The sequence below is a fragment of the Gobio gobio genome, assembly GCF_949357685.1.
Source record: "Gobio gobio genome assembly, chromosome: 4".
Taxonomy (NCBI): Eukaryota; Metazoa; Chordata; class Actinopteri; order Cypriniformes; family Gobionidae; genus Gobio; species Gobio gobio.
Genome location: NC_137100.1, coordinates 7826227 through 7970405, shown reverse-complemented (window position 1 = coordinate 7970405; position 144179 = coordinate 7826227). Strand labels below are relative to the sequence as shown.

The following is a 144179-nucleotide window of genomic DNA, read 5'->3' as shown; positions in this document are numbered from 1 at the left end:
GGCTTTCACTAGAAAGAACTTTAATTTTAAACTTGAGCCAAATGTTACTAAAGAACTGTTTATTTGTATGTTTTGGTTGTCAAATGATGATATGTGGACATTGTATTCTTACTTGTTTTACAAGAGTGTTTGTTTCTTACCACACATGCCTTTATTTTTAAGTGTGGAAAAGGAAGTGCAGCGGCGCAGTGTGTGTATGTTGGCACACTTTCTACATGAAGAATCATTTTAATTAACCTTATCAGAGAAGAAAGATACACTTTTGGATACTCACTATGCAAATATATGTAAGGTTTATTTCTACCTCTGCTCCTGGCTGATGAAGGGCACAAGGTACTGTTTTAATTTTATTCTGTGTGGGAAACTTTGAAAGACTTTGAAGTGTTTATATTTTCTCCTCTGAAGCTGTTAGCTAACGTTTAGTGGGTCCTTAGCATATATGCAGGTTTAGAATATCAGTGATGACCATTTCATTTGCCAATGTTGTTATGCATAGTGTGTGTGATTCATTTTTACTGTCATAAACTGAAAACAGTATACTATTGCTCTTGGTTTGCACTCCAGGGCCCGTATTCCTAAAGAATCTTAATGCAAAGAGTAGCTCCTAGTGACAAAATTCTAAGAAAATTCTTAGAAATGTGGGCGTTTACTCTTAAAATTAACAAAAATATCCTAGTAAAAAAAAATGAATTCAGAAAGCATCTTAACCCTTAAAAGAGGTCTTAAGGTCAAATTTGTTAGGAGCACGGACGAGGACTTTTAAGAGGCTTAAGAGTTTCTTTAGCAGCGGAGAAAATGGCAGAAAGACGAAGAGGGAGAAGAAATGTGTTGCAGACAATGGATGACAGTGACTTAATCAGACGCTATAGATTAGATCATGTTTGTTGCATTAAATCCAACTTTCAAACCACCAATTAAATAGACATGCCAGCAATCAGTGTAATTGGAAAGAGTGGAACAATGTTTATAATTCTAAGCCAATCAAATACCTTATAGGAAATTAACAGCATGGTGAATAATAAAAGGATTTATACACACTGAATTTACTAAAAAAAATTATCGTAAGTGGTCGCATTCAATTTATTTGATCTCAATTTAAACAAAAACACATGCAATTCCCATGAAACCAATTCATTTAAAAAAAAAAAAAAAAAAAAAAAAATTGAAATTATTTAAACGAGCACAAATTAATTATGCTTAAATTAATTTTTCAGTGTACATATATATAATGTGTGCGTGCGTGCGTGCGTGTGTGTGAGAGAGAATGGAAAAATAGGACAATTTACGCTTGTAAATTCAAAGTGAAGGCTTAGAATAGACCCTATACTTAAAAGCACGCCTTTTTCCCCCTTTTTGTACAACTAACCAATCACAGTCTTCAAAAGACTGTGTCATACGTAGCAACGGGGTCAGCCCCGCCTCTTCACTAAGATAAAAGTTTTGTATTGTCCTTGCTCAGAGTTGCTCTCAGATTGGTCCTGAATAGCTCTTAAGCTAAGACTCCTACGTAAAAGTTTTAAAGCTAAATTAGGAGTTTTCTGAGAGGACTCTTATCATCTTTATGAATACGGACCCAAATAGATTGTTTACAGTAAATCAAGTCTTTATTTGGTCTTTTTATATATATATTATGTTTTTCTCTCTAAATTGAGATTGTCAGTTGTACCTAAATTAATTCATTGTTAGCTCAGGTGTTTCATTTAGTTCACACTCTAAAAGTAGATTGTTGTAATTAAAGTAATTCATAAACTCATATAGGTCATTCAGGTAGCACTTTGAAAGAAGTTTGTCAATTGTTTTAAAACTCATTTTTGGTAAGTGCACTTTAATCTGCATTAAAGGATTCGTTCACTTCCAAATGAAAATGTCCTGATATTTTACTCACCCCCGTCTCAACCAAGATGTTCATGTCTTTCCTTTCTTCAGTCGAAAAGAAATTAAGTTTTTTTTGAGGAAAACATTCCAGGATTTTTCTCCCCACCATAGACTTCCATGGCAACCAAAATGTTGAAGATTCAAATCAATGCTTTTTCAAAGCACTTTGAAGGGCTTCAGAGGCTCTGCGCAATCCCAGGCATAGGTGGTAGTCCATTATGCAGAGAAAAATCCTGGAATGTTTTCCCCAAAAAGTTGTTCATCTCAAGAAAGACATGAACATATTGGATGAAATGGGGGTGAGTAACATATCAGGACATTTTTAAAGGATTTGAAGTGACATAATCCTTTAAAGGTGCACTATGTAAAAAAAATTAAAAACCAGTAGGCCAATGTTATATATTTTGTTTAGTTGAGTACTTACAATATCCCAAATGTTTCTAACTATTTGTAAATCGTGAGAAAATTGCTATTTTAACCAAGGAACTGGGACGTGCGAGGAAGTCGCCTGTCAATTGCGTCATATCTGTGTAACCCTCAGTTTCCGGTTTTATTTTGCAGAAACACTTTACTCCCACTGCAGTGTGAACAAGTGTCATAGCAGCCGCCAAGCGAACGCACAGAACGTCATAACATAATTTTCAACACACTAATACTGTATCTAATATGATAAACAGAGCTGTGTTACCTCATACTCATGACCGGAAAAGCGGAAGTAGCGCCGGCGACTGTGCCATAATAAAAGTCCCACTGCATGCAAGGCGTGTGTTGCGTTTATCTTATTAACAATCGCTCCAGCGGCCTTGCTCAGCTCCACAACACTCTGTCCTGCCCTGCTTCAGACTACAGTAACATTGATAATCGCATCCATGAACATGATTTCTGCCCACGTCCCGTCCCAATTCTTTTCCACCGGCTGTGAGGTGAAGACCACATGTCCCAAGATTCTGTGCTCAAACGTGGCGTCATCAAGCTACGCATTTGTTTTAAATAGGCGACCTCTAGCGGACGGAAAAGTTACATAGTGCAGCTTTAAAGATTGTTATTGTCAATGTTAAAATAATGTATGTTATTCAGGCTACAGTACAGTAAGGCTAAACTGTATACTAAAATGTGATTTATTGTCACACTATTTATGGTGTAGGCCAATTAGATTGCAAATGTGTATTCATTGGTTTATAAGTTTATGAACATTTATATACAATTTGCAAGCAGATGTCTAATGACTGTTAGTTTGTTTGTTTTATTCAGCTCTTACGGTGTTTTTTGGAAATTAAACCCTTTATAACCATCAGTTCCTGAGAGTAAATTGCATCTGTTCAGCCAGGAATGCTACAAAAAGATTGATTGGCCAAAGCAGCCAGCTTTACGGGAACCAATCAGCTGCTCTGAAAAGTTTCTTGACTGAATGTATTTAAGGTGATAAAGAGCAAAGTAAGATCAACCATTTTCCCAAAAGCACCTGGCTCAGTTTGGCCTTCAATCACTATTTTAAGTTATCAAGTTTATTAGTGTTTTTAAAGAGAATATTTTTCTAAGCAAACAGACATATCGCTTGCCTGGTGAATGGACAAATGAGTTCACAGCATATTGAAGAGCCATATTTCAAAGTTAAAGGCACCAGAACATCATAGATGTGAGATGTGCTCTTAAGATAATGGTCCATAAGCAACTACACATACTGGACTAGAAACTGCATACCAACACCAGTCTCCACGTCGAATGAATGAATCTCTGTTCAGTGGTATGAAAATAAAGCAGCAGATATTAATAGATGTGATTAATTGGAATAATTCATCAGTTTATCATCTGATACATTACACAAAAAACTACATTTACAGTCATTTGGCAAGCCTGAACCTTACACTATGAATAAATTTAAAGGTTTCTCTCTGTTACTCTGTGCTATTTAATGAGAGTTTCAGTTTGGCTAATCTGTATTCTGCTCTGTTTATGCGTGTAGAAAGGCATTCAGCTCAATTTGCTGCAATGCCAGACACTTAGAGAGCTGCTGCAAGCTTTCACTAGATTGACCCATGCTAAATGATAGGCCTCCATTTACACACTCACTCTGACACACTCTCACACTCTATTACACACTCTTACCCTCTGTCTATTGCTTTCTAACTCCATGATGGGCAGGCACACAGGTGCACTGCTCTTTGATAGACAGTTGTTATTTGAACACTCTGTATAATTCCTGTTTACTCCTAACCACTGATAGTGAAGTCTCTCTTTCTCGGACTATAATATTCTTAGTCTAGCTCTGCTGTCCGACGATAATGGTTGCAGCTGTCCGGAAATCACATTTTCTGTTTATTTATTGATCAATGAATGAAACTAATGATCAGAATGATAAAAATATTAATTGTGGTTGTGTGGTACACACAAATGTGTCTAGACATATTTGAACACATTATTCAAAACACAATACATTTTTAAAAAATAGAGCACATTAAAGCTGCCATGTATAATTTCTGTGCCTCTGTCATAGTCTCCCGCACGGACCATATAGTCTGTTCACTCACCATCTAATGCATTACACACAAAACTGTGAAAGTTGCAAGTAACAATTCGATTTCCTGACAGGAACAGAAGTTTTTTTATTAGTCTACCCTAAACAAAATCCCTTTTAAAGGGGACTGATTACACAAAAGTCACTTTTACATGGTGTTTGAACATAAAGGTGTGTCAGCAGTGTGTGTGTGTGTGAGCAAACCCCCCTATAATGGTAAATATCCACCCACTCCTCTTTTTTAATCCCCATAAATCATAAGCAGTGTCTGAGAATAAGCTGTTTGTTGCAGTTTCTATGCTCAGGCCTCGCCCACGACTGCTGACGGACTCTGCCATAGACCCCGCCCTGAGTGAGCTGTACACAGTCCGCCATGTTTATCTCCTCGCCAGAGCATTTAACATCAACATTCAAGTTATAAATGTATTCTTATTAAAGATACTAAAGTTGTTCAATCAAGAACAGAGAATGTTTTTCTGTTTTTCTTTGGAGATAATGAGATCTGATTAATTATCTACCTCTAGGGCCCTGGTATTAACATGCGTTTTGGTCGATCGGATCACCTGTAAACCCTAACGCTCAAAATAATGAATTGGTATTCATAGAGCCAACTCAAATTAAACAAATTAGTTCAAACTAATTAACTTTTATGAGTATCTAGAACTTTCTTTTTCTTTTGAGTTCTCAAAACTGACACATTTGAAGTCATCTGGGGACGTATTCACAAAACATTTTATTTTAGCACTAAGAGTTCTCCTAAATAGCAGTAAAGGTTCTTAGCTAAGAGTTTTCTCTTAAAACCTATTCACAAAGCTGCTTAGAGCAACTTTTACTAAGGAACAGAGAGAAGTCTTAAGCTAAGAGTAAGGGCGGGGTTGACCTCGTTGCTATGGATGATGTCATCACGCTTACTAACTATGCCCACAGTGATTGGCTGATGGGGGAGGAGTCAGTCAGTGATAGAAATATTGTAGAACGTATCATGTTGCCGTTTTCGAAAAAAGATTTTAAAATAAAAATGTTGCCATATTAAAATAAAGATAAAAAATGTTGCCATATTAAAATAAAGATTTTAAAAAGTCGGCTAAGTGTCACTAATTAAAGGGTTAGTTCACCCAAAAATGAAAATTCTGTCATTAATTACTTACCCTCATGTCGTTCGACACCCGTAAGACCTCCGTTCATCTTCGGAACACAAATTAAGATATTTTAGTTGAAATCTGATGGCTTTGAAAGGCCTCCATTGGCACAAAGCACGGTTCACTCTCAAGACCCTTAAAAGGTACTAAAGTCGTCGTTACAAAGTCCATCTCACTACAGTGGTTCTAAAATAACTTTATAAATCGGCGACAATAGTTTTTGTGCGCAAAAAACCCTAAATAACGACTTATATAGTGATGACGATTTCAAAACACGGCCTCATGAAGCTTCGAAACGTTATGAATCAGTGAGTCGAATGAGCAGTTTGGATCGCCAAATTTCAGCAGTTTGGCAGTTTGACACGCGATCCGAATCATGATTCGACTCACTGATTCATAACGCTTCGAAGCTTCATGAGGCCGTGTTTTGAAATCGTCATCACTACTTTTAGCCTTAAGATATTTTGTGAATATGGCCCCAGCTTGAGAGGAGACATACAGTATACACAGCCGAATCACAGTTACCTCCACAGTTTTCTGCATCCCTCCGCCAAACCGACTCCTCACTCTTGGCCCAGTCGGGGATTCAGGGGAGTAGGTCTACTCTGGGTTTGGGCTCGGAGACCTCGATCCTCTCGGACAACATTGCAAATAGGCTTATTTTACTCTTTTACTCTATCCGGTAATTTGTAAGTGTGAACTCGTGAAACAACTGCCACAGGTAATCACACATTATTAAAAAAAAAATATATTAAATAAATAATATATATTATTTTTGGCATTTTTGCCTTTTTGTTATGTTAGGACAGTAGACAGTAGTAGACAAGAAGTGAAAAGAGAGAAAGGGAGAAAGGTCCGCAACAGCCATTATTATTGTTTGTGATTTGGTCTTAGTGACTTAGGCGTCCTCTTGACTACTCCTTATGTTTCACAGATTTGTTTTAGTGCTAAAATGCTTTGTGAAATACTCTTAGAGCAAAAATTTAGGAGTCCTAAAATTAGGACTGACACGGCCATTATTTTTAAGAGTTTCTCCTAAATCGGCAAGTTAGGAGCTACTTTTAGCCTTAAGATGTTTTGTGAATACGGCCCCTGAATTGTTTCATTGTTTTGGTTTTACGAACCTGTTTCTTTTAGAGACATTATCAATTTCTATTATTCAAATCAGTTAAATGATTGTTTAGGCTGCATTAACTAGGTCAGCCGGAACCAGGAACATTTCCCATGATGTACTTGTTACATCATAAGAAGAATGGCATCTACGCTAATATTAGTCTCTCTGTTTATCCCGAGGTTTACAGTAGTCTGCCGGATCCAGGCCGGATCCAGATCAGATGGTGGACCTGCGCCTAGACACGACCACAATGCAGCCCTGAAGTGTCAGCAGAGACCGTGTCAACTAGACTGTCCCCTGTGAAGTCCTCCTTCACTTCACTTTCCCTCTGTACAGATGAAAACGTTATCGAAATTATCGGAAACTACTAAAAATGCTGTATTATGCAAAGTAGACAAGTAGTTTGGCTGTCATTTTGTAAAGAAAAACTGTTGAATACATACGTATTCAATCACGTTTGCCTATAGACTAAACACGTAATGCAGAGGTCTGCAAGCCCGTAGGGTCCCGACGTCAATTCGGGCCGGGCTCGGACCATTTTTTTTTTTTACAGATCGGGCATGGGTCAGACTTGGGCTCGTTTAGCTTCGCTCCTTTCATTGTGCCCATACGCGCAGAGCACACATAGGATTAGGCTACTGTATGAAATATTGTTATATTGATTATATTATAAATAATACATCACATTGCCTACACATTACGCAAGAGCATCAGGGAGAAGTTGGAGCGTGGAGAGTTACTAAAAGTTCCCAGTGCTTCGGGAAGCTTAGAGTTATATTGATGTTAGTCTCAGGCAGTGTTCGGGAGTAATGGAATACATGTACCGGCGTTACGTATTCAGAATACATATTATGAGTAGCTGTATTCCATTACAGATACAATTTAAATAGTTGGTCTTTAGAATACAGTTACATTGTTGAAATCAATGGATTACATTACGATACTTCTCGGTTTCACGAGTTTATTCACTCTCTTTCTTCACTTAAGAAGAGTCTAGGCTACTTAAAAACTATAATTTCGTTATTTTACAAACCCAACTAATTACTGGCTTCCCAATAGGACACGCACTTTTCACAATCCATTACGGAGCTGATCAATTTTGATTTTGCATATTGTTCTTTAAACGTTCTTTCGTGAAGTTCATACAACCACCTTACAATATTTCAATAACATAATTTATTTTGTAGCCTATGCTATGCTTTCCCCAACAAAAAGTTAAATGTGCTGGTAAATCCCGAGTTTCAGTCTGAGTTGTTCCCGTTTTCTTGTTCTTGATTTGTTGTTCTTCTGTGTTTTAATAAAGGTGTGTTATCAGAATCACCTTTATTCTTTCATTTGATTTGACATTGTCTTTAAAAGTAATAACCAGACAAGAGTTATTTGATGTTCGGCACTCCATCGTGATGTCGGTCAGCCATCATCGGCACAACCCTAGTGGAAGTAATCCAAGTATTCAGAACACGTTACTCAGATTGAGTAACGTAACAGAATACGTTACAAATTACATCTTTGGGCATGTATTCTGTATTCTGTAACAAAATACATTTTGAAAGTATCCTTCCCAACACTGGTCTCGGGTCAAGTCGGGTTCGGGCTGAAAAATTGCAGACATTGTCGGGCTGGGGCCTGGTTAGGGCTTGAATGCAAGCCCGTAGGTTAGTTAATTGTATGAATTAGCTCAGTGTTTCCCAACCGGGGTGCCATCTGACGCGAGCAGGGGTGCCGTGTAAAAGTCCTTCAAATAAATTTTTTTTCTTCAAATTTTTCAAATAATTCTCTCTTTTTAAACTTTGTTCAATGCATGCGAGTGCTGCCGTATGTTCGAATATGACCAGTCATTTTCGCCGTCATCACCCAGGTGTAGTGCCAGAAGACGCGAATGAGAAGTCGCGCGCGCTGTGAGAAAATTTGTCTCTGTGCACTCATCCGAAAGCGTGCACACGTCTCACAGCGCGCAAATATTGAGTTCTCTTTCAAGTCTTGCTCTTGAACAGACAAATTCAGACAAAAAGTATGTCAACATGTCCATCTTTATAAGTATTCTAGCAGACATAGTCTGTATATGCCTTAAGTAAACTTTATATACAGTCGAGAAAGACGACGCATATCCGTGCATTAGGTCTTAAAGGGGCAGTAACCTTTACTGCTGTCTGTTTAATGTCAAACAACAAAAGACAAGGACATCACTCACTGCTCTTGATTGAATAGCTTTTGTTAGTTTAATAGGATTAATCTTTAACTTATACACTCAAATATGCAATGTTATTTTACATTTGATCAATTTCTGTACCTGAAAACTAATGTTAGACGGACATGAAAAACCTGAAAAGCATAGTTTATTTTATTAGTATCTTTGCTCTATAGTATTTATTTGTGCTGCTGCTTGTATTTAAATTATTTTCTTTATTTTTATTTGACAGTAGTCAAATAGTAGTTAATCTGTCTCTTTTGTCCACTTTCAACCACTTCTGTCCTGATTTCTTTAAGGGGAGGGTCTATGGGCTGGTAAATTTATGTGTTTTTTCAGATCTTTCAATCTAATGGACAAAAAAAGCTTGCGAAAATTACATATGAATACACCCGGAGATGATGGAAAAACATATGGAGAGCGGCAGCTTTCGTTTCTGCTCTGACAGCCATAAGACGATGCAGAACGCTGTGAGTGTTTGTTAGAAATCAGGAATGGGGAGAGAACATTGTGCTTGGTACGTTTTTCGTCTTTAAACCAAACCTGGGTCTTCAGACGACAAAGTTTAAATCCTGTCAGATTGAAAAGTTGTCATAGTTGAGTAAATGTTTATACTGGTGACTACGACAAATATATTTTTGCATCCCTATCTGTTCCATTAGCAAAAGAAGAAAAAAAATCCACAATAGCATTTATGATTTTCCAAAATGCCACAGATTATGGTGGACGGAAGAAAACAAGATGTCAAATTTGATGTCACTCCCTCAGCCATTGTATTAGAAACACCCACAAAGCAGCAGTAAGTAGTTGTCTGACATTTAAAAGTAATAAAACACAAAGCATAGTGTTATAAATGTGCATGACTTTTGTACATGATTTACGATGTCAATAACAGTGGAAACACGTCATCACCCTCTGTGAAAAGGGCCCATTGTGGAAAAAGAAGTGCACTTAATTGTACTGAATGTGTACCTGAACTGTACTTTGAAATAATAATGAAATAAAAAGCCACATAAGTGTCCTTAAAGAGAGAACACTTTTATGATCTTAACATGTAATAAGTACACTTTAAAAAAGAGTACTTTGCAATAATGGACGTTTAAATTACATTTGAATTTTAATAATCTTTTTTGTACTTTAAGAAGTGCACTAATTTCCATGTGCTGACATCTAGCACATGTAAATGACTTGCTTATTATTGTAACTGTAGTCTCTTATTCAACATTACATTTAAAGGTAACTTATTTTAAATGTACTAAATTGCAACTTCATCATTACAAATGTGTAAGTACAAATATATTTAAAACCATGACACGTTTTAATAGAAATAACATTCAAGTATATTTTAAAGATAACGCATGACAGTACATTCAGCAGTACACTTTGACCATATTTCAACAATAGAATTATGAAATTACGTATAAAGTTGTTCTTAAGTCCTATTTAAGTGGGTCAAAAAAGCACTCTAAAGTTCAGTTAATATAAACTTAAACTACAATACATTTTCATTTAGACTTGAATTACATGCAATTAAGTGTCTGGAAACACAACATTCCTTTTGCACTTAAGTATATTCTTTTAAAGTATAGTATTTCCATAACCAGTCTTTTTAAGAGTATGCTATAGTGCAGAGTAAGGGATATAGAGTATGTACTGTAGGAGCGTTGATTGGGTTTTCTTATACCATTCGATGTAAGACTGTGTGCATGTAAATGCACTCACAAACACAGCCATGATATTCAGAAGGGCAACTTGAAATAGAAGCCATTGTCTTTGCTGTAGAGGCAGGAGCAAATTAAATTCTAATAAGCGCTCTCGCAAACGAGCAATGCGACATGATCCAGAACAGCTGCCGATTTAACAGGATGTCACTGCACAGCATGTTGGGTGTTTTACAGATTCTGTTGCACTAAATCTGAGGCACTGCTTGAGGTGATGCACAAAGGAAACGTTAATGACGGGTTTGTTTGGTAAAACTGACAACCACCAAAAGCACTTTCCAATCTATTACAGTTAACTCCCAAATAAATAAATAAATACATACATTCAGTAGTGGATATCCACAGCCTGGGAAAATTGACATATTCAATCTTTATTCAAATATTCGTAAAAATGTATTCAAGATTGATGTTAGCATATTGCGAAGTTGTGCTTGAAGTCAGTTGTTTGATTTGTGATAACGCGGTTAAACATGCCAAATTGTGCGGAGATAGTCATACAAAGAAATGATGAACGCATGCAAAAACATTTAGCTGTAGTTTGACCTTTTCGACAAATAATTTTGTCAGATAAATATAGAGTTTAGTGTTTTGTTATTCCTTCTTATTTAAATTATTTTCCTCATGTTGTGTGGTTTCATTGAACTTGTAGGGTAGTTGAAAACAAAAACAGTGCATCCGGAAAGTATTGACAACGCTTTACTTTTTCAACATTTTGTTATGTTACAGCCTTATTCCTAATTATTTTTTCCTCAGTTCTACAAACAATACCCCATAATGACAATGTGAAACAAGTTTGTTTAAAATCTTTGCAAATTAATAAATTAAAAAAAACAACAACAAAAATCACATGTACATAAGTATTCACAGCCTTTGTCATGACACTTAAAATTGAGCTCCTGTTTCCACGGATCATCCTTGAGATGTTTCTACAACTTGATTGGAGTCCACCTGTGGTAAATTCAATTGATTGGACCTGATTTGGAAAGGCACACACCTGTCTATATAAGGTCCCACAGTTAACAGTGCATGTCAGAGCACAAACTATCCATGAAGTCCAAGGAATTGTCTGTAGACCTCCGAGACAGGATTGTATCGAGGCACAGATCTGGGGAAGGGTACAGAAACACTTCTGCAGCATTGAAGGTCCCAATGAGCACAGTGGCCTCCATCATCCGTAAATGGAAGAAGTTTGGAACCACCACTCTTCCTAGAGCTGGCCGCCTGACCAAACTGAGCAATCGGGGGAGAAGGGCCTTAGTCAGGGAGGTGACCAGGAACCCGATGGTCACTCTAACAGAGCTCCAGTGTTTCTCTGTGGAGAGAGAAGAACCTTCCAGAAGAACAACCATCTCTGCAGCTCTCCACCAATCAGGCCTGTATGGTAGAGTGGCCAGACGGCACATGACAGCCCATCTGGAGTTTGCCAAAAGGCACCTGAAGGACTCTCAGACCATGAGAAACAAAATGGTAAATGGTAAATGGACTGCATTTATACAGCGCTTTCAACAGACCCATGGCCATCCAAAGCGCTTTACATATTGCCTCACATTCACCCATTCACACACCGACGGCGGTGTCAGCCATGCAAGGCGCCATCCAGCTCGTCGGGAGCAGCTGGGGTCAGGTGTCTTGCTCATGGACACCTTGACACTTGGTTAGGTGGAACCGGGGATTGAACCACCAACCTGCCGGTTTGCAGACAACCTACATGAACCACTGAGCCACTGCCGAAGTGAAAATTCTCTTGTCTGATGAAACAAAGATTGAACTCTTTGGCCTGAATGGCAAGCGTCATGTCTGGAGGAAACCAGGCACCGCTCATCCCCTGGCCAATACCATCCTGCTGTGGGGATGTTTTTCAGCGACAGGAGCTGGGAAATATGAATGCAACAATGTACAGAGACATCCATTGAAAATTAAAAAATCTCTGGAGAGATCTGAAAGTATTTTACAAACGTATGCTATATGCAGAGAGCATTCACTCAGTATCGTTATCTAAGTTTTGACCGAAGTAGCTTTTAGAGGCTTTTGCATCTGAACTCTTTATATATGATGTTGTGTGTGTGGGGGGAAAGTTGTGTTGGGGGAAGTTACTTTAAAGTAATGTGTTACAATATTGCATTATCCGCATGTACACCCTTTCATAGAAACAGTATTCCCTGGTGTCTGTGTTCTCTTTCAGCTAGATAATGTGCCCTGCCACAAATCAAAAATGGTTCAGGAATGGTTTGAGGAGGTGTTGACTTGGCCTCCAAATTCCCCAGATCTCAATCCAATCGAGCATCTGTGGGATGTGCTGAACAAACAAGTCCGATCCATGGAGGCCCCACCTCGCAACTTACAGGACTTAAAGGATCTACTGCTAACATCTTGGTGCCAGATACCACAGCCCACCTTCAGGGGTCTAGTGGAGTCCATGCCTCGACGGGTCAGGGCTGTTTTGGCAGCAAAAGGGGTAACACAATATTAGGTCATAATGTTATGCCTGATCGGTGTATATGCTGCATATGTGTGTGCGTGCGTGTGAGGTGGAAACTGTTTCTTCCGTTCAGAGGTTTGGGGGTTACAATAAATCCCTAAGTATGAGCAACAGTGATGCTTGCATTTTAATTTTGTCATATTAAGACCAACCCCCATTTGCTTTATTTATGCTGTCTAGCAAAAAGAAGTTCAAGGTGACCATGTTAACGTTTCTCTAATAGAAAGCTGTGAGGCAGCGCCATGCTAAATGCTAGAAGACATTTCACCCCCTTCAATAAGTCTTTCATCCCGCCCTTCTTTCCCTTTCCCCCATCCCTCCCCTGTCCATTGTCCTCTCTTTAACCTTGTCAGAAATGTGCCCTCCTCCATCTATTTCCCTTTCACTGGTGTGGGGGGCTGCTACTGTATTATCAGCTCATTTAAAATTACCTTCATTTTTAATAAACTGCACACTGCCCTGTGGATCAGATAAAGAGGGGGTGCTCTTAATGATGGAGAGAAATGGGGAAAAAAAACCAGGAGCTGTGAATGAGAGATAACTCGTTATTTCTTGAATCTGACATGGAGTATTTCATCATCTCCTTTTTCTCTTTCTCTCCTCTCACAGAACTGTCACCCTTTCCCCTCTACCTCGCTCACACAGTGTGGTCTTTTTCATTCAGAGGGTCTGCTGGGATCAGCGGTCTTTTTCTTCAGACGGCTCTCCTTAGAGAGGATGAGTTGACACAAAAATCTCCACTTCATCCTGCAACATGATGTGCTGGCGTTTACAACAAAGCCATAGTTTTGATTAATTATTTCTGACTGGATCGTTCTCAGATAAGAGTCATGCCATGCAAGTGCTCTTAGCAGAGTAATAAACTGTAGTTCGTTGTATTATTTGACAGACTTGACTTGAAAAAGATGCTTTGATATACATTCTATCTGTAACCTTTTTGAAAAAGAAGTACACTTTAGCATACTTTTAAAAAGAGAACTTGTTGTGGGATAATACTTTAAATTGAGCAGAATGTTATGTTTTCTGACATTTAATTTCATGTAAGTTGCATTTAAATGAAAATGTATTATAGTTTACATTTATAGTGGTGGCCAAAATTATTAGAAGACTTGGCATCTGGGAGTCGTCTTTTTGGGCCTGGATTTATTTTCCAAGAGGACAATGACCCGAAAAATCCTTCTAACTATTGCGACGGAAGGAATTGAAATTGCTGGAACATTGAAAATGATGGACTGGCCCCCTCAAAGTCCGGACATTAACCCAGTCGAGCACATTTAGAGTGGGTTGGAAATGAAACTGTACAGATCTATTGTACATTCAAAGCAAAGCCTTTGGCTTCGGTTGGAGAAGGCATTGGACAACATTAGTGTTGAAGTTCTCAGAGGAAATATATTGACACTATGCCAGAGAGATGTGCTGCTGTAATTACTGCAAAAGGTGGACATACCAAATATTAAAAGTTAAAAATGGATAAAAACAGACCGACTCACCTCACTTCTTCTGATATCTGATGGTCAGAGCAACCATCTGCATGTTTCATGAACATTATGAAATTAAATCATGTTTTGGAGGCAAAAAAAGTCAATATTTTCAGATGTCTAATAATTTTGGCCATGGTATATTAAATGCAATTAGCTGGACTTAAGAGTTGTTTTTTTATTAGGACTTAATTAATATGTAATTTCATAACTCTGTTAAAGTGCAAAAGAATGCACCGTATTTATGGTAAACTAAAATATATTTAATATCATTTCTATTGAAACTTGTATGTCACACATACTTGTAATTACACATTTGTAATGATGAAGTTGTAATGTAGTACATATATATTATTTTAATGTCAAACAACAGGTCACATTATAATCATGTACTTTACATGTGCAGTTAGTCAACACATTTAAATAAGTGTACAACAAAAAATTATTAATACATTATACACTCACCTAAAGGATTATTAGGAACACCATACTAATACTGTGTTTGACCCCCTTTCGCCTTCAGAACTGCCTTAATTCTACGTGGCATTGATTCAACAAGGTGCTGAAAGCATTCTTTAGAAATGTTGGCCCATATTGATAGGATAGCATCTTGCAGTTGATGGAGATTTGTGGGATGCACATCCAGGGCACGAAGCTCCCGTTCCACCACATCCCAAAGATGCTCTATTGGGTTGAGATCTGGTGACTGTGGAGGCCATTTTAGTAAAGTGAACTCATTGTCATTTTGAAATGATTCGAGCTTTGTGACATGGTGCATTATCCTGCTGGAAGTAGCCATCAGAGGATGGGTACATGGTGGTCATAAAGGGATGGACATGGTCAGAAACAATGCTCAGGTAGGCCGTGACATTTAAACGATGCCCAATTTTCACTAAGGGGCCTAAAGTGTGCCAAGAAAACATCCCCCACACCATTACATCACCACCACCAGCCTGCACAGTGGTAACAAGGCATGATGGATCCATGTTCTCATTCTGTTTACGCCAAATTCTGACTCTACCATCTGAATGTCTCAACAGAAATCGAGACTCATCAGACCAGGCAACATTTTTCCAGTCTTCAATTGTCCAATTTTGGTGAGCTTGTGCAAATTGTAGCCTCTTTTTCCTATTTGTAGTGGAGATGAGTGGTACCCGGTGGGGTCTCCTGCTGTTGTAGCCCATCCGCCTCAAGGTTGGACGTGTTGTGGCTTCACAAATGCTTTGCTGCATACCTCGGTTGTAACGAGTGGTTATTTCAGTCAAAGTTGCTCTTCTATCGGCTTGAATCAGTCGGCCCATTCTCCTCTGACCTCTAGCATCAACAAGGCATTTTCGCCCACAGGACTGCCGCATACTGGATGTTTTTCCCTTTTCACACCATTCTTTGTAAACCCTAGAAATGGTTGTGCGTGAAAATCCCAGTAACTGAGCAGATTGGGAAATACTCAGACCGGCCCGTCTGGCACCAACAACCATGCCACACTCAAAATTGCTTAAATCACCTTTCTTTCCCATTCTGACATTCAGTTTGGAGTTCAGGAGATTGTCTTGACCAGGACCACACCCCTAAATGCATTGAAGCAACTGCCATGTGATTGGTTGATTAGATAATTGCATTAATGAGAAATTGAACAAGTGTTCCTAATAATCCTTTAGGTGAGTGTAATTTAAAACGTACTTTAAAGTATAACTGGGAGGTAGTGTAGTTTATAGAAAAAGATTTTTGCTAAATGGAAATATGACAAATGGTGATAAAAAGTCCACACATTGCATTTAAATGAATACGCATTTTGATTGGTAACGACAGTCATGCGTCATTTCATGACAACAGATGTAACACGACAGTAGCCGCGTTTCCATTACCCTTCAAATTGCGCAAATTGAAATTGCGAATTGAAAATACGCCCAATGGAAACGCGTCAATTTCGCAAAAACTCCCATATATCGCAAAAAAGTTTTTACGCTCACATGAGGTGGTTTTTCAGGCAATTCGAAAAAGGAAATTTTCGCAAAACTGCAATGGAAACAGTTTTTTCGCATTTACAGGTCACCTGGTACGGTCACGCATTGCTCTCACATAGGGCCTACATATCATTTTTTTTCCACTCAAGTATGTACGAGATCTTATGTCGTTAAAGCGACATATATTTTCTCCTAATAAGGAAAGTGGCGAAACTTTATAATGACGGACCCCGGTGCAACCACAAATATCATAACTCTCTATAGGCCTACTGTAATTATGACATATATTCAAGAAATGTATTAAAACAGAAAGACGCTATAGTTTCAGCCTTGCTCAAAGACTAGGTCAATCCATTCCCGACGATATTGGTTTGCTTCTTATTTATTAAATATAGCCTACAGCCAAATAGTTGATTAAACATTGATCAAAATTAAAATACAATTTATACAAAACGAAATTAATTTAAAGAAAGACTTTCTAGAAAACACAATTCAATTGTGCTCAAAATCCATGTCTCCAGACATATGCGCATCTGATTATGCAGCCTTACTCATGCTGCTCACTTTTTATAATCAACATATGAAATTAAAAGATTATAATATTTAGACATAGCCTAACTATATGAAACTAAATAGGCTACGTTTTTTTAACCATTCTTTAACCCTCTTTCCGACGAAGTCGTTGTCGCCTTTTGATGAATTTTTTCCTTTCTTCCAGCGGAAACTTAAAATTCTCCGTCATTTTTAGCCATACAGATAAGTGCAAGACATCATTATAAACTATACACTGTCTACTTTTATTTGTGTACACTCGCGATAACAGCAAAGGCCGTGGACTCAGGGAACAGATTATTTTGCACTCCACTCCAAACGTTGTCTTCATTTCAAAAATATATTTTGTTTATTAAACGCAAAGTTTTTCATTTCAAAAGCATTTCTAAATTCAGTTTATATTTCCAAAAAACGAAATTCCAAGCCAAAATAACGAAGTGGTAAAAAAAAACGTTGAGTTACCACCATGCAAATTCAAACTTTTCGCTCGTCTCTGTATGTGGCAATGCGTCAAAATAACCTGGCGTATGTAAAAGTCGATCATTCTTTACAGATGATGGTATGTTTGGACAGAAGACGAGTTCTTTATTAAACTCATAAAAAAACAATAGAATATAAAATGCCACAATTTATCATAACACCTCATATGTGCCGCTCAAGTATAAGGTGCTTTCCTTGCCATCAGTGCTATAACACGCACGTCTCTTACTATTTATAATAATGGCGTGCGGTGGCTGGGATATACAGAAACCTAAAAACATGCGTAGCATGATTTTTGGAATGATTTATCACGAGAGGAAAAAAAATGTTTTAGTCGCATAACATCAGTTAATGGAAACGCTGTCATTTCGCAATATTTTTTTGTCGACTTTTAGAAAATATCGCAAAAGTTTTGCGCAAATCTGTAATGGAAACGCGGCTACTGTCATTATTTTTTACGCCAGCTAGAGGGAGCATGACTTAAAAACGTAAATAAAGGTTGTGATAAGGTGCTTGAAAAACGACATATAGAGTCGTTTTTTTTGGAGGACAGTCTGGTTTTTCAATGTGTTGACGTAATTTCCACTGAAACAGGAAGAGAGGGTGGGACATATCGGACAGCTCCTCCCCTTTTTTAAAATGGCCAATAGTGTTTACTGTTTATTCGGTTGTTAAGTCTGACGTCACGCGGCCAGAAGAAAAACAAACGGTGCTAATATACACCCACGATGTGGTGTAATACTACAATAAAAGTTATAATCATAACCTTTCTCCATAGCAAAATTTCAGATGGCCAGACAGTGATTCATCTTTTATAAATCATTAAAATATTAATGTCTGTGACGCTGTGAGCACAGAGACTGTTGTGTAGACTGTAAGTATTTAAAATGTTTAACTTTTTAAAATGTTTAATATGAATAAATAGCGCTCATAAACGGCCGTCGAGGGCATTCTCAAGTGAAACGAGTTGAGGCTTGGACCCAGAAACGGCGTTCCTTACGTCACGACTTAACAAGCGGATATCACAGCTCAGCCAGAGCCTTGAGCTCGGTAAAACTGCATTTGACAGCTTATGACAGCCACAGTCTAATAGATCCCCTTTTTAAATTTAATATGAAACTGTTGCTAAAGCACAACAGTGATCATAATCACGCTGAGGATGTGTAGTTTGTAAAGTGTGTAATTTATGTTGTTGGCACTGGTGTTACCTCTTCTACTCGTCAGTGCTGTTTCTAATGCAGAGTCTGTCTAACTATCTTCTAATCTCCTCCATATCGCTTTAAAATACAGCATTCTGTGCAGAATTCAGATGGGTCCGATATGTTTTCTGCTCCATCGTATGATCCGCTCTGTGTATCGTGTCTCTGGACCGGAGCCGTGGTGGTTCACAGAACACTAGCGTGAAACCACTTCTCACGCTACATTCTTCATTCGCCCCAATGGAAAGCATATTTACTCTGTCTGATCGTTCCCTATCCCCTATATAGTGCACTACGTGCCATTCACCATGTAGAAATAGTAAATGAGTGACCGGTTTTAGCTGTAGCTTCACCGTCTGTTTGTAATGTAGGGGGCGGGGCTTCAGATTCTAGAGAGCAATTGATTGGACATCAAAATCATGGATCCATTTTGGCAGAAGTGAGAGACTGTAAGTTTTGAATGCTTATATCTTCTAAATGCGAATTTTGTCATTGTTTTGGAGCACACTAGATAACAGTAAGACTAACAAATTCATACTAAAAGCCAAAAAACTTTGATTTCATGGGGACTTTTAATGAAAGTGTTTCATTCTTTTAGTTCAATATTTTAATATGAGATTTTCTGTCATTTCTTATTACATACCTGTACATTGGTCAATTCATTCATATATTTAGAGGTTTAATGAAAAGTATGACTGATGTTCAGCTCAGTTTCAGCTCTCTTTTGAGAGCGTTCATCATTCTGCCTGACCTTGGGGAAATTCTTGGTTAAATAAAATTGTCTCACATGAGAGGTATTAATAAACCCTTATACTGTATATTACAGAGGATAATATTACTTTTCTAACATGTAGTGTTAAAATGGTAACTGGTAATGTAGTAGACAGTGGCTTTCAAGTATTTATTTGTTAGTTGATGCCTGGTTAAATATGCCATTTACCATGCCTGACATCACAACACCCTCCATTTGGGTCAGTGTGCCAGACTCACTGTGCTCTTTTACCGTGTCTCTATCTGTCCTTTGGTGAGAGATAGAGGGAGAGAGATGAAAGAGGATTTGTTAGTTTACATTTAAACATTTACATTTTAGAGAAAAAGGCTGTTCACATAGTTTGATAACCATTTACGTAGCTACAGGTGTGACCCTTAAATTGTCCAATATGTGCACATTGAAAAAAAAATAAGGTAAATATCAAGATTTTGTACTGCTTTTTTATTGCTTAGCTTCAGGACACTTGATTTCATGTTAATTACAATTAAATGGAAATGTATTATAGTTTAAATTTAAAGTAACTTTTTCCCTGTCTGCGTAAAAAGAATGCATTCTTTTTATATCAACACTTGAAAATGTGTGTTTTCAAACACACAAATTTGTGTTTTTAGCCACGTTTCCACCACAGGAACTTTCCCCAGGAACTAGGGACTTTGGGGTGGTACTGGGTGTGTTTCGACCGGGGGGGGGGGGAAGTTCCAGGGAAAAAAAATCCTCCATGGGACAAATTGTTATGGAGATTTGCGGTGGAAATGGGGCTTTTGTCAAAGACTACATCTAGACTACATCTAGATTCAGAACGATGATCAAAATATACACGGAGTAGATCGAGTCCATCAACACCCCTAATGCTGCGTTCACACCAAATGCGAATAGAGCGTCAGGAACGAGTGATTTCAATGTTAAGAAAAGGCGCGATAGATGCATTTCGCGCAGCGTGATGGACGCGATTCCGCCTCGTTCGCGCGTTCAGTCAGCCTTTCGTCTGATGCCCGAGTTGAAAAATTTTAACTTTGGCGTCAATTCACTTGATGCTGTGACGTGGTAAAGTGACGTGATGAGAAACCACGCATAATTTAAAGCAGACTGATCTCATGAAATGGCGTATGTATGACACGCCAATTCGTATGCCATTTTGGCGTGCTATCAAGACGAATAATCGCTTTTTAGCGTGTTTACCAACGCCGTTTCATTCTATCCCCCTACACTGCCCCTACCCCTAAACCTACCCATCACACACACACAATACCCCTGCCCCTAAACCTACCCATCACAAAAAACATTCTGCATTTTTACATTTTCGAAAAAACATAATTTAGTATGTTTATAAATCCATTTACATTCACATGGAATCACACGCCGTAGACATACACGCGGAATCACACGGCATTGACATACACGCGGACTCACACGGCGTAGACATAACGTTACACGCGGAGATGATGGTTCGTTTCGGCGTACACATACACGCGGAATCACACGGCGTAGACATACACGCGGATAGCTCAAAATGCGTACAGATAACACGCCATTTGGCTTTAGAAAGTGGCGTGTATGTTTACGCAAAGTCATGATGTCATGTTGATTTAAAAATACTACTATTGTGTCACAAAATGTAGTTTTAAGATTTTTTCAGGTGAGAATGTAATTGTTTAAAGGGGTGGTAAAACACATTCTTTTGAAGGCTTGGCTGTGTTTGTGGGGTGCACTGTAACATGTGTTCATGCTTCGTTTAAAAAAAAATGCACTATTTTTCATATATTTGACCTTTATTCTACACTGCTCTGTCCCTCCTTGTAAAACGGTCTGATGCTTTCCGGGTTGTATGAAGCCAGTCCCTCAAAAATACGCAGTGGGCTCTGATTGGTTAGCTGGCCCAGTGTGTTGTGATTCGCTAACCGCAGTGCACGTCGGAAACGTCACGCCCCTTACCGGAGGCTGTTCAGTATTAGAAACAACGGCGTCAATAAAACCATTTGAGCTCGAATCAGACCCAGAACATTTGAGTGAAGATGATCGAGCAGAACCTGTTCAGTCCTCGAGAGTAAAGACTGCGGATCTATAATGATCGCTACTGAATGGCACTTTAACTTTTGTATTTTTAGAACGATTATAGCCAAATATCTGTCGCAAGAACTAACGTTAACCCAAAACGAACACTAAGCACTGGCTTTAACTAGTAAGTTAGCCAAATCACACACAGAAGCATGTTTAGCAAGCCTGTAGATAAACAATACATAAAAGCTCTAATCAAAGAATCATTTACACTAATGCCAGGTTCGCTGTTGAGATTTTAACGTTAATGTTTGTAACGTTAGGTGTCCGTCGGATAACGTTAAGTATGTATGAATGATCATTTAACAGACTGGTTTGCAGAACAGCGTTGTCATCTGTTTACTTCCTTGCTATAACCTATTACAGGAAAACACATCGATGAAAAATAAATCAGACTTACTCACTTACTTGTGGCCCGTGAACAGCTTCTGTTTGTAAATCCAGCTTTCAGGACAAGCCGTTGTGCATATCCTGTATTGAACTCGCGAAGTTTGTGGAAGTTTGTGTTGTCCTCCGTGAAATGTGCAGCGCGCGCGTCGTGCATCCACGCACCGGCAGTGTTTTTTTCACGCAGCTGACGTTGTGCAAATTTTCCTCTGTTAGATGTGCTGCAGGAAGCCCCGCGCGCCTGATTCCCCGCTGACTCAAACACACGTGCATATAACATGCTGTGTGTTAAACGCTCTGCACGCACCCCCGTCCCAAGGAAGGCTGAACAGAGCAAGTACCCCAGACCTGCAATCCGGATGAAAATAACAGCGTTTCCTCAGCATCGCGGCAACAACACTCCAGCCTACTAACCACAACAGCGCCGCGATACAAAATGGCCTCACCCCCCCTTATTTAATATTCTCGGAGGAGGGGTTTGTGTAAATATTGAGCCTGTTGATGTCACCAACCCTGGAGGAATGTCTGTAGTCGCCTACTGGCCGTTTGCTGTAGTCCTTAGAAACTGATTTCTTTAAAAGCAAATATCTCCCTTTGCTTTAAACTTTGAACGTTGTAACTTTGCAGATGTTGTTTATGCTCAAGCAGCAACATTACACGCTAGCTTAAGTTAGAATAGTGAAATCGTTGTTTACCACCCCTTTAAAGCTCAAATCCGTGGTTTATTTATAAAGAGAGCTCCTTTTTTTTTTTATTATCTTGCGTTTTTGGAGTTGTTTTGGAGATCCGGTCGATCAGCGGCGCTTAGCGCTCATTAACCCCGGCGAGAGCAGCCATTTCTCTGCCAGTCCTTCTGACGTCTGCCGCTGGCTCTGATGCCTCTGTAGTGGTTGAACATGAGATAGAATTAATCTTGTGTAGATCTAACGGGTGATCTTTGATCGATAATTTGTTGTCTGACAAATCGTTTTGACTGAGGGCAAAGAGAAGTTTCAAAACTTAATTTTTTTAGGATATTTAAATATACATGCAGTGAAGATAATGTAGGAGTTGCCTGGACCACGTTTGTTTGGTTATTAATGTTTAATAATGAAAATGAAGAGTGGTGTTTTATGACATATTTCTCCTGGAGCGCATTGAACGCGTGTCTATTTCGCTTGAAACGCTCGATTTATACGCGCGTCCAATTCGCTGCGAATGGATTCAAAATGTTCAAGTTTCCAACTAGATGCGGTAGATGCGATTTTGACGCTCTATTCGCGTTTGGTGTGAACACAGCAAATGCTTGCACAGTGCTATAGCTCATCCTGGTTTAACATTTCATTCAGTATCATTAGGCAGTTTTGATTTACATGCTGTTTAATGTTGATGATCGCACTATTTTACATGTGCATATGATTATGCTATCACTTGTTTCTGCATCTTCTTCACATGTGTTTTGATCAAGATTCTGTACTCTTTCAGAAGATGTGTAACAGCATCCCCTACATTATAACAGTGAAAACACGGAAATCTGTAAAAACTCGTCTTTGGCGCTGTGGCAAGCAGGACAAGGCCGAGGGACTGTGAGAACGGGGCGCACCGCACTGCACCGGTGTCGTGGTCCCTCGGCCTCGTCCTGCTTGCCACAAGCACTTTCTCATAAAAGACAAGATAACTCGTCAATGGAGGGGAAAGAGTTAAATCCAATTAGCTGAACTTAGAGTGTTTTGACCACCTTACAGCAAGTAGGACTTAAAGACATCTTCATAATTTCATTCTATTGTCTTTGAAATATGGCTCATACTGCTGAATGTATTGACAAGCAAATGGAACCATATATAAATAGCAGCATATGGGCAGCATATAAATAGCAGCATATGGGATTCAGCTATAACCTGAGATTTAAAAAAAAATTAAGGATATTTAAAAATTAAATAAGGACCGAATTTTTTATTTTGAGTGAACTATCCCTTTAAACAATATTTGCATTTGGCACAGAATTTGAAAGGCTAATCATGTAGTAAAACAGTGAGAAAATGGGAATAAGAGAATTGAAAACAACAGGAGAAGCCGATGAAGAATGGAAGGAGTGATAATTAGAATGTGGAATGGTAGAGATGGCTTGACGGGGTCAGATCTCTGAAATGAACCAGAAATGAAGGGATGAGTGGGATAGGGGGGCCGGGGCGAGCGACAGAGATGTGAGAGCAGAGGAGGGGTACGAGGGAACGAGTCAGTGAGGAGAGAGGTTAATGGAATTGAAGAATAGTGTGCGGGGTGGGGGTTTAAAGTGGCACACTAACCGAAAATGGCTTTTTTCCCAGCCATCACTGAATCAATGCATCCAGTGCCTAAACTGAAAGCCTATCACAGCACAGCGTGTGTGTGTGTGTGTGGATGTGTGCAGGTCGAGGTGGGGTAGAGAAGTTGAGAGGCTCGGGACATCACTTAAAGTAGGCTAAGTTCCCTGGTTTTCCTTTTCTCTCGCTCTCTCAGGACACATGATATCTGAAACATTGCCATAGCATCTGTCCTCACAGCACGCCGGCCGGCCGCACATCTGAACACTCACTCAACTTCGCCTTAAAGTCAACATGAGTTCATAATTGACCTTTCAGTATTTACTTTCTTAAAGGGATAGTGCACCCAAAAATGAGAATTGTCATGTAATGTAAACTATAAATGACTTTCTTCTTTTCCTTTTCAAAATATATTCTAAAATATATATTTTTTTACTCAATGGTAGTCAATGGTAACCAAAACTGTTGGGTTACTAGCATTCGTCATAATATTTTGTATTGTGTTCACAGAAATAAGTCAGACAGAACTGGAATGGCATGATTGTAAGTGAATGATGACAGAATTTTCATTTTCAACTATCCTTTTAATACATATTCCTAATCCCTTAGGCATGATTCATCAGTTAATATTATTTTTGGTTAGACTTTATTTTAAGGTGTCTGTGTTACAGTGTAATTATACATTTATACACAAGTACTGAGTCATAATAATTAAATACATGTACTGTACATACTATAGGGTTAGGATTAGGTTTAGTTGCATATATTGCATAATTTATAGTTATAACTACAGTAACTACCTGTAACGTGTAACAAAGTGTTACCTTATTTTTTGAATGTATCTGGTTGCAATTTATTTTACAGTATGTGCACTTTCAATGTACCTATAAGGTAACAACATGGGTTAAGTGTAGGTTCAGGGTTAATACCTAGTTATTACAGTCTCATTGCTACAGTAAGTTCATGGCATGTACATGCAAAACAGGACTGTAAAATAAAGTGCTACCGCTTTCATCAATCTAAAAGGTTTGAAGAAGTTTTCACTTACGTGATGTCACCTATAAGAGAAATATAAAATATAAATGTTATGTGGGAGAAAAAAAAAGAGTTAATCTACTGTATTAACCAATTGCCAAATAACAGTATTTAGGCATTGTTTTAGGCTACTATACAGTTAAAGGGTAACTTGAGTGATTTAGCATTAGGCTTTGTATCAGTAGCAACACGGTAGTATATTCAAATTATGGTACATATCCCCCTGAGACGAGAGAATTATGCATTTTATTTCTGGAAAAATTCCTCCGATGACGCAAATATCGTCATTTTGCATTATCGGAGGATTTTTTGGCCAGAGGCAAAGACTACTAGAGCCACTAGATGGATCTGTTCCGCATGTTATCAACCCGCCCACAGGGGAGAGATCTCACGCACAGAATGTAACGTTAAGACAGACGGCCACACGGACAATCATTTGTTATTTAAATGGTCAAAGAAGATGTAATGTAATGTAAGTTGCAACCCGTTCTCACTCCCAAGGCGTCAAAATCTGAAGCATGGTCAAGTGCTTTCCGCGTCACAATGAAGATGCTAAAGGTACCCTTAAAGGGTTAGTTCACCCAAAAATGAAAATTCTGTCATTAATTACTCACCCTCATGTCGTTCGACACCCGTAAGACCTCATTTTCGGAACACAAATGAAGATATTTTAGTTGAAAGCTGATGGCTGAGAAAGGCTTCAGATAGGCCTCCATTGGCATTCAGTACATTTATAATCCCAAAACCCATAAAAGGCACTTAAAATGTCGTTATAAAGTCCATCTCACCACAGTGGCTCTACAATAATTTTACGATGCGACGACAATAGTTTTTGTGCGCAAAAAAAAATCAAAATAACACCTGCAAAAAACATAATAATATCCAACTTGTTATTGTCTTCCGTGTATGCCTCTACGACGCATGCGCGAGAATATGACGTAGCGCCAGCGTTCGGGAATCCATGAAATACACACTTAAGCCCCATTTTGAGAACTATGCCGAGACCTAAAGCACGATCAATGTAGAATCCAACAGCTTAGACACGCGTCTTCCTCTGCTCGTAAACAAATCGCTTCTGGGTCATGTGTCCGAACGCCGGATCTGCGTCATTTTCTCGCGCATGCGTCGTGGAGGCACACACGGAAGACAATAACAAGTTGGATAAAGGTGATTGATTTTTTTTTGCGCACAAAAACTATTGTCGTCACATCGTAAAATTATTGTAGAGTCACTGTGGGGAGATGGACTTTGTAACTACGTTTTAAGTGCCTTTTATGCGTCTTGGGAGTGTTAATGTACTGAATGCCAATGTGTTCCGAATATGAACGACATGAGGGTGAGTAATTAATGACAGAATTTTCATTTTTGGGTGAACTAACCCTTTAAGGCCTGTACACACCAGGACGGATATCGCGCGTGCTTATCGCCAGCGTTTTTCGGCGCGTCTTGAGTGTTCACACCCAAGCGATTTTCACTGGCGATGCGCTGAGTGAACGTGCACATTCAGTGGATAGCGCTCCCGGTACACAAGATGGTGCTGCGGCACTTTACGCTTCTGACACTCGCTTGTCACACAGAAGAAGAAGAGAGACAGTTTACGTGCTTGCCAAATCCATTGATATATTATGTCTATGGCCAAAACCATTCACACACTTTTTGCTAACTGGCAGGCAGCATTATCAGCTCATTTTCTTCTTTGTCTACTTACTACTTCTTCGTCGAACCCGCTGCGTTTTTTTTTTTAAATGACGCTTTTACGCCTGCCGTTTTACGCGTCGGTGTGCACACTCACATTGGCGCCCATTGTTTAGTCACGAGGCGTTAAATGTCGGCGATAAACGCGCGCGAAAATCATCCCGGTGTGAACAGGCCTTTAGACATACCGTTAGCGCAGGTGCTCCATTGATTTCAATGAGTAACCTTTGGCGTCATACACAGAAGCGTTGGGCATGGGAACGTTATAGTCATGATGAAATTATATATTGGGTTATGATTTTGCTATTATGACATGTTGGAGTGTGATTCTCAATTTAATCAGCCAGCATAATTTTATTTACATTTATTTTATGTACGCTATTTAGACACGTTTTAACATGTAACCCAACCCCATCCCATCCCTAAACCTACCCATTTTTGTATTATATGATATAAAATACAGCTATAACAGGCAGATACGACTGCATGCACAATTTATTCAAAAAGTACAAATATTACCAGTGTTTCGAGGCCAAACAATTGATTTCTGTGAAGAAAGTCATAATTTCAAAGATTAAAACATTAAGATAAACTCTGTTCTTTACATGAAGATATCTTATGACTTCAGAAGACTAGGAATGCAACATGAGTTAATGCTTTTATATTGTTTTTGTAATAAATACCTGTGCATTTTCCCTGTGACTGTACTTTTATTTGCCTGTTACGCGTTTTATATTGTTTAGAAGTGGGTAGGTTTTGGGTTAGTTGCTCCAAAATATAAAAGTAGCCTATACATATTCATAAAATCATGTCTGCTTTTACAAATGCAAAGAATTAAATGCATCTTGATCTGGCGCAACTGAAATCAATGGAGCACCCTGCGCGTCTATATATTGACGCCTAGAGTATCTTTAGCATCTAAAAAAATCTTACCATGCTTCAGATTTTGACGTCTTGGGAGTGAGAAATGAGATCTTACATTTACATTTATCATTTAACAGACGCTTTTATACAAAGCGACTTACAAATGAGGAGAGCAATAGAAGCAACCAGACCAACAAGGGGGAAGAGCATGCAAGTGCTCTAACAAGTCTCAGTTAGTCTAGCGCAGTACACATACAGATTTTTTTTTTAAATAAACAAACAGAAAAATGAGTAGAACAGATAAGTTAGTTAAGTGCTAGTCTTAATTGGTCAGGTGCTGCTGGAAAAGATTTGTCTTTTGAAAATGGCTAAAGACTCGGCTGCTCGAATTGAGATAGGCAGGTCGTTCCAGCAGGTGGGAGCGGTCCATGAAGAGGTCCGCGAGAGTGATTTCGTGCCTCTTTGGGATGGCACTACGAGGCGTTCACTTGTAGAACGCAAGCTTCTGGAGGGTGCATAAGTCTGAACAAGCGAGTTTAGGTATATTGGTGCAGGGCCTGTGGTTGCTTTGCAGGCAAGCACCAGTGCCTTGAATTTGATGTGAGCGGCTATTGTCAGCCAGTGCAGACTGATGAAGAGTGACGTGGGCTTTCTTCGGCTCGTTGAAGACCACCCTCGCCGCTGCATTCTGGATCAGTAGCAAGGGTTTGATAGTGCATGCCGGAAGGCCCGCTAGAAGAGCATTACAGTAGTAGAGATCTTGTATAGCAAGCTACTTACATAAATTCATAAAAATATCAGCTGCCACTCTATTTCTTCCAATAATATGTCTTAGGTGTCTGTTGTTTTTATTGCTTTCAGTTCTGTTCCTGTGACCTAGTTTACCCCAGTCTGTCTAATTAGTTATTTCTATCACCTGTGTTTTGTCAATCATCTCATTTGCCCTGTGTATTTAGTCCTCAGTTTTCCCAAAGTGTTGGTCCTTCGACGTTCCTGTATACTGGTGTTTTTGAGTGTTTTCCTGAGTTTATTGTTAATTAAAGTTCCTGTTCCAAGTTCTCCTTTACCTTCGTGAATCTTGATCAACACTAGTTTTGTAACAGATCAATGGACCAAAACAGTTTTTTTGCAGCGTTTTTTTCCCCTTTCTGTTTAGTTTGAGTTTGTTCCCCGTTCCCCATGGACCTACCCCCTGTGCAGCTGCTGTGCCTGGAGCAGGAAGACCGTTCGCTGGAAGTGCATATACGGGACTTCCTGGACCTTGGCAGACGCACTTCCCAGACCGCTCGCTCTGTGTCTTCTACCATGCCAGCCTGAGTGAGCAGTCGAAGGCACACATTCCAGCGAACGGTCCCAAGGAGGATTTTGCCGCCTTCGTGGAGTGGGTACTGGTAAACAACGACTCGCCATTAACCATCGGCCATGCTGAGGAGGACAACATTACCAGTCCCACTCCACCACCGCCAGAAACCAGCCACCCACCACCGACTGCAAACGGCACGAGGGAGTTGCCTGTGCACACCGCAGACCGTGGAGCCGCGTTTGACGAGCCCGGACCCAGGCAGAGGTTGAGAGGAGTCATCGCCCCGGAGCCCGAACCACAGCGAGAGTCTGACCAGGTGCGTGAGCCGGCAACACTGTCCGTCGTGGAGCTAGAGGGCTGGGAAAGGAGAGCCGCCCACCACCCGCCGCGGTGGAAGAAAGGAGGTCCTCTGGTGGACATCTTGAGGAACTGCTTGATATTTTTGAGGTAAATTTGATTGACTTTACATTCTGAAGTTTCTCCAGCGCCCCCTGTCTCTCCAGTGACCCCAGTTTCTCCAGCGCCCCCTTTCTCTCCAGTGTCCCCAGTTTCTCCAACACCCCGTCTCTCCAGTGACCCCAGTTTCTCCAGCGCCCCCTTTCTCTCCAGTGTCCCAAGCTTCTCCAGAGTCTCCTTCGTCTCAAGAATTCCCACCCAGAATCCCTCACCCACCTCCTCAGTCAGCCAGTTCCTCAGCCCTGCCTCCGCTGCTGTCCTTCAGCCCCTCTGTTCTGCACACATGCTGTTTGGACCCACCCCGTGTCCTCAGTCCATCAGCTCCAGCCACCGCAGAGGATCCCCAGTCGTCGCCGCCAGTCTCTGCACCCGGCACTCCACCGCAGCCCAACGACACTTCGGCTACGCCCTGGCTCCTTCCTCCCTCGGCTCCACCGGAAACCTTCGGCCATACGGCTTCTCTGGGCTCCCTTGTCTCTCCGGCTCCACCTTGGTCAACCTGCCTGCACCTTCGGCTTCGTCTGGCTCCTCCTTCCCCTCTGCTCCGCCTTCGTCCTCGGTCTCACAGGCTCAGCCTCTGTCCTGCGGTCTTCCGTCTCCACCTCGGACGCTCGTCCGAGTGGGTACTGGTAAACAACAAATCGCCATTAACCATCGGCCATGCTGAGGAGGACAACATTACCAGTCCCACTCCACCACCGCCAGAGACCAGCCACCCACCACCGACCGAGGCACGAGGGAGTTGCCTGTGCCCACCGCAGACCGTGGAGCCACAACTGACGAGCCCGGACCCAGGCAGAGGTTGAGAGGAGTCATCGCCCCGGAGCCCGAACCACAGCGAGAGTCTGACCAAGTGCGTGAGCCGGCAACACACTGTGCGTCGTGGAGCTAGGGGGCTGGGAAAGGAGAGCCGCCCACCACCCGCCGCGGTGGAAGAAAGGAGGTCCTCTGGTGGACATCTTGAGGAACTGCTTGATATTTTTGAGGCAAAAACACAGCTTTTTCATGCATCTGTCAGTTTTGAGATTTTGGCTTGTTTTTCAGATAGTGGATTGTTTAATTATGATCATGATCACGTGAAGACATGCATCCTTTTTATATAATTATTGAGAAGTGAAATCAGCACTGATGAAGGCAAATAGCCGAAACATTTGTACTTTTTATCTCCCGATCGAAACGAATAAAATTACTTTTAGTGTGCAGACCTTTTGTGCATTTTTATACTCAGATAGTGGAAAGAAAACATCCGAAAATACACTGTTAAAAACTTAACAGTGTATCTTTTATAGTACTTGTGGTGGAAAAATGTTATTATAGAAGAAAATTCATTGTTTTGCCATGCATAGAGTGAGTTAAAATCCACGGAGGAGGAACATAGTGACCAGCTCATGACCTTAGAGGTCACTGTCCACCTAAATGTGGGTCTTATGACCCTAGGGGTCAGGTTACATTTAATTTTGAGGATCCAAGTGTCAGGATGAAAGACATATGGGGTTATTTGAGTATGTGTGGAAAATTACAGAAGGAGTGCAGAGATGCTGACCTTGGAAAGGGTATAAAAGGGAACTCGATTGTTTAGTCTGCAGGCGGGCACTCTGCAGGCATTAACGATGATGGCTGTATGACTGTCTGACTCTTCTTTTGCAAAAGAATAAGCCATTTATTAAATTTACTAAGATTTGTCTCTTATTCAGAGTTGATTAAAAAACTGCTGCGACTGTAGACTTCAATTTGTCACATGTCTGTTTGGTCTTTCTGTTGTGTTTTGATTCTGTCACATGTTCCTTGGTCTTAGTTTCCTTGGTTACCCTCGTTCGTTAAGTTCTGTTCAGCTGTGTTTGGTTAATTATCTCGTTGCTGTCTGCTATTTAAGTTCCTCTTGTTCACTCAGTCTTTTTCCGGTCACTGTTATGCTATGTGTTTGTTGCCTGTCTACATGTTCCTGTGAAGTGAAGATTCAAATTAATTTGTTCCTGCTTGCACACACCCGTGACACAATTACAGCACATATCTCTACAGGCCATTTTCTCATAATGAGACCGAACACACTGCACCAGAAATCTCCACTTGAGTAGCACTTACATACACCAAACTTTACCGTTTTATTCATATCTATATTCTAAAGGTTTTTACAGAAGGGTTTGTTTATTTATAATTTTCCTGATTTTATACATTCCTAAATGGCTGTTGACAGTATACTTTCTGATTTATGGAGTGATGAAAATCAACATCTAAAATCCCCTCTGTGAAAACCTTTGACTCTAATATGTCAAAAACAAACAAACCTGGCTTTATCCAATGTTCAAATTTTTTTTCTAGAAATGTATACAAATTAGTGCATATTTCATTAGATATCTATGTGGCTCCGCCCTCCGACGTACTTTCGCTCAATTTTAATTTTCCTTCAGTACTCCGTCTGGGATTGCGGTATAGGGGATTGCACTGGTTTTCTCCTGTAAAATGTTAACCGGTCCAATCAGCGAGAGGGAGGGAGTGGCTGAGAACGATGACGTTGATGTCGTGCGCTATACTTTGAGATGACATACGTCACAACCAAACGTTAGCGATTGGTTATGGCAGATCCAGTGTCTCTGGGAGATCCAATAGTTTTAAACTTCAACAGAGTACCCGCCTTCAAGGAAGTTAACGCTTCCGGCGTTTTGGGAGCCTGGTATTTTTTGAAACCGGGTCCCAGAGTGGATAAATCTGAAACCTACACCCTTGCGTTTTCATGTGTACAGCCAATCCGTATATTCTCCGTTTTTAGTGTATTTATGTGGCAGAATTACAGCGCCACATACTGGTCAGGCATGTATATCGTCTCAGTGGTTTCATGTGTACGCAGATATTTCTTGAGACTAGGCGAAAAAAAGATTGGATAGGGAAAGCTCTGGCTTCGTGTGGATGTGGCCTTAATGTGATCAATCAGCTGGGGAAGTATGATGATCTAGTAGTTCATTTTCTTTACCCTATGGTGAATAGGGTAAAGAAAATGAACTACTAGATCACCATACTTCCCCAACTGATTGATCACATTAAGGCCACATCCACACCATGGGGTGTCTTGCATTAAAAGGCCTTTTACTTGCTAAAACTAAACTAAATTAACCACAAAAAGTAAATAAACTAGAGTATCAATCAGATGACAGAAGGCATGTAGTAGATTGTGTTCAAAAGTCAGCAAATATTTGATCATGTTGATATTGTAGAGGCCAAATGTGTTTATCAAGGAGGATACAGTAGGCTTTTGCGGTTAATGTTAAAGATGAGGGATAATTTGCCCCAATCCAAAAAGACAAAGCAGAGGAATTCATTAGGCTTGTTTCAGATACTCTCCTACTTATAAATGTCGCTTGTGAGGGCTGGTGTTGTAAATTCAAAGCTCTAAATGTGTTGTTGCTATGGATGTGAGCTGAGTGGACAGGGTTAATGATTGCTTGTTGGTTTGGGCATTCACTGTTGATTGGGTTGACACTTGTGTAATTTGGTTCACTAATCACTAATGTTTTCCCAGCACAAGTTCGCATTCATTTTCTTTTAATTAGTTTTAATGACAGCAGAATAAACATCCATCTATATTTGTCTGTGGAGGAATTTTGAGCCAGAAGTCATGTAACCAAACGTTTCTATTTCTATTTCATGAGTGTCGCGTCTGCGATGGACTGCCCATCCATCCAGAGTGTTCCCTGCCTCCGGCCCGAAACGCTGGGATGGGCATCCTTGTAACCCTATAGGACAAATGGTTTGGAAAATGAATGAATGGATAGTGGTGCTTGCAAGCATCTCTGTTACTTTTACTGCGATCAATTATATTGATTTGAACACAGGCTTGGACCTAAATAATAAACGTTGGCCACTAACTCATCGCACATCATTATACTATGGACATGAATGATTCCTCATATCACGCAGCTCGTTGAGGTGTGGAGTGCTGTTACTTTTATAAACTCAGAATTACAGTGATGATAAAATGGCCTTACACTGAAAGATGGACCCAAGCCATATCTAGAGACCTGGAATTTCACTGAGACTTGGACACGTTTGCTACCCAGCATTGGCAACCACCAAAAAAACATCCAAGCAACTACAGAGCAACATGCCAAAATAAAAAAAATGCACTGCTTACAACTTTTGCATATAGGCAAACTTATCGGTAACACCTCATTTTAGGTTGACGTAGTTACACGTTACTACTTGTACTTACTATAGTAATAACAGTAAATAATGCATAATTACCAGTAACTAACCCTAAACCAAACCCTAACTGTAACTCTAGTAAGTATGTGTAGTTCATTGATATTACTCAGTAGGCATTTGAGTAAGTACAATGTAACTACATCAGCTTAAAATAAAGTGTAACTAACTTATCAAGTCAATTTATATATCGCTTTTCACAAATACTATTGTTTCAAAGCAGCAGCTTTACAGAAAAACATGAATGTAATATTTATAATATCTTAATATCTTCATGCCTTAGTCTCATATAGCAGATTAGAGCTGGGCAATATCATTTTTACATTTGCAATATTATATATATATATATATATATATATATATATATATATATATATATATATATATATATATATATATATATATATATATATATATATATATATATATATATATATATATATATATATATATATATATATATATATATATATATATATATTAGGGATGCACCGAATCCAGGGTTCGGATTCGGCCGAATATTGGGCTTTTTGACTGGGTTCGGTTTCTGCCGAACCTCAGAATTTATTTCCACCGAACCCGAACCCTAGGCTTGCACTATGCGCGCCCCGCTGGTCGAACGTAATGACGCCGCTGTTGAAAGTGAAAATGGAACTCATGAACAGAAAACGTGGCAGTATACTTTAAGTCAAAAGAAGGCGATTCAAGTTGACCTACGCGTTCAATTTGCGATTTGTCTCGTGATGACAAGGACCCTAAACAACAGCCGCTGTTAAAACATTTGCATATGAAACATCCGAGAGAATACGAGTTGTGCATGAAGGAATCTACAGACAGCAGCCAAAATGTATTTTATTTTACCGTGCAAACAGCCTATAGATCTAGATCAGATAAAATATAAATAAAATTAATAAAATATATAGGCCTACACTAAATAATTTTCACTTAAATAATTACCAAATTAAGATGACAAAACGAAAATACACTGAATCCTTTAGCTTTGAAGAACCGGAATTAGGTAAATAGGTAGATAATATACTATATTTCTTTTCTTTACATAAATACTATTCTCTTAAAACCATCATTTCGTTATTTTTACTAACCCAAATAATGATTCATCCGCTAGGTTGCACGTGAGGGGGAAAAAATAGGTTCCTTCCACTTAAGAGTTGAGCTCTTTTTATTTGAATATAGCCTATCTCTTTACATAAATACTATTTTCTACTTGAAAAAAAATAACTTCGTTATTTTACTAACCCAGTGTTTTGTATGTGAATGCTGTTTCACGTGAATATTACCACAGGAGTGAAGCACAAAGCTTTGTTTAGCCTAGAAAGGGAATAATGGTCAGATAGCACTTTTTCATTCTGTTTTGCAATCTGGATATGGTCACTCGATTTTCCGTGAATTTGAACAATAGGCCCAGTCCATTTTATCCCAATGGACATGGACATCTCGTTTCTTTTCCCAACTCTTCACTCACGTCGCACCTGTTCGCAGGGGATTATAAACGTTTCTTCCTTTCGTTTGCTTATAATTAAGTATATTATAACTATTCACATCCTTTACTATGGGAAAGTATAAAAAACACTGTAAGACGAATACCTTTTTACTTCAAATTTTATTTAACACAGTTTGTTCTTGTTATTAAACTTGGTAATGCGCGTCAAGTTTGGTTTATTTGAATAGCGCATTTCACACATGCGCCGGTGATTTTAGTTTCGTTTTCTTTGGCAGTGAATAATCAAACATTGCCTAAATGTCTTGACCCTGTGGAAAATAAAACCCGCTCTTCAGACCTTTTACAACAAGTGTTGCTTTGCAACATCAGTAGAACACATGAAGACGAAGATATTCAAGAAGGTATCTATTCAGTGTCCCATTCCTCTCAAAGCGCAGAGCGGTAGGCCTATATGACGCATCTTTGCGGGGAAATAGTAGCCTATGAATCAAATATTTTTCTAACTAATATTTAATTTTCATATATTCTTGAGGTTACCATTATTTACTGAAAATCGTTTTTGTTTTATAGGCTGTGTTGTTTCACTGACGGAAGTGCTAAAATAAACACGCATGCTTATGGATGTTTCAGCCTCAAATGATTTCAAAATGTAGGCTAGGTATATATCTGGCATAGACTACAGTATTTAAAATAGCATAGGCTATATGCATTAGTTACATTCTCAATTTAATTTACAGAGCAATCCCTGCTAAGTTTTTAGTTTAACTAATACTATAGAAGAGGATTAGTGTGTGTCGCACACAACAGACTCGCAACGGGGGCGTGGCATCACGATGGTGGGTTGGGTTGTTCTTTGAAACGACAGAGGACGACTCGGGGTAATTTTTCAATAAACCATCATGAAATAGCGACAATGTTTACTTTAGTAAACTTGACCAAAACCGTTAATGGTCAATAGCATCCCTACACTGCTGTGGACGTTGTTAACTTCATTAATGTGTTTACTGTGATAATGGACTGCGGATGGGAGTAGGATTCGGTATTCGGTTTCGGATTCGGCCGAATCTTAACCAGTAAATTCGGTATTCGGCCGAACCCCAAAAATCTGGATTCGGTGCATCTTAGGGCTGTCAAAAGATTAATCACGATTAATCGCATCCAAAATAAAAGTTTGTGTTTACATAATATATGTGTGAGTAGGCCTACTCTGTTAATTATTATTTATATATAAATACACACATAAGCATGTATATATTTAAGAAAAAAAAATAATTTTTATATATAAAAAAATTATATTTATATATATTATAGTTTATATAAATGTGTATACAGTATATACATGCAAATATTTCTTAAATATATACATGAATGTGTGTGTATTTATATATAAATAATAATTAACAGAGTACACACACATTAATTATGTAAACACAAACTTTTATTTTGGATGCGATTAATCGCGATTAATCTTTTGACAGCCCTAATATATGTATATATGGCATGGACTCCACTAGATCCCTGAAGGTGGGCTGTGATATCTGGCACTAAGCTGTTAGCAGCAGATCCTTTAAGTCCTGTAAGTTGCAAGGTGGGGCCTCCATGGATCGGACTTGTTTGTTCCGCACATCCCACAGATGTTCGATTGGATTGAGATCTGGGGAATTTGGAGGCCAAGTCAACACATCAAACTCATTGTTTTTCTCCTCAAAAAATTCCTCAACTATTTTTGCTTTGTGGCGGCGCATTATCTGCGGAAAGAGCAACAGCCACCAGGGAATACTGTTTCCATGAAAAGGTGTAAATGGTCTGCAACAATGCTTAGGTAGGTGGTAAGTGTCAAAGTAGGATCCACATGGATGGCAGGACCCAAGTTTTCCAGCAGAACATCTTCTTCCATTGCTCCATGGTCCTGTTCTGATGCTCACGTTTCGGCGCTGGACAAGGGTCAGCATCAGCACCCTGACTGGTCTGCGGTTATGTAGCCTCATATGCAACAAACTGCGATGCACTGTGTATACTGACACCTTTCTATCAGAACCAGCATTAACTTCTTGAGCAATTTGAGCTACATTAGCTCGTCTGTTTGATCGGACCACACGGGCCAGCCTTCGCTCCCCACGTGCATCAATGAGCCACTGTTCCTTCCTTAGACCACTTTTGATACTGACTACTGCAGACCGGAAACCCCACACTAGAGCTGCAGTTTTGGAGAAGCTCTGACCCAGTCGTCTAGCCATCACAATTTGGCCATTGTCAAACTCACTCAAATCCTTATGCTTGCACATTTTTCCTGCTTTCAACACATCAACTTTGAGGACAAAATCTTCCACCCACTAACAGGTGCCGTGATGAAGAGATCATCAGTGTTATTCACTTCACCTGTCAGTGATCATAATGTTATGCCTGATTGGTGTATGCGGATTATTGGACATATTTATAAATCCAACTTTATATATAGAGCTGTGCAATAATACAGTATACAGTAGGCCTGTATACACTCACCTAAAGGATTATTAGGAACACCATAGTAATACTGTGTTTGACCCCCTTATGCCTTCAGAACTGCCTTAATTCCACGTGGCATTGATTCAACAAGGTGCTGAAAGCATTCTTTAGAAATGTTGGCCCATATTGATAGGATAGCATCTTGCAGTTGATGGAGATTTGTGGGATGCACATCCAGGGCACGAAGCTCCCGTTCCACCACATCCCAAAGATGCTCTATTGGGTTGAGATCTGGTGACTGTGGGGGCCATTTTAGTACAGTGAACTCATTGTCATGTTCAAGAACCAATTTGAAATTATTCGAGCTTTGTGACATGGTGCATTATCCTGCTGGAAGTAGCCATCAGAGGATGGGTACATGGTGGTCATAAAGGGATGGACATGGTCAGAAAAAATGCTCAGGTAGGCCGTGGCATTTAAACGATGCCCAATTGGCACTAAGGGGCCTAAAGTGTGCCAAGAAAACATCCCCCACACCATTACACCACCACCACCAGCCTGCACAGTGGTAACAAGGCATGATGGATCCATGTTCTCATTCTGTTTACGCCAGATTCTGACTCTACCATCTGAATGTCTCAACAGAAATCGAGACTCATCAGACCAGGCAACATTTTTCCAGTCTTCAACTGTCCAATTTTGGTGAGCTCGGGCAAATTGTAGCCTCTTTTTCCTATTTGTAGTGGAGATGAGTGGTACCCGGTGGGGTCTTCTGCTGTTGTAGCCCATCCGCCTCAAGGTTGTGCGTGTTGTGGCTTCACAAATGCTTTGCTGCATACCTCGGTTGTAACGAGTGGTTATTTCAGTCAAAGTTGCTCTTCTATCAGCTTGAATCAGTCGGCCCATTCTCCTCTGACCTCTAGCATCAACAAGGCAGTTTCGCCCACAGGACTGCCGCATACAGGATGTTTTTCCCTTTTCACACCATTCTTTGTAAACCCTAGAAATGGTTGTGCGTGAAAATCCCAGTAACTGAGCAGATTGTGAAATACTCAGACCGGCCCGTCTGGCACCAACAACCATGCCACACTCAAAATTGCTTAAATCACCTTTCTTTCCTATTCTGACCTTCAGTTTGAAGTTCAGGAGATTGTCTTGACCAGGACCACACCCCTAAATGCATTGAAGCAACTGCCATGTGATTGGTTGATTAGATAATTGCATTAATGAGAAATTGAACAGGTGTTCCTAATAATCCTTTAGGTGAGTGTATTGCTTTACACTGAGGCTTGTATATTGCTTTACATATTATACTGTATGTATGCATGCGGATAAAGTTCTATGTACTATATATCCCACTTTTAATATATCGCTGGGTGATAGTTTACATTTTTCGATGATATAACAATCAAGTAGTTGAGATTTGCTATATAGTACATACTAGGGCTGTCACTTTTGTAAAAAAAATCCTGTTCAATTTTTGAGACACAAGTGTTCATTGAATCGATTCTAAAATCGATTTTAAATGACGTTTTCATTTTCAACGCTACATATAGCCTACGCCAATCCACGGACAACTAACGGGCATTAGGATGAAAGTAAAGAGGGCGCTTGAGACGCACAAGTCAGCAATATTTCTGATGATTTATTTTGTGCACAATGACTGGATGTGAAGTTCGTGTGGATCATAATTTAACATAATTATTCAACCGTTCAAAATGAAACTTTGAATGAACTTAGCTTGGGAACAGGCCATGTGTTTTTTTTAATTGAACGTAACCGACACTTTTGCGATGAAACGTGCAAATAAGGCTCTTTTACAAATTATTGGACAGGAAAACAAGTCTATCAACATTTTCGGGGTCCAGAGCAGAGCGTTTTTTATTCACTATATGCCCAGCTGTTGAGAAGACGCGCTCCGACCGCACTGATGCAGGGACACTCAGGTACTTCATTGCCAGCTGCGCAAGGTGGGGGTATTTCGATCTGCCAATCTTCCACCAGAGGTGGAAAGGTGGTTCCTTTTCATAAATCGAATTTTGTTTTATATAAATTGTTTCTTAATTTTAATCAATTGTTTTATCAACTAATATTGCATTGATTTAATAAATAATAAGAAAATATAGCATACAATGACATGGAGGCGCTGGCTCCGCGTGAACAACGGCTTAAATGAACAACTACCCTACTAGGAAAAAAGCTTTAGTTGGGGCAGGCCTATAGCCATTTATTTCAGATAGACATTTATTTGTTCCGGCATGTCAAAAAGGGCATTTCGGGTTGAGCAAGCGGCGCTGAGAGGAATGAGAAAGCTGCTCTCCATTCTGGAGGAAATAGCGCTCATTCTTTTCTACGCACACAGCATTGTCACAATATGACCTCATGCAAGTTTTAAAAACATATTTCAACATATTAATAATACCTGTTAATAACTTTTTTATTTGTTTAATTTGTTCAAAAATAATAATGTACATATTTGGTTAAAATCGATTCCCTATTTTCGTTTTCGAAACTTGTGTTGGTTGGTCCGATCGATTGTGCAATCGATTTTCGAACGTAAAGTGACAGCCCTAGTACATACTGACGTGAGAGCCGTTTTTTTCTGGGTAAGGTTGGATATACTTTTAGTAGTTGTATAATTCGTTATTAATTATTAATTTATTCAATAATTTGGATTATTAATGTGTTATGCAGCAATATTGAGAATTATGGAACCTGTGGTTTTGTTCTATCTATAACAATTTGATGTAGTGGCAAACCTAATTACTATTTGGTGTGTATATGATGCATAAAATGACAGGGTTAAAATGTATCATAGCACCCACGACCCACCCCAAAGCAGTTTAACTAAGGAGGTTGTACATAGCACATAATATCTTTAGTCCACTTTCCACAGAGTTTATATTATAACCCGCAAGGCTTATGTTTTGTATTACAATGATCATTCAAAATAGGTAATGAACTAAAAAGCAAAGAAAATGATTACTTATTATATTAAGAATTAGACTTAATCAATCATAGACTCAATTTGTCACTTAAATAACAGAAGGCAATCCCTACAGAATCCATTCACTTTAAAGGTGAAATAGACCAGGAAATCTTTCACACATAAAGACTTCACAAAGGGAATCTGAAAGGTCAGAAAATTGCAGCAGAAGATGTAATAATCTAACCCGAAACCTCCCAGCGTGGCAGTTTTGTGGCAGGCGTTCAATGTTTTACAATCCTCAACTGGCGAATAAATAAATGAAGGCTTCTTTTGTTCAAACTTAAATGATTTTATGACCATATGACTGTCAGATAAGCTGTACAGTACAGCACTGCAGTGTGTGTGTGTGTGTGTGTGTGTGTGTGTGTGTGTGTGTGTGTGTGTGTGTGTGTGTGTGTGTGTGTGTGTGTGTGTGTGTGTGTGTGTGTGTGTGTGTGTGTGTGTGTGTGTGTGTGTGTGTGTGTGTGTGTGTGTGTGTGTGTGTGTGTGTGTGTGTGTGTGTGTGTGTGTGTGTGTGTGTGTGTGTGTGTGTGTGTGTGTGTGTGTGTGTGTGCGTGCGTGTGTGTACATTGTAGCAGAGTTTGATGTCTCAGATCCACTCCCAGATGTTGACTATTGCAATATTAAAGTATCTTGTGTAAATGTCACTGAGTGCAGTAAGTGAGCATGAGAAGAGAGAGTGGGGTGCGTGAGCGAGAGGAAGATGGAGGCAGGTGAGACAGATTGACTACGAGTAGAATAGAATACTAATGTGCTGCTGACTGCATACTGCGCAGTATGCTATGTACTGCCCATTTGGTAGAAATAGTACAGTAAGTTTGCAGCTAGAATTTTACATCCCCTGGTGTGGGTGATTCTAGGATGTTCTGTGTGGTTACTTACTGGCCCAAAAGAGCCATAGAGCCATTAAATGGTCCACCCTTCACTCTTAAAAATAAAGGGTTTTTCAGTGATGCCATAAAGAACCATTTTTGGTTCCCCAAAGAACCTTTCAGTGAACAGTTCTTTCAGAAACATTTTTTTCTTAGTGTGAAGAACATCTAAAAATCTGAAGAAACTTTTTAGATTTTGAATACGTTTTTGTGCAATGAAAAGGTTTCATGGATGTTAATGGTTCTTCATGGAACAATAGATGCTACTAAGGAACCTTTTATTATAAGAGTTTATAGTGAGAAAATGATTTAAACAATCTGAAGAACCCTTTTTCCACTATTAAGAACATTCGTGGATGTTAAAGGTTCTTAATTAAACTATGCCAAATCAGAACCTGCCTTTTACGGAGTGTCTATTTACACCAACTGCAAATAGCGTGCCTTGTTGGCAAGTGCTATTTGCACTAGCTCCGCCTAACAAAGTCTGTTTGGGAAAAACAAACAAGATTAAAAAAATAACAGGCATAGTTCAATGTTTTCAGTGGTGTAGTCAGTAAAGCAAAAGGCTTAAAGGAACACGCCAACTTTTGGGGATTTTAAATTATTCACCATATGCCCCAGAGTTAGATAAGTCCATACATACCATTCTCATCTCTGTGCGTGCCATATCTCTGTCTGAGGCACCAACCGCTAGCCTAGCTTAGCACAAAGACTGGAGGTAAATTGCTCCAGCTAGCCTACTGCTCAATAAGTGACAAAATAACGGCAATAATGTTGTGATGTGTATAGTTATATTGTGTACTAAGGCCGACGGAAAATGAAAAGTTGTGATTTTCTAGACCGATATGGCTAGGACCTATACTCTCATTCCTGCGTAATAATCAAGGAACTTTGCTGCTGTACCATGGGTGCGGAGGCGCAATGATATTACACAGCGCCTGAAAATAGTCCCCAGCACGCTCTCAGTGCAAGCAGGTTGTCACGTTGGTCATGTTGACGGAAGTTAGCCTATTTTCAAGCGCTGCGTAATATCATTGCACCATTGCAGTGCTATGTGCAAATGTGAGTGCGCTGTGATCGGGAGAGGGTGGAGTCTGGCATGCTTGTAACAGCTAGCTGGAGCCGTTTACCTCCAGTCTTTGTGCTAAGCTAGGCTAGCGGTGGGTGGGTCAGACAGAGTTATGGCACTCACGGAGATGAGAATGGTATGTATGGACTTATCTAACTCTGGGGGATATGGGGAATAAGTCTCAAAAAGTCGGCGTGTTCCTTTGACGCGATTAACTAGGGTTCGAATCCGCCTTTTGCAGAGCTTTCTCTTATCCCTTTTCCCATCACATATCACATCGGAAAGGCATTTACTTTCAATAAAAATTATGAAAATGTTCTAAAAGTGGAGATAAAGTGCCTAATAATAAAAGCATTTATTGGGTGGGGTTAGGGGAAGGTGTAGGGAGGGCTTTTATTGTCCCATTAAGGCGGCATCCATTTAATAATTTGAATAAATAATAATTTACACTCTATGTTATTATTGCATCCTGTTTATGTACAATACTGAGGTGCAAATTAGGGCTGCAACAACGAATCGATAAAATCGATAAAAATCGATTATTAAAAGCATTGGCAACGAATTTCATTATCGATTCGTTGTGTCGCGCGACTATCATGCCCGTCAATAAGATGCGGAGATGTTTGAGTATAAAAAAAGATTGGTTGAACGCAAAGCAGAGTGGAAGCGGGCGAGCCGTGCTGTACCCGTCATACCACGCAGCGGAAAAGCAAAACGAGCAGAGCGTACCAGTCGAAAAGCGCCATTGATATATAAAGTGTGTTAATTGCAGCAAAAGCGACGCGACATGGCATGGGAGCACCACGGTGGTGATTCAGGAGCTAAAACGAAAACATCTTGGAGTCCTTGATGAGGAGGAAGGAAGTTTAACAGCAGGGGAACGTTAAAGGGTTAAATAAGCAGTACGGACTTTAAGCTCAAATAGACTGATTTAGGCTAGTTTATGGATTCCGTTTAAGCCTATCCAAGTAGGCTATAGCATCTATCAAACATTTTTCCTATAGTCTTTCAGATTGCCAATACAGGACAGGTCAATGTTTTCTATATAGACGGTTGATGCTTCGTATTAAATGGCAGGGCTCGACATTAAGCATGTTCACGTGCTTGTCCTTCGGACAAGTAAATCTGTCATCCACTTGTCCGAGTAAAAAATGTGCTTGTCCGGAAAAAAAATAATAATAATTTTGTGTGTGTGTGTTGTAAATAAAATGTATTCTGAAGCAATATTCTCACCAGTGTTCAATCAGCTTTGACATATGCATATTTGTGATATTTTTACCTTTAAAGGGCAATTTCCCCCTAATCTTATTAAATATAGGCTATGATTCAGATTTCCTTTTATATTCTTAAATTGGATCAATCAATTAAATTAGAAGACGACACTGGCTGTTACCAGTCAAATTAAATAATTTACACTGAAAAATTACAACTGCATTAGATAAAGTTATGAGATTGTTTTAAATATACAAATAAGAAATACTGGAAAGATGAAACTAAAACCCCAGTAGGTGGCAGCAGGTGACCGTCTGAATGAGTGAGTCATTGAGTCGATTCGTTCAAACACTGATTCATTCAAGAATGAGGCGGCCGTTTACGAATAGTTCATTGAATCTTTGATTCTATCGATTCATTCAAAATGCTGAATCATTCAGTAACACGTTGTTGCGGTGACGCGTTCTGCTGTGTGTATTTTCGCTGCTGAAATAGAACAAAAACACTCAATATTGCATCTAAAATGTAAGTGACTTAATGTTAATAATTGTTCATTGTCATATGAAATCAGTGTCATTTTCAGTCGTGATGTTATTCAGGAAAATAGCACTCTTGGGAATGTGACGTTGCAACTGTATCATATTCAGGGCCGGCCCTGACCAATTTGCTGCCCTAGGCAAGATTTTACTTGGTGCCCCTTGTATCAAGGTTTAGCACTACATGTTATCAGTCTGAGTTGTGGAAACACTCGTACTGTTTTATTTTTGTAATGCATTGATGTTTTATTTTTATTGTTGTTGTTGTTGTTTTATATGATGTCCAGTCCATTCTACCCCATCATTATGTTCATGATATTATTATTGTTTTTTATTTGTTAAAGGCTGATGATAGTAAAACTGTACAAATATTACACCTATGCCACATTACAGCCTAAACACAAATAGCAAGAGTAATTGCATCTAACATTCATGCACAAACTATTCATTGAGAACTAGCAAAAGTGTTTGTTTTCCAGTAGATGGCAGCAATCTTCCACTAAACTATGAGCATTCATGCTTTCACCAGGAATTCAACTGAGAAATTTTGATATTTAATGTGAATTTTACATAAAATGTTGCCATTTTAAATAAACCTGTATATAAATATCATTACTAATTTCGGCAAATACATTTTAAAATAGCTATACACCCCCTTAAAACTGCACAACTGCAGAGTAAAAACATTAGGCTATTAAAAAAGTGATATTACATGCGTTTAATATTTTTATATTAATTATTTTTTACAAAATCACACTGGCTGTGGCCTCTGGAGAACCCAGAACAGCTGCTTGCATAAAGTTTAAGGTAAAAATAACTGGAATTAATTAGCAAACATTAGTATTTTACTACTATGCAATTAAATAAACTGTTCATTAACTGTTCAACTAATTTGCCTACATCCCTTTACTTCTGTCTTTACACAGCAAAAAATGCTCTTCTTATTTAGAATCTTTTTCTTGTTTCCAGTCCAAATATCTAAAAATTCTTAAATCAAGGTGCATTTACTAGATGAGTAAAATGACATACTTCATTTTGATTTTATTTTCAAGTACACAAGAAAAATGTCTTGAGTTTTTGCTTAAAACAAACAAAATTACCTGCCAATGGGGTGAGAAAAATAATCTTATTTCTGTTTGGGACAGAAACAAGATTTCAATCAGAAACAAGATTATTTTTCCACTCCATTGGCAGATAATTTTGCTTGTTTTAAGCAAAAACTCACTTCATTTTGATTTTATTTTCAAGAAAACAAGAAAACTATCTTCTGTCATTTAACTTATCTAGTAAATGCACCTTCAAACTTGATTTAGGAATTTTAGATATTTAGACTAGAAACAAGACACAAATACTACTTAAGAAGAGCAGTGTATCCCTTATCTTCCCTGCATCAGAGGGCTTCTGTCTTTTTTTAGACACCTCAATTCGGCCATCCGTCATAAATAATCAGGCAACTTACACTGTGTCAACACCTGGCGCGAATGGCCAAGCACCCTAAAAAATGAAAGCAATCCTGTCTGCGTTGGATGCGGCGAGAGGCGACACAACACAACAAATTCCCCTAACGATAAACTGATCGCGCGTTGTATTTCTGACGCACTTCAAGTGGATTGGCGGGGGGAGATTGATGAGGCGGACCGGAAAGATGCGGGGACTTAGTTACGTTTTTTTTGCGCTTTATTTGGTAATATTTCAAATTAATATTAATAAAATAGTATCAGTAATACATTTTGGCACCCCTATGGATGAGTGGCGCCCCTAGCATTTGCCTATTCCGCCCATGCCACGGGCCGGCCCTGATCATATTATAAATATAAATAAACTCCATATTTCTACATTTTTACGGCAGTGTGTTATGAGTTTCTGAGGCCTATCTGAAGCCTTTCTCAGCCATCAGCTTTCAACAAAAATATCTTCATTTGTGTTCCGAATATGAACGGAGGTCTTACGGGTGTCGAACGACATGAGGGTGAGTAATTAATGACAGAATTTTCATTTTTGGGTGAACTAACCCTTTAATGCTGCCTTCACGTGCTCTCGGAATTATCGTAAATACGAGTTTCCTAGGTAAACATTGCACATGAACGCCCTCACATTTTAAAACTTGAATGCAATGCGCTCGTAATCACGACTTCAGAAGTCGGAATCATAAAATTTCGGATAGCACGTGAATGTCCCTCCAGTAGCTCTTCTGCTGCTTGTTTACTCATTATCCAGGGACCTATACCATGAAGCCGGTTTAGCTGGCTAGCCAGATATGTTTAAGCTTAGTTTGTGCCAATCCTGGGTTTAAGGTACCATTAAAGTGGTTTGGCTTTTAGCTGTGTTCATCTCCATAGTAACTTACCCTCCACAGCTAACCTGCTCCAGGGCAGGTTATGTTCTGGATAAGAGATCTCAAACTGAAATTGGACCAATCAGCTGTGAGCAAAGTGACACACCTCTGATGCAATAAAGTCCCTCCCCCTTTTTCTTCTCCAAATCAAAGGTCACTACATAGCAAATGGCTATAAAAGACTTAAGCCTCTGGCTTTTAACAATGCTTATTTATAATTTAAAAATAATTTATGTAATTATTATACCCAAATCAATTACACATGTATAATTTTAGTAAATCAATCATTAATATGAATTTTGTTAATATTAAAATAAATAGCCTATATAAAGGTCATACAAATAAAAACTAAATCTATAAAAAATTACATGTGAGCATAAATGTTTAATTCTCTCTATATATCAACTAAACTAACTTCATAACTTTTACTTGCATTGACGTATACAATTTTTCTTTAAGTTGTCCTCGACAGCTCTTTTCTTCTGTGTAAATTTGTTTAAATTCTTAATATTTTTAAATCATGTATATTCTGCAGAAGAGTGAAGTTAATCACACTGCTTCTCTCGTGAGAAGTGAATCTCAGTTTTAATGATCCACAGCATGTGATTGGCTGTTCACTGCTGATGTCACAGCTAAACTCAGGATCAAAGCCTGAGTTGACAGAGAAAGTTGATGATCAGCATCATGGGACCAACAAAGCCTGAATAGATTGGTTTGGTTTTGTCAACTCGAAACTAATCCTGTAACCCTGAGTTTGTTAAACTACCATCATGGTACAGGCCCCTGCTTGACAAGCCTGACAAGTTAGCATTAGCTTATTAATAACAGTAGTAAAGCAGGGGTGGTATAGTTTGCAAGACTAAAGACACGTTTTTATTCACTTGCCTTTTTGTGGCAAATATAATTTGTCAGTATTTTAATCAACAACATTTTTCACAGACAAAAACGAGACGAAAATCAAATCCAAATTTGAATGACAAAAACTATGACTAATATCTAGTGCCATTTTTGGTCAGCATTCGGTCTTAAAGTGACAGAAGTCCATTAACCTGCTTCCATTTCTGCTCTTAATATTAATCAAACAACAAAAGACAGAAAATCACCTCTTTAGTTTTAATAAGGATTCATTATATTTATTATACATGAATTATTTAATCCATATTTAATCTATAAGGAATGTTGTATGCAAGTTGTTATAAAGAATTCATATCATTCATTGAAAATAAGACATTATGTTCTTCTTTAGGAGGAGTAGTTTTATTTAATTGTTACATAATATTTTTTAATATGTCACAGCAGTTAAATCTGTGTCCGGATTTAATATCATTCATATTAATAGGTTAATACAGTAGGTGTTTTCTGTATGGGTTTGGACATTTTAGAGAAATTCTTACTGCATTACAATATAACTAAACCCATTAAATTTGTTTGTGAGTGTGTGCGTCTGACTCTGAGTGTAGTGTAGAGAACAAGTTGTAACATCCTGTTAAGTTTTCTGATTAGTATTTTTCTTTATAAAAAAATAAAAAAAAAGATTTATAGATTTATTGTAGCAAACTGTGCACTTTCTGAAGATTTTTTGCACTGTGAATTTGCACTGTCAGTTCTTTTCTTGAATAAAGGATTGGAAATTAATGGGGTTTTTTTATCCGATTCATTGATTAATCGAAGAAATAATTGACAGATTAATCGATTATTAAAATAATCGTTAGTTGCAGCCCTAGTGCAAATAGTATGTATCTGTCAACATAAAGTATAAATAGCATCTAATTACTATTTACACATATTGCAAAGAACTGCTACTTTACATGGTGTAAATAGAATATATCACTATTTTCAGTATGCTACTAAGTAAATAGCATCTACAGCTATTTGCACTTAAAGGTGAACTATGTAAGATTTTTGCAGTAAAATATCCAAAAACCACTAGGCCAGTGTTATATATTTTGTTCAGTTGAGTACTTAGAATATCCCAAATGTTTCCAACTATTTGTAAATCGTGAGAAATTGCTATTTTAACCAAGGAACCGGGACGTGTGAGCTATGCGTTTGAGGGAGTCGCCTGTCGATTGCGTCATATCTGCGTCACCCTCGGTTTCCGGTTTTATTTAGCAGAAACGCTGTACTCTCACTGCAGTGTGAACAAGTGTCATAGCAGCCACCGAGCGAACGTCATAACTTCCTTTTCAACACACTCAGATATATCTAAAAAACAGCGTTGCGTTACCTCATACTCATGACTGGAAAAGAGGAAGCGGCGCCGGCGACCATGTCATAATAAAAGTTCCGCCGGCGACTATGCCATAATAACAGTCCCGCTCTTCAATCGCTCCTGCGGCCTTGCTCAGCTCCACAACACTCGGTCCTGCTCTGCTTCATACTACAGTAATGTTAATAATCGCATCCATGAACATGATTTCTGCCCGAGTCCTATCCTGACTCTTTTCCACCGGCTGTGAGCTGAAGACCACGTCCCAAGATTCTGCGCTCAAACGTGGCGTCATCAAACTACGCCTTTGTTTTGAATAGGCGACCTCTAGTGGACGGAAAAGTGACATAGTGTAGCTTTAATGTAAATATCATCTATCGCAAAGAAAATATATTATTTTCACTTAGTGCAAATAGCCGCTGCCTTATTTTTAAGTGAATTTACTTTTAGGAGTCAATGTAAAATTGACACTGTCATTCCAAACCTGCTCCAATTTGTTCTTCTGTGGAGCACAAAAGATGATATTTTGAAGAACCTTGAGGGCCAGACAACTTGACTAATGACAAAAAGTTTTCAGAATATCTTCTTTTGTGTTCCACGGAAGAAATAAATGCATACAGGTTTGGAACGACATAAATGATCGTTTTCAGTTTTGGGGTTAATTATCACATTAACCTGACCGTCATAAAAAAAGTGTTTGGCTTTTAGCATGAATATGTTAGTCTTACTGTTGTCTATAAGCTGGTGTGCTCCAAAACAATGACAACATTTTCATATAGAAGATATAAGCATTTAAAACATACAGCCTAGTCTCTCACTTCCGCCAATATGGATCAATGATTTTGATGACATCTGCACTTCAGCTTCTCATCAGATTTTCTGCCCAATCAAATGCTCTCTAGAATATAAATCTACATTATAAACAGACACTGAAGCTGTGGCTGAAATCGGTCATGTGTTCACACATTTACTATTTTCTACATGGTGAATGGCACATAGTGCACTATATAGGGGATAGGGAATGATCAGACAGTGTAAATATGATTTCCCGTTGGGGCGAATGAAGTCTGGTTTCATGTTAGTTTCACACGCAGCTCCGGTCCAGAGAAACAACAGCACAGAGTGGATCATATGATCGAGTCAACATAGACCAGAAAACGTATCGGACCCGTTTTAATTCTGCACATAATGCTGTAATTTAAAACGATATGGAGGAGATTAGGAGGAGAAACTGTGACTTTAACGAGGTCAACGGCTCTGGACGTGCGGTGATATAAACTAACCGCTATTTTATTTTATTTTATTCTATTTTAAAAAGGGGAGGAGCTGTTCAATATGTCCCGCCCAGTCTTCCTGTTTCAGTGGAAATTATGTCAACAAGTTGAGTAATTCTGCACGTTTCATTCAAGGCACTTCAGTGGGACTTTAAGATCTGCATTTCAGTATACTGTGAATACTGTTGTGTTCATCCGTTGTAAGCTGCTTAAAGCATTTGCTATTGGGATGAAGGTCTGTGGTAGCAACCATTGGAGAAACGTAACAGCTAACTTGGATCACGTGTGCCTTGATAACCAATCACATCACAGCCTTGGCGTCACTGAATTTCATCAGTCACTGTTTGCGGATATCATAAGCTGTGTCTCATTTCATTTAATTTTGAAGGCTGCATCCTCTGGAGGACACATCCTATGAAGGATGCGGTATACGGAGAGTCCTTAATCAGAATTAAACGAGACGTCCTCCGTAGGACACACAGGCAGGAAGTATCACGTTGCTATGCCAACACGTTCACCGTGGAGTTGCGCTCTCACACCAGTTATATGAATGAAAATTATTTATAACTTGAAAATGACTATGAAATGTTTTGCCTTGACAGCAAAGTACTGTTCTAAACGTTTAAAAAAAAAAATCACAACACTTGTAATCCTGTTTACCACAACTATCTATTTGAGGTATATATACAGCTTAAAAACAAAAACAAGCTTTAAACTACTTAAGTTTAAACACCACATCTTCGCTTGCATGTATATCTGCCGGCGGCGCCATTTTTTCAAATAATATTTAAAAAACATGACGGTTGTTAATGGCGACGCAAAGAATTGTGGGTTATCTGCAGCAACGAAGGATACATCTCATGCACACTCCGAATTCCTGAAAAGAAGGGCGCATTTGAAGGTCGCATTTGGAGTATCCTACTTACTTTTTTGAAATGAGACAGCCTTCAGACGCATGCAGCCTTCAAATGCGACCTCCGGAGGATGCAGCCTTTCGAAATGAGACACAGCTATAGAAATGAATGAGAAGAGCCATAAACTGAATCATACCTGTCGCACAATTGTCTGTGACTTCTCTTATAAAACCATTTTAGTTTTTTCAGTGTAAACTCTCAAAAATAAATCAATCCAAAACAAATGTTTAAGAGCTAACATGTTGAAGATTAGCCGATGGGCTGTCGATTCATTAAATGATAAGCTGTTTCCCCACAAAAGCAGTTTATTCAGCGTAGTGAAGCCTCTCCTCCATTGACATCCATTAAAAACAGCCTCTGGTCTCATTTCCTGCGTACCACAGCATTAGCATCTCAATTCGGACATACTACTCGGCTCACATACTGTTTTTCCACCTATATAGTATGAAAGTTGGAATATTCGGACGCAGCGTTGGAGTCTCTACTAATGACCTGAATCAGGACGAGGGTTGACAACCACTGCATTAGCTCTATTACAGTTTTTCACCATATAGAGTAGGCCTAAGGGAACTTTTGATAATCTTTATAGTACGTTAACGTCTACCTGGAAACATTAGGCAGTCTGTACCTTCCAGAGGGCTTTGAGAAGATGTTGTTACAGTAGTGAAGTGTCACAAACAATCACGCACTTTCACTCTGCCCATAGTGCTGTACTCATATTTGGCTTTTCAATAATGAAACGCTTTTTTGGAAAGGCAAGATGAAAAATTCATGCGGAAATCTGAAGATATGCCATGAAATCAAGCTCGACGCTCTTACTGACACTGGTGGGGTCACGCTCACTCCCCACAAACTCAATAATTCAGCAGCGAGAGAAGATACTATATAGTAAACCTAAAAGTGTGAGACACTTTAACTTACTCTTGGTCAGACTGAGCTATAGTGGGCTTTCATTCATTTTTGGCACTGATGGGAAGACATTTATGTGTGCGCACACGTGCTTGTATGTCTGCCTCATTGCAAGAAGCTTCTGAAATAATAAGCGGTGCGTGTTAGCAGTCACCACTAGACCTTGGGTCACAGCCAGAAGGGGCCAATTATAATTGATGGAATCTCTTTGATTTACTGTTCCATTCATATCCATTTGTGTCATGCTCCATATATCACAATTTCCTATGCAAATGATCCGCTTACACATCACTTTGATTAATGACTCGTTGACAGTCGCATTAGGGACGTTTTTACGCGATGCTTACAGTGTACAGTATGCTGGTGAGAGGCAGTAGGAGTCGCACTGACATCTAGTGTGCTTTACCAGGCACTGCAGGAGAGAAACGAGGTGTTGTCTCTGAAGCATTACGTCATGGCACATCCATCGTTAAGACTGTGTTTTATAAGTTCGACCCGCTTCTCCTCGTCTTTGTTCATGTTTAGCAGCTTCACACCACAGAAGGAGAGTTTCTAGCCTTCTGTAAATACAGGCCACATCCAAAAAGTGACTCTAATAGGCTACTCTTTTGTCTTTAACTTACCTGCTGTATAGGCTGTGTTGCTCGTTGACAAGCTGCACGCGCGCAGTAAACATCTGCTTCAACGCTTGCCACGATACTAAGACATTTGCCAGTTTCGTTTCATATACAAAGGATTGCAGGTGAAAATCACAAATCTACCGCTATTTTTGTTTTTCTGTCTTACAATAGCACGTTGTGGTGTAAGAAACCGTTGCAAATGACTCGGTGCGAAACTGAACTGTCCGAATGATTCAAACTGAATCGCGGTCGAGTCCCGTTTAACCGATTAGATTATTGCAAGCCGTTTTGACTTTTATTCATTCCAATTCTTGATATCAACAATTCAGTTTTCACCAGTTTAAAGGCTAATTCTTGATATCAGGAATTAGATTTTTACTTGTAACAATGGTCATTTTTGGAAGGCCTCTTAGGAATTACATTTAGTAAAATGTATAGTTCACCATGAAATGAAAATAAAGCCATCTTTTACTCACCCAGCTGTTGTTCCAATGCCCTATGTCTCTATCTTTTTCGGACCTCAAAAGCAGAAATTAAAAAAAAATAGTCCTGCACACGCTCCTCCAATATAATGGCAGAATAGCGACCATGGCTAAAACATTACAAAAATGATACTAAAGTATCACACAATGATGAGACGCGCGCCATAAATGGAAAGTGTTTAGGTTTTGCGAGAAAGAACCCATATTATTCAGTCAAAATACTGAGCTTGGCCGTTACTCTGTGCGCGTTAATGTTAATGTTCTTGCAATCAACAATGACGTCATCACTCGCAGAAATACAAATTCTTGATATCAAAAATTCAATTTTAACTATAACTATTTAAAACTATATCTGTAATGTATTTTCACTAGTTAAATGTCCCCATGCTGCCATTCAAATTCAATTGATATTTGTTGAAATTCCAATTTCACATATCAGAAACTCCTTACAAGAAAAATCTTAATTTTCGATATCAATAATTAGGCTACTTTAATACTAGTAAAAATATAAATGATTTTTACTGTATTTCTGGTATGTGAAATTGGAATTTCAACTAGTAAGAAATCAATTCTAGATATCAACAATCGAATTTGTATGGCAGCCTATGGTGACATGTAACTAGTGAAAATGCAATTACAGTTTTTTTACTAGTTGAAATTTAATTCGATATCAAGAATTTGTATTTCTGCGAGTGATGTTGTCATGGGCGTCGGAACCATTGTATGTGGGTGGGACAAGACCATAGACTGTAAAAAAATATGGACATAGTGTCCGTGACGTCACCCATAGGATTCTGATGAGCCGTTCTGAAGCGCAAAGTAGGGACGAGCCATCTTGGCAGCGCGTCATCGCGCGTCACTCCCTGATAACAGAAAATGGGCAAAAAGGCGGGACGTGGGCGGAGCTTAAGTGACGCGATGACTAAGACAGCAGATAAATGGCTATCCACCTGTCACTCGAAATGGCCACGCCCTTAATTATGCAGAATTTTAAGGCTTTATATAATGTAAACGAATGAGTTATAAAAAAATTCACCCCCCTCACAGTTGTCATGAAGGGAAAAATGAGCCGTATAGACCAAAAGCACAATTTGTACCAGGCTGTAAACATGTTTTATTCTGCTCTAAAGTTGGCCATTTTAACATGGGGCTCAATGAGATTCTGCTCCCTTCTGGATCCTGTCCCTAGCGGCCAGTCGATGAATTGCAGTTTGAGGCACTTCCGTATTGGCTTCAAGAGAAACTGCGGGAGGTTGCCGCTTGGACAAGACCCACCCACTTTTTACGACCAATGATATTGGACCCACTCACTTTTATCATCTCTAATTTAGCACGTCTGTTTACCTACCCCTAACCAATAAACACTTATTATTAAACACGTTAGATGCTTTATTTCCTCTTTTCGAATATTTTCTTCATTTTTATTGAAAATAAATGCCTTTCTGATCTGATATGTGATGGGGAAAAGGAGTACAGTGAGTTCGGCAAAAAGCGGATTCGAACCTCAGGTCAATTTGCGTCTTACCCCTTCACTTCATGTGTCTTACCCCTTCACTATTGCCACTCTGAATGATACGGTGATTTCCGCAATTTTGTCTTTCCCAACCACACATTTAGCAAACAAGCGGTATATTTGTACTTAATGTAAATGCCATTACATTTTTCTGATAGAGGTCCCACTTGCTTCCGATGCACATGGATGATGTCATTGTTGAGATCAAGAATGACCATTTTTACTAGTGGAAATGTAATTCCTAATATCAAAAATGGCCATTGTTCCTAGTAGAAATCCATTTCCTAATATCAAGAATCATCATTTAACTAGTGAAAATGTAATTGTTTGCTGCTGAAGCTGGTCAAGCTGTTCAGCAGCTGGTTGGTCAGCTGGTCTCACAGCGTGATCATCTAAAGAAATGGCCAAAACCCCCCTAAAACCAGCCTGTTAAACCATCCGTGATCAGTCCAGAACACAAGCTAAGACCAGCCAACCATTTATGCTTTTAGATTTTAACTTTTAAAAAGTCTTCTATTGTGCCTTTTGACTCTTCAGGACACTCGGTTTGGAGAATGGATGGATGGATGGATTGATTGATTGATGGATGGACTTTCATGATCAAAAGTCTACAAAAGTACAATAAAACCTACCCAGTCTCAAAAACTATGATAATCATCATAAATATTAGGCTATTACGTTAAAAACTATGATTGTGTGAATCAAAAAAGAGGGAAATAATCATAAAACCATCTCAATTTCTCAAAAATTGACACGACATTTGATAAATATCACTTGTGACGATTTTTGTGAATATTTTGTAATTTACTATATCAAGCTGTAAATGCCCAATGATGTAAATAAAATAATTAACTGCATTTAGAACATTTGCTAGCTATGAAATTAGCCTTACAAAGACCAAGTAGTCAATTTTATTCCAAAAATATTTAAAATGTCTTTTCTACCACAGGTAAAGCAAAATACCATTTCATATACCTGTGATATTATGTACATTTAAGCCTCAGTCTCCCCCTCACTATCAAGATGGTTCGGGCCAAAGATTAATTATGGACCCGTAAGGCCCTGTGGTGACATGCTCTTTGGAAGACCCTTCTGGTCACACACACTCTCAAAAGCTGCAATAAGGTGTTCAGAATAAAGGATTAGCGCTGTGGAGTTGCCTGGAACAAATAACATTTCTCATTTCCTCATCTATTTCACACTGCCAACAGTCACTGGCACACTTTCAAGAGTTGGTCATCTATCTGGGTGTCAGGCCAGTAGGACCACTTTTTACTCCTAACTGTATCTTAAAGGGATAGTTCACCCAAAAATTAAAATTCTGTCATCAATTACTCCACCCTCACACATCAGTTGTGGTAAACGGAGGCTCAAGCATGTTCTCACGTTTGAGCTTCAGTAAGAACCAATGAGGTTTGTTCTCGCATCACTTTTGGAGTTTCCTCAAGAACCAATGAGGTTCGTTCTCGTGTTACGCATCACGTTTGAGCTTCCTCAAGAACCAATGAGGTTCATTCTCGTGTTACGCAGCACATTTGAGCTTCCTCAAGAAACAATGAGGTTCATTCTCGTGTTACGCATCACATTTGAGCTTCCTCAAGAACCAATGAGGTTCATTCTCGTGTTACGCATCACATTTGAGCTTCCTCAAGAACCAATGAGGTTCATTCTCGTGTTACGCATCACATTTGAGCTTCCTCAAGAAGCAATGAGGTTCGTTCTCGTGTTACGCAGCACATTTGAGCTTCCTCAAGAACCAATGAGGTTCGTTCTCGTGTTACGCAGCACGTTTGGGCTTCCTCAAGAACCAATGAGGTTCGTTCTCGTGTTACGCAGCACATTTGAGCTTCCTCAAGAACCAATGAGGTTCATTCTCGTGTTACGCATCACATTTGAGCTTCCTCAAGAAGCAATGAGGTTCGTTCTCGTGTTACGCAGCACATTTGAGCTTCCTCAAGAACCAATGAGGTTCATTCTTGTGTTACGCATCACGTTTGAGCTTCCTCAAGAACCAATGAGGTTCGTTCGCGTGTTACGCATCACGTTTGAGCTTCCTCAAAACCAATGAGGTTCATTCTCGTGTTACGCATCACGTTTGAGCTTCCTCAAGAACCAATGAGGTTCGTTCTCGTGTTACGCAGCACATTTGAGCTTCCTCAAGAACCAATGAGGTTCGTTCTCGTGTTACGCAGCACGTTTGGGCTTCCTAAAGAACCAATGAGGTTCGTTCTCTTGTTACGCAGCACATTTCAGCTTCCACAAGTACCAATGAGGTTCATTCTCATGTTTTACATGTTTGGGTGAACTAACCCTTTAACTTTTTTGAGACACTCAAAAGATATTGCAATGGATCTAAACCAGGGACCAATGGCATCATAGAAAATAAATATGTAAATAAAGCTTAAGGAGGAAAAAAAGTTTAGAGGAGTATATATTTATACTTTATGCTTTGGATTGCTCTTAATGCACAGCAATGCATTTATTTTTATTAACAGTGCATTTCATTTCCGCTCTATAATTCTTTTTTATTACAAAACATTTTTTTTGGCAGAGACAAAACAACATTCAAGTTATCAAGAAACATTTCTTTAAAAAGAAGAAAACAAAACATGCAAATCAGAACTTTAACATAACATACGCAGACCAAACTCAAGCCATAAAAGACAAGACACAGCAATCCCACCCTTTATACATCAAATCATATCTATTTATATTTTGCTATCAAAATGTACATTTGTATAACTAACAGTGCACGTGATCTTATAAGAGCAGATGACTTGTTCTTAAACAACAAAAATCTAAACTACATTAAGCAGTAAGCCATTAACACTGTGAATAAAGATATAGAGAGCAGGTAAAAAGAAATAAATACAAAAAAAATTACTGTTTTAAAGCCCATAACACACTGACATGAAAAACTTGTGCGACAGAAGAAGTTACCTAAAACAATAGTGTAAAATCAGTGTGTTCATCATCCCTTAAAAGACAAAGTCAAACTCATGTTCATAATACGGCGCGACGTAACTCTGCTGATTTCATCTGAAAGTCATGCATTTCAACCCCTTGGAGAGATACGCATCAGAATGTGCTGAATTTGTTCCACTCTTCTCACAAACAGTTGCACCGTTTCCATCAATGTAAAGCTGATAGAAGCATCGCTTGTGAAAAACAAAAGGCATAAAATCCCCCGACTAGTGCGTCTCGTGTGCAAAACTGTATTACAGACAATATTATCCTCCATTAACTGATTGTTTTGGCACAAACAAAAGACGTAGATGATATTTCAATAAAAACAGTGCCAAACAATCCATTCGACTGTTAAATTGTTCATACCTGCCAGCTGCACACCTCTTAAAAGAAAAGCGTAGTTTATATAACAATGTTGGAGGTGTTTTACTGGGACTCGACACCTGTTTGCATCTTCATAAAACCGTCAGCTCAAAATGTTGTTTGGTCGATTTATACAGCGCATACAGCAGAAAGACGCGACACTAAAATGTCTGAATGCTTGTACACCAAACTACGAGTTGAAAATATTGCAAGACTAATGGCTGTGAAGACGGTTAATAACAAAGAGAAGTAAGAAGGGGTGCCATTGCCATCTTCTCTCACACTTGTCATTGGATAACAGCGTGGATGTGTGGTTGTGAAAGCCCTTAAGAATGTGAGGGATTGATTGCGGTCTTGTGAACCTCAGCCCTTTCAGTCGATAGATAAGAGTTGAACAGGCAGTGGATGTTCGGATCCCTCAACTCAGTAGAAGAGACTAGAGTGTGCACACTATTAAAGAAGCACAACGTTTCAAGTACACTGATAAAGATGACGATTTTGAAAGTCACCGATTCACATATACAAACTTTTTAAAAAATCAGTCTGGGTTCAGACTACACGATATCAGCCCGTGATCCATTTGACATAGGGTGTCGTGGTTATTTGTAAACGACAATGGCCGTCAGGAAGCAAGAATCGATCGTTTTCTCTCGTATAGTGGACGACAACTGACTGTTTCACAACGTCTCAACATTTTTTTCCTGTTCTCCACTAGGTGCTAGGTGGAATTACTCAATGGAGGAGCGGTTCGTTGAGCTATGGCAACAACACTCCTGCCTTTATGATGTTTCCTCGAGGGACTACCATGAGAGTGAAAAAAGATAAACGATTGACGCTTCTGCATCTTGGTGAGCACTGGAATTAGCATTAAGCTAAAACACCGCTTCGGTAGCCAGTGGCTGCATCCGGAATTCGCATACTTCCCTACTAGTCGAAATTTATGTGATGAAAGTCGTGTCGACTAGTCGCTGATGACGTTATTAATGGACAAATAAGCCTGAACCTCGAGCTGAGACGCGAACGCATGTTTATTTTTTGTTTGTTTGTTTGTTTTTTTCTGTTTACAGCTGATAAGACACAGCGCTGCCCATAAGGTTATTGCTCCTATAGCTTTTATTTATCAATTCCTTTGGGTCGTTATATTTCTCACAGATTTCTGCTCGTTCTGAATCAGATACAGATAAAGTAGCACAGTAAAAATTACATTTATATGAATGCATTAGTGAGAGAGGGAGCGATTGCGTGTAAATTAATTATATCTGGTAGCATCTCTCTACTAATAGTGAAGCTGTGAGTTTTAGTTATCAAGAAATATATGCTAGAACTTTTCAGTTTCGAAGCTATTTCATTGATAAATCACAGAACAGTTGACAATACATTTCTGTGCTACTGAATGATTTTGTGTGAGGTTCATTAAAGTTGACTAGTCGACGACTAGTCTGTGCCACCCATACTATATAGTAGGCGAAAAAAGTATGTTGCAAAAAAAGTATATCCGAATTCATAGTACTCATAATAGGAGTAGGCAAAAAGTACCCGCATGACCTACTTCTGGCGAGATTCTGAAGTGTGCAAACAATGCACTTTCCTATCCCATGAGGCCACGGGAGAGGATTTATGAATGGCAATGAAGCGACGTAACTGACGCTGGTACTACACATTCATACTATATAGAATATACTTTTTTTTAGCGGCCGTGAAGTAATTACTTCACCTACTGGTGTTTGTTTTTCACTCTTGTTTCCTGAAGTCAGTCGCTAGTTCCGCCTTCTCTATGACATAAAACGTCATCAAAGACGGCAAGTGATGATTGGTCGGGAAGCAACGAGTAGCCTGACATGCCTCTTTTCCACGACAAGAATTTAGGAGTCAAAAAAATCACATAATCTGACTATTGTAACAGACAAAAATATTGTGTGGTCTGAACCCGACATAAATTAGTGATGGTATTTAAAGTGATCACTACACACCTCACGTTATAATTAGCAATAAAAACACACAAGGCAGAAAAAGGTGAATCTCACAGAAACTGTAAAGAAACGTCTGGGTATATTTCAAAAGAGAAATTATTTTGCATTAAGAAATACAATATTCCATAATGGAATAATAATAATAATATTATTATATGAAAATGGTTTCGTTATTTTTTCACATTAGTACAATTTTAACTACACATGGCAGCATGTGTACACAATTTAATTGTGCTGATTTGAATGAAAGCTGATTTTCATTACTCTATATAAGAATTTTCACAATTTGGAAGGGGGAACTGTGGTTAACTATCATTTAATTGTATTTAATGATCCTTTAATATAACATATTATAATTCATATAATATAATAATGGCAACACTTTACAATACAGTTTCATTAGTTAACTAAGAATTAACAATAACAGCATTTATTAATCTTAGTTAATATTAATTTCAACACTTACTAATACATTACTAAAATCAAAAGTTGTATTTGTTAACATTAGTTGCACTGTGAACTAACAAGAACAACACAATTAACTACTATATGTTTTTAACTAACATTAAAGGAACACGCCACTTTTTTTGAAAATAGGCTAATTTTCCAACTCCCCTAGAGTTTTACCGTTTTCGAATCCATTCAGCCCATCTCCGGATCTGAGACCTTTTAGCATAGCTTAGCATATATCATTGAATCTGATTAGACCGTTAGCATCTCACAAAAAAATGACCAAAGAGTTTGGATACTTTTTCTATTTAAAATGGTCTTAGGACATGATGTAACTACAGAAGAGTCAAGTTTTAAATGGGAAAAATATCGAACCTCTTTGATCATTTTTGAGCGAGATGCTAACGGTCTAATCAGATTCCATGATCTATGCTAAGCTATGCTAAAAGTGCTACCGTCAGACCCAGAGATCGGCTGAATGGATTCGAAAACGGTAAAACTCTACTGTTTCACTTTAAAAAGTTGGAAAATGAGCCTATTTTCAAAAAAACTGGCGTGTTCCTTTAACAAAAATAAATACTGTAACAAATGTTTTACTCGTTGTTAGTTTGTGTTAGTTAATACAGTACATTAACTAATGTTAACTAATACAACCTTATTGTAAAGTGTTACCAATATAATATATATATTCTTTCGGTAACACTTTACAATAAGGTTGTGTTAGTTAACATTAGTTAATGCATTAGTTAACATGAACAACACCTCTGTTCAGCATTAGTTAATCTTTGTTAATGTTAGTTAATAGAAATCCAGCTGTTCATGGTTTGTTCACATTAGTTCACGGTGCATTAACTAATGTTAGCAAGATTTTAATAATGCATTAGTAAATGTTGAAATTAACATTAACAAAGATAAATAAATGCTTTAAAAGTGCAGTTCATTATTAGTTCATGTCAACTAATTAACCTTATTGTAAAGTGTTACCATTTTTTCTTTTGATTTTGAGGAGAAATACTTCTGACATTCCTTTGTGAGATTCACCCAAAAGTGTGGGTAGAAATGAGGAAATATCCTCATCAATTTCCTTGACAAGTCCTGTATTGTAACTGGTGATTCAGTGACTTGGTGTGGTCTGACTTCATAAGTTTCTAAAAATGTAAAACGTTTAAAATACTATACCATGCAAACATCGAGAAAACTTCTGAAAGTAGTGATATGTAAATGGCCTGTACGATTCACATAAAGCTTTGCTTGGTGGATCGTTAAAATACAAGTCCACTGTAATTCTCACGTATGGCTTTGCTCTCTTGTGGCTCTCTTGTCCACTATTCTCTAACATTTCAGCTTTCCCTGATCTCAGATTCAATCGTCTTTGCAATTAAAGATCTCTCTAAATGCAAGTGGAAGCCCCACCACATGACATAGCATTTTTACATTCATTCAAATGTCCATAGTCTCAAATGATGAAAAAAATTTGCGATAGAAACGCCATCTGAGTTTCCTTTATAATGTAGATCATTTCCTTGGCATCGTGTTTACAGAGAGCCACCATGATTAAAAATCCTCTTTTCCTCCAAATGACTTGAAAATGTTGATCTTGCCAGTACAGGGTTTTACTCCTGAAGAGACTTCGATAAAGGTTGAATTCATAATCAAATCAAGGTTATATTATTTCGCTTTAGTCTTGTCTATAGGTCTTTTTCATCCTGCAAAGCCTTTACAATACATTCTCTCACCACATCAGAGCAACGGGAGGTGTCACAGTTTAGGGTCCTCGTGGGGATTCAGAGATTGACAATTCTGTGCCTTGGAATGGGAAGCGGATGAGGAAGAGGAGGAAGATGAGGAGGATGAGCTGCGCCTCGTCTCCACACCAGTACTGGTCATTTTCATCTTCCGACGTTTTGCAAGCGGCGCATTGTCGACGCTTTTAAGGAAAAACCCCTCACGCTTCCCCCGGTTAAATGCCTGTGGGAACAAAGAGTTATCAGAATGCAAGGCACTGATATGAGTTTTGTGACGGAACACAGATTACACAAAAAAGAATCTTAAAGTCCCTTAAAGATCTTTGATCTTCAAAATGTCATATTTAAACGTTTTTTTCCTATGAAAAACATTTCATTCATGCCTTAAAATAGCTTGAATGTAAGTCTAAACCCCTGCTTCATTTAGTATACACGGTCCATGAACATGAATATGCAAATGAGCCCTGCCTCCACTCACTCACACACAGGCCATGTATCAGAATGGTAATGAGTTTTATGTATCGCTCTTAACAGACACATAAGACAACGGTAATTAATATGATTAGCCTTTTGTTTGACTAAGTTATCAAGAAGCTAATAATGTGTTGCTAGTGTTACACAAACCATGTTCCCATCTCAGTCTGTCTTTTAAAAATCTGCATCCTTAGAAACACTTTGAAGCAAGATGTTTATATGACACAAGCAGAACTCTTCACTCCAGTTTGCATGCAATTTTCATTATTCTGATTATTCACTAATAAGTATGGTTATATGTTACCTGTCAATAGTCCCTTTCACACAGCAATACCGAATGACTTTATGACAAAATGACAAAGAATGACTTTACCGGTAAATACACAAATATGCTGTTCAACAGCGTACTGGCTTTTTACCGGTAAGAGACCATTCACACATCAGCACCAAAATATGTTCAATTTGACAACATCTTTTTTGACGTCTGAGTGAACACGTGTTTGCTCTTAAAGGTTCCATGATGTGGATTTTTTTTTTATTATTATTTTATGTTTCCTGAGGAGTACTTATATTGTTAGTATGATTTTTACATCACACAATGTCATAATTTAGAAATAAAAGGCATTTTTCTATCCTGATTTTAGCCCTCTGGCTTGAATGCTCTGTTTGAAGGGGCGTGTCTGCTGTAATGCTGCGTTCACACCAAACGTGAATAGAGCGTCTGGCGCGAGTGATTTCAATGTTAAGTCAATGGAAAGGCGCGTTGATGCGCGTCTGGACGTCCCGCTGCGCGGAAGGCGCGTTTCGCGCGGCGCGAAGGACGCGAATCCGCCTCATTCGCGCGTCCAGTTCGCGCGAATTGAGCGTCTTGCACAATACGCGCGTTACACGCATATGGTGCTTTTGTGCATTCACGCGTTTGAAGCGAATTCGCGTCTGACGCCCGAGTTGAAAAATTTTAACTTTGCCGTCAATTCGCGCCGCGTTAACCAATCAGGAGCCTGCTCGCTGCGGTCACGTGGTAAAGTGACGTGATGAGACACCCTGCATAAAAAAGTTAATTGGACGCGAATTGAGCGTCTTGCGCAATACGCGCGTTACACGCATATGGTGCTTTTGTGCATTCACGCGTTTGAAGCGAATTTGCGTCTGACGCCCGAGTTGAACATTTTTTACTTTGCCGTCAATTTGCGCCGCGTTAACCAATCAGGAGCCTGCTCGCTGCGGTCACGTGGTAAAGTGACGTGATGAGACACCCTGCATAATTTAAAAATAGAACTATTGTGTCACAAAATGTAGTTTTAAGACTTTTTCAGGTGAGAAGTTGTTTAAAGCTCAAATCTGTGGTTTATTTATAAAGAGAGCGCCTATTTAAGAAAAATAATCTTGTGTTTTTGGAGTTGTGAGATCCAGTCAATCACCGGGCAATCACCGCACATAAGCCCGGCGAGAGCAGCCTTTCCTCGGCCAGTCCTTCTGATGTCTGCCGCTGGCTCTGATGTCCTGTAGTGATTCGTCTTGTGTAGATCTAACGGCCAATCTTTGCTCTCATGAATCTATAATTTGTTGTCTGCCAAATCGTTTTGACTGAGGGCAAAGAGAAGTTTCATAACTTTATATTTTAAGGATATTTAAATATACATGCAGTGAAGATAATGTAGGAGTTGCCTGGACCACATTTGTGTGGCTATAAATGCTTAATGTTTAATGAAAATGAAAAGAGGCAGAGTGATGTTTTATGACATATTTCTCCTGGAGTGCCTTGAACGCGCGTCAATTTCGCTTCCAGCGCTCGATTTCTATGCGCGTCCAACTCGCTGCGGAGGCGCGAATGCATTCAAAATGTTCGCGCGGTAAACTAGACGCGGTAGATCGCGCGGTAGGTCTATTCGCATTTGGTGTGAACGCAGCATAATACTTCAGTGCAAACGCCCACTATTGTGATTGGCTGCTGTGAGACTTCAGTGTAAACGTCCACTGCTGTGATTGGCTGCTGTGAGACTTCAGTGTAAACGCCCACTGCTGTGATTGGCTGACATCTTTGCATTTGAAATGCGTATTACATGTGGAATCCCTCTTGAATACTTTCACTAGCATTGATTATAGCATTATTTTTAGATCTTTTCCCATCACATGAAAGGCTGCAGTGATCTTGTCATTGCAATGCGATTTCTCTCACAAAATGCTTTCACCACAACTAACAGCAAACACAACATTGATATGAATACAGTAAGAGCTTCGTTGTGCAGCATAACAGCATTATTCATTATAACGGCAGTTTGGGCAAGTGTGCAGATACACTAGCGATGTGTGATTGACAGCTTCGAACATTATAAAGAGAGTGCTCTTTGATCGCTCTCTCTGTAGTTTAGTCACAATTTAAATAACAGATTTGTTTCGTGCCACTAAGAGAAACAATGTGAAGTTGATCGTTTAGTTACTGGCTTGATTCACTGATGCATAAACAGTATTAAACGATTTAGAAAGAAAGTCTGTTAACTTGAATGATTAGCTACACATCAGAAATCACTGATCACAGATCAGGCATTAATGAACACTGACACTCACTGTTTGTGGCAGTGCTGTCGAATCCATATCGTAAAGTCTGTTTGTAAAGCCTGTGCTGACATTGCGACTGAATTAAATGTAAAAAATAAACAGAATCAATTTCCTCCAAATTCTCTGGGCGGGCGAAGCAGAGAAAGGGGAGGTACCCTTTCCCCAAATGACGACATACAGGGAAGATTCCAGATCACCTCGTCTGAGCTTTTATTTTCTCAAAGGCAGAGCAGGACACCCAGGGCTTGGTTTACACCTATCTCCATTTCTAGCCACTGGGGGACCATAGACAGGCTAGAGGAACTCATATTAATGTAAAAAAATCTCATAAAATGAAATTTTCATGTCATGAAACCTTCAAAAACACGAGATGCACATAATAGTATCAACTGCAGAGCCGCAACGCTGATGAATAGAAAAGAAGGCTGGGTCTCGAGCGCGACACATTGAAAAAGCTGCGAGACATGGCGCAACGGTCAAAGATGATGATTTAGCGCATATTTAAATAGCAAAACTATTAAAAAGCTTACTGTAATCACGTCATAAGTCTTTATGATTGGCCCAAAGCAGACTTCTTTGACTTTGTACGAGTTCATTCGGGTAATTTTCATTCCGCGTTCACACAGAGTACATTACCCGTAATTTACTGTTAATGTTACAACTTCCCTTACTTATAAATTGCCAGAACCAATTTACTGATATTTTTGAAAAGGTCCTGTTCACACAGGACCTGTAACCGGTAATGTACAAGTAAAGACTGTATTATGAGCTTAATCAGAGAACAGAGGGTATGCCCACGAGTGGCAAAAAGACTGAAAGGCAGCATTGGTTTTCAGCGTGAATGCCGTGAAAAACACACAAAACCAGCCCGGTGCCAGAGGGGGGGTTGGGGGTTGCTTGGTGCCCCCCTCTGGACCGAGGGTGACGGACTTAATGATAGCGTGTCATTTTCTCAGACCACTGCCGCCTGCTGCTTCTGCTACTGATTGCTTTTAGAGGGAAAAGTTGCTCATAACTGCTGGTCTAGGATCTGGTATCCTCGTAATAATAGACTGGGAAAGCTTGCATTATGCCAAGAGGTCTGGTGGAGAACAATTACTCACAGCGAGGACGCTTTTTGCAGATGACGTCACACTGAGTGAATCAACTGAGAATGGCCTTAATCTACATGTCTTTCCCTTCACCTGAATTTCCCCCCATCCTAGTTCCCTCTCCTGCTGGGATCACCTAGAATTCACCCAAATTCTGTATACAGTATTATATGCGTTTGATATCGTTTGAAATGTCTCAGTGCGACTGGTACAAAAATCTCATCACCACAGAAGTATACAAGAAGATAAGAGTTTTTAGAGCTTAGAGATATTTGACTTATGATGGTGGGTGTGGCTGTTGGAGCCATTTGGTCCCTTGTTGATACAGGTCATATGGGATAGTGATTAAATGTAAGTTACCATTGTTAACATGTGTTTCCATTTGAAAGAGGTTTCTGACTGGTCTGAGTACTTAAAGCAATGTAGCAGAGAGTTCGGGGCTCGATGCTGTAATGAGTTCGGCCGTAACACAGAATGTCTATTAGACGCTCTGCGTTATGTAATATTCAGAAGTCAGGTATCAATATCTTATTCTTTGCTACAGAGTATTTGATGTTGTGTATGGATTATCTTTGAATTGATTATGTAATTGGCATTATACACTTACCTGACTGTTAATAAATTGTAAAATTTTTGATCTATTCTGAATTACTCTGTAATTATTAACTCTATATCTAGTACGGAACGGTATAATTGCAACAAAAGGTTAAACAGAATGATTAAATGTGTGACTAACTATTAAATATAAATGACCAAACAACCAGTAGGCATTTTAACCTAAACTCGAGTTTATGATAAAATGGAGTCAGATAAAGATAAAGAAAATAGTCCACTCTACCCAGCTGAAAACACCGAACGCGCAGCGACCTTCAACCGCAGATCGTTAGCCGTCATTGGAACAAATTCAGTGGTCTTACATTAGCGAATAACAGGGTTCCCGCGGGGTCTTAAAAAGTCTAAAATTTCAAAATCAAAATTAAAATGTCAGACTGACTGTGGATTCGGTGCACGAGTTTGCCGCCTGTCAGCGTTTGCGCAAATATGTTCTATTTCTAGGCTTATTGCCCCTGAACGATTAAATACACACAAATACACACCCTTTACTTGATTACTTTGAGAACTTTTGACTTATATTAAGCAATTGCTTATTGATGTGGTTTACTTGTAAGATTTTGGTCATATTTCCCACTTTAAGCGATCATGTTATTAAAGCTAGATAGCACACCACTGTGTGACTATTGTATATCTAACATAATGATATGGTAAATGTGGCATCCTAATTATGAAGAAAAAACCATGCACATTTCTGGAAATGACGCCACAAAATCAGTAAAAAAAAAAAAAACATTTAAAAATTAAAATAAAAAAAAAAACATACATATACATATATATATATATATATATATATATATATATATATATATATATATATATATATATATATATATATATATATATATATATATATATATATATATATATATACATATATATATATATATATATATATATATATATACATATATATACATATATATACATATATATATATATATATATATATATATATACAGTGAGGAAAATGAGTATTTGAACACCCTGCTATTTTGCAAGTTCTCCCACTTAGAAATCATGGAGGGGTTTGAAATTGTCATCGTAGGTGCATGTCCACTGTGAGAGACATAATCTAAAAAAAAATCCAGAAATCACAAGGTATGATTTTTTTTTTTACTATTTATTTGTATGATACAACTGCAAATAAGTATTTGAACACCTGTCTATCAGCTAGAATTCTGACCCTCAAAGATGCACCTGTTTGAGGTCGTTAGCTGCATAAAGACACCTGTCCACCCCATACAATCAGTAAGAAACCAACTACTAACATGGCCAAGACCAAAGAGCTGTCCAAAGACACTAGAGACAAAATTGTACACCTCCACAAGGCTGGAAAGGGCTACGGGGAAATTGCCAAGCAGCTTGGTGAAAAAAGGTCCACTGTTGGAGCAATCATTAGAAAATGGAAGAAGCTAAACATGACTGTCAATCTCCCTCGGACTGGGGCTCCATGCAAGATCTCACCTCGTGGGGTCTCAATGATCCTAAGAAAGGTGAGAAATCAGCCCAGAACTACACGGGAGGAGCTGGTCAATGACCTGAAAAGAGCTGGGACCACCGTTTCCAAGGTTACTGTTGGTAATACACTAAGACGTCATGGTTTGAAATCATGAATGGCACGGAAGATTCCCCTGCTTAAACCAACACATGTCCAGACCCGTCTTAAGTTTGTCAATGACCATTTAGATGATCCAGAGGAGTCATGGGAGAAAGTCATGTGGTCAGATGAGACCAAAATAGAACTTTTTGGTCATAATTCCAATTAACGTGTTTGGAGGAAGAAGAATGATGAGTACCATCCCAAGAACACCATCCCTACTGTGAAGCATGGGGGTGGTAGCATCATGCTTTGGGGGTGTTTTTCTGCACATGGGACAGGGCGACTGCACTGTATTAAGGAGAGGATGACCGGGGCCATGTATTGCGAGATTTTGGGGACAACCTCCTTCCCTCAGTTAGAGCATTGAAGATGTGTCGAGGCTGGGTCTTCCAACATGACAATGACCCGAAGCACACAGCCAGGATAACCAAGGAGTGGCTCTGTAAGAAGCATATCAAGGTTCTGGCGTGGCCTAGCCAGTCTCCAGACCAAAACCCAATAGAGAATCTTTGGAGGGAGCTCAAACTCCGTGTTTATCTTCGACGGGCCAGAAACCTGACTGATCTAGAGAAGATCTGTGTGGAGGAGTGGGACAAAATCCCTCCTGCAGTGCAAACCTGGTGAAAAACTACAGGAAACGTTTGACCTCTGTAATTGCAAACAAAGGCTACTGTACCAAATATTAACATTGATTTTCTCAGGTGTTCAAATACTTATTTGCAACTGTATCATACAAATAAATAGTTAAAAAATCATACATTGTGATTTCTGGATTTTTTTTTTTTAGATTATGTCTCTCACAGTGGACATGCACCTACGATGACAATTTCAGACCCATCCATGATTTCTAAGGGGGAGAACTTGCAAAATAGCAGGGTGTTCAAATACTTATTTTCCTCACTGTATATATATATATATATATAATCCTGGTGGGATTGAGCTATGAGGAAGTGCAAGTTTACTAATACTAATAAATTCATTGTTTTGCTTTGCAAGTAATTTTGTGATTCTGCATTTCCTTTGTACGTTTTTTTATTGCGTGGTATAGGTCTTAAATTTAATTCATAATGGTCTTAAAAAGTTTTAAATTTGACTTGGTGAAACCTGCAGAAACCCTGTAATAAGAGTTGGCAAAAGATCCAGTGGGTTTCTGTATTTGCGCTCGTCAAATGATTACATTTCCAACGTGTTTTCACTTCGGTGAGTAATGTAGCCAATCACAGACATGTTTCTTTGATTTCTTGAACGCACTGGCCAATCACAGGTGTTGAGTTCTGCATGCGCGCAAATCCTCTCTAACAAAGTGTAGACATTATGTAAATAAGAGATTCATTGTGTCATCAGCTTCACTGATTAATCTTTGTGAGATCGCGTTTAGTGATTATAATGGTGATTATAAAGGGAGTGCACTTTGCGCGCTGTCTAGGTGATATAAAAATATGAATAGGCCTTTGATATATTCAGAAGTTTTGTTTTCCATTCTTGAGAAGTGGCCACATACACGCTTCAATACATATAGGCCCATCCACATATAAATGCAGGATTTACTCTCGAAATTGTGATGACTGACAGTGCTAAATATTTACGTGTGTATCGAAATCAGGCGCATATACATTCCAGGAAACACGATTCCTGGCTGCATGTCAATCTCCATGGATCCACTGGATCTTTGGTAAGTTGTAAGGAACACCTATATAGAGTCCAACCTTAAACGGATAACCGTTTATTAAATTATAAACCCCCTATTAAATCCAGTCATGCAGCCGCTCTTCTGACACTCGGTCCCAGCTGAGGGGGTGTGTTCCAGCAGGAAGTGACGTCGATGCATACCCTCTATTGTGTTTACATGAGGTCAAATTTAAAATCGCAATATTGCCAAAATCCCATTATAATCGCATTATGAGTGTACATGTAAACGTACTCCTCATCAATGTATTTTGTGTTGTATGTAGGCTAGATGTAGTTAAACTGGTTAATCTCTCTTATGCCGGGGAAGGAAAGGATGTACAAACATCAGCAATCATAAAAGCAAGCATTATTTTTGTTATTCCATTTGGTACTGCTAGTAACTGTACGTAATAAATAACATTCCCCATGACAAGAATTTTACTCTAGTGCATCACTACTCAATACAGCAGACAAAAATGCAAATACTTTACCTTGTAGGTGGCGTTGACATAGGTACGGACAGTCGGGCCAGTGGACTCCAGAACATCAGGGGTGCAGAGAGGGGTGGAGGACATGACGCCACCTCCCTGAAGCCAGGCATTCACTTTCAGAGCCGAGAGCTTCAGCCGCCGCTCAGGATCTACGGTTAACAAACCTGTGAAGATGAAGAGGGAGATAAAACTTGAGATGGAAGCTAATTCGGGGGCTGCCAATATAAGGATCCTTCAGCCACTAAACCACCGTCCTCAGGGACCATCACACTCTTTCCTTCCACCAGGGCACTGAACCTCATCCATCTCAATCTAGATGATCAAATGACAGCTATAATAACAAGCACTTGTGCTGAAATTGGACTGAAATGCGTTCGAGTGCCTGCGGGTCCCTGATGGCTGGGTCAGGAATCACTCATCAAAAGCTTCGGAGTGCTATAAAGGTATTAAAAAAGGTATTTGACAGCTATTTCAGGTCGTAATCAATAGAGACTCCAAGTATTGGGTGAATGCAAGTAAATTTCACATGTCTCAGTGCTCTAAACCTATAAAGACTGCAATTCAGTAGCCTAACTATGGACGATGCCTACCAATTTCACAGAAGAACTAGCAGATCCCGTGCATGGGCTTTTATGAGTGAATCCTCAATTGGACCCAAATCTTAAACCTGATTTAAATGACATTCACGTTATCCAAATGGATTTTCTGTATAGGTATGGATAATATCCAATCTTAGAAATGGCCTTCTGATTTTGGAGCACTGAGACAAAACAAGCTACAGAACTGAACAAAAGGAATCTATAGCCATATATTCATATAGCTCAATAATCAATAATCTAATTGATTCTCATGTGGGCACAGGGTAATTTCCAAATTTACAGGGGCTAGTCAGTGATTTTATTGCCGTCCGAATCCAGAATGTCTGTTTTCCTCACACCACCTGAGCAAAACTTCCCGGTTTGAATTACCTACTCTTTTTTTTGACAAATGCCAAGGTCGTGTGGTAATTTAAATGCCGTCAAAATACACATCTCAGAGTTTACAAGGAGGAATCAATCCAAAAGTCATTTTGTTAATCATTTTTGACCACTGCCAAGCACCGTACGGTAACTGCTGCATTTCGTGATAATGTGTATGCATTTTAAATATTGACACTTTTTTTTTTACTGAAATGCAGGAAACTTTTAAAATGGGCTATTATTATGGTATGCAGTGTTTCCCCTACAATGTATTCACAGCGGCGCAGCGCCACTGCAAAATCTTCACATGATCAGTAATATCACACTTACACACTGTAAAGGAGAGAGAGAGATTGACGAAACAAAAATGTAGTCTGCTTACACTTTCACAATATCACAGGGCTGTGATATTAATCTTATTTGATTTTCGCTTCCAAGGATTAAAAAAAGATGATATGAGGTAAAACTATTATAAACTATGCTCGCGCATCGTCTAGCACAACTTCCTTCCCTTCACAGCGCGCGCTGTCATTTCTTCCCAAAGATGCATTTAATGTCAGATTCAGCACAATCCGTGATTGTTGTCAAATGCACTCTCCACTTTGGCTAAATTGCAGAACGTGTTTGATTAAATGAAAAGCACAATAATCCGCGCAATAGACGCTGTTTCCAAGTTCAAGGCGGGGGGGTGTGTGTGCGCGCGCACGCTACGAAACGGACAGACTTGCACATATGCTTCGTGTGCGCGACTAAACCATCAAATACACAACAAAATAGCCTATATCTCAAAATGACAGGCTTGGAGAGTATTCACTTAAACACAGTTTAGCTTAAATGGTCGTAAAAGGGAGAATTATATTAGATCTGCGTCTTAAAGGGGCAGCATCTAATAAACTTGGTGACGATTGAGCCATTAATGTGAATCAAACAACAAAAGGCAAAGAGAAAATTACGGTTACACTTTATTTTGATAGTCCACTTTAAACATTCTACTACCTATAAGTAACTTTGCAACTACATGTCAACTAACTGTCATTAGAGGATGAGTTGACTGTCAGTAGACTGGTAGGTTATGGTTAGCTGTTAGGGTTCGGGTTAGTAGAATAAGTTGAATTGTAGTTGCCAAGTTACTTATAGTCAGTAGAATGTCTGTTGGGGGACCAACAAAACAAAGTTTTAGTAAATATTAATCAGACAGTTTACAAATACTCTAATAACAGTTAGTTGACATGTAGTTGCAAAGTTACTTATAGGTAGTAGAATGTTTAAAGTGGACTATCAAAATAAAGTGTTACCAAAATTACTTGCAGCTTTTTTTTTTTTTACCTTTATAAATCATATATATATATATATATATGATTAATAAAAAGGTTAAAAAAATCATCATGTAATATTTCACAATATTAGGCTACTGTTTTTTTCCCGGTATTTTTGATTAAATAAATGCAGGCTTGATAAGCATGAGACTTTTTGCAAAAACATAAAATAGTCTCCAAACACTTTTTTATTTTTTTTACATTTTTTTTAATTTTTCTTACATTTGAGCCCTTGCCCCTTAGGAACTTTCTGCACGTCCCTGCAGGTTATTGAAGTAAAATAGGCTATAAGCTAGTCACCTTTTAAACTAATGAAAAGCTTAATTTGGATTTTAATGTTCAAAATGTCTATTTCTATCCACAAAACTTGCCAGAAGTCATGGTTTAAGGTTTTTTTTTTTTTTTTTTTTTTTTTTTCGGAGGTGCATGTCCCCGGACCCCCCGACGAGTGGCTTGGTAACAACCTCCGGCACGTAACAGCACCGCTGCTGGAAAAAATTCTAGGGGAAACACTGGGTATGCTACTAATCATTTTACTAGTTGAACAAGCAGTTGGGTTGAATATTTACTTTACGTAAATAAGAGGTTGTGTTAGCTTTTTTTCTGCTAATTTCCACATTTTTAAAATGACATTGTAAGGCCCCGATCACACAGAATGCGTTTTTCAGGTGCGAAAACGCGAGGCGCACTGCACTGCCTTTTATTGGTCAATGTTTTTTAATTTAGAAAATAGCAGTGCGCTGCGTTTTTTTTATGTTGCTAGGAAACCCCCGATTCAGCTGTGCTGTCAGTCTCATCAAGGTAACGGTCACCACAACGGAAGGCCCGCCTCTCCATTCATTCGATTGGACAATAGAAAAAACCGCGATGACGTCGGGCGCTTTTCCGCTCAGAGTTGATTTTTTTTCAACTTCAGGCGCTCAGAGCGCTCCTTCTAAAACGCGAGGTGCAGCAGGCGGTTAAAACTATCTGATGGCAGATAGCATAACGCTATCTGCCATCAGAAATCTATTTAAAAAAGACGCCTCTGTCTCAAAACGCGTTCTGTCTGATCATAAGATAAGATAAGCAAGACAGAAAACAATTTGAACTATAGCTTGTCAATTCTCCTATTTTTAAATAGGATATTTAAATTATAAATAGGATATTATGTTCCTATTGTTAAATTAAAATATGAATTTATTCATAGTAATTAAGTACACTTGTACTTTTGGGGTCAGAACTGCGCTACATTTGTGTCATCAAAATGGAATCTGTTTACTTCTGTTGCTAGGTAACAACAATGCAGGAGAAGGCGGCAAAGTAGATAATGTTGTGTGCCTCACTGCTGTTTCAGTGCATCCATCTTCTGCAAATGTACTACAAAGGTTTATCTCTCTGCTTGCAGTGTCAGTCCAGCTTGTTAGGAAAGTGAGTGAGCACACACACACACACACCCACATGTTGGGTTTCCATGTTTCATGGGGACTTTTAATAGACATATATACCGATTGACTTCATCACTCGGTCTCCTCTCCACCAATAATGGTGATTGAGGAGATTCCCCTCTTCCATATGTAAAGGGCTTTGAGTACCCATAAAAACGCTATATAAATGTAACAAATTATTAATGATAATACTATTAATGTCTTTCAAGGTGACCTGGGGGGGATGGGAGTTCCTCAGGGATCGGTTCTTTGACCTCTCCTATTTTCCATATACACTACATCGCTGGGACAATCACAGAAAACTGCATTTTTACATTTTCAAAGAAACATAATTCTGATTTATTAGCCGTTTTTCTCATAGGGACCAAAACATTTCCTAATGGGGTCCTAGGGTTTACCAGGACCACACACACAGTTTGGCTAAATCATACATCATCCACAGCGGTTCATTTCCTTTTACATTCATATCAGCAGCAAACCATAATGGAGATTACATGTACCGTAACCCAGACCACCTTTTTATGCAGACTCACGTACAGTTTGTGGATGTGTACCCGAGTTTGGGAAAACAGGACTCACATCATCCAAAGAAACCAAACTCTAAATAAAAACCAGGTGTGCAATAATAATTATATAAATAATAATAAAGTCATCCATTTTTTTTATTCTTTCACTAACAGTACCTCTGACGAGATCTTTGGCTTCTTCGGACACACCCTTCCAGGCTTCCCCATCCAATGAGAAATCTCCCTCTTTGATCTTGTGCATGATGTCAGCGGCATACGATGATGTCATGCCTTTTTTCTCACTCTGGAAAGGAACTTGGCCAGAGAGCATGGTGTACTGACAAAAAGAACAACATTAATAATATTAGCATATTACATTACATTTGAACAGTATAAGTAGGGATGCACTGAATCCAGGATTCGGTTTCGGATTCAGACGAATATTGGGCTTTTTTGATGAGAACCCTAGGCTTGCGCTTTGCGCGCTACGCTGGTCGACGTATGCCGGCGTTGATTACGGGAAGGTGTTTACCTCGCGAATAGGGACTTTCTGAGGGGGAAATATTTACCCGGAACTTCATTTAGACCCTGGTTCCTGCGGTCGAAACACACCAAGTACCAGCCCAAAGTCCCTAGTTTCTGGGTAAAGTTCCTGCGGTGGAAACACGGGTTAAGTGGACCGTTCGAATACAGGCTGTGAGAAAGTGAAAATGGAACTCGTGAACAGAAAACGTGTTGTTTGACAGTACTCTCAGTCAAAAGAAGGCGATTCAAGTCGAGTTACATGTTCAATTTGCAATGCCGATTTGTCTCGTGGTGGCAAGGACCCTAAACAATACCCACTGTTAAAACATCAGCATATATGAAACATCCGAAAGAATACGAGTTGTGAATGAAGGAATCTACAGACAGCAGCCAAAATGCAGCAACTTCAGATCCTGGAATAATGTTGCCTATTGTTTTGGGGGTTTTTTACAGTTAAAATAAAATAAAATGAAAAATACACTGCTGTGGACGTTGTTTACTTCATTAATGTGTTTACTGTTATAATGGACTGAGGATGGGAGTAGGACTCGGTACTCGGTTTCGGCAGAATCTTAACCAGTGGACTCGGTATTCGGCCGAACCCCAAAAAACAGGATTCGGTGCATCCCTAAGTATCAGTAAAGATTACTTTTGGAATTTTCAAATAAGTAATGTGTTAATTTTTTCAATTTATTCAATTTAATGTAACAACTTATGTAGGGGTGTAACGATACCCTCATGTCACGATTCGATACATATCTCGATACTGAACTCATAAAATGATAATATTGCGATATTCCAGGACATATGGTAAAATGTTCACAAAAAAAAAAATACTGTTGATTAAATGCTAAATTTGGTATTATATTGGGGTGGAAATTAATAGGTTTTGACTTGGTGCTGGTAACCCAATGCACAGGACAGTGGTCACACCAGAATTAAAATATTCATGATTCTGAAGCTGATATATTTAAAATAATGTAGGCACTTTTTACTGGTAACGTAAGACATTTGGCATTATCAGGATCAACAAATATTCCCCCATTGCATTATCATACATTATATTCAACATTATATATAATAGTTTCTTATAGTACTGACCAGGGCTCTAAACCGGTTCAAGGAACGAAAACAAAAACCGGAAACTAATGACATGGAACAAAAACGAAACGAAAACAAAATCTATTTTAATCGTTCTGAACAGAAACATTTATTTGAAATGACCATTAACCGGTTAATAACGTTATTTTATCGTTCTCTTTAATATTTTAATTTGGCAGTGACCAATCATGAATTGAGTAGTACGGCATGAGACGTTGACGGATCAAGCGTGAGTGAAATGCCCGCACAGCAGTCATCTATGAATCTACCGGTAACGCAAGTCATTGTAGAGCGCGCATTTTCACGCCTCAAGTAAATTCTTTCCCCAATGAGGTCTACAATGAATGTGCAGGTATTGGAGGACATTATTTTCGTACATTTAAACAAGTAGTACGGACTTTAAGCTCAAATAGACTGATTTAGGCTAGTTAGTGGATTCCGTTTAAGCCAAGTAACGTTACTAGCAACTATCGCACATTTTTCTAGTCAAATGTAGCCAATACAATACAGGACAGGACAGGTCAATGTTTTCGATATGGACTGTTGATGCTTCGTATTAAATGGTATACATTTTGTTGTAGTTTTACATTGTTATATTGCATTAAATGATCTAGCTTTATTAGCCGACTGAATTTGATTATGTGATGCAGTGTTGCACAGTGTTTGCTTTGAAATTAGCAGTTGACGGTGCATTAAAAGAGCAATGGTTATCCAGTTTATTTATTTTTTTATTCATGTAATTTTTAAAACAAGTCGTGTTGGAAAAAAAAGTTATGTACAAAGAATATTATCACTCTTCTGAAAAGAATTAGGCATAAGAGGGCCACTTTCGATTGTCTAATAGTCCATTAAAACAGGTCAATATTTTTCTGGCTGTTTATGCTTTGTAATTAATGCAGGTATTTCTGTTGTGGTTTTAACAATGTTATGAAATAAATGTGTAAGTATCACGTGTTATCTTATTTTTGAGTGAAAGTCTTTATTTATACATATTTGTTTAAAGTATAGACTAAATTAAAATAACGTTATTAACCGGTATTTTTTCAAATCAAACCGTTTTCGGAACAGTAATGTTTAATGTGGAACGCAAAAACGGAAACGCTAAAATATCGATTCTGCTCGGAGTGAACCGATTGATATTTTTTTCAGTTTTTAAGCCCTGGTACTGACCCTAAAACTTGAATTTTTTCCCTCACACAGTCATTTTCATTTTGTGCAAACTATCCACAATACATATTTTTGTATTGCGATATATTTGTGACATGATATATTGTTACACCCCTAATAACATTCTCCAACACTGACCTCTACCCCTGACTAAAACAATACATACGGCGGTCCAATATAAATTCATACTTCATTCATAAACATATAAACGCTCACACCTACCAAGATCACCCCCAGGCTCCAGAGGTCGCACGCCTGGTCATATCCCGAGCTGTGGAAGAGCTCAGGCGCGGCGTACTGCAGGGTAAAGCAAGGGGTCTGCAGGGGGGCACTGCCGCTCCCCGCTGGAAACAACCGCGCAAAACCAAAATCAATCACCTTTAACACAGAGTCATCCGACTCATCAGCAAACAGCACGTTCTGCAAGTGGAGGAGAAAAAGAGAGAGACAATATGTGACATGCTGCTATGCATCAACACAACAAACCACAAGAGGTTCTATGTTACAGTCATTTGACTTCATGTGTACGTTTTGATCCAATTATGATGCATCGTGATGTATTGAAACGTGCAATGCGTGTCATATTGGGATGCGGTTGTTTTAAGTGATGGCCGAAAGATCTCATTTAGGAAAGAAAAAATCCCACTGATGAAGATTAATGGTGACAGTCGTCAGATGTGGACGGCACATTAAAATTCCACAGCACGGAGACGAAATCAGCACATGGATAGCCGAGCACAGAGTGAAGGCTGAATACATAATATCACAGAAGTGAAATCAAGCAAACTATGACTGATGATCACACAGCTGACGGGAGATCTGAATGAGAGAACGAGAAACCGACTAGAGCACGGCCAGTTAGCACGGCAACAGATGTGAGCATAATGCTTTGCTCAACGCTTGACAGCATCCTTTTAGACGTTTAGTGAGGGAATTGATTAAAAAGGCACTAAGGCTGCTCATTTCTTCATTCTATGTTAGTTAGTATTCCATCCTTGCATTCATTTATTCGTTTGCCGTTCTATTGTTCAAACCTCAACAACTCTACACATTTGTTGATACATATCGATTCTCAATAATCAAACCGTTTTTTCCTCATTTCTCGATACACTGAAACCAGCTGAGGTTTTTCGCTCGCTCTTCTCTCTCACTGCAGTGTGTGTTTTAATTAAATAAGTGTGTGCAGCTCATGATCTGCTTTCTGCAGCTGATCCCGTTTGCTGCATATGCTGAGAGTTTAATGTGCATTTGGGAGACCTGCACCGGTTATGCTTTATTTTTCTCACATTCGCATAATTGGCAAAAGAATTGTGGACAGATGATTACAGCATTTCACTAGATTTGTAATGGGAAGGTATTGTATCGAAGAGTTATACATTTGAGAGTCATGACAACAGTAGCATTTGTGATGCACTGAAATTTTAGCAAGTCAAAATATTTCGAATTTCGGTTTCCGGTGAATGACGATGTTTAATTAGTTACTTTTGATATGAAAAAGTCTCAGCTCTCAAATTCCATCAATTCTATAATAAAAATTTTAACAATACATGTCATGTTGATGTAGCCTGGCTCCGACCTCCTACATACTTCCACTCAATTATCATTTTCCTTCAGTACTTCGTCTGGGATTGCGGTAGGGCTGTAACGATTTGACCAAAAATAAAAACCTTGATTAATTGAACATTTTACCTCGATTACGATTAATGGCCGATTATTTTGCTGCTTCTTTTTTTTTGCTTTACATTTTTTTACTGTAAATATTTTCTACTATTAAAGCTTTTCTAATGAAAAGTGAATTTCTTTGTGATTTTAAAATACTTGAAGGAAACGGTTCACTTTCAGCAGTTATTGTCTATGGGGCAGATTTCTGCTTGTTGTACATCAGATACAGATAAATTAACACAGTAGGCTTACATTACATTTATTTGAATGAATTAATGAGAGAGTGATTGCGTGTGTGAATTATTCATACCGTCTCTATTCATTATGAAGCTGTGGTTTGTACTTACTTCAAAGGTATTAAAATATATGCCTATAATGGTTGAGTTTCTAAGCTACTTTAGTGACTTTACTTTAGTCACAGGACAGCGTTGACACTGCGTTTCTGCGCTGCTCTCTGCGCGCGATCTTCACGGGATGTGCTTCTGTCTGAGTGTTCGTTTGTCACAATATATCATGCATTAGTTCAACATAATACACATCTGATGGTCTAAAATCGCTCCAATGTTCAAACTGGCAGGCCTTAAAACACAAACAAATGACAAAGCTTTGTGAGGACGCAGGTGAAAGAGGTCTGCCTTCAGGGCGCGCGAGCGTTGTCAGAGACGCAACACGGCTCGGCTCTCTGTGTCACAAAAAAAAGCTGAGCACTGAACGGATACGTTTTCCGTATTGTTGTTTTTGAATAGTGCACAATCGCTTTAAAATGTTCAAGCCTTTAAACACATTTACTTGACAAACTTTATGAGGACGAAAGTGAAAGCGATCTGGCTTCGGGGCTTGCACGCGTCGTCGTGTGTGTGTGTGGGAGCGCGTAGGCTATAAGAACGGCAATTAACTGACCTGTATAAACTGTGTAAAACATGCAGTTACTATAGTGATTCTGGGCATCTATAAACAAAGATACCTGTTCCTGCATCTCTCTGTGTGCCTGCAAACTGCACTTGATGTGACTGACGGGGCGGAGTCACGTGACTAAAACCGAGATAACCGACATGGGAAAAATACGTCGGTTAGAGGTTCTGAATTTTGGTTTCGATTATTTTTCGATTAATCGTACAGCCCTAGATTGCGGTATATTTTCTGGTTATCTCCAGTCAAATTTTAACTGGTCCAATCAGCGAACAGAGGGAGTGGCTGAGAACGATGACGTTGATGTCATGTGCTAGTTTGAGATGACATACGTCACGACCAAACGTTAGCGATTGCTTATGGCAGATCCAGTGTCTCTGGGCAAATCCAATAGTTTTAAACTTCAACAGAGTATCCGCCTTCAAGGAAGTAAACGCTTGTCAATGGAGAGTGGCCAGACTCTCTGTACAAATGAAATGTACGAGAGTCTGGTAGAACCAGGCTGATTTTGATGCTCTTATTGATGCACTATATAAAACATTTTCAGTAAAATTTCCAAAAACCACTAAGTGGTTATATATTTTGTTCAGTTGAGTACTTACAATATCCCAAATGTTTCCAACTATTTGTAAATCGTGAGAAAATTGCCATTTTAACCAAGGAACCGGGACGTGGGAGGGAGTCGCCTGTCAATTGCGTCATATCTGCGTTACCCTCGGTTTCCGGTTTTATTTTGCAGAAACGCTTTACTCTCACTGTGAACAAGTGTCATAGCACCCGCCGAGTGAACGCACAGAGTAACGCCATAACATCATTTTCAACACACTCAGATATATCTAATATGATAAACAGAGCTGCGTTACCTCAAACTCATGACCGGAAAAGCGGAAATGGCGGCGGCGACTGTGGCATAATAGAAGTCCCGCTGCTCACGAGGAGCATGTTGCGTTTATCTTATTAACAATCGCTCCAGTGGCCTTGCTCAGCTCCACAACATCGGCCCTGCTCTGCTTCAGACTACAGTAACGTTAATGATCGCATCCATGAGCATGATTTCTGCCCGAGTCCTATCCTGATTCTTTTCCACCGGCTGTGAGGTGATGACCACATGTCCCAAGATTCTGTGCGCAAACTTGCCGTCATCAAACTACGCCTTTGTTTTGAATAGGCGACCTCTAGTGGATGGAAAAGTTACATAGTGCAGCTTTAATGAGTCGTGACATATAAAAAATGAAAGGACATGAATAGGCAAAAACAATGTGTTTTTTTTCCTTCAGCAATACATTTTTAGGTTTTTTTATGTTCAAACTTTGTATAAAGAAGATTCTCAACTATGTTATGAACTATGAATGAAACAGGATGATTTGATTTACCATTTTACTTTATGCAATATGTGGGTGAAATGGCCATAAATGCCATTCCCATTCTATGCAATGCATCTATACACTGGATCTAATTTGCATATTAATGTGTTCTTGGGGCAAAATGTAATGAAAAAAGACATGTAATAATGGGAGTAATAATTGAGAACATTTTCATAAGAATAACTCATATTTCATAAGAATATTGATGTATAATTTATTTTCCTATTCTCCCAGAATGCCTGATAAACAAGTCCTGGTGTCCTCTACAGAGGTCATGTAAGACATCATCGCCCTGTTTTGTAACGGTCATACTTTGATTAGAACCCCAGGACATTTTCCTGAGATGTTGATTCCTGAGAAACAGTTTGAAAATGTGTCAGATTTAAATGATAATTATAAAATATCATCATATTTCGATAAGAGTGCTTAATTGGATCCTTCAGTCATTTTTAAAGACCAAGGAGAGGGAGTTGTCATGGTTACACCTCCAAACATTTGGTATCCCTGCAAAACCCTGAATGTGCTCTTTACAGGACATCCAAAACTGTGACATGTATTTCTGTCAGAGATATTTGCTAAAATATAATGTCTTCTGCAGGGGAAAAATCTCCGTTGCTGGGTCTCAGGAGGATATCGCTGTAGCGCCTTAGTTCAAGCAGCACGTGAACCGATCATCTCTTCCTCTTTACTTATAGTTACAGCACGAAATAAACATCAATAAACATCAGAAGATATATTGAAAGAAACAGTACAACTTACTAAAAATCTATGATGTCTCATGTAATCATTCAATCAGTGTTTCAGACATCAATAATATCAAGTAACATTTACCTCAGAAAAACTATTCAATGAATTTAAGAGCAATATATGCGCTACATTACATATTCATACATATTTTTACTATAAACTGTTGTCGTCACTACTAAATTTGTGTTTGAATATATCTGCCATGAATAATGTCATTGATATAAAAACTGCCTTGTGTGCAATTTAAATGTTTATATACATCTCAGTTAGATATACAACTAAATTCATGGGCGTCGGAAGCAAAACAAATGTGGGTGGTCCTCTCTCAGAAAATCTTACTGGAGTAGATGCCATTTACATTAAGTACAAATATATCGAAAACAAAAAATATATATGTCTGCTAAACATCTGGTTTACGGAAATCACCATGTTTTTGACAGCGGCTATAGTGAAGGGATTAAGACGCATGTCATCAAGTTTTGACGCAAATCGACCTGCGATTCTAACCTGCCTTTTGCTGAACTAACTCAACTCCCTTTTCCAATCACATATCAGATCGGAAAGGCATTTATTTTCAATGAAAATTAAGAAAATATTCGAAAAGTGGAAATAAAGTGTCTAACATGTGTTTAATAATAAGTGTTTATTGGTTAGGGGTAGGTAAACAAACATGTGCTGGATAAGAGACGATAAAAGTGAGTGGGTCCAATATCATTGATCGTAAAAAGTGGGTGAGTCTTGTCCCACCCACATACAATGGTTCCGACGCCCATGACTAAATTAGATTAAAGAACTGTCACCGTCCTGCTAGCGGGACGCTTGGCGCACTTTTTATTTATTGCCTTTTTTTCGTATCACATAGTTTAGTAATCATCATTAGGTATCATTCGAAAGCTTACGAATCAAAATTTGTCCTGAGAAAAACACTTTGAATTGGATGATGTGTTACCATGGAAATGGTACTTTAAATTCTGTTAGGGCTCCTCCCCTAGTGGGCGATGTCATGTTTCATATTACAAAATGTATTTTGACTACTTTATAATCAAACCTTTTCTAATCTTGACAAAGCACATATCGTCGGAAAGGTCTCAAGGTTCCATATTTGGTGACTATTTTGTGATAGAAGTGATATTTGGAGAGACATTTATTAATTGTAATTTTTTTTTAAAACAATGGAATGTGGGTGACACCCGGTGGCTATTTTTGGTATAGCGCCTAAACAAAATCTAATAGGAACTTCAATTTTTGTGATATCAACTTCAAATTTGGAACACAACTTGGTTAGATATATGGCTTTGATTTTATAGTAATTTAGTTTGTAAAATATATATTTTATATAAAATAAAAACATTTGATTTACAGTCAATTTAAACATAACTTTTTCTTTTTTAAGTTCTTTTCACATCAGCAAAAATCTTCAAAACAACACCAAACATAGGTCTATATGCTTGAATTACAACCATTTAAGTTTGAATAGTGCATTTTCACGTCTATTCTCAAAATGGGTTGAGTCGGTTAAGGGGTTTCAGCTAAATTAAAACTTTAATTACAGTTTTTGTTGTTTGTATTTAAAAAAAATTACTGAAGAAAGTGGTGCTTATCTGGGCAAACATCACTGACACAATGATAGTTGTTGTTTGTAGGTTACTAGTAGGATGGGCATTTTCCCAAAATACTGTATTCAAATATTTGGCCTTATAAAAATCGAATATTCGAATATTCATTTATTTAAAATGATGTTATTTTGAGAAAATGAGAAAGACGTTTTTTTAATTTATCAACGCGTGATGCGTGTGGTGGAAGCGGCGGCACTGCTGACAGACATTGCAGAGACACAAATATAATGGTGTTCAGTGAAGTTTCTAACAGCACTTCGTGTTTTCTGTTCTTAAACCCTCGACGAAACTTAAAGGAAGCATATGTCTCGAGATCATTTTGCTATGGGACTTTTATCATGCCACAGTCGCCGGCGCCACTTCCGCTTTTCTGATCAAGAGTTTGAGGTAACGCAGCTCTGTTTATCATATTAGATACATTTGAGTGTGTTGAAAATGATGTTATGCCGTTATTCTGTGCGTGCGCTCGGTGGCTGCTATGACACTTGTTCACACTGCAGTAAGAGTAAAGTGTTTCTGCAAAATAAAACTGGAAACCGAGGGGAACGCAGATATGACGCCATTGACACGCGACTCCCTCACACATCCCAGTTCCTTGGTTAACAGAGCGATTTCTCACGATTTAAAAATTTAAGATATTGTAAGTACTCAACTGAACAAAATATATAACACTGGCCTAGTGGTTTTTGGATATTTTACAGAATTTTTTTTTACATAGAGCACCTTTAATTACAGATCAATATTCGACTATTCGTGCACACCCCTAGTTACTAGGGTGTTGCTAGTTAGGGGCTAATTCCCTTTGCCCTAATACAAATCTGTTACATCTGTAATTCTTTCTCTCTGTATCTCTCTACCTCTGGTTTGAGGTCTCGATGTACGACTCCAGCCTCATGCATGTAGCTGACCGCTGACACCAGGCTCTTCATCAGCTGACTGGCCTCCCATTCTGCAAACATCTTCTTTTTCCTTATTCGCTCCAACAGCTCTCCACCACGCAACAGCTCCATGACCAGATACGTATGGTACTAGGAGAGATGGAGCGGAGAAAATGGGAAAAAAAGCTACTAATAGTAGTTACATAACATATATTATGTACGTGACCAGGTATGTACGCAAAAGTAAAAAACGATTCCGTTTTAATAAAAAAGCTGGATATGGTTATTAGTCTGAAGTCATTATAATTAGCTTAAAAACAGCAGAATTTCAATAGCTAGGGATATGTAGTGGTGCAAAGACATACCTGATCGGTATAGACCTCGTGGAGTGTGACGATGTTCGCGTGAGACTCACACTGGCGTAGTGCCGCAATCTCTCTCTGAGTCATGGCCTCCATCCTACAAAGAAAATAGGGAATCGTCAAGGATAATATCACAACTGATTTAACAGAGCTGACATTATTAAGTATCTCAACAAAGACCAAACAACCAAGCATGATGCAGCCTATTAGAATGCAGTTAAAATGCCAACGGAAATTCTTTTGCGCATCTCAGAGCAAAAAACAGCTATTACTGAAAATCATTACTGAATGAATCTGCTTTTTACAATTAATTATTCAATAACCCATCCATAAAGACACTTGTTTGGTTTCTGAATAAGCCATTTTGAACGAATCATTTGAGTAAATGATTCAAAGGATCACTCATTAAGAAAGGGACTTTCTGCCACCTACTGGTGGTTTTAGTTTCATATTTAGGGTGTTCACACTTGGCATGTTTGGTTCGATTAAAAACGAGCCCTGGTGCAATTGCTCTGTTAGTGCGGTTCATTTGAATAAGTGTGAACGCTGACATCTAAACCCTGGTGTGGACCAAACAAGTGGACCAAGACCGCTGAAAATATGGGTCTCCGTCCGCTTCAAAATTAACTCTGGTGCGGTTCGACTGAAATATAAACGCAACAGACGGACCAAAGTTATGTAAAAGCACCAAAAACAGGACATGATGTCGGTCACAAAATACGGCCCTAAAAAGGACAAAATGCTCAAGCCTATCTGTTTTTTCTCATCACAGTCGTGATGTTGCCCATCATAGTTCAGTACAGGCGTCAGTAGTGCTGGGCGGTATACCAGTTCATATCGAATACCGGTATTTATTTTGTTATGATTAATTTTGATGATACCGCAATACCGGTATGTCGCTTACACAGCGTTCGGAACGTGGTGCAGCGCGTCACTGTTTGAGAGGGGTCCCGTTTCACTGTTGCACTGTAGTGAGAGCACAGCTGAGATCGCATCACAGCCTATGGCTGAATCCGAAATCGCCCCCTAAAGCCTCATTCACTATTCTCCATGTTATCCACTTATATTGTTCACTTGAAAGAGTGGATGAAAATGAGTGAGGGAATTCGGACAGGCGTTGTGTGTACATCGGCTGTACACTCGTTATTGCGGTGAAATGTGAGATTGAATGAGTGCACTCGATAACGTCCACTATGGTTTTGGACACCACTACAAATGGTTGTCCCTTCAAATAATGCCCTATTTCAGGTTATAGGGGGCGATTTCAGATTCAGCCCTTGATGTTATTCTGCTACACAGAAGACGATGTAAATTAATAAATAGACTGACAATTCAAAGAAGAATGGGCAAAAATGTAACTGCATTATTCTTTCTGTGTTAAACTGACGTTTAACGGTGTCGTTTGTTCAGAGGCTGTAGTGCTCTTAAATGTATTGAAAATATCCTTAGACTTTTTAAATGTTCTTCTGCGTTTCTCCCTTGTTTTGGCAGTTTGTTGTTATATAGGGTTCGATTTTTAAAATGCTTAAGGTGCCCTCAACTCTGCTTTTTCTCTCTCTCCATGGTCAAATTTTAATATTCAGATGTCTGTAATGAGTGTGTTGCAGGTCTGTGTTATATTGGTTGTTGTCTCCCCACAGCATCATTTTGTGGGGCTTTGCAAACCTGAATTAACTCCAGTGTGGAATTTTTCTACAATATTCACTCATCATGACAGTAAAATAGGGCATTCTAGTCAATCTACTGCAGTATTTCCTCTCTCAATCAGTAGAAAATGTGGTTAACACCCGGTCATGCATAGGGGAAAAAAACCTGTACCTGTCTGGACCAAATGAACCAAGCAAACCAAACTACAAGCGTAATTGCAGTGCAAATGCATATATGCCACCTCTGAGCCATATTCAACTCATAGATGAGTAAACGCATTTAAAATGTCACTTCAGATGCAGCTTCTGTGCCACCTCCGCAGTGCAAACATGACTTTTGATTTTATTGGATTGGTAGCAGCCCTATAGTGTTGTATTATTCTAATTGAATTTATTGATTAATTGTAAGAATTTGAGGGGGGAAAAATGTATTTGATACATCAAAGTTTACAAACAATTATTCAGACCTAAATCAGCCAGGGTACCAGCACAAAAACACACTCAGCAAAATATCGAATTAACAGTATCTACAAAATCCCATCAAACACCCTTGGAGCTAAATTCGTTTAGATATTGTTTTACATTAAAAAGGACTTACATTATTTTTTCAGTAGTTTTGAATGAGTTGTCTACTAAAAGACGTATTGTTTATTTTCTCTCAATGCTTAACTTTGTTAATTCATTCGTATGAAACCTCAAATAATGACTTTAAAAATCACATACTGTATGTCAACACTTGAGTTTTTAATGTGGTTTGGCAAAGAACAAGTCTGGTTTAACGTCTCTACCTTCGGCTGATGATTTTCACAGCGTATTCCTGGCCACTCTGCCTGTGTCTGCACTTCCTGCAGACAGAAAAACTACCCTCGCCCAGTGGCGACCCCTGCAGGCACAGCTCATAGTGCTGAAAGAACTGAGAGTCCTGAAAAAGACATGAAAATGATATTTTACCTTTTTTCCCCGAAATTAATTTTTGCTGAATGTTTTTACTTGTTAAAATTTCAGTGCATCACAAATACTAATGTTGTCATGACACAACAAAAAAGGCAGCTGTGTACCTTTAGCATAGAACTGCGCTGGACTGTAGCAGAACCAGGACGGTCAACATTCACATGAGCGTCCAGAACATCCGCCATCACCACATTCTTATTGAACAAGATAGAAGGAGCCACAAACGAGTAGCCCTGAGAGAAAAAAGAAAACTGGATCAATACAGAGATTAATTTTGCAACAGTAAAATTCCTGCTGAAAAAAATAAAAACAGCATGAACCGGCCTAAGTGGCTAGCTGGTTTTATTATTATTCTAATTAAATGTTCTATTCTTTTTTTTAAAAATCCACAGAAGAAGATTTGGAATGACATGAAGTCACTTTTGAGTGAATTATTTCGTTAAACTGGTCTATCTACTGGTCTATCTGGTCTCCCAGCCTGGTAAAACTGGTGTTCAGCTGGTTAGACTGGTCTGGTTTGACCAGCCGAAGTGAATGAGTGCACAGCAAGGGTGAGTAATATCTGAATAAAAGGAACATCATTGAACACGGTTTAGATGACAGAGATGGTGTTAAAAAGTGTGTGGGTGTGTGACTTTATCAAAGAGACTAGGTGTTAAGTCACTGAACTGTAACTGTAGATGTATGTGTAAAGTTACACTGTTGATAATAATAATGGAGGGCTGTGGCAAGAAATAAGATTTAATGTATTGTATGCATGTATTTGTCTCCATGAAAGGGACACACAGGTGTGTTTGTGTGCGTGTGAATACCTGAAACAGACGGTCTGTACTAGGTGGTGTGCTGGCAGGGGAATAGACCGGATCCATTCCTGTAAACTCCTCGGCAAAGTTACCCACATCCAACTCATTACGCAGTTCTGGTCGGAATGGGCTCTGAACCTTTTTCTCTGCCAAGTCCGACCAGTTTAAGCCCTATATAGAACAACCAGTTAGGATGTGAGACAATCAACAGTGACACCAAAATAAATGTGGACACCAGTGTTAATTTTGACAGCAAATTTTGATTTAGTTTTAGCCATAGTCTTTTGACTAAAATTCGATTTATTTTTAGTCATATTTTAGTCAGCTGAATTGTTGTTCGTTTTAGTCGACTAAATATTATAAGATAAAACATCTACAGTAGTATTAGTCTAAATTAAATCTATTATTCAATTTTTGTTTAGTTTAGTTTAGTTTGTTTGTCTCGTGTGATGCGGGGGGGGCCTTTGGATTATATTATCAAAGCGAGTTATTGGATTACGACAATTAAATTCATTTTAAACAGATTATACCTGTTGTGTTTAATGTAACCCACGGTGTGAATTCAATTGGATTGATTATTTGGCGCTACGAGTAAAGGAGCGCATCTTACGTTAATAGACTGAGTGAACAGCTGATCCCCTGAGTGAACAGAGTGAACAGCTGATCCCCGGCACGGTGGGCTGGCCCACCAGCAGTATGCCACTGAAAAGGAGCCCAACTATGGAGGAACTTGAGGATCTAAAGAGCACAATAGACTCCCTAAGTAGGAATGTGATCACAGTCAGAGAGCAACAGGAGAAGCTCTTAGATTTGCTTGAGGAGGTGAAAAAATTACGTTTCCAGAGTGCGGAAAAGGACCGACGCATTTTGGAGTTGGAACGGCAAGTGGATGATCTGGAACAATATACCCGCATTAATGACGTGGTCGTCACTGGAATAAAGATCAAGCCTCGCTCATATGCGCGCACGGTGGCCGCAGATAGCGAGGTGCCCAGTGAGCAGGAAACGCACTCTGTGGAGCAACAGGTGGCATCCTACCTCCAAGGCAAGGGGATAGAGATGGACCTGGAGCTCATTGAGGCCTGCCATCAACTGCCATCAATCAGAAATGGGAGACCATCAGCCGTCATTATGCGGTTTGTCAATCGAAAAAAATAAACTGTCACTTCTGAAACAAGGACGCAAATTGAAAGGAACAGATGTCTTTATGAATGATCACCTGACGAGAAGAAATGCTGAAATCGCTAAAAAGGCAAGAATGCTTAAAAAGGAACACAAGATACAACACACTTGGGTAACCAACTGCAAAATCTTCATTAAATTAAACGGGACTCCAGAGGAAGCAAGAGTATTGATGGTGAGGAATATAGAAGATCTTGATAAATACTGAGATGAAAACAAGGTAACTCGTGACTCTCTATACATCTCATGCTCAATACATCAAATAAGCCTACTCAAAACAATGACATGGACATGCTGCACAATATCCTCCATCATAACCAAATGGAACTAGACACTTTATCATATGAACACGACACAATAGATCCAGCAGCAGATATAGACCCAGACATACATTTTCTCTCTTCTATTGTTAAAAACTGTAATTATATCACACAAGAACAGTTTGAAAACAATGTGAAATTAGAGGGCAAATTATCGATAATACACTTTAATAGTAGAAGTATGTACACTAACTTTAATTCCATCAAAGAGTATCTGCAACATTTCACTTACCCGTTTAATATCATAGCTATTACTGAAACTTGGTTTAATGATGACAAAGGCATAGATTTTGGACTTGATGATTACAACTTATTATATAAAAATAGAGGAAATAAAGCAGGGGGTGGGGTTGCTTTATATATTCATAACTCTATCAACTGTATGGTTTTATCACATATGACCCTAGCAATAGATGAAATTATGGAATGTCTAACCGTTGAAATACACCATGAAAAAAAAAATAACATTATTGTAAGCGTTGCATATCGATCACCTGGTTCAAATATTGACATTTTTAATGAATGGATGGAGAAACTGTTTTCCAGTGTAAATTATAAAACATTATTTATCTGTGGTGACTTGAATATAGACGTATTAAATCCAACTAAACATAAATATACAGATGACTTTTCAGATACAATGTTCACGATGTCTCTCTATCCAACAATAATTAAACCAAGTAGAATAACATCACATAGCGCTACAATTATTGACAATATTTTCACTGACATCATGGGGAATAAAATTACTAGTGGCCTCTTTATGTGACATAACTGACCATTTACCTATCTTTATTGTTCTTGACCATGATTGTAAAAAGAAAAGTAAGAAAGACAGTAAGTTAACCTACAAACGGATAAAAAGTGAGGAATCTATAAATGCCTTCAATAATAGTCTGATGCTTCAAGATTGGAGTACAGTCTATAAAGGAACAGATGTTGACGAGGCGTATAACAACTTTTTAGATATATTTATGTCCCTGTACAATAAACACTGTCCTATTAAAGAACTCAGAATAAATAGAAAAAATACAAATAGCCCTTGGCTAACAAAGGGAATAATAAATGCTTGTAAAAAGAAAAAAAATAATCTGTATAGAAAATTCATTAATTTAAAAACTGAAGAAGCCGAACTAAAATATAAGAAATATAAAAATAAATTAATAGATATAATTAGAACAAGCAAACAGCTATATCACAGGAAAGTATTACAAGAAAATAATAATAATATGAAAGTAACATGGCATATATTAAATAGATTAATCAGACAAGGAGCTACAAAGGCAACATATCCTGAATATTTCGATGACAATAATTGTATAATTCACAACATGAATGATTTAGCTAATGGGTTCAATAGTTTTTTTGTAAATGTTGGTCCAGAGTTGGCGGCAAAAATTCACGATAAAGGAGCTTCTCAAAGAAATACAAGTATTGAAAAAAATCCATATTCTATTTTTCTAGCTGCAACAAATGTACAAGAGATGACAAACATTGTTCTCAAGTGTAAAAGTAAGTTATCTAGAGATTATCACGACATTGATATGGTATTAATCAAAAGGGTAATCAACAACATAGCAAAACCTTTAACTCATATCTGCAACTTATCTTTCCAGTCAGGTCAATTTCCCCAAAAAATGAAAATTGCCAAAGTAATACCTATATTTAAAAGTGAGAATAAACACAGTTTTACAAATTATCGACCAATTTCCCTACTGCCTCAGTTTTCGAAAATTCTTGAAAAACTCTTCGATTCACGTCTTGAAAAGTTTCTTGATAAGCATCAAATAATTGATGAAGCGCAATATGGTTTCAGGACAAAAAGAACAACTTCTATGGCAATAGTTGATGCAATAGAGGACATAACACGTGCATTTGGATGAAAAGAAATATGCTGTGGGTATTTTTATTGATTTGAAGAAAGCTTTTGACACAATTAATCATGCATTCTTATTTGAAAAATTAGAACAGTACGGTATCAGAGGGGTCGCTGGGAACTGGTTAAGAAGCTATCTTATAGAAAGAGTTCAGTTTGTACAAATGGGAACGTATACATCTAATAAACTTGGCATTGTTTGTGGTGTCCCCCAGGGCTCAGTACTGGGGCCAAAGTTGTTCAATTTATATATAAACGATACCATTTTAAGGTATCCCAGTTACTAAAACTTATACTTTTCGCAGATGACACCAATATATTTTACAGTAGTTATAATTAGAATGAACTTATAGGTACTGTAAATGAGGAGCTAGATAAAGAAGTGGATGGATGCTAACAATATGTCGCTTAATTTATGTAAGACCAAAGTAATGATGTTTGGCAACCTAAAAATGAACTCAGAGTTACCAATTATGATTGAAGGTGTCCAAATCGAGAAAGTAAACGAGTATAAATTCTTGGGAGTTGTAACGGACAATAAATTATCATGGAAAGCCCACGTAAGACACATAAAAACTAAAATTTCAAAATGCCTCTCAATAATAAATAAAGTAAAATATGATCTTGATCAAAATTCACTACGTACATTATACTGTTCCTTGGTACTCCCTTACCTCACATATTGTGTTGAAGTGTGGGGGAATCCTTACCAATCCACAGTTAATCCAATAGTTATTTTACAGAAACGTGCTATAAGAATCATCCATAAAGTTGGTTTTCTTGAACACATGCATAATTTATTTCTTTACTCCAAGCTCTTAAAATTTCTTGACCTTGTAAAATATTACACACTAATAATTTTATTTAAAGCACTCAACAATTTATTACCATGTCATTTGCAAGGCTTGTTTACAATCAAAGAGAAAATTCATAATTTAAGAGGATATGGAGATTTTAAATTACCTAATGTCCGAACCACTCATAAAAGCTTTTGTGTGTCTATACGTGGTGTGAAACTTTGGAACAGTTTGGATATACACTGCAAACAATGCCAAAATATCAATATATTCAAGATGCAATACAAACACAAGGTCTGGTCACAATATATAGAGAGATTGTCTTAACATGATCTCAATATTCCATCCTGCAGTGCTGGTTTGTGCTTGTCATTTTTCCATGTTTTGTTTCTTTTTTTTTTACCAGTGTTGGTATCTGTAAAATGTCCTTACCATTGTTGGTATGTGCTGTCTGTTACCAGTGTTGGTATCTGTAAATTTTCCTTACCATTGTTGGTATCTTATAGTTATTATTGAAATCTAATTATTAAGTTAGCAAAGATAAAACAGTTACTTTTCGTCCTCAAGTGAAGAAATGGTCCAATGAAAACAAAAAGGAAGCTTATTATGTTATGTTATATGATTTATGAGAAATGGGGGTGGGATTAAAAAAGTTCTCTTCCCACTCCTTTTTGGGCAAACGGGAAAATAACTTTGCACATTAAATATAAGTCTTGTGTGGGGTTTTTTTTTTTTTTTTTTTTTTTTTGTGGATTAACCGCACAAACTGTCAAAAAAAGATGTAAATTATGTTTCTTTGTGTTAAAATGTTCACTTGCCCAAAAGAAAATAAAAAAAAACAAACAAAAAAAAACAACAACAAAAAACGTACGCTTAGCTTATATTACATCAAACCATGCAAATTATTATTATTCTTATACTTTGTTCTCAAATTGTTCATGTTAACAACATCAGCATTGCGTGACTACATGTATTAAGTGTTTATTAGCGTAACCTGTAGATTTCAATTTCTCTACAGTCTAATCTTTTGCTTTTGACTACGGGTGAATCTCCAGTTGTCACTGATGATGTCGTTTGGATCTTTCTGAATTACAATCCGCCATCAAAACTATATGTTTAATTATTCCAGCTACCGTGAGAAAAGGCTATAAATGATCTGCCACCTGCAGCATCCTCACATGTGATCGCCTACTAGCCGGACTCCTTCTTTATGCATACAGATGTGACGTAATGACGCAAAGACGAACGGCGCCATGCTCGAATACCAATCCCACATAAATAAAAACACATTATTACGAGCTCACCGTTGTGAATCGGGCTAAGGTAAGGAGATAGTTTTGGCTGGTTATGTTCTTCCTCAAAAATGGATTTTGGATAATTTTTAACCGAAAAAAGTAACACTGAGATCAAATGTGAGGAATAAAAACAGATGAAAAGCAAAAAAACGAACCTTGAAGAAAGGATGGCATTTGATGTCCTCGGATCCTCGGGGACCAGAGCCCAATCTCTTATGAGGGTCTTTCACAAGTAACTTTCGCAGGAGATCCTGAGCCAAGGGCCCAATGATCGAGGGGAATGGAGGCTCACAGCGCAGGATGCGTCTGCCAGAGACAGAAAGCTACTTTAATTCTGGGGAACTATTTATGAGATCCAGTCATAACAGTTATCATCACTGGGAGTTTAAACACTGTGAGAGCCTGTGTGCGGACGAGACTCACTTGGACACCTCGCTCTGGGAATTTCTCTCTCCCTCCAGTGTAAACGGAGACGCTCCAGTCAACAGCTCAAACATCAGAATCCCCAAACTCCACCAATCCACTGCCTACAGAAAGGGAAGGAAGGAATTATTACCACTATTGCACATGTCACCAATCATAATTTGGAGAATATCTCGAAAGCCTGTCCTATTAAGATGGTAAATGTTTCTCATAGGCACGAAAAGTCAATACAGGTCAATAGTCAGTGATTTTATTGCCATCTGAATCCAGATTGTTTACACTGAAATGCAACCTAGAAGTTTTCAAACTAAAACGGGGTCTGCTGCATTTGTTTTTTTTTATCTCAAAAACTAATTTTTAAACGCAAAAAAAGTGTAGACGACAGGCATAACTGTAGCAAAAGTTATGGGTTTTAAAACGAAAACGCACTAGTATAAACAAGGCTTAAGATGGACATACTTTTTTTTTTTTGACCATAAATTCTCATTACATTAATGCAAAAAAGTCATCATCACCAAAATGTGAAAAACTTAAAAAAAGCTGTAATATGGAAAGAGAAATATATATTTAAAAGTTAATATGCATATTTCTATAATTCAACATTACAAATACATTCCTCTATCACAGCTTAATGTGGAGAGGCAAAATATAATTAAGACATTTGTAGGAAGACGCTTGAATTACAGTCATGAGAATCATATTTCCATACACTTATGTGCATTTTGGGATATCGCATTTAAAAAAACCTCTTGATGAAAATACCAAGATGTGCATAAATAATGAAAACAAATGTGCATATAAAAAACGTTTGCGCTCAATTGAGGTGGATACATTTTTTATCCGGTAAGACACATACAGTAAACTATGATGGAAGCACATTTACTGAATAAATCCCTCGATGCGCAACAAAAACCTCACATGACTTTGCCTCAACAGAGGATGTGATTAATTTGGTCATTGTGAAATGCCTGAGCCAAAGTCTGTCATCAAAATTATTTGGTATAATGACCTCCCAGAAGTATCTCACAAGTGTCTCAAACACCAGGCATCCGAAGATAAGATAAAATGACAGCATTTGTTGCGTTTCGTCTGCATGCTCTGAGACCCCAGTCATTTATGTTGTAAGAAAAAAGAGCCACAGTTTCTTCCCCAGATTTCGACAGCTTACATTTTTAATACAGATATTTTGCACCAGTATCCCAGGAACTGACGATTTTGTTTATCTTGAACACATGGGATGAAAACTGTGCTTTATTTGCAAATGTTTTAAGCGATATTCCAATTTTGTGGTTAAGTTAAATTCGCAACTTGGGATGGAAACATATAACGCTTTTCCACTGCATGGTAACGCCTGGTATGGCTCGGTACGGCACAGCTTGGCTTAGCTCGCTTCGCTTTTCCACTGCGTGGTACGACTCGTTTTGGCACGGCTCGGCTTGGCTCGCTTTGGTTTTCCACTGCAGTCAGCACCGCTTTAAAGTGGGTGCGATTATAGAGTGATCGTTGTAATTGTGACGTCTCTACTTTGCTGCATGTTGATGTTTCAACCTGCAAGGAGGCTGATGGCAGCAAAACAAAATACTGCTAAAAACAAGAGAGTCTTAAGCCTTGTTTATACTTGTTTATACCTGTTTATACTTGTTTATACTTGTTTATACCTGTTTATACCTCCACTGACTGCGCACTCTCCTCCCCAAACGGACGAGGCATTTATACTTGACGCGCTCGCTGTTGTACTATTCTTTGAAACGATAGAGGGCGACTCGGAGTAATTGTTATAGAAACCATCAGGAAACAGAGATGAGAAGAAGTAGGCTAATGTACACAGGCGACAATATTTATTTTAGTACACTTCACCAAAAACCACACTACAAAAGAATTGTGTAAAACCCAGTAAACCTTGATATTATTACTTGACATGAGAACAAAATGTATGCACACATGTGTATACAACTAAATCAACAATCTCTTAAATATTTCCTAATTTCACTAAACATTTAGTTTCATGAATTTTTTTTTTATTAAACATGGATCTTTATTGGCTTATTTATGCTTTTGTAGGCTTATTTTGTAGATATAAGCAACTAATTTGTAAGTGCAAACTGGCTGCCGGCGTGATGAGACGTCATCCTCGGCTAGATTCGCCTAGAACTCGTGCCTCTTTGGATGCAGAGCCGGGCGAAAAGTAAAAAAAAAATGCGCTGCACACCGCCACGCAAAATGGGGTCTTGCGCACTCAACACGCACTACCGCCCACTCCGCGATGACGTCATTTTTGCTACACGCACCCTTGCGCTTGCGCGGACGGGTCGAGTATAAACAAGGCTTTAGACACTTGTACAACAAAGCGCAGAGTACGACAATACTTGGTTTGCTCGACTGTCACAAAAGCATATAATGGTAAGGACGGTAGTGACAATTGTGATCTGCAGTGTTTACATGTCACTTTTTAGTATCGGTACGGCACACTTGGAACCTCAACCGAGGTGGTAGCATTTAAGCGAGCCATAACCAAACTGCACCATGCAGTGGAAAAGCACCAATAGTAAATGAGAAAAACTCAAAAATCCAGAAAGCAAAGGGATTACATTACTAATATTTTATCTAGGAAAGTGCTTAGTTATCAAATGTTTTTATTTCAAATGAAAAAGAAAAGTCTTTGCGCAATTATATCTCTTTTTTTCCCCTTTCGATTGGAAATGTGAAATCTCTCACCTTGCCGTGGCCAGCTTTCCCTCTGATAATCTCTGGTGCCATGTACTCTATAGTGCCACAGAATGAGTACGTCCTCTCTTTCTACACATGAACAAAGCATATCAGCATGACAACACACACAACATGGATACAATCAGAGAAAAATATCAACTACAGTTATTATTCATTAGTTCATTTATTATTCGTTTTAATTTTCCCACCTCCTCTTCCAGAAACTCCTTACTCAGCCCAAAGTCTGTCAGAACCACATGACCATCACTGTCCAACAAGATGTTCTCCAGCTTAATGTCCCGGTACACAATGCCAAGCTGGAAACACACAACCAAACGAGATTCTTAGAAAAACCTGCTAATCTGTCTCCATAAAAAGCACAAATCTCACCATAATCTCTTTTTTTATAGCTATCACAATTCATTTCAAAGTTTGATCTTAATACTTGATCTCAGTTTGATAAAAATGTATAATAAATTAAAGCTGCAAGCAGCATTTGAGCGGGGTTCAATCAGTTAAAGCCTTTAAGGCACACATGCATAAAAAGTTACGTTTTATTTAGCAAGCATATAACCATCTTGATCATAGATGAATATTAGGGGTGTAACGATTCGTTTTAACAACGATTCGATTCGTATCACGATTTGAGGTTGTCGATACGATTCAAGGACGATATTGGTTAATTTAGAACGATACGATCCGAAACGATTCAGTGACTTGAAATCGATTCAGTAACTTTTTAGCCAAAAATTGTGTGACTGAAATAAATATCTGGAGACTGGTCAGTGCAGGTGAAGTTTCCTAGATTCCTGTTGTTTCTTGTAAGGGAATCCGGTATAAATTAATTATGGATATAAACAAACAAGTAAACAACAATTAATGGCAAATGCATTCAAATTTTATTTGAATAAAGTGCAACCAACAGTTTAGGATGAATTAACAGGAAGTTAACCTTTTCTGCTCTCATTTTCAATATTCAATACATTTTCAATAAAAGCACAGTAAGTGCAACCAACATTTCAACAGTAGGTTAACCTGCTACTTCTGCTTTTGTTTTCCAACATAAAAATATTACAATATTAATATCAAAAATAAAGTGCAACTAACTTCTCTTCAGGTTTAATTAATAGTAGGTTTACCTGCTACTTTTGCTGTTGTTGTTCAACATTAAAATAATATAAATACAATATTAATATCAAAAATAAAGTGCAACTAACATTTCTTCAGGTTGAATAAACTGGCTGAACCTGCTACTACTCTCAGTAACAAACAATATTTAACAAAAGATAAAATGTAACCAACTACTCTTCAATGACTCAATTACATTTTTTTCCCAAAAATATCAACTGATCAACATGATCTGACCGCAGAACACTTCTCTGTGCGTTCACTATGTCTCCAGCAGTACTAAAACACACTGGTGCTGGAATGCACAGGTAACAAGCCAGGGTTGAAAGTACAGGTAGCGTTAGCTCCTTCTCCTGGTGGCTTGATCATTTCTCGCTGGTTGGCTTCTCCTCTGCCATCCGCCATGCTATGTTTTGTTTTCTTAGCGCTGCTGCTGGTGCGAGGCGATGATGTCACAGATAGGCAGACTGAATCGAGTAACGTTTGACGCCTTTATCATTAAAAGTGCTAAGAAAAAACATCCATATAAAGTCTGACGTGCTTAAATCGAATGCGTTATTTCCTATGATCGATACAATCGATTGATTACCTTTTAAAACGATGTTAGATCGATACATGTCGTCCGGAAGGCCAAGTTGCCGAGCACAGATCGATGTAGTTAGATCATAGGAATATAAATCGATACATCGATGTAGTAGATGAATCGTTACACCCCTAATGAATATAGATAGATCGATGAAAAAGACCATTTGCAGCCACTACAGGAAGTTTACCATAGGAAATGCATGGTTTTTAAAGCTTTTTAACAGTTATAGCGCCACCTATGGTCTGATCTCTATAAAGTTTGCATGCTTCTTTATAGTCATATGCTCACCTATTTTCGTGAAGTTTTGAGTTTTCCTTCAGGCTTTTGAGTATATTTACCACTGCCATTTTTTAAATGACCCTGTTATTGCGACCCAAAGTGCAAAGTTCAACCTTTTGATAACTATTGATCAGGAGTCCAGAGAATCGTACAGCAATGGTTTTAGTCAGAGGGCTAGTTCGCAAAAGTAGATTTTTAACATAATCGTGAATATTTAATGAACGATTTGATTGACAGCAGTGATTCTCAAGGCAAATTTGTTCAACATGAGGAGATCTATCAAATGATATGCATATTGTGTGGATATGTAAAAACCCCACGTGATTAGAGCCGTAAAACTCTGTAATCTAGTGGGCGATTTCTTTCAAAAATCAAGTCGAACATGCCGAGTTTCATTCCAATCGGCCTCTGTTAACCTTGTCTAATAGGTGCTCAAACTTCATTGGCGGCCATGTTTTTTGAGATACACCAATGTCCTCATAAACTATCATGGCACTTGGGACCAAGACACTGTATACCAATTTTCAAGTCAATTGGACTAGCAGACAGGTGGTTATAGCCCTTTTCATGTTTTTTTCATGTTATAGCACCACCAAGTGAGCCCAAAACTTAAATATTATTGATAATTATAACTAATTACGCTTCACCCAAACAATGATTACAAATCCTATCTGGATTTAATTCACAAATACTTCAGAATAAGTATATTCAAAGAAATATTAAAAACTATTTGAACAGTATTAATCATATGTAATTAGTTGCATAAGTGAATTTAACTTCACTAACTTGCATATCTGTAGGTGTGCATCTACTATTCTCAATGAAAGAGTGGTCAGAAGGCGCTACAGTAGCTGGTAATACCTTGTGCAGGTGCTCCAGGGCCAGAATAATTTCCCCCACGTAGATCCTCACCTCCTCCTCGGAGAAATGATCTCTCTGATAGAGGTGCGTAAACATCTCTCCTCCACTCACATAGTCTTCCAAAACAAACACACACTCACAAAATTTTCCAAAAAACTTCAATTTACAAAAGGAAAAATAGCTAGAAACTAGAGGTGGGTGGTATGACCAATGTCTTACATCATTGGGGATGAGTAATTTTACATCACAGTAACAAGTACATACAGTTGCAAGAAAAAGTATGTGAATCAATTGCAGAATCCGCTTGAAAATGTGAATAATTTGAACAAAAGGAAAGATATCATACAAAATGCGTTATTTTTTTTTTTTAGTGCGTTATTTAGTGCGGTCCTGAATAAGACATTAAACAATGTTTACATACAGTTCACAAGACCAAAAAATAGCTGAATTTATTAAAAACGACGCGTTCTCAATTCTCAATACTGTGTGTCGTTCCCTGGATGATCCACGCCTGTTTTTTTTTGTTTTGTGATGGTTTTTCTTGAGTCTCTTGTTTGTCCTACGCAGTTAAACTGACCAATGTTCTTCAGAAAAATCCTCCAGGTCCTGCACATTCTTCCGTTTTCCAGCATCTTTTGCATATTTGAACCCTCTCCAGCAGGGATTGTATGATTTTGAGATCCATCTTTTCACACTGAGGACAATTGAGGGACTCAAACATCCCACCCCCCAGATGCATCATGTTTCCTTCTGGAGCATCAGTGAATGTTTAAACCTTTTTTAATAGCTGTGTTTGAGTCCCTCAATTGTCGTCAGTGTGAAAAGATGGATCTCAAAATCATACAGTCCCTGCTGGAGAGGGTTCAAATATGCAAAAGATGCTGGACAACTGAAGAATGGCTAATACATGTTGAAATTGATAGCTTTCAATTAAACTGTAATGTTGAATATCTATCATTAATGTTTAAAAAAAAAAATTAATAGAGACATCAGTTGCAGTCCAGTATGAGTGATACTGGACTTTATTCATAAAAAGATGCCATTACAACAAATATTTAAAATATACTGCAAGTTAAAATATACTGTAAGCATACTTTAAGATGTTTCTACATTAATTTGGAGAGTAACTGAAATTAATAGAATATAAAAATATTAAAAACTTTTTTTTTAATCGATTGACAGCACTAATATACATACACGTGTGTGTGTGTGTGTGTGTGTGTGTGTGTGTGTGTGTGTGTGTGTGTGTGTGTGTGTGTGTGTGTGTGTGTGTGTGTGTGTGTGTGTGTGTGTGTGTGTGTGTGTGTGTGTGTGTGTGTGTAAACTTTTATTTTACATGCGACTAAATCGCGATTAATAAATTTGACAGCACTACTTTAAAGCTATTGTAAAAAAAATTATAATAATTAAATAGTCACTGTAAAAATAAAAATCTAAGTTGTAAATAAAACATGCATACTATCGGAGTACGTTTAACAAGAAAATACTAATTCCGTCTTCCTACTTCAAAATGACATCATCTTTAATTCATTGTTACTTGCAGTTTCTTTGTAAATGTTTGTGAAATTTACTAATAATTTCTGAGTGAAAACTGTTCACCATTTTTATTGTGCACATCAGTCAAATTGCATATTAATGCGTGAGGAAATAAGGCATTATTTTGATAGCACACTCCTGTGCTTACCTAGTATGAGATGCAGTTTGGTTTGCGTCTGAAAGGCGTAATGGAGGGTGACCAGAAAGGGTGACTGGCGGATGTGTTCCAGCACCTGCCGCTCTGTTCTAGTGTGCTCGGCAGTCTTTGCCTTCTGAACAATGGCTGCTTTCTTCAGAACCTACAGGAGAAAAGAACATTCAATTATTTCATAATAACAATGAGATGAATAACATAATTTAAAATAATTTTTAATTCCATCCATTTTTCTCTGTTTAACTATTAACTACATTTACTGTTGTCTTTCTAGTCCTTGTGAATGTGTTACTGATGTTCCCTGAATGAACTGCGTTTCGTTTTTAGCAATGGCCATGCAATGTGCTAAACATGTCAATAAAGTTGACTTTGACTGTGTGATTTCGGGGGCCTGAAAACGCAAAATTTTAAAACGGATTTCAAAGTGCAAGTTTTTGAAAACAACACTGTTAGTGTAAACTATAAAAACGTAAATTTGTGAAAACAGTGACATTATGCGCACTATGTGTTCAGTCTATAGGCGTGTAGGGTTTCTTTACAAAGTGACAACACCATCTACTGGCCTGGCATGAATAATACAGTGTTTTTAGTCGTTTTCACGGGTCTGTGAGAACGGAGATCATTTTGACAACTTTGGATTCTGTACGTGAAAAATGCAAAAGAAAAACGTTTCCGTTTTAAGTACATCGTTGTCGCATAAATGCACCCTTACTATCATTGATATAGTATTATAGTTTTTGGGTAATATTTGGAATTAGATTTTATTTTTAGTTGTGCTATTTTAATTTTGGTTAAAGGTTTAGTCATTTTGTTATGTTTTGTAAAGTTTTGTTTACTTTATTAAAGTTTCGTTTCAGTTGATTTAGTTTTAGTTATTTTAGTACTTCAACAAACAAAAATGAGAAATGTTGCCTATGCAACTATAAGCAATAAATTAACAGTAGTAAAAAAAAAAAAAAAACTTTTTTTTCAGTTAATGTTTATTTTATTTCAAGTAACAAAAAAATTTTTTTTTTAGTTCTTATAGTTATCTTTGTTAAAGGACCACGCCACTATTTTTGAAAATAGGCTAATTTTTCAACTCCCCTAGAGTTAAACAGTTGAGTTTTACCATTTTCAAATCCATTCAGCCGATCTCCGGGTCTGGCAGTAGCCGTTAGCATCTCGCTCAAAAAAAATGACCAAAGAGTTTCGATATTTTTCCTATTTAAAACTTGCCTCTTCTGTAGTAACATCGTGTACACGGAAAATGAAAAGTTGCGATTTTCTAGGCCGATATGGCCAGGAACTATTCTCTCATTCCTGAGTAATAATCAAGGAACTTTGCTGCCGTACCATGGCTGCAGCGGCGCAATGATATTCCACAGCGCCTGAAAATAGTCCCCAGCACGCTCTCTGTGCAAGCAGGTTGTCAGGTTGGTTATGTTGAAGGAAGTTAGCCTATTTTCAGGAGCTGCGTAATATAGGGCCCTATAAAATCCGTTTTATTTTTTCCCAAATTCCGTTTTATTTTTTCCCAAATTCCATTTGTCCATTTTAATTTTTGCAAAATCAGTTTTTTCTGTTTTAATTTTTGGGAATTCAGTTTTTTTTTTACCCTTTACTGTTATTTTTGGTATAAAAAGAGTGTGCTTTTAATGTTAATGTAATAAAACAAAACAAAATAGGAATTACCTTAAATTTATTGCGGTAACAAACATCACATTTACTCAGGACAAATACTGCATGATGCAACATAACACTGCACTCTAAGTACTTTAAGTCACAACAAAATATTAATGGTTATGAGCCTTAAACTGTCCAGTAAAATAAATTATATTAGTAACAAGTAGAATTAGGTACTGGTCCTTTAAGGCGGAACGCACTCTCTCACTCACTCGCTGGTGAGTGGGCAGTCCGTAGATGGAGTGTCAGCTGTGATCATCGCATGTATGCGTTCTATATTTCTGTTGCTCTTTGCCCTATTTTTCTGCTCAGTAACGTAGTTGTCAGTGGAGTGTTTGCAAACTGGCCCATGTGTGCATGGGATCGACGCTGATAATAAACCCCATGTGAAATGTCAGATACGTCAAGTAAAAAATATAAGACCAAAACAAAAGTTCACCTGACACATAAAAGTCCCATGGGAACTGCTCGGCTCGGTACTGAGGGCTTAGCATTGAGTTTCTTAACTTTTTTGCCGACGAAAGCAGAGCCGTGGAGAGCCGCTTTGCCTTACTTTCATTGTTTTAAAGGGGGTGGGGGGTAAATGACAGGAGGGGTTGTGTCGCCCAGATTTGCTTCCCCCGGTCTGTATTTTCCCCAGACATACGTTCTTCTCCCACACAAAACAGAATTTCATTCCAAATATGTAAAATTACGGGAAATGCTACATTAACACTAAATTCCGCGTTAATGTGCCAATTCCACGACTCCGTGATTGCGGAAATTATATGGCCCTATTAATATCATTGTGCAGCGGCAAAGTTCCTTGATTATTATGCAGGAATGAAAGTAGCCGTATCGGTCTAGAAAATCCCAACTTTTTATCTTCCGTCGGTCTTAGTACACAATGTAACTACAGAAGAGTCCAGTTTTAAATAGGAAAAATATTAAAAATCTTTGGTCATTTTTGAGCGAGATGCTAACGGTCTAATCAGATTCAATGATCTATGCTAAGCTATGCTAAAAGTGCTACCGCCAGACCTGGAGATCGGCTGAATGGATTCGAAAACGGTAAAACTCAACCGTTTAACTCTAGGGGAGTTGGAAAATGAGCCTATTTTCAAAAAAGTGGCGTGTTCCTTTAAATGTTAATAAAAAAATACAGTAGTTCATTGTTTGTTCATGTTAGTTCAGTGTATTATCGAATGTTAAATTATACAACTTTTGATTTTAGTAATGTATTAGTAAATGTTGAAATTAATATTAACTACGATAAGATTAATAAATGCTCAAGAAGTATTGTTCATTCTTAGTTCGTGTTAACTAATGAAACCTTGTTGTGCTACCAAAATGGTGATTTAATCAAAATCTGCTGTGGCAGCACATTATAACTCATTATAACTGCATATTTTTGTTTGTTTTTACTAATTGAAGGGCAAGCAAAAATGTATGTGTAACAGTAGACAGTACAAACCTTCATGGCGTAGAGTTTGTCTTTATCATGGCCACTGATTTTTCTGACCAGGAATACTTTCCCGTAAGCTGATAAAGAGAAGGAAAAGCAGAGATGTAGGGATAGCTCAACCAATGTGTATTGAACAAAACCTATGCTTTTGAGTAACTTTGCACTCAAACAACCTTTTAAATGCTCAAAGAGCCACAATATTTACACGTCATGCCAATCTGGTTTAACTACAGCTGCATCTGCCAATTAGACTGTGATAGAAAACAATTATACAAATACTACTTAAATGCTTCCTGTAATTCGTATGTTGCTAATAAGCCAGCATTAAAGTTTCACAAGGTGTTTGGATGTGGTGAACGTGAATTCAAAGTACATGTTCCTGGATCATCATCTTTGTTGATCCTGGAACAACATTCTAATCAACCAATCCGACTTGAGAGACAAGTTTACAGTTTCTGTCAAGTTTAGGCTTAGAACCAGGGTTATGTGCTTCTACATCAGTGTTATTCACCTATCATTTCACTCTGATTCCAGGGAGAACTTATGGGTAGGGTTAGGTTTAGGGGTAGGACTACATTTTCAGACAGGAAAGTTGTTCCAGCGTAAACAAAATATGTTGACCCAGGAACATGTCTTACTTAGCAAAATCACGGTGACCATTTGGGCGTATGCTAGGTCTGATTATGGGTCTGGAGTCACTAGTTGATTATTACCCAGAATGACTGGAAAGAAGTGTTTGGCTGATTTGCAGTGAAAAATTAAAGTTGGAGATATAAAAGTGATACTAAAATAACACTAGCATGGCAAAATCTTATTATTACAGTGTATATTTATACACATATACACATATACATAAATATACACATATACATACATATACACATATACATACATATACACATATTCATACATATACACATATATATATACACACTGTAATAATAAGATTTTGCCATACTAGTGTTATTTTAGTATCACTGAGCATTTGCTTATTTCAAGTAAAAATTGGTTTTACACAACAGCGCCACTTTCAGGATTTGAAACGTGAAGCGCTCACATTTATTTAATGAAATCATAGCGTTTTGAATTTTAATAAAATCACATTAGGCAGTATCGCGATTTGTTTTTCCATCCCCAAAAAATAAGATACCTTAAAATAATAATTAAGATGCTTGTTATACCATTTAAAGTATTTTTATGATCTTACTTTTTTCATTGTAGCCAATCACAGACATGTTTGATGAGCGCGTGAGCACAATGGCCAGTCAGAGGCGTTTACGATTCCACTCAACAGCGCTCAAAGCGTCACATTTTTTACATTTCAGTACCGACTTGGTATCGCGGTCGGTACTTTTGACAACACTACTGTGATGTATAAAATGTGTTCGATCTACTCCATAATTCTAACCTCATGGCCATCATTCGTGTTATAACTTTCTTTCATAATCACTCAAAACAATTTTGTCAGAGCATAAACATTCCCAATGACTTTCACGGGATCGACAAAGCAGTTATGGGACAATACAGTGCAGCACTCTCACCTCCGGTGCCCAGCACTTTGAGAAGTTCAAAGTTCTCCATGCCAACTTTCTCAGTGTATCCAGTGAGGTTTGCTGGGAAGGGACAAACAATGAATTTACACAAGAAATCTTGCTCTCAACCCTTTAAATCCTCCCACACACATATTTGAATAAATATGTTACACAGTGCATGTAGAAGCAATGATATAGTCATCTGACCGATTCCAAAGTGATATTTACTTATGGTCGATAACCTAAATGACTGGGGAAAAAAAATACTGCTTTTCCCATCAAGGTTTTTAATTAACAATACAGAGCTAGAATTGCAATAAAAAAAAAGGAAAATCTAGCAAAAATAAATAAATCCAGCATGTGACATAAGATGGACTCATTACAGGGATAGTTCACCCAAAAATGAAAATTCTGTCATTAATTACTCACCCTAATGTCATTCCAAACCCTTTCGTTCATCTTCAGAACACAAATGAAGATCTTTTTGATGAAATCTGAGAGCTTTCGGTCCCTCCATTGACAGCTACACAACTACCACTTTGACGCCTCAAATTCATAAAGAGATCATTAAACTAATCCATAAGAATTGAACAGTTTAGTCCAAATTTTCTCAAGAGACTCAATCACTTTATCATGAACAGATTGAATTTAGGCTTATATTCACATATAAACATTGATCAGCAAACAAACCGAAGCTCCACCGAACCTGCTTGAATCTCAAACGTGATGCGTAACACGAGAACGAACCTCATTGGTTCTTGAGGAAGCTCAAACGTGATGCGTAACACGAGAACGAACCTCATTGGTTCTTGAGGAAGCTCAAACGTGATGCGTAACACGAGAACGAACCTCATTGGTTCTTGAGGAAGCTCAAACGTGATGCGTAACACGAGAACGAACCTCATTGGTTCTTGAGGAAGCTCAAACGTGATGCGTAACACGAGAACGAACCTCATTGGTTCTTGAGGAAGCTCAAACGTGATGCGTAACACGAGAACGAACCTCATTGGTTCTTGAGGAAGCTCAAACGTGATGCGTAACACGAGAACGAACCTCATTGGTTCTTGAGGAAGCTCAAACGTGATGCGTAACACGAGAACGAACCTCATTGGTTCTTGAGGAAGCTCAAACGTGATGCGTAACACGAGAACGAACCTCATTGGTTCTTGAGGAAGCTCAAACGTGATGCGTAACACGAGAACGAACCTCATTGGTTCTTGAGGAAGCTCAAACGTGATGCGTAACACGAGAACGAACCTCATTGGTTCTTGAGGAAGCTCAAACGTGATGCGTAACACGAGAACGAACCTCATTGGTTCTTGAGGAAGCTCAAACGTGATGCGTAACACGAGAACGAACCTCATTGGTTCTTGAGGAAGCTCAAACGTGATGCGTAACACGAGAACGAACCTCATTGGTTCTTGAGGAAGCTCAAACGTGATGCGTAACACGAGAACGAACCTCATTGGTTCTTGAGGAAGCTCAAACGTGATGCGTAACACGAGAACGAACCTCATTGGTTCTTGCAGAATCTCAAATGTGATGAGTAACACGAGAATGAACCTCATTGGTTCTTGCAGAATCTCAAATGTGATGAGTAACACGAGAATGAACCTCATGTTTGAGTTTCCTCAAGAACCAATGATGCGTAACACGAGAATGAACCTCATTGGTTATTGAGGAAACTCAAACGTGATGCGTAACACGAGAATGAACCTCATTGGTTATTGAGGAAACTCAAACGTGATGCGTAACACGAGAACAAACCTCATTGGTTCTTGCTGAATCTCAAACGTGATGCGTAACACGAGAATGAACCTCATTGGTTCTTGCTGAATCTCAAACGTGATGCGTAACACGAGAATGAACCTCATTGGTTCTTGCTGAATCTCAAACGTGATGCGTAACACGAGAATGAACCTCATTGGTTCTTGCTGAATCTCAAACGTGATGCGTAACACGAGAATGAACCTCATTGGTTCTTGCTGAATCTCAAACGTGATGCGTAACACGAGAATGAACCTCATTGGTTATTGAGGAAACTCAAACGTGCTGAGTAACACGAGAATGAACCTCATTCGTTCTTGCTGAATCTCAAACGTGATGCGTAACACGAGAATGAACCTCATTCGTTCTTGCTGAATCTCAAACGTGATGCGTAACACGAGAATGAACCTCATTGGTTCTTGCAGAATCTCAAATGTGATGCATAACACGAGACTGAACCTCATTGGTTCCTGCTGAATCTCAAATGTGATGCATAACACGAGAATGAACCTCATTGGTTCCTGCTGAATCTCAAATGTGATGCATAACACGAGAATGAACCTCATTGGTTCTTGCCCGTCAAGCGAACATGCTTGAGCTTCCGTACAACTGATGTGTGAGTTGATGAATGTTTATATGTGAATAAAAGCCTAAATTCAATCTGTTCATCATATAAAGTGATAAAGTCTCTTTACCGCTCAATTCATATGGATTAGTTTTATGATCTCTTTATGAACTTTTTGAAGCATCAAAGTGGTAGTTGCGTAGCTGTTAATGGAGGGACAGAAAGCTCTCAGATTCATTTGTGCTCGTTAGAACATGAGGGTGAGTAATATATTTTAGGGTGAACTATCCCTTTAAATACCATGGTACACATCAGAGTACCGTGGTATTAGCATCACCAAGCTAGAAATCAAAAACACATCAGTTTAACGTTAAATATGTAAAGCCTCGTAAGTGAGGATGCAAACACCTACCATTGGTGATCTCGAGTTTAACGGTGCAAACTTTACGGCTGGTTTCCCGGTCGGAGTCCTCGCCACTACCACTACTGTCCCCTGACATGATGGCTCTGACTTCAAGAGTATTTGATCAGTAAAGTGACTTTGACAGCCCGCTCTTCCAATGCACAAACATCTAGATTATATACAGCAAAAGTCGACGGATTTCTGTTATGAAGCGAAACTTTGCAATCTATGAAAGGGAGAATGACATGTTTTTGTTTTTGTTATTATCTCAGCTCACAAATCCCTTTGACATCCTGCTGTGAACACTAATCTCCATGCACGACCTAAATATTAATCTCCACTTTTGATAGGAGCGCGCGCACAGCCATATACTTTCAATATCTTTTAAAACAAGGCGAGGATACACGTATTTTCAACACTTGAACTGCAGTTAATTGATATTATGTGGGCCATAGATGGCTGTTATTTCCGTATTTCCAACTTCGACACAACTGTCGTGAGGTCGTGAGCAACCGCAGTGAAGATCGCAGTGCGAGGGTTTACATTTCAGCGGGTCCCGTTATCGCTGTTTTCGCTTAAACACGAACAAATAAAGCGATATTTTGCTCCGCTAACGAGTTATACCCTGGTAGCGACCGTGCTAACTATCAACCCTGACAGATCACGTAAAAAATGTAATTGACTAAAGCTAAACGGGCGTTTTTAAGTCCTTTGCACCTTCCTTTCGGGTGTACTTATCCCCGACTCGCGTTAAAATATGCGTTTGTTATGGAAAGGAAATTCATTGAACGATAAATTCCTGGAAGAAAGTGTAGTAAGGATCATTTCAGCTACGGAAGCCGAAGTAGTGCAGCTGTCTGATTCGCGAACCAATTGTTGTTATGAACCGGTTCTTTTTATTGATTTGTTCGAACCGACTCGCCTCTTATATCACTCGAATTGTGAACTCGACTATGTTCGTTTTGTTTAAAGAGGAGTGAGGAGGGATGGAAACATAAGAGATCTGCTGCATTTCGTTACAAAACATGACGTATACCACGCAGAGCGAACACTTCTGAGCTATGACTCGAATCACTTTCTGAACTGGTTCGTTAAAATGAACCGTTTGAAAGAACCGATTCGCTCAAATGATTCTAACTTTCCGATGGCAAGTGCCGCTATTGGAATCGGTTCAGAGCGGCTGGGTGGGTTAGTTCTCTGTGTAGGTGGTGAAAGAGAAAAGCTGGTGCAATCAAACTTGCCAACTCCCGTGCTAAAGGACAGCCTCTCCCACTAACGACACTTTATCTTGCACACCCTTTTTGGATCTCAAGTTGTATATCCATGTTTAATTCTAGCTATGTCATGTGGAAGGTCGAGCTGTTATCATTTAGATTACATTTAGTTTAGATTAAACTTGTTATTGCTGACAGATGAGAGAGGTTTACAAAAAAAAGATGGTTGTATGCATACAACACGTAGCAAGGCATATTGGCACGATGGGTTAAGTTGTCACGGTGAAAACTTGCTTCAAAACTATCTAAAAAACGTTAAATAAATCATAGGCTATTTGAAAAACAAAATACAAAACAATTTATTTGTCTTATAATATATATAAAAGACATTAGGTTTTGAATGATTCCATTGTGACAACTTGCCCTGAAGTGTGCCAACAGCGTTTCATCCATACACACATTTTTGTTGTAAATCTCTCTTTATAATGTTTGGGGAAATTAAGATCTTTTAAGAATCGCCTTATGGATTTATTTGAGGACTACAGTAAAAACATATTGTGAAATATTATTTAAAATGTAAAATATTATTTATAAGTGTGAATGCAGCCAGGTAAAGTGGGTCACTTTTTGTTAAACGTGTAATTTAGATAGCCCACCTATATGTTTTTCTTTTCCTTTCTTTATTACTTTTGTTAACTTTGAGGTAAATAATTTGAATACAGTTGATATAATGTGTTATTTGCAAGGTATACAAATAAACATTTTAAAATGATGCACTCCAGACAAATTTATTTTCATGTTTCAGTTGGCCAGCTGGTCTGGTAAAGTGGGCCATCCCTGATTTATCAAAATTATCCTGTATCTTAATTTAAAAACATTATTTATTAACACATGTGCCAAAAAAAACATATTCAACAACATACTGTATTTAAAGCTGCTGTCCATAACTTTTTTTAGTGTTCGAGATTTACAAAAAATAAATAATGAGAATGTACAACATGAATCCATTTTCCAAACCGTGTTTTTGTCTTACCCTGAATCATTATGGTATACTTATAATAAGTGTTTATATTGGGACTATTTCAGACCGGTCTGGTACAGGAGCACAGTCCCTGCGTGACTCGCCATAGACATAAACAGAGAGAAGTAGCTCCGGCTGCAATGTTCTTCCGCAAGACGCATACAGTTCTGTTTATTAACCTTCACTCCACAGATTTATGCTTTAATACCTTATTTCTTTCCTTTCTTCCATCTCTGACTTGAATTTCCTAATAGCACACTCATTTCTATTTTCTAAAGTAGATATGCATGTCAACTATAATATAACCAGTGAATGTCAATTTATTTAATGAATTTGAGTATAATTACTGAAGGTTAAAGATCGCCCACTTTACCTGAATCACATTCAGTGGGCCAGCAATAATAAAACACCTACAGTAAACCTAACACATTTTTAAACATTTTATTATTTGCATTGTATTCCCTGTTAACTGTAGAAACAAACAAAACAGGAACTGTCAAAATGATATTTGCTAACATTTAGTGAGCATGAGCAACCTTATAAGTTAGGAAATCAAATCTTCAGAGGGTTTTACCTTTAACCATGAGGGTGTCCTCCATAGACTGTAGGGGGAAAAAAAGATGGATGACGCACCTTCACTCTTTTCCATTGAAGTATGTGAAGCCTCCAGTGTCCAAATATGGCGCTGACATCTTCCGTCTTGAGTCTGCGCAGTAGTGAGCGCAAAGTGGAGCTGCGATATCAAGGTCCCGCCCACACTCCCACCTAATCAGCAACTTTTTGTGAAATAAACAGTTATGGAAATGTAGAAATTGAAGTTAAAGGTGCACTATGTAACTTTTCTCTCCACTAGAGGTCACCTATTCAATACAAAGGTGTAGTTTGATGACGCTAAGTTTGAGCGCAGAATCTTGGGACATGTGGTCTTCAGCTCACAGCCGGTGGAAAAGAATCGGGATAGGACTCGGGCAGAAATCATATTCATGGTTGCGATCATTAGCGTTACTGTTGTATGAAGCAGAGCAGGATCGAGTATTGTGGAGCTGAGCAAGGCCGCTGGAGCGATTGTTAATAAGATGAACGCAACACACGCCTCGTGAGCAGCGGGACTTTTATTATGCCACAGTTGCCGGTGCCTTTTCCGGTCATGAGTTTGAGGTAATGCAGCTCTGTTTATCATATTAGATACATCTGAGGGTGTTAAAAATGAAGTTATGGCATTACTCTGTGCGTTCTCTCGGAAACCGAGGGTAACGCAGATATGATGCAATTTACAGGCGACTCCCTCACACGTCCTGGTTCCTTGGTTAAAATAGTAATTTTCTCACCATTTACAATTAGTTGGAAACATTTGGGATATTGTCAACTGAGTACAAGTACTCAACTGAACAAAATATATAAGACTGGCCTAGTGGGTTTTGGATATTTTACTGAAAAAATTGTTACATAGTGCACCTTTAAAGCTCCAATCTCCTCCCGAAGTTCCCAAAAATGTCCGTTGGTGCCTCAGTGACTACTTTGTTCAGAGAAGCTGTCAATCATAACGTCACACCCAGGGCCGGCCCAAGCCCTTATGGGGCCCTAAGCAGAATTTTATTTGGGGGCCCCTCTGTGCCACCAATACGATTGACTATTGTCAATTCTTGATAATTCGCACACCCAGTATCAATGTTAGTAGTTGTAGCCGAGTATCATGTCTGGTTGTCATGTTTTTGACAAACCCTTATACAGTTTTTAATTGTAACAGTAGCAAACTCACAAGAGTGTTACTATTCAAAGCCTTAGGCCTACAGTACAACAGTTCAGACTGGGATATGTACTTTTAAGTAGTCTCTTATGCTGAATATGCTCATTTTCTCCCCAGGATTCTTTGATGAATAAGGTCCAGAAGAAATAGTATCTCTTTAATTAAAGACCATTGTCATGTTCTAAAAAGTGTAAACCCACAGAGCACAGTACAATCAAACTTAAAGGTCCACTGAAGTGCCTTGAAACGCGCAGCATTATTTAAAGGGTTAGTTCACCCAAAAATGAAAAATTCTGTCATTAATTACTCACCCTCATGTCGTTCGAGACCCGTCAGACCTCCGTTCATATTCGGAACACAAATGAAGATATTTTTGTTGAAGGCAAAAAAACTATTGTCGTCGCATCATAAGATTATTGTAGAGTCACTGTGGTGAGATGGACTTTGTAACGATGTTTTGAGTGCCTTTTATCGGTCTTGGGAGTATAAGTGTACTGAATGCCAATGGAGGCCTATCTAAAGCCTTTCTGAGCCATCAGCTTTACACTAAAATATCTTCATTTGTGTTCCGAATATGAACGGAGGTCTTACGGGTGTCGAACGACATAAGGGTGAGTAATTAATGACTAATTAATTTTCATTTTTGGGTGAACTAACCCTTTAATGTGTTGATTTAATTTCCCTTGAAACGCAGGGCGGGACATATCCAACAGCTCTTCCCCTTTTTTAAAACAGCCAATAGCATTTCGTTTATATCCCAGCTTTACTGGAGCCTTTCAGCTCAGTAAAGCCTCAGTTTCCTCCTAATCTCTAACAGTTTCTCCTCCTTATCTCCTCCATATCCCTTTAAAATACAGCATTCTGTGCAGAATTCAAATGGGTCCGATACATTTTGTGGTCTGTGTCGAATCGATCATATGATCCGCTTAGGGGGACCACCATCAAACAAACCAAATGTGGGACGATTACTAACTTTGTGTGGGACATGTTACCAACACTAAAACATAACCTGAAACTGTTGTATAATCTTAAATTCAACATCACTGACCCCAAAGGCAGCAGGCATCATGCAGATAACGATTTTTGAAACAGTTCTGACCAAGTGCAACTAAATAAAAAATGAAACAAATAAAACATAAAACAACATGAAATTAGTTAATCTTATATTCATTTATATACAGAACTATCCATTCGTTTTCTGACAGGGAACACATGGAACGAATGCTCCACATTTTGATTGACAGTCGTCACAACCTACTAGTGACCGTGTTTACTCCTTTCTTTTCAACCATTGGATATGATTTAAAAAATGGCTTTTGTATTTGTGTAAGGCGGGATGTTACTTCTGACGAAGCGCTGTTAAATATAGGTGAAAAACGATGCCGCAAAAATAATAAATAAAATGCTTTCTTAAAAAGGCAAAAGAACGCATGCATGTTTTCTCAATAAATCATAAAAAATCAACAGATTGATGAAAATGCGGGACATTTTCTAAATATGCGACATGCGGGACAAGGGGTGAAAATGCTGTGCGGTACAACGCAAAGCGGGACAGGTGGTCACCCTAGATCCGCTCTGTGCTGTCGTGTGTCTGGACCGGAGCTGTGGTGGTTCACGTGAAACCAGACTTCATTCTCCCCAATGGAAAGCATATTTACACTGTCTGATCGTTCCCTGTCCCCTATATAGTGCACTATGTGCCATTCACCATGCAGAAAATAGTAAATGTGTGAACAAGGGATCGATTTCAGCCGCAGCTTCAGCTCTATTTAGGGGTGCAGTGTGGTGTCATCAAAATCGCTGATCCATATTGGCGGAAGTGAGAGACTGTAAGTTTTGAATGCTTGTATCTTCTAATTGCGAATTTTATCATTGTTTTGGAGCACACTAGCTTATAGACAACATTAAGACTAACATAGGCCTACTAAGAAGCCATACTAAAAGTCATACTAAAACCAAAAAATTCTGATTTCAGGGGGGCTTTAAAAGGCCCACTTTACCTGCATTCACCCCATCACAGGAATAAAGTACATTTTAAAATATATCAAACTGTCACAATATAATTGTGAAAAGCAGCCTCGGGGAGCATATGAGACATCAAAATAGTTTCAAAAACAATATAAAATCCTTATTATTTCAAACTTGTAGTACAATAGGCTACATGAATTGACATGGATTTGGACATTCATCTTCCCTCCTGCTGTTAGTTATAATCGGATGCAGTGAGTGCTGGTGCAGCAGTTTGTGTATTAACAGATTAGGGCAGGTTAAAGGATAAAGGACGCAGACACACTGGGCTTTCACTGTATATATTCCATCAACCATCATCTTTCATTATCCTTACCTGCCTTTGACATCCAGCTACTTATGTACATGAGAAAGTGGGTGCATATCTGGATCACGTGATCGTGCAGATCTTTCTGCTTGCTTATTGTGTGCATAAATGCACCTGTATGTTAATGTGTACCTGTGAACGTTTGAAAGAAAGAATCAATAAAAAGACAGAACATTGAGGGCATGCATCTATCTCCACAACATATCACTACACAACAAAGCAGTCAAAATGTCAGATTTTATTAGTCCTGACAGTTTTCTGTTCTGCGAGTGCAGCATACAGTGTTTCATAGCAGAGCATTGAGTATCATCTACACCATCTTTTAACACTTACAATGCATTTAATTCCATGCTGAATGCAAAACCAAAAATTATTTAATAAAGTATTTATGTTTACAACATGCAGTTAACACTGAATGAGAAACAAATATGAAATGTAATAATAATTTATTTCACATTTATTGTAGTTGTGATTATATGTATATTTTTAATGAATCATTTTCAGCATCAAATAATTTGCTTATCCACATCGCAAGCGAAAATACAACAACCATCAGAACATATTTATTAGGGTACGTTTACACGACAACGATGTGCTAAAAACGGAAAAGTTTTTCTTTCGCGTACAGACGACAACATTGTCAAACCGATCCCCGTTCACACGGATCCACGAAAACGATTAAAAACGCTGTATTATTCATGCCAGGCCAGTAGATGGCGATATCACTTTGTAAAGAAACACTACGTGTCTATAGACTGAACACGTAATACGCATGCACACGATGTCAAAGTTTTCACAAATTTGTATTTTTGTAGTTTACGCGGAGACAATAATGGTATCGTTTTCAAAATCTTGCACTGTTTTCAAAAGTTTGCATTTTCAGGCCCCCGAAAACACTGTTGTCGTGTAAATAAATGGCCAAAACGCATAAAAAGTTTTCCATTTGTAGTTTTCCGGTGTTGTGTAAACGGCACCTTAATCAGCAATGTGGAGATTTCCAAGTGGTGCTCACTGCAGTGCCAGATGTCGTCGTAATGGGCGGGGCTTGACCTAGTCTGCCCCAACTCTTTGGACCTAATGGGTGGAGTTATGTTTTGCGAGAAGTTATTGTGTACAGTTAGGGTGTGGTTGGACTGTCTAGCTCCGCCCATTACGTCCAGCTGGACATCAATCTCCACCCACTGGCTCTAAAGAGCAGCCTCTCAAGATTTTAGGCCAGTGAGATTTCGTTGTGGGCGTGGCTACCCAGTGTGAAGCCATAGAAATAGAAACCAAGTATCAATGAGTTCTTTCGTTTATCAAGGTTATGGGTGGTTAGAACAAAATTTGTTTTGGAAGAGAAAGCTTTATCGTGTCATGGGAAGTACACGGGATCTTACCCTTGTGAAAAAGAAGTACTTTTAGCATATTTTATCAATTAAATAATATAAGAATTTACTAAAAGGTTCACTGTGTAAATGTTAGCGGCATCTAGCGGTGAGGTTGCGAATTGCAAGTGACTAGCCCTCTGTAGAGCAGTTTGTCCGTTTAGGGCTACTGTAGAAACATGGCGGCGCAAAATGGCGACGTGGTGTGTGTAGGTAAAAATGGCTCATTCTAAGGTAATAAAAACAACAGTTTATTATGTAAGGTCTTTATACACCACTGAAAACATAGTTATGTATATTATGTTGCATTTCTGTCAATAGATCCTCATCAATATTACACACTGCACCTTTAAGTGCAAGTTAAATATAATATTTTCAGATATTTAATTTCATGTTATTTTCAATTAAATCAAATTTATTTTAGTTTAAATTTATATTAAATATTATTAGTTAAACTTAAGAGTGCTTTTTCACTCAAGTAGGACTTTCAAATTTATGTCATTTCATAATTACTTCCGTTTTTTTTAAGTGTGCTGTCGAATGGTAAACTAAAATATGCTTTAATGTAATTTCTATTGAAATATGTATGTTAACATATATTTGTAATTACACATTTGTAATGATGAAGTTTCAGTTTAAAAAATATGAATTTAAATGTATTGTCGAATAACACTACAGTTAAAATTATAATGAAGTACTTTACATGTGCTCTAGTATGTTAGTCAACACATCAAAATAATATAACAAGTGTACTTGAAAGTGTACTCTCTTTAAGTGGCCTTTTGTTTCATTAATATTATATTACCTGCAAGTACAGTTTTGTAAAAATGTGCTTTTAAGATTTGAAGTGCACATTCAATACAATTAGGCACACCTCTTTTTCACAAGGGCTTTGTTTTCCGTGTTTCTGTTATTCCATTTTACAATCATTTACAAACATCCATGTGGTAGCTGTAGTATTACAAAATAGGCGATATTACCGAATCAGCCTCTTTTATGTATGATTTTGTAAATTGGAAAAGAATGTGATAGAACTTTCATTTAAGACAACTGTTCGGTCACTCTTAAATATTCAACCATTCGTGGAGGAAATTGAAGCACATTGCTAGTCATTTCCCAGGCATAGTTGCACCAGGTCTCTCCTGACAGGAATGAACAGACGTTTACTCACCCCAAGGTAATAAAACACAAGTGAGGGGTAGAGTGCTGCAGAATTGACAGTGGAATCATTCATCATTCAAAAAGACTTCAAATTGGGTGAAATTTTGATACTGTTAATTTATTTTAGAAGCATTTTAGATGGCGTTTAGGTCAATAAATGGATATACTATATTATATATATAAAAAATACCAAAACATGAATTAATTGATTGATTATTTGTCAGCACTCTCAGCCTCCAGCTGGAATGATTTCAGTGGTCAGATGAATCAGACTTTAGCTGGTGGCGGCCCCTGCTTCGGCTTGGGCTTCAGGAGGGGATACCTGGTTCAGCAACAGGAGCTTCAGCACAGGATCCATATACTCCATGATGGTCTCCTTCACTCCTTTCTCAAGCAAGTAGCCCTCGGTATCAATCTCCACATTCTCCTGTCCAGCAACGGCCTCCATAGACGTCTGCAGGAGGCGCAAACTGGCCAACACTGAGCTCTGTAGACAAGATGCGATTGATATGGACAAATGGGTAGAAGTGGCTGGTTAGTACCAACGCAAGTAAATATGCCTAAAATTAAAAAGAATTTCTGGGTGTGTATTTGTCCTATTGTGTGTTTAATCCGAAATTATATATATTAACCTACCCTCGCTGTATGTATTAAAATGTGCCCTTTTTTTGCCACACTTGGTAGCCCAGTTATCACAAATGCATTTCAGTTACTGTAATGAATGCACTGCAATGAATTACTCTAAATCTGTAAAGTTCTGTGAGACAGAACTTATTCATCTCAACTGAGGGGTGTATGAATTTGTCACATTAGTTAATAAGAATACTGCTGTTCATTGTTAGGTCATCTCAGTTCCATTAAATAATATTAACATAATGAGTTAGCAATTGATGAAATTAAAATGAACTAAGATTATCAAATGCTTTAGAAGTATTTCTCATTGTTAGTTCATGTTAAGTAGTGTAGTTAAAAACAATATAAAAAATTTATTGTATTGTAGTAACACTTTATTTTAAGGTAACATACACTGTAAAATCCAACAGTGATTCTAACTAACACTTTTGAGTTAACTTTACTAAGTGTCTTAACTTAATTGTACAAATCTAGTAATCTGTACTATTCACATACTATTCGTTGTTTACTCAGAAAAACCAAGTTAAGATTAACTGATTGGTTTGTTTGAGTGCCATTTAAGTGTTCACTTTGTTTGGGCACTTGGAACATTTATATTATTATAACTCTCTTACTGATGCAGTGATGCAACAGGAAATCACAGTTATTTGGTTTCACAGGAAGAGAAGTAATAGGTTGCTTTTAAAAGTTGACCTAGCTTCTGACTATAGTCAATGATTTAGTCAGAAATTAAGATCATCTTTTAAAATTAACCTATATGTAATATTTCCCTTTATGTCATATAATGATTGTTTACAATTGTATTGATCGTTTACAATTTTATTGCTAACACTCACGTCATAAACACCTGTGGAACTTTTAATTTAATTAAATTTTTTGCTATTTTGTATCTTGGAAATTTGTTGGAAAGATTCAATATATCCTATTTTACCGTACACGACACTGTGATCCATTGAAATCATTGGTATGTCTATCCCTCGCTAGTCACAGCCTCAGGCTAGGACGTCTGATGCATATGGCACACAAAAGTTGAATTCTACAGGATTTCACGTTTTTTAATGTAAAAATTTTTTATTTTTTAATTGTTTAATGTTCCGCTTGGAAACAAAGCCGCTGAGAAGCCAAACCCCCTCATGGAAAAAGAAAGCTGTCGTGTTTATAACTGACAATTAGTGCTTATCAGAATCAAATAAACACTGGATTTTCAAACGTATGTGACGTTCACGGCGTTTACGTCCAAGAGTTTTACACGGTGGTCTGTTATTGTAGGGACGTCGACTTTACATTTTCACGGCCCTAAACATGACGCTGAACAAAAAGAACTGTGATTGGTTGCTTTACATGTGAGTCAGTCATTGTCCAGACCTTCTGCCATCAAACTGAATGTCTGGCTACGCAAAACGAATCCCTCTCATTTTAATTTGTAAAATAAATATGGAGTCTACCCTGACTAAGGTCCATTGTGTACATGCAAACCTGTGAAAATGTACCTGAATCAGAAAGACAGACAGAACTACAGCTCCAATGGTGTTCATCAGACCCATGTAATAGTCGACCAGGGCTTCTCTGCAACCATGAATGAAGAGGTTGAGTTCTTCGGTTTCGTGCTCGTAGTTGTAGTGGGCGCTGTTGTTGGTGATTTTGTATTGGATACAGGGTCTGGGAGAACTAGGATTACAGCAACTGAAGGGCACGCCGTCAACCAAGTAACGGCCATCCACGTTGCTCTTAATGCGGCTGGAGGATTGAAGATGAAGAAAATTGAAGAAAAGAATTATTGCAAACTGTTATGGCAGGTCATATGAGATAGCTCTAAATTGCAGCTCACAACGTTACCAATAGTTCCCAAAAATATCTTAACTTAAATGTCGAATGTCGCTTGTCTGGCTATCACCAGACCAAGCTCAATTTAAGATTGAACATTGGTCTGGGGAGTCTGCTCTGTATTTTCTACTGCACAAGAGGTGTGATAAACGAGCATAAATTAAATGACTCTGTACGCAATTGGAAAGTCCTTCAACCAATCAGACCACAAGAGGCGTGATCAACGGGCAACGACCCATCGCTTCTCTATCCGTCATCGTGTTGAACCCGCCAATAGCACGCCAGGTGGATAAGCCAGTCTGTGATTGGTTCCCACAAAAGTGTAACAGAAGCAGTAGAAACGAATGTACAGGTTTCCAGACTGAGTTGCAGGGCGAAATCAAATCGTTGGCAGATCAGGCTGGGTTTACCCAGTCTAGAATGTCGATGCATTAGAAACAAAATATCAAGCCAAGTGGCATCTGCTAAACAAATGAGTCTATAGTATTTTATTTTACAGTGCACCTACCTAAGAAAGTACTGGGTAATATAAGGTAACTACATGGGTTAAGGTTGGGTTAAGGTTAGGTTTAGGGGTAGGTTCAGGTTTAGTCCATAGTTATTACAGTTATTCATAATTACTCGTATAAGTACATATTATGTACATGCATGTACAAATTAAGTGCTACCAAATTTTCAGAACTTCTTTTAAAGCCATTTTGGTGTAAGTACAGTATAAAGTCTGAAGTTCTCCTCAAGTTCACTTAGTTATCCTAAGCAAAGCAAGCACAGGGATAGTTTACCCAAAAATGCCCAGTACCATTTATCCAATTACCCAATAAAGGTATAGTTTACCCAAACATCATTTGTTTACCTCCATGTCGTTCTATACCTCTATGCAATTCTTTATTCTGTGGAACACAAAAGGAAAATTCTTGGATAATGCCCAAACAATAAAAAAACAATGGGGTGCAGTGTTGTTTGGGACCCCAAAATCATTGCATGGAAAAAAACTTTCTTCAAAATATGTTTTTTGTGTTCTGTAGAAGAAAGAATGTAATACAGATTTGGAACGACATTATTTTCCTTTTTGACTGAACTACTGTATCCCTTTAATTGACATTCCCTTTGACTCACTCCTTAACTTCCTTAGAGCTGAAATCCAGGTATCGGTTGCTGATCCACTGCACCTCAAACCAATCCCTGTAGTCGCTGTTGCCACAGCACTGGAACTCCATCTGAAGGCGATCAATGGTCTGCTTCTGGTAGCAGCGGCCAGGGGTATCGGTGTCCTTGTAGAAGCGGATGCCGTTCTTCAGGCCGATTTTCAGCGAGGACTCCAGGCTGCCCTTCATGGCATAACTCAAGATGACTGAAATCAGCATGAGGGTGGTGAAGAATATCGAGCAACCAAAATAGGGCTTCAGGTAGGTCTTCCATTGTGGGAAACGCCCGGCATCTAGGGCGTCCTGGCAGATTCGACTGGAAAAGTAATTTATGCCCATTGAAGCCAGACCCACAATCATCAAGGTGTTGGGCACACAGTGGATGTCTGTGTTGTCCATTACCTAAAGGACAAGAGGATGTTGATGTCAGTCCATTTAGAGCTCACTTGTACATTGAGTTTGCTTAAAGGGCTTGTTCACCCAAAAATGACACCTGTCATTAATTACTCACCCTCATGTCATTCCAAACCCTTTCACTCATCTTCAGAACACAAATGAAGATCTTTTTGATTAAATCTAAGAACTTTCTGTCTTTGACAGCTACACAAATACCACGCTTAAAGAGATCGTAAAAATAATCAATATGAACTGAGTGATTTAGTTCATATTTTCAGAAGAGACACGATCGATTTATATGATGAACAGATTGAAACACAGCATGTTTGAACTTCCTCAAGAACCAATGAGGTTCAGTCTTGTGTTACGCAGCATGTTTGAGTTTCCTCAAGAACCAATGAGGTTCATTCTTGTGTTACGCAGCACGTTTGAGTTTCCTCAAGAACCAATGAGGTTCAATCTTGTGTTACGCATCACGTTTGAGTTTCCTCAAGAACCAATGAGGTTCATTCTCGTGTTATGCAGCATGTTTGAGTTTCCTCAAGAACCAATGAGGTTCAATCTTGTGTTACGCAGCACGTTTGAGTTTCCTCAAGAACCAATGAGGTTCATTCTTGTGTTACGCAGCACGTTTGAGTTTCCTCAAGAACCAATGAGGTTCATTCTTGTGTAACGCAGCACGTTTGAGTTTCCTCAAGAACCAATGAGGTTCAATCTTGTGTTACGCATCACGTTTGAGTTTCCTCAAGAACCAATGAGGTTCATTCTTGTGTTACGCAGCACGTTTGAGTTTCCTCAAGAACCAATGAGGTTCATTCTTGTGTTACGCAGCACGTTTTAGTTTCCTCAAGAACCAATGAGGTTCATTCTCGTGTTATGCAGCATGTTTGAGTTTTCCTCCAGAACCAATGAGGTTCAATCTTGTGTTACGCAGCACGTTTGAGTTTCCTCAAGAACCAATGAGGTTCATTCTCGTGTTACGCAGCATGTTTGAGTTTCCTCAAGAACCAATGAGGTTCAATCTTGTGTTACGCAGCATGTTTGAGTTTCCTCCAGAACCAATGAGGTTCAATCTTGTGTTACGCAGCACGTTTGAGTTTCCTCAAGAACCAATGAGGTTCATTCTCGTGTTACGCAGCACGTTTGAGTTTCCTCAAGAACCAATGAGGTTCATTCACGTGTTACGCAGCACGTTTGAGTTTCCTCAAGAACCAATGAGGTTCATTCTCGTGTTACGCAGCACGGTTGAGTTTCCTCAAGAACCAATGAGATAATTCTCGTGTTACGCAGCACGTTTGAGCTTCCTCAAGAACCAATGAGGTTCATTCTCGTGTTACGCAGCACGTTTGAGTTTCCTCAAGAACCAATGAGGTTCAGTCTCGTGTTACGCAGCACGTTTGAGTTTCCTCAAGAACCAGTGAGGTTCATTCTCGTGTTACGCAGCACGTTTGAGCTTCCTCAAGAACCAATGAGGTTCAGTCTCGTGTTACGCAGCACGTTTGAGTTTCCTCAAGAACCAATGAGGTTCATTCTCGTGTTACGCAGCACGTTTGAGCGTCCTCAAGAACCAATGAGGTTCATTCTCATGTTACGCAGCACGTTTGAGCTTCCTCAAGAACCAATGAGGTTCATTCTCTTGTTATGCAGCACGTTTGAGCTTCCTCAAGAACCAATGAGGTTCATTCTCGTGTTACGCAGCACGTTTGAGCTTCCTTAAGAACCAATGAGGTTCATTCTCGTGTTACGCAGCACGTTTGAACTTCCTCAAGAACCAATGAGGTTCATTCTCGTGTTACGCAGCACGTTTGAACTTCCTCAAGAACCAATGAGGTTCATTCTCGTGTTACGCAGCACGTTTGAGTTTCCTCAAGAACCAATGAGGTTCATTCTCGTGTTACGCAGCACGTTTGAACTTCCTCAAGAACCAATGAGGTTCATTCTTGTGTTACGCATCACGTTTGAGTTTCCTCAAGAACCAATGAGGTTCATTCTCGTGTTACGCAGCACGTTTGAACTTCCTCAAGAACCAATGAGGTTCATTCTTGTGTTACGCAGCACGTTTGAGCTTCCTCAAGAACCAATAAGGTTAATTCTCGTGTTATGCAGCACGTTTGAGCTTCCTCAAGAACCAATGAGGTTCATTCTTGTGTTACGCATCACGTTTGAGTTTCCTCAATAACCAATGAGGTTCATTCTTGTGTTACGCATCACGTTTGAGTTTCCTCAAGAACCAATGAGGTTCATTCTCGTGTTACGCAGCACGTTTGAGCTTCCTCAAGAACCAATGAGGTTCATTCTTGTATCACGCATCACGTTTGAGTTTCCTCAAGAACCAATGAGGTTAATTCTCGTGTTATGCAGCACGTTTGAGCTTCCTCAAGAACCAATGAGGTTCATTCTTGTGTTACGCATCACGTTTGAGTTTCCTCAATAACCAATGAGGTTCATTCTTGTGTTACGCATCACGTTTGAGTTTCCTCAAGAACCAATGAGGTTCATTCTTGTGTTACGCATCACGTTTGAGCATCCTCAAGAACCAATGAGGTTAATTCTCGTGTTACGCATCACGTTTGAGCTTCCTCAAGAACCAATGAGGTTCATTCTCGTGTAATGCAGCACGTTTGAGTTTCCTCAAAAACCAATGAGGTTCATTCTTGTGTTACGCATCACGTTTGAGTTTCCTCAAGAACCAATGAGGTTCATTCTTGTGTTACGCATCACGTTTGAGCTTCCTCAAGAACCAATGAGGTTCATTCTTGTTTTACGCATCACGTTTGAGCTTCCTCAAGAACCAATGAGGTTAATTCTTGTGTTACGCATCACGTTTGAGCTTCTGCAAGAACCAATGAGGTTAATTCTTGTGTTACGCATCACGTTTGAGCTTCCTCAAGAACCAATGAGGTTAATTCTTGTGTTACGCATCCCGTTTGAGCTTCCACAAGAACCAATGAGGTTAATTCGCGTTTTACGTAGCATGTTTGAGCTTCCACAAGAACCAATAAGGTTCATTCTCGAATTACGCAGCACGTTTGAGCTTCAGAACCAATATGGTTTGTTTTCGCACATCAAGCAGGTTTGGTTGAGCTTCTGTTTATGTTTGCTGATCAATGTTTAAATGTGAATAAAAGCCTAAATGAAATCTGTTCATCATATAAAACAATCAAGTCTCTTCCGATAATTTGGACTAAACTGCTCAATTCATATGGATTTGTTTTTCGATCTCTTTGTGAACTTTTTAAAGTATCAAAATGGTAGTTGCGTAGCTGTCAATGGAGGGTCAGAAAGCTCTCAGATTTCATCAAAAAGATCTTCATTTGTGTTCCGAAGGTGAAAAAAAGTCTTACGGTTTGGAACGATATGAGAGTGAGTAATAAATGACAGAAGTTTCATTTTTGGGTGAACAATCCCTTTAAACAATCTTTGGAAAGTGTGCAATTTTTTATTAGAGTAGATAAAACATTTTGAAAATAAGGGAAAGCTTTTGGTTGATACATTAAACGTTTTAGCTTAGTTTTCCATTATGTTTACAGAGAGATTCAAGTGAATTTGATAATCCATTGGGGCTGTTGTAAACCAATTAGTAACTCCCTAAGCTTCATCAAAGGATTTTTCATTTTCTTTTAATTTTCTTTAAAGAAAAATAAAAACATTTAAATCAGAATTTAATTTCTATTACACAGTGATTCCAGGAGTGGTTATTTACTGGTTGTATGTATGTATATGTAGCCTGTGTGTGTGTGTGTGTGTGTGTGTGTGTGTGTGTGTGTGTGTGTGTGTGTGTGTGTGTGTGTGTGTGTGTGTGTGTGTGTGTGTGTGTGTGTGTGTGTGTGTGTGTGTGTGTGTGTGTGTGCGTGTGCGTGTGCGTGTGCGTGTGCGTGTGTGTGTGTGTCAATACAAATATTGGTGTGAATAACTAGACAATCATGAATGGCCCTCTTAAGACAGATGTCATTCTTTATCAGCAGGTTGATTATGATCCATCTAGACGGTTGAAGAGCGCATTTGTAAAGGACAGTTCCTTAAGCCTATTATGACCGGCTTAGGTAATATTTATATTCATTTAGGTTAATCCATACCAGATATTTCTGAATCGTTTGAGCCCTTAACAGTTATTTATTCATTAGTTTGACGTTTATCAATTTACATATTATAAACTTCTATCTAAAAATCTATTATAAAAGATTCTATAAACTTCCATAAACTAAATCAAGGCCACTACAAAAAAACAAAAAAAAAAACGTCTTTGCATAAAAAATAAATTATTTGCTAAACACTGAATGCATCGATGGCAGTTTTAAAGCTCAAAGTGAATCATTGCATAAAGCATAAATTATTAGCAAAAAAACATTAAGCAAATGAAAAGTATGAGAGTTATATGTATACCTCTCCCCTCCTTCGAAGCTCAGTCTTTAGGAAGCATCCTAAAGTGAAGGTAACCGCTCCACCCAGAGTTGACATCCATGAGAGCAGCCACAAACCCTGGGCCAACTTGACCCTTTTCTGAAAAGTGAACAACATCTTACCCACAACCATTGTGAAAGAGTATTATGATGTAAACTTGAGAAAAAGGGAAGAATAGAAGAGTGTGAAAAAACTTGGTCAAAATGAGAACTCTTTGAAAGAAATCCTGAGAATTACTGCTGGAGGTTGAAATGTTACGTGAAAGAAAGAAAAAAGATAACAGTGCAATCCGTTACTCTTCGTTTGATCGAATATAAGATCAATTAAATTTCATCCAAGCAACGCAGACGCTATTCTTTATGTTGGTGTCACTTAATCCGTTAGCAAATGTCAGTCCAGAATTTTTTGTGGTGATCCTCCCTTTGCGATGCTAAAAAATTAGCCCGATGCCCACTCAGTGGTGAGAGTGGTGCCCTTCCACCTCCATGCCCATGCTTGGGTGAGACACACTGGATTTGGCCAAAGTTAGAGGTCTTGGGCGTCTTACCTGTAATCCATAACCTATCCTATTACAATGGCCCTCTCCAATGGGAAACAAGGCCACTGTCTGCTCAGCAAAGCAAGCCGTGCATTGCTGCACTGCGTCACATAGAGGATAAAGATGATGAATAAAGACAAGGAGGAGATTGGAAGGGCTATGATGGCCAGCCGTGAAGAAAGATGGCAGCCATTGTGCTTAAAGCCGTCTTTAAAGTTGATAGGTGTTAGATTTAGACTGCATGCAGTGCTGCATTTTGGAGACTGTAGAAATTATAGGGCCGTTGCCTTCCTTCAAAGTTCAGACTAATGCAAGAGTGTCTCGTTTTCGAGGTGAAGATTTTAACTTTACTTTGAGCCGGCCATTAGAGCAGCCATAATCCCCGGCTCATGTAAACGAAAGGGAAGATCATGTGCTTGAGCTTACATATAAAAACAGCTATTTAGATTGTGTGCCTGAAATAGAAACAATATGTTCAGCTCTGCCCAACCCATTTGTGGGAAGGATGGCAGGACGCTATACTATCAACAAACTTCACTTCTCTTAAAAAAAAAAAAAGGATTCAAAAACTAGAACCTTAGGAACTTTTTTTTACAATAAAAACATTTCAACTCTCGGGATGGATGTATGTGTTTTGTTTCTGTTTTCCCATGCATGTCATTTGACCCAGTTTCTCATCCCCTTCACCTGTATTCTCATTAATTATCTTGTTAGCTCTTTTTTTCCTCTGTGTATTTAAGCCCTCCGTTTGAGTTAGTTCCCTGTCTGGAATTGTTTGTGCATGTGTAGTTTTGACCATTTCTCCTACATGTTCTCCATTTTCATTAAAAAGACTGTTATTTCTCTGTGGAACAGTTTTATGGCCAGATTTTCTAAACAGGGCAAATTTTTCCGTAATGACCAACACATCTACCTATTGTATCTGGTTTATGATACAATAGGGTTTCAGCACTACATGCTTGAATCATAAACTGCAAAAAAATTATGGACGAAGTATGTGTGACATCATTCGTTGGTTCCGCAAGAGCAGTTTAAGCCTAAAGTTGGCCATTGCCATCTCAGCACCACGCCCCACTCACAGATAACTGAAAATGGGCAGAGGTGGGATGTGGGTGGAGCTGGAGGTGCCTGGTTGCTGAAACCATGCCCACCTAGCTCAACCATAGCAACAAGAGACCTGTCACTCAAGTGGCCATGCCCTTTATTATGCAGAACTTTAAGGCTTAATATCAATATAAATGTCATGAAGGGCAAAGTTAGCTGTATAAACCAAAAACCTCTTTTTGTAAAAGACTGTAAAGTTCTCTGCTGTAAAGTTGGGCATTTTAACATGGGGAAATACAGATTTGAGTCCCTTTTAGAGCCTGTCTCTAGCAGCCAGTCGATGAATAGCAGTTTTAGTCACTTCCATGTTGGCTTCAAGAGAGACTGCAGGAGGTTGCCACTTGGCTTGAATCCCCAAAAATATAAGAGCAAAAGTATCCACTAAGCACCAGAAAGGATGTAATGCCATTGAAACGCCCTTTAGTGTTATACTAGGCCTAGCCCTACAAATGACTTGAACAAAGTATCAGTCCTCACACAGACCAGTAGTAAAAAAAGCATTTTGTGGTGCAAATTAGAACAGTCAATTCATGCAAACTGGATAGACATGTTCAGTATTGTGCCAGTAAAGACCATACACAAAGCTATTAAGACCACTTTTATTAAATCACATGGCCCTTCAGTTATTTTTGGCCATGTTTCTTAACCTTGATGGGGCCAACAGATGTCTTTTCCCATCGTAGATCTGAGGAACACACGATTAGTGAGAACAAAAGCCATGAAAGACAAAGTTATCAGAGTTAGTCCATACCCGTAAGCAGCCGATCACTTCCACTTCTGATGCTACAAGTGGTGTCACAGCAGCCACACACCTGGTCAGAGTCATCTGCGGACACCCAACTGACAAGAAACACCCTCAGTTATGATGACACCTAATTTACCTGTACACCCATCTAGCAGGCAACATACCCATTAGCAGAGAATGAACAAGCTTTTTGCTCAGAACTTGTGGCTGCTGCAGCCGCCTTCAAAGTGCATGTGATGTAGACCTGCAAAGACAATTGTTTGTACTCCATGGCAGCATATCATACAAAGAGTTGCACAACTAAAACATACACACCAGTCTACTGTCTGCTTGCTGGAACCTGAATGCCTCTAGTTGAAACCGTAGCTTATCACCTTGAGTCCGAGGCATAAAGTGAGATGTGGAGCCTGTGAGCTTGGCATCAACCAGGCACCTGTAAACAGGACCCAGTTAGAAAACCTACAACCCTTCTGGAAGCTGGTATACATGAGGTAGCACCTCTTACCCATTATTCTCAATAAAGGAGTATCTGGGGACAGAAGCGACATCAGGGACTGCAGTAGCCACGCAGCTGTCCACAAACACACGGACAGGAACATGGCTGTACAAACGCACTGATGCTTCAAGATTTATCACGTCACCGAGGAAGTACTGGTTAGAAGGTCGCTCAAATAGCCAGTCATCTGCAAAGAAAGAGTCTTAGCACAGGTTCACAAGCATGCTACAGATCAATTTGGGATACACCAACCAGTCATGAGCTTGAGGGAGAAGACAAAGGCTTCCTCTGCAACCTTAGTTGAGGAATATGGGATCCAAGTGGGCATTAAGGCATGGCTGCTCACATTATGTTTTCTGTAGGAGTTAAACAAACGGTCATATCATGTCTATAAATGGTGGGATCAGCAGATCCAATGAATCTCAAATAATTTAATCCTCACCTTGGATAATGACACTCGATACCAACCGCCGCACTACTGCTCCTGACAATAGGAACACCATATGAAACCGCTTTTGGGGTGTAGATAACGTTGAACGTATAGACAAGCTCATCCTCAGTCACCTAAAAAGAAAGTTAATAATATACGAACATGGATATTTTTGAACGGTCCCTGTGAGTAACATCAAAACCCTACCATCGATGTGCTGCTACATCCATGCAGTTCAGACTCAAAGATGAGCACTTGAGCAGAAGGATCCTCTCCAGTTGCAGTGCAGCCTCCCAGTGTAAAAGCAGAGGACAACAGTGGGTTTCCAGTCCCAAAGAAGTCCTTCATCACTTCCACATGTACTGAATTCTCTCCACACTGAGCAGCGACACTGTTGGCAGGGATAGGATGCGGCAACTCAAAAGGAACGTCGGGTTGCTGTGGTTCCTCGGGTAGACTTGGAAAGCTCCACGTCAGTTTCGCCACTGGACCCTGCAACAGCTCTTTTGATTGAACACCCATAAGATCTTGAGAAGGCTTTCCAAAGTCAGTCCTGACTGGTGTCTGGATGGGAAACTGAGCAGGGAACGTTAGTGGTGCAAATACAGGTTTACTGGGAACCACAGACATCCTGGAATCAGCCTGTTGAGAAGCTTGCGCTAATGCCCTAGGCCTAGACTCACTTGGACTGCGACTGTGTGCTGCTCTTGCTCTCCATTGTGCATCAGACAATCCAAGAGTAAGAATAAACACCAATCCAAATCCAACCTGCCAAAACCCCATTATTGCCAAGCTTGTTCAATGACACTTTAGGGTGCTACCCTACACATTTATACAGATGTGAATCAGCATGGCTCCACCTTTCTCATGACAAGCAACGTTTTTCTCTGCACCTGCCAATTCACTCAATCAATATGTCACAGGTGAAAGTCATTGATTCTTTATTACTCGGGATAAAATTAAGTACCAAATAAGGGCGGGTTATATTGGCAGCTAAAACAAATTATTAGGGCCCAAGCCCAAAGGGCGCAGAGCCCTATTGTTCCCCTAAGGATTATTAGGGCCCAAGCCCTGAAAGGGCGCAGAGCCCTATTGTTCTTCCTCAGATTATTAGGGCCCAAGCCCTGAAAGGGCGCAGAGCCCTATTGTTCTTCCTCAGATTATTCTTTGTTAGGGCCCAAGCCCTGAAAGGGCGCAGAGCCCTATTGTTCTTCCTCTGTTTCTTATTAGGGCCCAAGCCCAAAGGGCGCAGAGCCCTATTGTTCTTCCTCAGAATCTTTTTTTTTGTTTTTTTTTTTTTTTTTGACTTCTCGGGTACTTTTGGGGCACTTAACATGCTCGAAAACTCTTGAAACTTCGCACGGGCGTCGGAATGCGCGGCCATCAGAGCCGGGCTGAAGCTGGTACCCGGGCGTGGCAGGGGGGCTCGACAGCGCCCCCTAAAGTGGGGTCTGAAAACTTGGTCCATATATCAAACACACTTGCACGTACATGTATGAAACTCGGTACACATATAGACCTCATCAGGCCGAACAACTTTCGTGCTCTAAGTTATGCGTCAGCCCTACAGGAAGTGAGCTATTATGGGTTGTTCGGAAAACGCATGCTCTGGAATTTAATATACTCCTCCGAGGCCATTGTTTCGATCATTGCCAAACTCGGTCAGCATGAAGAGAACATATCCAGGATGCTAATTTGCGAGCGGATTTTTTATATGTCAAATGGTTTGGCTGTGGCGAAGCAACGAATTTATGGCGAGAAAAGGGAAACAGGAAGTGTGTTATAACTTGTGCAAACATTGACTGGTTTGGATGAAACTTCAGCTGTGTGTTTGTTGTAAGAAGCCGATCACATGGATATGACTTTTGTGAGTCAAAGTTATAGCGCCACCAACTGGCAGCAGGAAGTGTGTCACTTTCAAAAATGCTTTGAATCACCATCTTATTTTGACCCGATTTATTTCAAACTTCATCAGTATAATGTGAAAACATGACAGATAGAGACGTATGAAATGGATTCCTGAAATTTCAAATACTGTTGCCATGGCAACGTGTCAAAGTTTAATAATCTTTTGGCTGTTCTGAGGCTCTTAGCATGCTTGAAATTGCTTGAAACTGCTTGAAACTCAACACACACATCAGAGATGTCAGTCAGTACACATGGACAAAGCCTCAGAAACGGGCGGGGATGAGGGGCTCTCTAGCGCCACCTTTTGACAAAAGTGGGGGGGTTAGTTTTATCTTCAGTCACCAAACTCGGTACATATATTGTTCTCTTCGAGCCGGACAACTTTCTAATTTACAGTCATTAGCTCCGACCAACAGGAAGTCAGATATTTTGGTTTGAAGGTGAATATTTATGTAATTCAGGGTCTGAGTTTTTACGTTCTCCTCGTAGGCGATTTATTCAATCTCCACCAAACTCGGTCAACATGAAACAAAGATACGGAAGATGCTAAAATGCGAACGAATATTGGATATCTCAAACGGTGTTGCCATGGCGGGATTAAATAAGGACAAAAAAAGGGGAACAGAAATTGTCTCATATCTTGTAAAATAATATTTTGATTTAAATTAAATTAAGATTGTATGTTTGGTAATTGAACTTAGATTAATTTAAAATGACTGTACTATTTTTCAGATGAATATATATATATTTTATAAATATTTCTTTGTATAATGTATTGTGCCCGTGTGTGCTGCTCTTCCCTCAATGAACACAAGATGGCAGCATTGTGTTAGTTTTGAAGCAGGATAAAAAAAAAACTCTCTCTCTCTCTCTCTCTGTGTGTGTGTGTGTGTGTGTGTGTGTGTGTGTGTGTGTGTGTGTGTGTGTGTGTGTGAGTGTGTGTGTGTGTGTGTGTGTGTGTGTGTGTGTGTGTGTGTGTGTGTGTGTGTGTGTGTGTGTGTGTGTGTGTGTGTGTGTGTGTGTGTGTGTGTGTGTGTGTGTGTGTGTGTGTGTGTGTGTGTGTGTGTGTGTGTGTGTGTGCTTCTGTGATTTCTGAGGACATACATTTGTTGACATTTCATGTGTCCCCGTACATATATTGTTCTCTTCGAGCCGGACAACTTTCTAATTTAACTAATCTAATTTAACTAATTTAAAACTTTCTAATTTTAAATAAAAACGTCATGTGCTGTGTTTGCCAAGATCACGTATGATGCATATGCAGGGTATATGCAGGAATCCTGAAGTAAATTTTAATACCTTTTTAAGACTTTAAGACCTTCTCAAAATATTTAAAGACCTCATCGGCGATGAGAACTACTGTTGAGCAATAAAATAAAAATATATAATCATAAGCTATAACAAAAATATATATTAAATTAGGTGAGTGGATAGTTAAAAAAAATTGCAATTACAAAAAGTAATTCTTGAAAAAACATCTCTGGACTAATTATCTTATCACCTGACAGCCGTGATTTCATGTACTCATTCAGACAGAACTCTTTTTTAAAACAGAGGAGTGTGAGTGTGTTTTCTATACATGTGCTTTAAGGTCATGTGCTGTGTTTGCAAAGATCACTTTTGACACATTTGTCTTTAAATTCATTATTTACTGGCATAGTTCAAATTTATTTTAAAACAAAATTCACATTGTTTTCTACAAGTGTCTGTTTATAAGTGTCTTTTTTTCACAAAAAGTTTTTGTTTGAACGTGAATATTTGTATAATTCAGGGTCTGAGTTTTTACGTTCTCCTCGTAGGTGATTTATTCAATCTCCACCAAACTCGGTCAACGTGAAACGGAAGCTTAACGCATTAAAAATATTTAACGCAAATAACGCAGCGTCCGTTTTTATACACATGTAACAGCCCAATACCTACAAAAAAGTCTCTACGTGCAAAATTTGAAAACCAACAGGAAGTCAGATAATTTTAATTTTTTGATGCAAAATGTGCCATTTCCAGACGTACTTTAACGAACTCCTCCTAGAGATTTAATCAGATCAACATCATATTTGGTCAGTCTAATCTAAAGGCCTTTGCGACGTTAAATTGCGAAGATCTTGAGTTTTCCCTGAAGGGTGTGTCCGTGGCGGCCTTGCAAAATCTGATGTTTCGCCATGAAACAGGAAGTTGTTGTAACTCGGACATACAATGTCTGATCTGCCCCAAACTTCACATGTTTTATTAGAGTCCTTGCCTGAAGATATCAAAATGCCAATATTCATTGACAGTCATAGCGCCACCTGTGGGCAACAGGAAATTACATGTTTTACGCTGTGATGAACTCCTCCTTGAGATGTAACCAGATCAACATCATATTTGGTTAGTCTAATATAAAGGCCTTGGTGATGTTATATTGTGAAGATCTTGAGTTTTCCCTGAAGGGCGTGACCGTGGCGGCCTGACAAAGTCTGATGTTTCGCCATGACACAGGAAGCTGTTGTAAGTCAGGCATACAATGTCCAACCTGCCACAAACTTCATATGTTTGATAAGAGTCCTGGCCTGAAGACATCTACATATGAGTTTCAGAATTAGGCGTGGCAAAATGGCTCCATAGCGCCACCTACAACATTTCAACTAAGTGCCCCTCCCGCTACGTTTCACGTACAGGTATGAAAGTCAGTAGACATATGTAACAGCCCAATACCTACAAAAAAGTCTCCTGGTACAAAATCTGAAAACCAACAGGAAGTGAGATATTTTGATTTTTCTTTACTAAATTGTTGCAAATTTTCCCATTTCCAGATGTTGTACTTTAATCAACTCCGCATAGAGATTTATTCAGATCAACATCATATTTGGTCAGTCTAATCTAAAGGCCTTTGCAACGTTAAATTGCGAAGATCTTGAGTTTTCACTGAAGGGCGTGTCCGTGGCGGCCTCGCAAAATCTGATGTTTTGCCATGAAACAGGAAGTTGTTTTAACTGGGACATACAAATGTCCGATCTGCCCCAAACTTCACATGTTTTATAAGAGTCCTTGCCTAAAGACATCAACATGCCAATATTCAGTGACAGTCATAGCGCCACCTGTGGGCAACAGGAAATTACATGTTTAACACTGTGATGAACTCCTCATTGAGATGTAACCAAAACAACATCCTATTTGGTCAGTCTAATCTAAAGGCCTTGGTGATGTTATATTGTGAAGATCTTGAGTTTTCCCTGAAGGGCGTGTCCGTGGCGGCCTGACAAAGTCTGATGTTTCGCCATGACACAGGAAGCTGTAGTAAGTCAGGCATACAATGTCCAACCTGCCCCAAACTTCACATGTTTGATAAGAGTCCTGACCTAAACCCATCTACATGCAAATATTCAGTAAGTCATAGCGCCACCTGCTGGCAACAGGAAAGGGCATGCTTTATACTATAATTCACTCCCAGAAACACTTTTAAATATGCCATGAAATCCCAAACATGCTAGAAACACAATAAATCTTGCAACACGTGGATACGTGCTACTGTATGTGATTTACGGTATTAAACAGGAAGTTGTTGTAACTCAGGTATACAATGTCCGATCTGCCTCAAACTTCACATGTTTGATAATAGTCCTGACCTGAAGACTACATGGCAATATTAAGTTATATTCGAAGTGCCACCTGCTGGCAGAAGGAAGTGTGGCACATTGAAGTGAGTTTGCCATATTTCTCCTATATTGACCCGCTTAAATGCATGTCGCCCACTATTCACTGTTTTCCTGAGGCCACCGGGTGGCGGTGCATGTGCGAGGGCCCTTTCATCGCTGCTAGCAGCTTTAATTATTATTATAGCTTAATGTATACTGTTTAATTTATGTTTTAGTGTATATTGTTTAAAGTATATGTATATTGTAAGTATGTGTATATTGGTTAAAGCTGTGAGAACTACACTTACACTGTGTAAATTATTTATTGTAGAGTTTACTGTGCTGTGAGTAATTGTGGGCGCATCAGATGTGTAATCTGATGCTGCTTTAAATGTTGTACATGTCATGTTGTGACTACTATGTTGCTCGGAACTGCACCAAGAATTTCACCTGCTGTTGCACTTGTGCATATGGCTGTGTGACAATAAAGTGATTTGATTTGATTTGATTGAAGAAGAAGGATGAGTACAACCCCAAGAACACCATCCCAACCGTGAAGCATGGAGGTGGAAACATCATTCTTTGGGAATGCATTTCTGCCAAGGGGACAGGTCGACTGCACCGTATTGAGGGGAGGATGGATGGGGCCATGTATCGCAAGATCTTGGCCAACAACCTCCTTTCCTCAGTAAGAGCATTGAAGATGGGTCGTGGCTGGGTCTTCCAGCATAACAATGACCCGAAACACACAGCCAGGGCAACTAAGGAGTGTTTCTGTAAGAAGCATCTCAAGGTCCTGGAGTGGCCTAGCCAGTCTCCAGATCTGAACCCAATAGAAAATCTTTGGAGGCAGCTGAAAGTCCGTATTGCCCAGAGACAGCCCCGAAACCTGAAGGATCTGGAGATGGTCTATATGGATGAGTGGACCAACATCCCTCCTGCAGTGTGTGCAAACCTGGTCAAGAACTACAGGAAACGTATGATCTCTGTAATTGCAAACAAAGGTTTCTGTACCAAATATTAAGTTCTGCTTTTCTGATCAAATACTTGTGTCACGCAATAAAATGCAAATTAATTACTTAAAAATCATACAATGTGATTTTCTGGATTTTTGTTTTAGATTCCGTCTCTCACAGTTGAAGAGTACCTTTGATAAAAATTATAGCCTTCTACATGCTTTGTAAGTGGGCAAACCTGCAAAATCGGCAGTGTGTCAAATATTTGTTCATGAGGGAGATGACGTATGCAGAGCGACGGAGAAACATCTGAGACTCTGGCCGTTTCTCTGCGTTCTTTTCTGTACTTGTGTTCTCAAATAGGAAATGTCCTCGGTTTCCATTTCAGAAATCTGGTCACCTTACCTAGACCACATATTAATGTTTATTATATTATTTTTAAAATGTTAACAAAAAGAGGCAGGGTGTTTTATACTTTGTTTTATTATAAATATATAAGATAATCAATGTAGGCCAACCAGAGAGGCAGCGTCGTCAACCAGAGAGCCGGCAGCGTTAAATAGAGAGGCAGGGTCACCCTGAGTGACAGCTTCAACCAGAGAGTGGCCAGCTTCAGCCAGAGAGGTGGCGTTGTCAACCAGAGAGCCGGCAGCGTTAAATAGAGAGGCAGGGTCACCCTGAGTGACAGCTTCAGCCAGAGAGGTGGCGTTGTCAACCAGAGAGGTGGCGTCAACCAGAGAGGTGGCGTCAACCTGAGAGGCAGCGTCTTCAACCTGAGAGGCAACTTCAACCTGAGAGGCAGCGTCGTCAACCTGAGAGGCAGCGTCGTCAACCTGAGAGGCAGCGTGAACCAGAGAGCCGACAGCATGAACCAGAGAGCCGGCAGCGTGAACCAGAGAGCCGCGAGCGTCAACCAGAGAGCCGGCAGCGTCAACCAGCGAGCCAGTAGCGTTAAATAGAGAGGCATCATCACCCTGAGCGGCAGCTTCAACCAGAGAGTGGGCAGCTTCAACCAGAGACGCAGCAGCTTCAGCCAGAGAGTGGGCAGTGTTAAATAGAGAGATAGCATCACCCTGAGCGGCAGCTTCAACCAGAGAGTGGGCAGCTTCAGCCAGAGAGGCAGCAGCTTCAGCCAGAGAGGTGGAGTTGTCAACCAGAGAGGCGGCGTCAACCTGAGAGGCAGCTTCAGCCAGAGAGGCAGCAGCTTCAGCCAGAGAGGTGGCTTTGTCAACCGGAGAGGTGGCATCAACCTGAGAGGCAGTGTCGGTAACCAGAGAGGCAGCGTCGTCAACCAGAGAGGCAGCGTCGGTAACCAGAGAGGCAGCGTCCTCAACCAGAGAGGCAGCTTCAATCTGAGAGGCAGCGTCGTCAACCAGAGAGGCAGCTTCAATCTGAGAGGCAGCGTCGTCAACCAGAGAGGCAGCGTCCTCAACCAGAGAGGCAGCTTCAATCTGAGAGGCAGCGTCGTCAACCAGAGAGGCAGCGTCGTCAACCTGAGAGGCAGCAGCTTCATCCTGAGAGGCAGCATCAATCTCGGAGGCAGTGTCGTCAACCTGAGGGCCAGCGTCAATCCGAAAGTCAGGCTCAGAATCTGTAGCAAAAGAAGAAAGCAGAAACTATTATACTTTTAAATTTACTTAATTTTTTATCAGTATAATGGTTACTGTGATGTAGCCTGGGAAAACCCAGACAACTTCCGGAAAATTTAGATTTGCTCTGCAAGTAGTCTGGCAAAGAGCCCATTCAAACCCATTTCTAAGCCCCAGAAATCGAGGCACCAATCAGAAACGTTGAGGCGGGCTTTACACGATGACGACAGCGCAGCGACAGTGAAGCAGATTCTGTACACTGACTACATAGATGGATGCAGCAGTGGAACATCACTATCAGCTATCGCGGCTGTTTTAAGCGATTTAAACTTTTCCATTCCGTTAAAACCAGAGCAAAGAACAACACAAGAAGCCTTCATATCTAAAAAAGATGTTATCGCTGTCTTACCGACTGGATTCGGCAAAAGTCTGATATACCAGCTTGCTTGTCTTAGCGAGAGCCCTGGTAGTGTTAATGCTTCACAAAGTATAGTTTTAAGTCCTTTCAGGCGAGAATGTAGTTGTTTTTAAAGCCAAAATCTGTGGTTTATTTATGAAGAGAGCGCCTTTTTGAAAATTTGTCCAGCGGTGCTCAATTGCTCAACCCCACCGAGAGGCGCCTTTCCTCGGCCAGTCCTTCTGCCGTCTGCAGCTGGCTCTGATGTGAAGATATGATTCGCCTTGTGTAGATCTAACGGCTGATCTTTGCTCTCATTATTCTATAATTTGTTCCCTGACAGATCGTTTTGTCTGAGGGTAAAGTGAAGTTTCATAACTTTATATTTGTAAGCTATTAAACTTTACTGTTGTAGTCTCCTAGCGCTGACTTTCTTTGACTGAATTGCTTTATGTATTGTATAGCTTCTTATACCTTTTACTTATACTTTTAAAATGGATATTGATCACGCATTAAACTAACATTTAACAAAAAGAGACTGGGTTTTGTTTTATATCATATCTCATTGTATTACAGTGATAATCATAGGCTATATTATGAACACATGATATTACATGTTTTTATTTTTTAATGTATACGAAAAGAGGCCGGGTTTTTTAAATATTTCGTTTTGTTATATACATGCATTGAAGATAATATGCATTGCCTTCACTACATTTGTGTGGCTATAATATGTTTAAAATAATAACTATTACCATCATCGGGAGTTCATTCTCCGGAGTCAAACTTGGTAAGTCACGGACGCAAGTTAGAAGTTTGCGTACAAAATATGTCATAAAACACCACTGCCTCATTTCATTAAAAAAAAAAAACTTAAACATATTAGCCACACACATGTGGTTCAGGCAACGCGTAGTTAGGCCTACATTCATTATCTTATATATTTATAATAAAACAAAGTATAAAACACCCTGCCTCTTTTCGTTTACATTTTAAAAATAATTAAACATTAATATGTGGTTTAGGTAAGGTGACCAAATTTCTGAAATGGAAACTGGTGACATTTCCTATTTGAGAACACAAGCACAGACCATAGACAGTGGTACAGACAAGAACACATATTGAGAAACGGCCAGAGTCTCAGATGTTTCTCCGTCGCTCTGCATACGTCATCTCCCTCATCGCTCTGATTGGTTTTAGGTCTATCCAATTGCGCCGAGAGGCATTTAAGCGACGCCCGTTGGTGACGCCCCTTTGGAAATGATTTGTCTATGAAGCTTTGCCAGACCATAACTCAGTTACTACTGAGAATGGTCTGGTTTTAACCAGGCTAACTGTGATGATTAAAGATGTTCATATTTTTTTATTGCACTGTTGGGAAAAGTAATTTAGCTATCTTTAAATCCTCTTTGTAAATTTGCTGTAAAGGCTGTAACTCCAGTCCAGCAGGTGGTGCTGATACCAGCGCAACAGTCATTGACCGCAAGATGAGTGTGGAGGAAAAAAATGATAAAAAGATTTTGCTAAAAACATCTGTCGCTACGTCCCAATTCGCATATTATCCATACTAAATAGTATTCGAAAAAAGAATTAGTATGTCCCAAATCGTAGTATGTTGAAAAGAGTATTCCAAAGATTCCCGGATGGTCTACTATTTCCGGTCAGAGTCCGAAGTGCAGATCGATGCGCACTCTAACGGCTTATATTGCCCACAACCCATTGCAAGATGGACGAGGATTCGATTAGAACTAAAAACGCGGATAAAAAGTGTTACAAACATGACGGTTACGCGAGTCTGACGGTTAAGTAGAGAGGATAAGATAAAGGGGTTTGAGTGAGCAATTATCAGTATTTAACCTGACAAAAAGATATTTATTCAATGTTAGCAACATTATATTTCACCTGCAGCAGCATTGTGAACTTTTGTAATGATACATTTGGCCATTAACTTTGCAAACACATGATGAAAGTCTCTGCATTAAAGTATGTCCCAAAGCTTGCATACTCTTCTGCTACACACTCAAAAGTATGTACTTTTTCTTCACAAAAAGAGTACATACTTTTAGGACGTAGTATAAGTAGGCGAATTGGGACGCAACACCAGATTCTTATTTGTTTCAACAGAAAATTGTAAGGATCATATATGCTGCAAAAAAACATATACAAATTGTTCAATATTAACATATTTTCAATCATATATGTCCTACACTGTGGGAAAAAATTTTTTTTATGCTGGGTTGTGTTAAATACAACCCCTGCATATCAGTTAGATTTTGCTTTAGTATATTAATTAGCAAGTAAAATAAATAAAAATGGGTACACCCTTACGCACCCTTATAAGAAAATATATTTCCTTATATATATATATATTAGTTACACACCCCATATATATATATATATATATATATATATATATATATATATATATATGAATATATATATATATATATATATATATATATGAACAGTAACAGTATATATTTAACAGTAAGTTATATTGAAAATATACAGGATAAATATATTAAAATATTTAATAATACATGAGGAATTACTGCTTTTCATATATTGAAAAATATGTGACAATATATTTACTAATATATCAATGTATGTAATTTTATATTCAGTAATTCACTTCATAAATACTTCATAGATGTGCATGTAATAAGACACTGCAAAATATATTGAACATATATTTACTCATGCAGTATATACACATACATATAGAAATATATAATTCAGATGTAACCCCCTTTTGTAACCATTAACATTTTCACAAGTAACTGTAATTTAATGACACATTTTTTTCTTTGTAACTGTAACAGTTTACAGTTGTTTATTTTGTAATTCAATTACATAACGCTGTTACGTTTAGCTAGTTACACACCCAAACACTGTATGTGTGTTTATATACACACTGGACTCACATGGACTGATTTAAATATGTTTTACATTGATGGATCATGAGCATAAATTGCTTTGCTCCCTATGCAGGCCTCACTGAGCCTTCAGATTTCAACAAAAAATATCTTCATTTGTGTTCTGAAGATGAACGGAGGTCTTACGGGTGTGGAACGGCATGAGGGTGAGTAATAAATGACATTATTTTCATTTTTGGGTGAACTAACCCTTTAATTTCTCAATATTTTTTTATGTGTTAATATATAGCCATACAATGTCAATGCATACATTGCAGTATATTGAAAAATATAAGCATTAGTTTCCTATATGGAAATGATGCACTTATGTAATAATTGAAAGGCTATATATATATATATTAGGGGTGTAACGGTTCGCGTATTCGTACCGAACGGTTCACGGGGTGAGTTCCAAATGGAATCAGTATTCCCTATTTGATCATCCCTATGTGAGCAGGACACGGGAATCAGTATTCCCTATTTGATCATCCCTATGTGAGCAGGACACGGGAATCAGTATTCCCTATTTGATCATCCCTATGTGAGCAGGACACGGGAATCAGTATTCCCTATTTGATCATCCCTATGTGAGCAGGACACGCGTGTGCCGTATGTAGCAGTTTGGAATGCACTTGGCAAAGGGAGCGGCGTAATTTCCTCATTATCTTCAGCTGGGATGTTCCCGTGACAATGCAGCGCCAGCATAAATAAATATACAATTCATATTTTTAAGAGTTATATTACTTTTTATATACAGTATTACAAAGCATATTTTTATAAACATTTTAAAATAATTTATTTTTATTTTTATTTGCAACAGTTAGGCTAAAAAAAAGAAAATGATGCAGATAAAACTGCGACATCTGCTGCAGTGTTGCCAAGTTCATACATGTCCGCAGGTTGAAGCGACCCCAATTGTGTGATATTTAGCACCGGGAATGCGTATTTCAGCAGGAAACCCTGCCAAAAAGACATATATTTTACCCCCCATAAGAGATTTTTACCAAAAAAAACCCACTGGGCTTGTTTTGGGCTAGTTTTGAGTAGCGATTGGGCGGGTTTTGTTGTGAATATCTGGCAACCCTGATCTGCTGACGGACACTGTGCTGCGTTGTCACCGGAACATCCCAGCTGAAGATAATGAGGAATTTACGCCGCTCCCTTTGCCAAGTGCATTCCAAACTGCTACATACGGTACACGTGTGTCCTGCTCACATAGGGATGATCAAATAGGGAATACTGATTCCATTTGGAACTCACCCCGTGAACCGTTCGGTACGAATACACGAACCGTTACACCCCTAATATATATATATATATTAGTCGGTGTGTGAATGTGAGGTAGGCATGTGCCGGTATCAAATTTTCATGTTGCGATTAATTGCTGAAGCTTTTATCACGGTATACGGTATTATCACGATATTGAAATAAGTTGCAAAAAAAGTGTTGTCATACTATAACAGGTTTAATAACTTTCTTATAACAAAAAGAACCAAACATTTAAATACAATAAAGCAATACACAAAAATGTATAAAGTAAACAAATATTTAAAACAGAAGTGCAAAAGTATTATAAAGAACAATAGGTAACACTTTACAATAATGTCTCACCAGTTAATGCATTAACATTAACAAAGAATGAATAGCTACATTTTTACAGAAGTTATTCTTCTTTGATAATGTTAGTTTAAAAAAGCAACTGTTAGTTAGTGTTAGCTCAGGTCCATTAAATAATACAGTTACAACTTTTGATTTTAATAACGCGTTGTTAAATGCTGAAATGTACATTTAACTAAGATTAATACATGCTTTAGAAGTATTTCTCAATGACTACGTTTACATGGACAGCAGTAATCTAATTATTGACCTTACTCTGAATAAGGCAATAATCTGATTAAGGTATTTACATGAGTTGCTTTTAGAATATTACGTTCATGTTCCCGTTTTACATGTTACAGAACATAGTTTGATTAATGGTACGTCATTACGTCCCCATGCCACGCTACGCTGTCCGGGGTCCAATCATAGCGCGACTTTCGTGGTTTACCTGCGGGTGTCACTGTTGGACAGTGTGACTTTATAAAAACGAGTGATTTTTATACTTTTTTTATGATATTATGATATTATATATATATATATATATATATATATATATATATATATATATATATATATATATATATATATATATATATATAGTTTTATTTTTTGTAATATTAAATATTGTCTTTCAGGTTTTTTTAAGAGACACTGCCCATCTTGCCTCCTTCTTGACAGCCTACATTTCGAATAATAGTTTTGATAAATGATGAAAATGTGATGAAAAGGTTTCAAAATCGTGATTGTTTGGATTGTTTTTTTTTTCTGCCATCGAGCCACAAGCGTTCACTGAATGGCATATGGCTCGCAAGCCTAGAGGTTCCCGACCGCTGTTGTAAGCAGACAAATATGAATCTGGGATTACAGATACAAAATGATCGTATTTTACTTTTAAAATGAGCATTATTGCAACACAAAGAAAAAAAATATAGAGGAGGCCGTGTCCGAGTGTGCAGAGTTTTTACGGTCTATGAGCAAGACACGCAGTCACGCACCATAGCAACGTCATGGCAACGACATTTCAGACTGAAAGATACGTAAAAGATAAACGGGAATTTAAGCGCATTGTTTTGTACGTGCGGTTATATTAATTATAATTCAAATTCTGTTTTATTTGTCACAATATTATTGATGATTGTTTAGAGGGGCACTTTATATACTTTTGATACGAGCCCCCGAAGCCCTCCCCTCTGCACTCTCCTGGTGTGTGTGTGTGTGTGTGTGTGTGTGTGTGTGTGTGTGTGTGTGTGTGTGTGTGACCTGTCACAAAACGCGGCGGAAACTCCTTCACGACGTTAATAGTTAGATTAAGGTGTGTACATGTCTACAATGCACTTAGATAATGCGACTAAAATAGGCATACTCCACATGTCTTAATTCGATTTTTGTTTAATTCGAGTATGGCTTTAACCGGATTAAGGTAATTAGAAATCGCTGTTTACATGGTAGTTTCTTAATCAGAGTATGGTCTTAATCAGATTAATATCGGAGTATTGTTGTCCATGTAAACGTACTGATTGTCAGTTTGTTAATGAATGAACTAATGTTAAATAATGGAGCCTTATTGTAAAGTGTGTGACTGAACAACAGTTAGAACATATTCAAACA

At 38.6% G+C, this 144179-nt stretch overlaps 2 protein-coding genes across 5 annotated transcripts; both read right to left on the bottom strand.

Moving 5' to 3' along the window:
- Nucleotides 1-61341: 61341 nt before the first annotated feature.
- Nucleotides 61342-109890, bottom strand: rps6ka4 (ribosomal protein S6 kinase, polypeptide 4). Its single transcript, XM_079815512.1, has 18 exons — nucleotides 109049-109890; nucleotides 106314-106385; nucleotides 104782-104849; nucleotides 101658-101808; nucleotides 99974-100089; nucleotides 97329-97436; nucleotides 97129-97209; nucleotides 94414-94517; nucleotides 94146-94296; nucleotides 88530-88691; nucleotides 87825-87950; nucleotides 87555-87688; nucleotides 85124-85217; nucleotides 84738-84908; nucleotides 77805-78002; nucleotides 74967-75126; nucleotides 70582-70745; nucleotides 61342-62306 (listed from the first exon to the last, which is right to left on the bottom strand). Exons 1-18 carry the CDS (start codon nucleotides 109134-109136, stop codon nucleotides 62097-62099), a joined length of 2358 nt encoding a protein of 785 aa, XP_079671638.1. The 5' UTR covers nucleotides 109137-109890; the 3' UTR covers nucleotides 61342-62096.
- Nucleotides 109891-115575: 5685 nt separating this feature from the next.
- rom1a (retinal outer segment membrane protein 1a) lies at nucleotides 115576-126869 on the bottom strand. Of its 4 annotated transcripts, none has more exons than XR_013816297.1 (5): nucleotides 126266-126869; nucleotides 121458-121888; nucleotides 120008-120254; nucleotides 117615-118371; nucleotides 115576-116736 (listed from the first exon to the last, which is right to left on the bottom strand). XR_013816297.1 is itself a non-coding variant. In XM_079814284.1 (5 exons), exons 1-5 carry the CDS (start codon nucleotides 126413-126415, stop codon nucleotides 116220-116222), a joined length of 1212 nt encoding a protein of 403 aa, XP_079670410.1. In that variant the 5' UTR covers nucleotides 126416-126804; the 3' UTR covers nucleotides 115582-116219. The 4 variants fall into 4 exon arrangements, 2 of the variants coding, with proteins under 2 accessions (XP_079670410.1, XP_079670411.1); XR_013816298.1 differs by having other exon boundaries at nucleotides 115576-116700; nucleotides 117759-118371; XM_079814284.1 differs by having other exon boundaries at nucleotides 115582-116537; nucleotides 118306-118371; nucleotides 126266-126804.
- Between the last annotated feature and the right edge of the window lie 17310 nt (nucleotides 126870-144179).

What these genes read in the sequence shown, in the direction of transcription:
- rps6ka4 (XM_079815512.1), bottom strand. Translation starts at nt 109,136, where the DNA reads ATGTCAGGGGACAGTAGTGGTAGTGGCGAGGACTCCGACCGGGAAACC. An exon ending in TAAACTCGAGATCACCAATG is followed by an intron (nt 106,386 to 109,048) that starts GTAGGTGTTTGC and finishes GTCCCTTCCCAG; the next exon opens with CAAACCTCACTGGATACACT. An exon ending in ATGTCAACGCCACCTACAAG is followed by an intron (nt 62,307 to 70,581) that starts GTAAAGTATTTG and finishes TTGTTCCCACAG; the next exon opens with GCATTTAACCGGGGGAAGCG.
- rom1a (XM_079814284.1), bottom strand. Translation starts at nt 126,415, where the DNA reads ATGGTTGTGGGTAAGATGTTGTTCACTTTTCAGAAAAGGGTCAAGTTG. An exon ending in AGCTTCGAAGGAGGGGAGAG is followed by an intron (nt 121,889 to 126,265) that starts GTATACATATAA and finishes CTTGTCCTTTAG; the next exon opens with GTAATGGACAACACAGACAT. An exon ending in CCGTTGCTGGACAGGAGAAT is followed by an intron (nt 116,538 to 118,305) that starts GTGGAGATTGAT and finishes CTTTAGAGCCAG; the next exon opens with TGGGTGGAGATTGATGTCCA.